At 40.5% G+C, this 144179-nt stretch overlaps 3 protein-coding genes across 3 annotated transcripts; 1 reads left to right on the top strand and 2 right to left on the bottom strand.

Moving 5' to 3' along the window:
- Nucleotides 1–29598: 29598 nt before the first annotated feature.
- On the bottom strand, nucleotides 29599–31791 carry LOC139291620 (catechol O-methyltransferase-like). The gene is made up of 3 exons (XM_070913717.1): nucleotides 31536–31791; nucleotides 30166–30362; nucleotides 29599–30065 (listed from the first exon to the last, which is right to left on the bottom strand). Exons 1-3 carry the CDS (start codon nucleotides 31789–31791, stop codon nucleotides 29727–29729), a joined length of 792 nt encoding a protein of 263 aa, XP_070769818.1. The 3' UTR covers nucleotides 29599–29726.
- Nucleotides 31792–35311: 3520 nt separating this feature from the next.
- LOC139291045 (LIM and calponin homology domains-containing protein 1-like) lies at nucleotides 35312–116138 on the top strand. Its single transcript, XM_070912943.1, has 29 exons — nucleotides 35312–35433; nucleotides 66883–66953; nucleotides 69435–69504; nucleotides 75990–76096; nucleotides 81563–81593; nucleotides 84706–84816; nucleotides 86486–86684; nucleotides 93149–93407; nucleotides 95051–95329; nucleotides 97455–97844; nucleotides 99079–99114; nucleotides 101356–101482; nucleotides 101819–101976; nucleotides 102450–102933; nucleotides 104438–104752; nucleotides 105434–105539; nucleotides 105706–105803; nucleotides 105905–106010; nucleotides 106668–106742; nucleotides 107570–107598; nucleotides 108497–108610; nucleotides 110898–110990; nucleotides 111224–111388; nucleotides 111561–111655; nucleotides 112161–112322; nucleotides 113064–113159; nucleotides 113935–114043; nucleotides 114556–114658; nucleotides 115640–116138. Exons 1-29 carry the CDS (start codon nucleotides 35332–35334, stop codon nucleotides 115663–115665), a joined length of 4116 nt encoding a protein of 1371 aa, XP_070769044.1. The 5' UTR covers nucleotides 35312–35331; the 3' UTR covers nucleotides 115666–116138.
- Nucleotides 116139–120232: 4094 nt separating this feature from the next.
- phox2bb (paired like homeobox 2Bb) lies at nucleotides 120233–122165 on the bottom strand. The gene is made up of 3 exons (XM_070913594.1): nucleotides 121925–122165; nucleotides 121092–121279; nucleotides 120233–120661 (listed from the first exon to the last, which is right to left on the bottom strand). Exons 1-3 carry the CDS (start codon nucleotides 122163–122165, stop codon nucleotides 120233–120235), a joined length of 858 nt encoding a protein of 285 aa, XP_070769695.1.
- Nucleotides 122166–144179: the final 22014 nt, after the last annotated feature.

Here is a 144179-nt window from a genome sequence, read left to right as displayed (position 1 = left end):
AAGCAACCTTGACCTATTTGGACCACAGTAATCTCGGACTCTTTTGTGCCGCTTTTGATGACACTTTACCTACAGCCCCCTCTTTTTCTGAACTGAAACACAAGACAGAGGGGTTAGCCGCTTCATGGCTCCTGCATTTGCTGGTCTGCTGGATTTCAAAAGGAAGAGCTATCTTTGCACTCCAGAAGCGTAATGTCCCCAGGTCAGGGCTCTATATCATGTCCAGATATGAAAAGGCTGTCAGTGGGGCAGGGGCCCATGAAATAAACACCTCTTGACCACTGGCACTCTTTGAATCCATCATGATTCTGCAACGTTCATGCTTCCTCTGCCGTAAGAGAAAACACATACGGTATTAATTAATGGAATTACAAGATGCCATGAGCTGGACTCACATCCTCCTGATACTACAGCTAATCTTCAAAGTGCTGGGCTAAGCTTGTTTTCTGCTTATGCAGGTGGTGAAATGATGCCACTTATAGACTACAGTATCATTCATCATGTTTTGGACACTGGTGTTCAGAAAGGGGGATTTTCCCTACTGGGAGAAAGCAGAGATTGTATTGGCGGTTCATGGTGTGCATTCACATAACACCGAAAGCCACCACAGCCCAGTGAACTAGAAACTATATTACCACTCCCACTGCATGCTCACTTTTCCATTTGTTTCCTGATGTACTGCGGGTGTGGATCAAGCTGCATACTATGACTATGTTAATCCTCTGCATTACATCATCTTGTTTGTGTTGAGAGTAATGTGTCTGACTTGATGAAGTGAATCCAATCTTTTGTGCTTGTGCAGAATAAAAAGCGGCAGCGATGGATTTTATAAATCCAATTAGTAGTTTCTGCCTGGCTCTCACTGCTGATTGTAAGAGCTCGCTATTGTGTATTAATAGCACAAAGTAATTAGCGAAGTGAAGACCGTCCATTACAATCATCATTGTTATCATCCAATCAGGGATATAACTTATAGAGGTAAAAAGGCTAACTGTTCCTCAAGGACATGTATGGATCCTTAATACTAACAGGGGAGGATCAGGTTGTCCTGACCTTAATGGTACTTTCACTAAGACCCAGTGTTATTATTAAATCAAAGTCAAACTGAAATGTGAATTCTCATCACTTCTTTGTAAAGAAACAGAAACTATAACAATACGGTAGCTATTGTGCATATATTCAAATTATTTAAAAGGCGATAAAACCATTTTTGGACATATTTGTGGAAACTGTCTGAACCGACATTTCTCTTTGTGGCTGTTTACTGACATTTGAGAACCGGTGTTGCTACAAGACACGCTGTCAACTCAAGTGCTGCACTACAGACATGGTGGGCATGTCATACTGTATAACCTACGAACACTGATACAAGGTCACATATGTCTGGTTATCAACCCTCTAGCAATGTCAGTTGTCTGTCCCTTTATAACAGCACTTGGGAGGACCCTTCGTGCTGTTATGTTTGTATTCTATTCAGAAAGTGGAAACTAGCAAGCTAGACTGACATCGTCTCAGAATGTGAAAGCTAGTTAACGTTAGCACTGATTGCCACTAGACATTACTTGTAGTTCAAGTTATTTCATCGGCAGCTCCTGCACACTCAGTGTTATGTTTGTCCTGCATTATAGAAAGGAAGGGGTCTAACTAGCATTAGCTGTCTGTCTGTCTTGGGTCAGAATTTCCTGTGACCTCAACATGCATGGAGTAACGTAGCGGGGGCTCAAATCAGAGAGGGTAGCTGAAAAGTGCATTTCCAAATTGTGCTTGTTTAGGCCACGGCACTCATGTGATGTGAGGCATTTGCGAGTACCTCTTCAGCAAGATCTAGTAATAGCGTCAAATTACCAAACACATAAGCAGGAGAAACAGCTTGCCCACACACTCATTCCTCCCTTAGTTTGTTTACAGTGTTTTTTGCCCCACTCCATCCCATCACAGTGAAATCCCACTGCTCGTCTCATTGATTTAGGGTTATTACTTTAGTGGCAACTGGGCTGCAGAGTAGAAGAGGTCTGGGATTAACAAGACCAGTGATAAGAGAGCAACAGAAACCTGCATCTCTGTATTCAATAGCTCCTGCGATGGGGTGTTAGAGCTTGTGGGGCCCTTGGGATTTCATTACACAAAGACAAATGGATGATCCACAGCTGAATTTGGGGAATGGGGAGGGCAGGTTGGGGATGGGGGGTGGCAGGCAATTAGCCTACTCAGTGGTAGCCTGTCTCGAGTGGCGTGTAAGCATGCAATGAGGCTACCTAGTGAGAGGCGGTGCACAACAAAGAAAAGGGCACATTTGTCCTCTTCTGGAAACTGCAAACAGTGACAAAGGATCAGAGCAGGAAAAGAACATTTTTCATCCTTGGCCACAATAGACTGTGAGGGTCAAAATGCCACAACGACTCTCTCTTTTTCTTTCCCAGCCACAGGTGATTTTTAGCATGGGGACAGACAAAAGTTCTCCAGATGAGAGCGGGCCTCCTACCAGAGGCTGGTAAAGTAGAACATTTTACGAGTCACAGCCAAATTTACCAGCATGAGGCTGGTGGTAATTTCCCATCCTTCTTTCACTCAAAGGCTCTTCACCTGAAAGTTAGGATCAGAAGAGATGCCACACTATCCGTGTGCTCATGAGGAGATTTCAGAAATATGGTACAGTCTTACAGTCCAAGGCATTAAAAGGAAAACAATTCAAACAGCATGGGATTACTAATCAGAGCGGTACGGAGGAAATGTAAACTCTGTGGCAGGCAGTGCAAAGATTTTTTAGACAGTCATAATGCAGTATCATAAAAATAGAAGTGTTTTATTTTGTATCATAACTATTACATGCAGCCAGTTGTAAGCCATGACCAAACACCAAAGCTAGGAATGCAAAGTATGCTTCTGTGTCTGCAGAATTACCATTTATGAGCACTAAAGAAAAGAAATAAGAGGCAGAAAGTCCTGGTGTGAAGGCTTTGGAGGGGAAAAAAAATGTAAAAATTCACAGTCCATGACTTGTTGGGCTCTCACCCATTGCTGGGCCAAATTACATATCACCCTCATGTATGAGAAAACACTGCCAGGCTGTGTTCTGTGAGCAAATTAAATGCATATGAAACTGCTCAGGATCCAATGACTGACTTCAAATCTCTCCTTCTCTCCTTTTATATGCACCATTCAGCATGTGTTGCTCTCAGCTGTTGACTCTCTGCAGGATTACAATGTTGATTTTCCAATTTTTTCCCCCCTCATGTTCTTTGATAACACTAAAGACCAAGCTGATATTGTGCTTTATGGAGAAGAAAAGAAAGTCTGTCTGTTGTGAAGGAGCCATGGCTGAAAACACATCTCACTGTGGTATATTTGAGCTCAGCCTTTGAAGTCATAAGTCTGCTAATGCTTCCTGTTGGACCGGAGCTTCAAGAGCTTGTTTTAATTGCTCCCAGAGAAAGAGGTGAATGGTTAAGGAGCAACAGATTCTTTGTAAAGGGGATTACAGTAATCTGAATACAAAATATTGGCAGCTGTAATCTGTTAGGGACTGTACGAGATTCTTTCTTCTCATCATCCTTTATGTCTTGTCCCATGTGCTGTTTTTAAGTCTACATCCTTAGGGAATTTTGTGAAAAGTAATCAGATTATGTTTCAGAGTTTGTTTTCAGCATCATGATAGTTTAACACCCCTAATTTTACCCACATGAAAGAATATATATAACCAGACTGAATTACCAGACCAGCTGAAAAACCTCTAAACTGGATAACAAGCAACACATACAGATGATAACAACCATCAAAGAACCATTAAACCCTTTTCCCCAATTTTCAACTAGCCAGAAATTTATCCACACAGTTCTGTCTGTGAATGAATGTAAACAAAAAAAGCTCATATATATTCAGTAAAACCATCTCTGGAATCAATAAAAGTAAAAAGAAAAATCACAGTGCTTTTGTTCTGCAGGTTCAGAATGATGTGTATCTTATTCGTCAATGTGCATTTCATCTACTCTTTGTGTACTTATCGAACATTCAAAACAAATCCATATTACAATCAAAGCATCAGCAGTGGTAAAATATTCCACCATTAAAAGCTTTTATGGAAATACACAGACTGGCAAGCATAAAATCAATAAGTACACACATGCAGTCACCATGGGGAGTCATTAGGAACATCTGAACCAAATTCCCTCACATACATCAAGCGTGCTGAAACACAATAGACTTTAAATCCTGTTTTTGAATGGCTGACTTGACATGCGGCAGCTTATTGCCATTGTGTTGACACAAACTTACTTCAACAATAGGGATGAGGGGAGATCAAATGTAGTCCTCGACTAATCATTCGTTATCCTGCTAGCTTAATGACCTGTGTAACGTGACATTACGACCATGAAGAGTGACGACGAGGAGTACTCTTAATCTCATTTTTCAGTCGGACACAGGCATGGACACCAAGGTAGGTCGCAGCTGCTGTTTGTCCTTCCAGCAGAATAAAGATGATACTGCCTGCCATTTTACAGCCTCAGCTGTGTTTTTAATTAAGATAAAGGAGATGATGTTTCACAGAGAGGGAAGTATACACTACGGAAAAGGGGAAAAAAGTCAAATTTGAATTAATTCGAACTCCAACTTTGAATCTTTGATATCCTTTCACTCCTAAATTAGACTAGCAACTGATTGTAGCCTGAAGGAATTCATTACATGTTAATGTTAATAATTTTATTATTGTCCTATTCAGAGCCATATGGTTGCAATAAATGATCTCACTTATATAGCGCTTTTCAACCTTCACGGTTCCCAAAGCGCTTTTCTAAATCTCATTCACCCATTCACTCACACATTCACACACCAATGGCGACCGAGCTGCCATGCAAGGTGCTGGTCTCCATCAGGAGCAACTTAGGGTTCAGTGTCTTGCTCAAGGACACTTCGACACGACGGTGGGAGCGGAGGATTGAACCCCCAACCTGCTCTATCTCCCGTGCACTAGTGCTAACCACTGCGTCACCATGCCATACCTCCCTAAACCTCTACATTTTTAAATCCATAAAATAGGTGCACACAAAAAGCCAAAAGCTGGGTGAATATGTTACAGTAGAGAATAAAAATGTAGTTATGAAAAACTTTGAATGTCCTCAGCACTTCATGAAAAGCCGACAAGGAACTGCTCGAGAGATCACGACTGGACAGTTGCATCTTGTTAGTGCCGTTCCAAACATGTGAAGCTCCCTATCGTGCCAGATGTTAATTGGATAATCAATCTCTCCTAAATCGTAGTGGTCTAAGGCCTTGGTGGAGTGCTTTATCAGTGTCACTATGTCAGCAGCTCCCCTGTCCTCATTTCCTCCCTTCAGTAAGCTGCAAAGTTCAGGGAGTTACAGTGGAGGATTTATCCGTGTGAATCTCTCAGGCTTGCAAAAAGGAAAAAAAAAGAAAGAAAGTAAAGGCTCAGAGACGGACAGATACAAATGGGCGGCAGCAGCTTTCCGGGTGATTTATATATCTTAACAGGAAAGTTCGCTGGGGGAATACACCCCATCTGATATCTGCTACCTTTGACCCTCAGCCAAGCTTTTACAAGTTATCTTGTCAGGAACCCTGGGAGACTTAAATCCCGCCCTCTGCAGCCTATACTCTAATGGCAGATGTTTATGGAAGGGGCTGGCCTCCCTCCACTTAGCTGGCCTGATGGAATTCAGGTGGCAGGAGCTAACAACATATGGAAAGCCCATTAGAGACTGCATTAGAAACGACCTTTTCAGCCCTGTGTCTGTGCCATATTTCATCATTTTGGACATTACCTGCACACAGGCTTTAGACTCGGTTTGGGTCTGAATGGATTAGGACGTCTATTGATGTCTGCATTTGGGGAAAACTCAGACGAGTGGCCTGTCGAGTGCTGAAAAGCAAAACAGAAACACACGGGAATTGATTGTATCATAAAAGTGTTTTAAAGTCATTAGTATTACTCCTGAGGATACATGCAGCAGAGTTAGGGGTGAAGGAAGTGTTTGTGTCTATGTACAGACAGCAGTTTGCAGATAGACGTGTGGGCTTTAAGTTTTTGGAAGATTCAGTATGTTCTCCCTTTCTAGGAATAGATGGAGAGATTTTTGGAAGGTGTTGATTTAAATTCACCCAAAAAGTCCCCTTTACTTTCCCCGTACTTACTTTTATACCACTTTTCCTAAAATAAATAAAGTGAAATTGTGTTTTTCTGTAGCACATGTGATTGAATTATTAGATTTCTGAATAACTAAGAATACGTGTTTCTATAAACCAGCAGTCTTCTTTAACCACAAATCAGATTACGGGTGCATGTGCTTTCATTTTTGGATTTATACAGAGACTCATTTGCATCTGCAGGCCCAACATAAATGTCAAACTGCACTCTCTGGCTCATTAATAATAAAATGGAACATCTACATCCCAAAGCTTGTGTGGCATTTTTGGCAATTAACGGACTGACTGTTGTAATTTCAAATGCTGCCCTTAGGGGTCCAATATGCATATGATAAATATTTAAATGTAACTGCAGTCAACAATCTGCCTGGGAGAGGCAGGTTTAGGCAGCAGCTATTTAGCCAGTGTCAGTCACTGTGAATCTTTAACCATGAACCTGCCTACCCTGTAGCGAAGCAAGATCCATAAATGTGTAGATGTACTCTCTTCAGCATATTCTGCTGCAATGGAATACATGCAGGATTACTGAGATGTAAATTAATTACAGCCTTGGTTTCATTTGAAACTGTGAAAGCACTTTACACTTACTCTTATTCAATCTTTATTTATGTATTTTATAGGGTAACATGCTCTGTTTAAGAGCCCCTTGAGCAAAGCATGTTATTGATTATAGCATGTTTGTTGTAATGCTTAGCATGGTGAACACCTCGCTCTTTTACATGATTATTTGCTTATCAAGCATGTTGCTTGTTGTAAAGAATCCCACAGTTGTAAATTCTGCTTTACAACCTTGACATTGAATTTGTTTATATAATTCATTATTGTTTATTCAGTTTGTGTTTATAGTATAATTGTCTATTACCTGATTAACTGCTGTAACCGCTATTTGCTGTGCCGACCAGTAAACTTTCATTCTGTGTTGTTATTTGTGCTCTATGAATGAAATGAAACTGTTGAAATTCAAATTAAATTCAGAGCCTGGAAATCCTGACATGTCATCGGTGAAGCATGCTCATGTTTACCAAATGCTACACCAAAGAACACAGAAATGAGAAGAAAGACAATAGTTGTAACACTAAAGAATATAGCTTGCTCTGCAAACAATTTGTATTTTGGTATTTGACATACACAAAACCAAACTTTAGTTTGCTGCGAACACACAGTGAATATAAAGCACCTTATTTTGATGGGGTATGGTGCTCTTGTCTATTGCAGCCCCCTCTTTCATATTTAGAAAGTTGAGGGTTTCTTGGATGTAAATCTTGCCTTGTGCAACTTTAAATAAACAACAGAGTTACTTTCCCCCAACAAGTATCATCAAAGTGCTCAAGCAGCCATGTGTATGCATGTGTGTGTTTATCCCTCCATCCCAGCGGAGCTATTTCTTCAGGCAGCTGCTGCTGCAAATAACACTGCAGAGCTCAACCTGCCTGGTTAAAAAAACAGCTAGAATTTAAACACACTGCTTATATCTTTTGTCTGGCACTCAACACATAGTGATAGCAACATAATATCCATCATCTAAAATAAGTGTCACCTCCAACACTGCCTTTGGGTAACACTTTCTTTCACAGTACTCCCCCATTTAAAACTTCTAAGCACTATAAAAATGCTTTGTGGCGCACTAAAAGCTTGTTGTAAACATATATGTGGACATGTTTTAAGTGTTTATTCATGCATCTGGAAACAACCATAACTGCTCCCGAAGCAGAGTTATAACTGGTGCATTAACAGTTAATGACGCCATAATTAATTTTTAAAACAATTAAAAAGGTTGCATCTGCATAAACAGTTATGAATACTTCATATCACACTAAATTAGTTGCAAGGTGTCTTTTGATTTGTTATTCACAAATGTTCTATGTATCAAAGCAAAGGACATTTTTCCATCTCCTGCAGCTATGAATTGCTTTTCCAGTGTGCTGTTGGACAATCGATTTGTATACAACAATGTCAGCATTTACTACATTTATTATTAACACACATAAATTATTCAAATTCTTACTGACAGTAGTGTATTAAAATAAATTGCAGCATTTATTGCCTGATGTTGTTTCAAATGTTATATAAATATATATATAATAACACAAAACTTATCTCAAACACGTCACTCAGTGGAAGTGTTCATGTTCTCTCTTCATAAGTTTTAGGTAAAATAGAGGCTTGACCTTAAAGCTGGTTTAGCAAACAACTTTTCTTTTCTTTCAAGGATAACGGCTACTGTGAGGCAAACACAGCACCTTATATTTTTATTCTTAAACGTTGTTATTCTTAGTGAAGAGACGTTACTACTGAGAGGAATGTTGAGCAGTGGTGAAAGGAAGATAGAAGAAGCAGGGCTAATTGTAAAGAAGTTAAAGAAATAGTTCTACTTTTTGGGGGAAATATGTTTATTGGCTTTTTCACAGAGCTAGATGAGAAGGTCGATACCACTCTCATGTTTGTGCGTTAAATGATGTATGAAGCTAGCCGTCTATTATCTTAGATTAAATACAGGAAGCAAGAGGGAAACAGCTAGCCTGGTTTTCTCCATTGCTCACTAATTAATAATAAAAAACTGAGATACAACTTAGTATTATTAGTGACCTTTAGAGGTGCTGACATGTATTTTTGAACTTTTGAATGAGCCAAGCTAGCTGTTTTTTCCCTGCTTCCAGTCAAAGCTAATTTACTCCCGACTCTAGCTTCGACATTTATGCACAGACATCATTAGTGGTGTAGGAGTGGGTGATATGGATGAAATCCTCCATCATCGTACATGTCTTTACGATATTATATATTGCGATATATATTGTGATTTAGTAGATTTTTTGGCAAATCAAACGTGAAACTTGCTGGTTAAAATAACAAAATGGGAATTTATATTTTCATCTAATCCAGTAAAGTACATACCTGACAAATTGTTGCCCACAATGATTTACAACATTTCCCACAATACACCCAGAAATAAAAGGGATAGTTACCACCGTAGACAAATATATATTGTCTCATGGCATATATTGTTGTATCACACACCTTGACTACTATAGCAGCATGAACAAGCTAACTACCGTCTGGTTTAAACAATCAAGTTAACCACCAGCTGAAACCACAAATATGAAGCACAGATCACATCAGCAGTAAATCTCAATGGATTAAACCATCTGTCCCCCTATTTTCACTCCCTGCTTGTTCTGCTTGCTGCTTATTTAATTCCGATAAATGAAAATAAACAAGACCAGAAAGCGGATTTCACCACAGTGCAACAGTATTTCCCAAATGTGACACCATCTGTTTGGCTAGCTCCCTGTAAATGATCAGTTCACCTGACTGTCAACAAACTGAGTAGATATCTTGTTTCCTCTGCTGAGATACAGCGAGGGGTGAGTGCAGCTTGTTATCTGTGGCAGGACAACTTCAATCTATTCGAACACTGTCCTGCGTGTCCCTGTGCTGCTGCCTGTTGAAAAATACATGATGATATTGCTTAGGAAAGACGCAGGCTCGTCCTCCGCGGGGTTGCCGGTGTCTAGATATTATCCGCGTTTCCTTCGCTGTCAATGCAGCTCTCATTGTTTACCAAGAGAGCGTAACACAAAGCACAGTATGAGGCAGTGTACCCGTTCAAAAGATGGGCGAGGAAGTCAGTACCAACTGTGCAATGAATGCCATTATCTATAGTCTGCATATTGAGAGGCACCAAGGGCATCAACAAGAGCGTGTTGTGTGTTTTGCCATGCTGTGAGCTGCCTTTCAATGCATTTCCAAGGGCACCGTTGGAAATGCGCTATAGGGGCACAGAGATAGAAAACAATATTCTCAATAGGCCATCAGCTCATGTTCTTTTCTCAGTGGCGAGAGAGAGAGAGAGTGAAACTGCCGTGACCTTTAAAATTCACAGAGGAGAGGTGCTCCCCTCGGGGCTCTCAGGAGCGCTACAGCCTAAGGGCAATATCATGCAATTCCAGTGTAGTTTAACCATGCCAAGGGAGGCCTTGAGTGTGTAATTTCTGGTATTACTCTGACTGAACTTGAACAAAGAGGTGTTTTCTGTCACAAACAGATACACTGACCAGGTTTTTTGCTCTGCAGTCTTCCAGCCACAGTAGTCTCGCAGAAGATAAAAATAGCAATGTTAAAGCTGCACCAGGTAAGATTTCAGTGTGTATGTTTACATCCACATAACAAGGGACCTGTTGTCACGCAAATGGCCGTCCTCGTTCAGAGGGAAAGGCAAATGTAGTGCAGTGTTGTTGTGCCTTTACAAAACCTCGTGGGGTGCACAAAGGGAGTTCACATCCCACAACAACCTTCCCAACCTCCACCATGACAGTGATCTTTTCTTAACCTTAACCAAGTAGTTTTGACCAAACTTGACCAAACCATAATCACACAGGAGGCAGATCCGAAAAATTCATTTTGGAAATTGCCGTTGTCAAACATAACATTAACATATATGTGCAGGTGTACAGCTATGCAGTGAGCTAGACACGCTTCATATAAAGGTGGAAGACATTAGTTGGCCTTTGAAGTATTTACTGGAAGCAATTGTGAAACTGGAAAAAAACAGTATTACACAACAAATGGATTAGAAAAAGATAACAAGCAGTTCGACCAAAGAGGTTGTTTAATTATACTACAGTAACAAGGGAACTGGATTCACAAACGTGTAGACTAGCCGTCAAAGTATCATCAGTGAAAGATCAATATTAAGTCCCATTAGAAAGTACAACACAGTATTGAATCTCTTAAAACATACGCACAAATCCATATGTGTAAATTTAAAAGTAAGTAACAACAAATGTTGTATTAGCAACAAAGCTAGTGTAACGGCTAGTTTTTTTTTTAGCAGTCAGCACAGCGGAGAAAAACTGAATGTACAAATGACAAATCAACAATACCTACAGATAATGTTCCAACAAGGACACCTGGGGAGCAGGTTTGTTTGGTCACAAATCTGACAAAATGGTGGCTGTAACAACGAAACAGTGACGGCCGCGGTTGCCACGGCAACATAATGTTCAGCTGAAACCAACAGCTACACAAAGACTCAAGGTTCAATTTAAAAATGTTGACGAGAACCTCATTTATTTTATGCTCGAACATCATCAGTCTTGTAAATGTTGGGTGGTGTGTTATTGTAGAGGCAACAGTTTTCACCTTGTCTTTTTATCTTTCTTGTAGAGAGTGGCTCAGTGTCAAGGCGCTCAATGAAATACTCCATCTGAGAGGTTGAGCTCACTTTCCACTCTGGGAGAAACATCCATTTCAGTGTTTATACGCACATTTAAAATGATGTGGCATTTGACTGACAAAGTGATGGATAGCATTGCGCAGAAATACCAGCGGTTTTTTGTAGGTTTGTGCCAATCAATTTAAGTTGTGACTCTGCAATGTTGTTTCCTCCCTTCAGAGGAGGCTGTTAGCTGCCGTTCATTCTTATTGCAACATGAAAAACAACTTCCACACAGCGAGATGATTCATCACAGGAAACATTAAACTGTAATTTGGTTTGGTCAACGTTTCTGTTTTGTTGTTATTTGATTATGACTGAGTTGAGTGTTTTCACATGAGTGCTGCATTAAGGTATTGTTCAGTTGCTGTCAATCATCAAACACACGCACAGTAAGACACTGAATTTTTCTTCAGGAAATAACCCCTCAAAGACATGCTGTGGCCTTATAAATCTAACAAAACTAACATTCAGTACGATGACCATTTAAAACACAGTGAGCATACAAGACGGCATGTGTGTTTGGAGTTTGTTGTATTTGATACTCTTTCTGTCTCTGAAAATGTATCACCATTGTAATCCATGTAACTGATATGATTTCAGGCTGACCACATTTGCTGTACCGTATGATGGCTGAAACTATCAACAGCCCACATTTCAAGCCAACAGGGGCAGAGCGTTTGACACAAAGGATGATGAATCCCATTGGTTGCTTATGAGATGTAGACATATAGGTATTCTGATGATATATTGTGTGTATTGTTGACAAAAATACGGTATGTATTGTAAAAATGTTGAAAAGAAAAGAGGGGCAGCGTTACTTAAAAAGAAAAAAGAAGAATATGGGCCCATAGATGCAGACAATAAGCTGTCTCTTTGCATTTATATTGCAGCACAGCCTCAGTCAAGAGTTAGCAAATACTACTGCAGTATTATTAAAACAAGCTCACTAAGGTTTATACTGGATCTTTTGACAGCGGCCATGTGGAAAATCAGATCACAGGACAGTTCAAACTGAAGACAGCCAACCAGAATTTTTGACATGCCATTCGATCGTCCGACAGCCAGATTGTTGATCAATCTGGCAATTTATAGACGTCACGACTCTCCTAAAACTGAATTTCAAACAGCTGATCTGGAGGAAATATGGTCCGATTGTAAACTTTACCAGGGGCCACCAAATTTGGGATAAAAAGTGTCTTTAATCCGCACAGCGTCTACCTAGCTCTACGTTAATGACACTGTAGAATGTATGAAGAGATTTCCTTTTTCCTGAAATCATAGCAGTTTAAAAATGTAGGCAAATATTTTTATGGTCATTCAGTATGCCATCTGTAGTGTGACTGTACGCTCACACAGAGATTTATATTATTCATGTCTTCTTTCCTTGTCAGCGGCGCACAGCGAGGTCGCCCTGCCTCGTCCTCTACCAAGATATGGATATTTGAAAGTAATTACAAGCAGCAGATCTAGGATAGACCTCGCCGTGAAGACAAAAAGGGTGAACTGTGATGGTCAACATTCAGAGCATTAACGCTGCCCCCACATCTCATCATTATCTCAGCGCAATCTAAAGCTCAATAAAATGCAAATCAAAATCACTGCTGTTCCCTCTTCGGGAGATTTATACATTAAAGTGCAGCAATAAAAGGAATCCACTGAGGTTTAAGGTCATGTTGAAAGAGTGTAGAGTAATGGAATATAGAATGAGCAAGATTGCTGATTAAATTAGCTCTGTAGTGTGCACTATACTGTTTGGTATCAGGTGTTTTAATCAGCTTAGAGGCTGTGTGTGACTGGTGATTTACACACTTCATATATATGATGAAGTGCGGTGCCGGGCTCATATTTTCTCATTAGGGAAGGAATTTCTTTGGGCCTTCTCACATGTTTCTATAAAACAGACAACGAGGGAAGCACTGGCAGCATTTAGGAGGCAATCATTTTCCAGAAAGCTCATTTAACAAACATAAAAAAAAGGGGAAATTATTTTTTTTAAATCGCTAATCTGGTGAGCCAACTTTTTTAAAATGCATCTTTGATCCACTTCAGTGTTGAAACTGTACAGACATTAGCATACCTCCCACCCCAACAGACCCCACACACACACACACACACACACACACCTCTCCCCCCATCCTGGCCTTTGAGGAGCCATGCTTTCTTACTTTCACATTTAATCCAATTCATTATTGTGGGCCCCCCTCGGTACACTCAGCTGTCAGGGGAGACAAAAGCCCTGCCAAATATGGATGCGTTTTTGTTCCCTTGGATTTGTGCTGCCCTCCCCTGGGGATACTGCCCCCCTCCTCACCCCAACCCCACCCCCCCCACACACACATATACTCACACCCTCCACCTCACCCACGTACAAGAGGGGTGAAAAAATACCTGGGGCTGTTCATTGTGTCACCTCTTCCATGGGTGGAAATGGCATTCAGAAAGGATGGAACTGAACGCAGTCACAGCGGAGGGCATATTCTTTTGAGGGTCATGCTAATTGAATGTAAAAAAGTCGCTGAACTCAAAGGAAAGTAGAGATCTAAAGGAAGATATTAACTATTGATTGATGAATATGAGATGCAAGGGAGCGTGGAGGGGCTCGATTATGATGGGGGAATGTTTTTAATTTTTCAAATTTAATTCACAAATGTTTGAATGCCCTGCCAATTCTTTGTCTACGGGTGTATGCAGAGACACAATACAAAACCTCCGTGCACACATACAGTGTTTACTTATTGTCTCATTATGCAGTATTATTAAAACCTCTATTCAAAACAACCTTTGGCAGTTTTGCACATTGATGGTTCCAAATGGAAAACGCTGTCTCCAATAAAATACATTTAGACACTAACATTTTCCTTTGCCGAATATATTTTGGAGGAAATGTAATTGATGCACGGATTAAGTTTATTGAAAACATTTTAGATTTTTGATTCCTGCTTAACACGTGTTGTTAGGTTTAGGCTAGGCAAGCTGTGGTAAGTCTTAAAAAGAGCGCTAACCTTAAGTGCTTTCAGTTGCCCAAACAAAACCATCAAAACATAGCCATGCTTAACTACCAGGAGTGGACATTGTAGGTGGAAAACATGAAATTCACATTGAATGTTCTGCAGATACATTCAATATAAATGTTTCCTCATTATGTAGATAAAAAATGTAACCCAGACAGCCTTAAGTTTCATTTAAAAAAATGTATTTTCAAATGCCAATTAGTATTATATGAGAGACAGTGTTAAAATGGGAGTAAGATGGCACTATCTGAAAAGGTGAAACATCTAGAAATGATGCACTATGATGTAAGTAAGCTACTAGTTTTTGAAAGCTTATTAGGACATGAGTGGGATGAGAGAGGTAACAAAGGCTGGTGTCCAGGGCTGTGTTTGAAATCACTCCCTATTTACTCTACAGTGCACTATATTTGCTGTCTGCCATTTTTGTTTCAGCTAAGCGTGAAATGTATGGACGACATAGTGCCCATAAAAAACACAATAGAATGAAGCAAAAGTAATGTCCATGGTGTGTACTCTACCGTCAACAATCCCACAATGCAATGCTTTGCATTTTAGAGACGCAACAAATACAGTTGAGAGACTCTACACCTGTCAGTGATAATGCAAAATTATGTTTCAGTGTCTGACATCTAAATATCCTGCTCATTATAGAGAAAACTACAGTGTTTATTATATAGGAAGTATTGAATGAGTCAGTGATTTTGGACGCTTTTTCTGATAAAGTGCTCAATTACAGCTGTTCAGGAGACAGTTTGTGTTTAACTCTTAAGTTTGGAAAAAGAGGCCATGTCTGACTCCACATTTTCATTTTGGTATACAGGGAGGATTTTTGCTTTCTCAATGATTGGTCTCACCTAGTGCAGCTTTGTGCATGTAGGCAAATGACAAACAAATACCTTTTTACGAAACATTTAACACACAGGTATAATCTGCAACCCCTTCTGGTTTTCTTAATGAAACCTCTTCTTAAAGCAAACATATCCAAAGAGACTCTTCAACAGAACTCTGTCAGTCACCGCGCCTCAGTTTTTGAGAGTTAGCTCTCTGTGGTTGCATTGCTACCAATTACCCAGCATGAGTGATTGGTGGTGGCGTGGAGGGCTTGGGCACACACCAGGGTCACTGATGCTAGGTCTCAATTAACCACACAGCTACACATGGGATCTGCCATGGCCCTTATCTCATATTTATAGAATAACACAGAGACAAACAGAGCACTGTCAAGAGGCAAGACCCACAAGGTCAGTTGTTTTTACTGCTGGATACGTGCAGCTGCTGCACAGGGACGTGAAGGAAAAAGAAAGCTTGACAGAAAAGTTCAGTTGGACAATATAAGGAAGCTATACAGCTGGGGTTCAGCGTCTTTGCTTGTTAGGCTTCTCAATTTGGGGGAGCAACCACACCTACAATTGGTTGTCACTGGTCAAAGATATCCGTGTTAAAAAAGTTAACTTTGTTTTAATTTGTGTTTCCGCTGCCCAATTACAAATGACCGAAGGCTCGGAAGCAACACAATCTCAATCTTTTTGTCATCTATCTCCTCCCTTATGTCTTTAAGGAGTAGTTTCTCCGTAGAATATGATGTTGGAGCCAGGACACATTTAGCTTAGCTTAGCATAAAGAGTGGGAGCAGGGGGAAACAGCCTGGCTCTGTCCGAAGCTAACAAAATCTGGCTGGTCCAGCACATATCTAAAGCTTACTAATTAACATGGTGGTTTTCATGGATCTGTACGAAAACTTCCTGGAAACTCAGGTAGTTGCTGGGAATTTTCTCGTCTAACTCTCGGCAAGAAAACAAGTAAACATATTTCCCAAAATGTTGAACTATTCCTTTGACGGTTGGCTGTAGTTGTGTGTTTTGTGCTGCCAGTTTGAGGACATCCCATTCAGATTAGTCATCACATACATCTGCACTTTGTCACCAATTTAATTGATGAAAAAAACTCTTAATTCACCTAAATTCAGTCGGTTGCATTCAAGCAATCTGTATGATATTCACAAACATGTTTGTACACTGTCTACATGGCTGTTCTATCCCAATTAAGAATAATTTTCTCTTTCTTTGTTCTTCCTTTTAACATAATACTTAAACTGTATTAAAATATTTCATACATCCATTATTTATGCCTGCTTATCCTTTACAGGGTCGTACAAGTACATCCTGGACAGGTTGCCAGTCTATCACAGGGCTTGTATTTCAATATTAAATTCCTTAAATCACTTTTATATTCATGCAATGTTGCTCATCTACATTGTGGTGAAGCTCACACAAGATAAAGTGCACAGTGATACTGTACCACACAGCGACATCCCATCTTATCTTAGTAAACAACAGATGTTGAGTTCAATATTAAAAGAAATATGGCAATTTCTCCTCTGAATAATCTCCCTCCTGCACATGAGCTTCAACATAATGAGCTTCAGCAGATTAAAAATTGTAATCCATGTGCTAATGGCCATGGCATTTTTGTCTTGCTTCATTATGGAGATTTAATGCAGACAGAGGGGCTTTCAAATCACTTTTTATGACAAGTGAAACGCAATCAAAGCTTGCATTAAGAGGTTCGTTAGGTGACTCTTAAGGCTTTGTGGGATCCAATTTGCATCTTGAATCTAAGAACTAACAGAGCAAAACACACAGCATGCATGCAGATTGGTCTAATTATAGTAGATTCTGTCTTCCCGAATGTCCACAGATTATAATGGTGTCTGCACTTGACAAGAATAGCTCCATAACATATGATAATGTGTAGCAATGCGAATAATATGAAAAACAAGGTTGAGCCCCGTATCCTACTTGTGACGGCAGGATGCAGTGTGATTCCAAATGCTTTGTGAATACTAAACGAGCTGCTATACAATGAGCATTTGATTGGATTCATATAGCTGCCCTCTAACACACTAGCTATAAAAGGACTGTGCATATCGTTTAGTTGAAAGCTTACAAGCCAGTGCAGAAAAACATTGCAGTTCCAATGACAACTTGTTGTGTTAAAAGGTCAGTTATTTTTACACGTTGCAGAAACTGAGAAACAAAGCAACTGTAACCTGGTTTATGTCGGGATGCACTGTAGCTGCACTGGGCAGAGTTTTTATGTCAAAATGCAAATGTTTCACCAGCTTCAATGACAAAGAGGGGCTGCAACAGAGAAAAACTTTGCTCAAATCAAATTGTGTTTTCACCTTTATTCCTCCAGGAGAGCTAAACACTAACTGAGACAGCTGGAATTTTGGTTTTCTAGCTTCATTATCATCATTACCCAAGAATGTACCATGTTCAGATTACGGAAATCAGCAATAACTAATTTTTCTGGGCCACTTGGGGTTAGCAGAAAAAAGCTGTGAACACAACACTAGCATTATTATCGCTATTTAAGGTAATATGGCAAATGCAAACAGTTGCAAAAATGAAAACAATCAGCTGAAACACACTATAAAGCCCCTTGAAGTTGACAGGAACTGCAGAGTCGAGTGATAATTATCTGTGGCTTCATTATTCGAGTCACGTGATCATTTAATGTTGATTATAGCCACGTTTTAAAGTGGCTATAATCAAATTAAAGTACAATATTTCTGGGTGTAGATGTTCATCACATATTCTTCCCTCTTGTTGTCCACATTCACAGTCCACATTTGCCCCTGCAGCTTTGTTGATAATGATGGGGTTCTCAGAGTTACCAGTTAGAATTAGAAAACAAGAGCTCCTGTGGACTCAGGGCTACCTAAGTACCTCAAAGATCAGAGGAAAGTAAGCTTCACAGCTTCACGGAGCCTGAACTCGCACATCTTAAAATTATAAGTCACAATTTACACCATTCAGACATAGAAGCCTAAAGTGCTCCGTGCTATTACACAATCAAAAGCTTTTGTTCAGATTTTGGCAATGGCTTTCAGAGTTTATTCTGAAACCTTGAGTGTGTATGAATGCTAAGAGTGCTACGTCCTGAAAAGTGCTTTATGAGTAAATGTAAGAGTATTACTACTGAATTTAAAGTTCCACCAGTTAATTTGTATGTACCAAGACTTTATTTATTGTAGACTAATGAATAACCTTGAGTGCCATGTCTAATTCACAATAAGTTAGTTAACCACCATAGGTTTCATTATTTGGTCAACAAAAAGAAGTGGTACTTACATGCAGCCTAGTTTGACAACTACTAATAACACCACAAAATGGTTTTCAGAGTTTAAGTGCTTTGATTCACTAAAACATTTATTTTTATTTCCACATCTACTTGATTAAAGGGGAACCTGAGATACTGCAGCATGGTGACCTTCTACCTACCAGCAGCACAGAGGAGAGAGAAAATATTCAGTTTTAAACTGGCCTTGACGGGTCTGACTTTTTAAAAGGAAGAAAAAGCACTTGCCTGATGAAATGCTGCAAGAGAGAAAAGAACAAAGCATGTGGTGCTTTCTTTTATTCAAATCTGTGTTTTACAAAAACAGAAAACTCAGCAAGAGAAAAAAAAGGACAGGATTTTTTAGAAAGGACCACATAGAAAGAAGAAAGCGGGTGTGAACATGTCAGCAACTCCCACATTCCCCTCATCCTGACAAGATGCAGCCCACAAAATATGATGCTCACCATTTACAGTTGAACATTTTCCCCAAGTCGGATAAGTGCTATCGTGGATGCTATACCTTTGAAGTATAATAGACCCACGCATAGCTTAAATTGCGTGAAATGTGCCACAGTGCAGTTACACCCCCGGTGATATACAGACCTGTCAAGAAAATCACCCAAATCAGGTCAGTTTTGCACTCAAGGCAAATGGACAACTCTGGCCCAGACAGATTTAATCAGTGTCTGATTTACAACCTCAAACCACTTAATGCCCCTGTGCCACGTTCACATCATATACTCATTTGTTTTCCGATCAAAGAACTACGATAAATCCGTGGAAAAAAGGGAACATTGTGGATTTAAAGGTTTTTCTTCTCTGCTCTCAGCTCACTTACAGGGCATAAATGCCATGAAAAAGGGGACAGAGAGATGGCAAAAAGAAATCTAATATTATTGTGCAACTAGATTATGGTGTTATGGCATATGCACCTGGATTTTGACAACCAGCAGTTACTCGTGCTTGGAAAGCCTAAAATAACAAAATGATGCAACAGCAGCCAATTTAGCAGGGCAATAAATTAGAAAACCTTTCCCCAATAAATATTGAATTTTGTTTTCAGGCTCTACTTATTGTTTTTGGACAGTGTGATATACAGATATACAATTGCATGAACACTCATTTTCAAGTACAAATCAGATTACAGAAAATGTGTGAAAGGCCAGAAGGTGCAATTGAAAGCTCTAGAATAGATATGAAATGGACCGTGTGGTGAGGCTGTTTTCTCAGCTGCTGTTTTTAAGGTCAAGAATGCTTTGAAGCTCAGCTAAGAAGTACTTAATGCGAGAAGAAAAATGAAAAATTAAACCTGATATGATTAAAAGCTTCTAGATGGACCTTTTGGTGAGATTGTTTATGCAACAAAACATTTACTTCATGATGTCCACTTGAAGGAATGCATTTTGGGAATCTGTTTATTCACTTTCTTGCTGAGATTGTTGATTTAATGTTTTGTACAGCTCAAACAGATGAGATATAACGTGTTAACAAGTGAGCTTTAGAGGGGCAGGCGGATTTTATTACCTTTGGAAGGAGCCGGGCGAATTGTTTTTCTTGGCTTCTTGTCTTTATGTCAAGCTAAACTAACCAGGCAGCTTGCTGTAGCCTAGCTTATATTGAATGAAAATCTATGACACTGGTATCAATCTCCGAATCAAACTCTTGTATGAAAGCAAATAAGTGTATTGTCCAAAGTTTTGATTTCCTGCAACCACAAAATAATTGTTCTGTGGTCACTAGTGTTAGAGGGAAGCAATATAAAAGACCAAACACAATCTTATTCAATTAATGCTTAAATTTATTAAAATAGAGAACAAAAGGTAAAGGGGAGTGATGGTGAGACACTTGAGTAACATCCTGATATTTTGCCCCTGGCTCATGATCACTGTCTGATCGTGTGCTAAGGCATTTCTTTTGGTCTGGGTTACAGTCGGATGAGGTACAGTACTGTCGATCATGTTATGTGTGTCAAGTTGCTAGTAAACCTCACCAGAGGAGTCCTGTAGCCCCTTTGCACACCTCCCTGCTATTGAAGAGCCATTTGAGAGGATACTGATTGATTGTGTAGGTCCTCTTGCTCTAGTATCTATTGACTATTATGTGTGCAGCCAACCATTTTCCTTTGAGCATAATCACTGCCCCAGCTATAACTGAGGCTAACATTAAGTTCTTCTCCAAGAGATGTTCAATCTGACCGAGGGTCTAACTTTATGTCCCTTCTTTTCTGACAAGTACTTCAGCAGTTGTGTATCCAGCATTGTCCTTTGAGCGCTTACCATCCTGAGTCTCAAGGTGCACTGGAAAGGTTCCACCAGACCCTTAAGTCTTAAGTTAAAGGCTCACTGGATGGAGTTTCAGAAAGACTGTGATGATGGCATCCATCTGCTCCTGTTTGTTGCTGGAGAGGTAACTCAGGAGTGTCTCAGATTTAGCGCAGCTGAGCTTGTGTTTGGCTACACGGTAAGAGGGCCCGTGAAGTTGCTGAATGAAAAGTGGTTGACCGACCAAACCCCTTCTAATTTTCTTTACTATGTGTGTAACTTTTGGTTTTAGGGACATAAGGACTTAACACTGGAATGCATTGACAATATGTTCAGTTGACAATGCGTATACTTAAAATATTTTGTGACCACAACAAAACAGTGTTTAAACCCTACACTGAAAACCCAAAATGATGACACAAACTGTTTTTCTTTTCTTCCCAGACGTTTTATTTTTTATTTGATGATCTTGAAAAATCTTACATGTTATATGAAGATGAAGATGAGATAACTAAATAAAACATCTTTACAAGTGTCATATTCATAACTTTCTATAATAATTAACAAATGTCATTCTCATACTCACAGACGGATTCAGATTCAGCCAACATAAGCACACACACACACACCTGGATTCACATCAGCAAACAAAGAAAACAGCTACCAAATGGACCTTTTGGTAAGACTGTTTTTGCAATAAAATTAACTTTATGATGTCCACTTGAAGGAATACTTTGACATTTTGGAAATACGGTTATTTGCTTTTCTGCTGAGAGTTTGATGAGACGGTTGATACCACTCTCATGTCTGTAGAGAAAATATAAAGTTAAAGCCAACAGCCAGTTAGCTCAGCTTTGTGCCAGCAGCTCCATTGTTTGAGATTTGATCAGCTGTGCTGCTGCTGTGACCCAAACCCATTCTGTGTCCTAATGAAAAGTCCATTTGGACAACAAGCAATGTAGCCTCCCCTTCTCATGTGGGCTTATAAAACGAGGGTCTACACGGGGGGATAGAGAAACACTTGTCCTCCATTCTCAAATAAGGTGAAATAGACCACGGCAATGCATCAGATTAGACATTCACAGCGGCCATTAGTGGAATCTCAAAAGAAATCACACAATATACCACAGCACATAGGATGGGCTGTAAAAATAAAAGCAGGAGCTCTGGAAGTGAATTTATGCTATTATGGATTCTGAGAGATGGCCTCAATTCAAGTGTGTTGGTCAAAAATGAAAGAACAATACAATTTAAATTTCATATATTACTGTGGCACTTCCAGCTATTGAAAAAAATAAAAAATAAATAAAATAAAAAAACAGTAATGGATCACATGATGCGAATTCTGCTTCAAGGCTTAATATATCTGTGGCTACTTCAGTAGTAATAGACTCATGGGAAATAAACTCAGCGGCTCCATAACCGTTTCTGCTCCACCCATGGCAGTTTGTTGGAATTACTCTCCATTTTGAAATAAGGTCATTATGGCCTGCTCTTTTTAAGAGGGCAAGATGGAGCATTTGTGGTGCTTGTGTGGGTACCGTCTTTGCCCGTTAAATAAGGCAAATATTACATCAGATTCTTTGAGGGAAATTTGCCACATTCAGAGGAATTAATATTCTTTCTATTTGGTAATTTCCATGGTTTGTTTGTTTTTAAACTGGGAACAGACTTTAAGGTTATTGAACACACAACACTACAAACACTGATTCAAAATGACTATTTTCACCAACATACAGGTTTTTATCCACACTAGCAGCATGGCTCTAGGGATAGCAATGTCAGTCTGTCCGTCGACCAACCACTTTGGTCCAGACTGAAATGCACCATCAGCAGGTCAAATTTGTCTTACTTTGGTTTATGATTACATACCAGTTTATGCCTGTACAGAGGTCTCAAAACAAATGTAATGATTACATGTAATACTTTTGATTTCACTGATCACCTGTTTTCCTTTGGGTAACATTTTCATTGTTGGGTACAATATATTTCACTGTGTTGACTAGAATGAGGGATATAGGTGACGGAGAATATGCACCGTACGTTTTAGTCAAATAATCCTCTGCTCACCTGAGAGAAAATTTTAGTGGCTATTCGTTTCCCTGGTAACTTGTAGATCAATGAATTCACATTTCTCCAATCTACCTTTTTGTGTACATTTTGTGCTGAAATCGATGCACCCTTAGTGAGCTTTGAAAGGTTGATGATGCAGAAACACAATTGATCCATTAATAAAACAGTTGAGTCTAATCCATAGTGAACAAGAGAATGAACATTTGACTACATGCATTCACACACACACACACACACACACACACACACACAGTATAGGCACACAATCTATTTTTCAAATCTGGTGGGCCAAGCAAATGCTTTAATAATACATAAAAGGTCAATGATAATAAGTTGTCCTGTCAACATACATTTATTGAAGTAATTGCACTTGTTCTCTTCCCAAACATTATTCCCCCTCCACCTCCCTCATTGACCCTCTCTCTCTGCCCTGTGTCTCTGTCTTTCTCGTCCTGTGTGGACCTAGTCACACCAGAAAGTGGCAGGAAAATTCAAACAACAATTTGAGAAGGCATCACAACATGAAACCAAAAGCAGAAATTTCCTTTAGTGCAGCAAAAGTATAAAAGGACTCTACTAAAAACGATCATTGTCAGTGATGGACAAACCTTGTGCCCTTTTCACATCTGTAATCTGCTCCACTGTTTTCCTCTGTGGGTCCCAAGTAATTATTTACTGCTGTAGAAACAAAACACATTTTTAAAAATACATATTTAACTCATAGCTTGTCTACTAGTCTGTCCCTGTTTTGGCTATCGGTTAGCAAGTAGCTAGTGTTAGCCTTTAGCTTGCGTTTAGGATATATATGTTTGAACTGCGTTAGCTTGCATCAAGCTAACCTTTTTAAGAACATGCTATCTCAGCTAACGTTGGCTAAACATGGACTAGCTGCTCAATATTTTGCTCATATTTATAAAGGTTGACGCTTAGATTATCTAGAGGGGATTGTTTTTGCCTTGATAATTGACAGACAGGAAAAGTGGGGGAGATGGGGGGGGGGGGGTATGCAACAAAGGTCCAAGAGCATTGTGGTACATTATGCAATTATGCCGCATGATTATGTAATTTTCTAGGTAATTAGCTAGGTGTTAAGTAAGCTAACATTTAAGATGATAGCTAGCAAACTATCAAGCAGTCAAGCTTGATAGCTACTATCAAGCTTGCTCTGTACTTTGCTAGCTTGCCGCTATATAGTTTGTTGATACTAACAGCTAATCATTAACTTTTCCCAATCCTTGGTACTGTAAACTCTTAAGCATTGCAAAATGTGTTTTGGAAGAAGAGGTATGAAATAAAACAATAGCATCTCGCTCTCAGTTTCTGAAATAAAACAAAATCACAATAATGACAATAATACAAAATCCGTATAAGTCAATAATTGTAAATACATTTGCATTTATTCACACAAATAAGCTCTAAAGCACAAGGTATATATTTGTATTTCTAATGAAATCATATTGTCATATCACAATGAAAGTGTCTGAGGACAGTCGTAAAGCCTGTCCAATTTTCCCTCAGCATCACTTAGGTGCTCTTATTGTCTTGTTAAGTATGAGACATGGACAGCATGTCTTGCTTCTTCCCGAAAATAAAAATCTCCAGCGTAGGAGGTCTCTTCAACCTGGAGCAGAGAAAGTACATTCGGAGAGGCTTCAGCCCTCTTAAGATGCCGCACGGTGGGAGGTCTATTTTCTCTCAATCTTCTCTCTCTCCACAGGGAGGGTGTGTGTGTGTGTGTGTGTGAGTAGGTTGAAGTCTGGGTCAGAGGCGGGTGGTAGAGTCACTTCACGTTGTCAGATCCCTCCACAGATAGAAAGAGAGAACTTGAGCGTTTTCATTTTTCAATAGCTGACACTCATCAAAACAGACCTCCTGAATTTGATCATGGCTTAATTGGACGTTGTTTTAACAAGTGTGTTTTTAAGTGAATGTGAAATAAATAAATTCTCTGACAGGATGTATCTCACATCAGTACTGTTTGTTAACCGTCATTATGCTATTATTTAATAAATGTAATCTTTAATTAAGCATGCTAGTTCTGCAATGAATCTCTTGCCAGTAGCATATAAGCACACTTGAGACTATGTAAACATTTAACCATTAATAATTTGAAACTGAGAAAAAGTGTGAATGAGTGGAGGTGGTGGGGACATTAAATAGCAATTAAATAGCATGATATATCTTATATCAAGTGAAATGATAAATATAGTCTCATTTAAAAAGTCACAGATGCCCCCTATTAATAGAAAGATAGATATATTTATACATGAATATATAGACACATATAGTAGTGCACATATATGTACATACAGGAAGGAAAACTTTAACAAACCCCAAGCCAATTTAACCATTATAACACAACTATATAAACAACTGTAATATTTCAAAGTAGCCTCCGGAAAAGATGACATGTTGGAGAAACAAGATTTTCGAGTGACAGCAGTCAAACGATACAGCATCATTACACACAACCCACAGGTGTCACAGGCTATCACAGTGTACCAAATATAGAAGTCCCTTGGTCTCTGGAGAGGCCATCAAGAGTCTCCTTTCTCCTTTTGCTCTGCCCACTCCAGTTGATGAACCAGGCGCAGGGGGGAATGCTTTGTTCCTTCACTGTCTGAGAAGGAACATGATGTGAATTTAAAATGATCTTTTGCTGTAAACAAGTGTTCGCTATCAGACCTGCTGATGTAAAAAGAAAATAATTTACACAAACACCAGATTTTGAGAGCAGATTGTTGTGGTGCAGGTGTGATCCAATTCAGTTGTGAAATATTTAGGTTGATGAGATTTGTCTCCAAAGTGAGTTAAATGTGAAGGAAGCTGTCCTGTCTTTAACCCTGTCTCCTCCAAAAGCCTGCGCATTGTCGACTGAGGAATTACCCTCAGTTAAGACTAACATGTCGTTACAGGGGAGCTCCTCATAGATCGCCTTTGCTTTAAAACGTGTCATGTTCATTTCACACTTCACATTAGTTATCCCAGTGAATTTAGGATTTCTGGGTTTTTCGTAATGGAAGTGACTTTATGAATTGTATCCCTATAGACTGTCCTCTCCAAATGACAGCACAAGTTGGTCAATGTTTACAATTACCTGACAAGGACCTCTAGTGGCCGTGTGCATTATGACTCTTATCTGTCAGGTGCAAACATGGACAATGAGATGTTTCTATGATACAGGAAACTGCTATTCACATTTCATTTCCCAGTAAACAGTAAACATTTATTTTGACTGTGATTGTGTCCTAACCTTAAAGCAGCTGTAGTCAATATTTTTATATGAACAATGGATCACGTGACTTATTGTATGTGAAATTGTGTCGCTCATACTGACAAACCCACAGAGAATTATCACCTGACTCTGCTGTCACGCTCAGTTTTATGGAAAAGCTTTAACAAAAGCTAGCGACTAGCTGGAGCGCTTAACAGCCAAAGAGCCAGATTTTTCCCTCAGGAGTTGGTGGGGACCAAAACAGAGCTAAGAGGAGAGTAAATATTGGATTTACATGGACAGAAACAGGACTTCAGATAAATGATAATGTTGTTAATAGGTTGCCTATAATAATATAGAAATGTTGTGATTACTAAGCAGTTTCACAAAATATGTATCTTTTCAACCCAAAACAGGGTTTTTCTTAACCTTGCTCCCTAACCATAACCAAGTCATATTTGTGTCTAAACCTAACCAAATCGTAACCAAACCGAGGGCAGATCTGAAAACAGTCATATGAATAGTTTTTGCAACATTTTGGAAGGAAATGACAAACAATATCATCCTGCCGATGGGGCATTGAATCAGGAAAATGCTTATTTATTTTGTGGACTGTAATTAAAAAAAACGTATTATGTCATTCAGTTTGGTTTCCTCTGTAATCAAACCAGGAGGGTGTGTTAGTTCAGCAGTAAAAATGTAAATTATATGTCATGCGTTCATCTCACAGTGCTGTATTCTGCATGAAATCATAATAAGTTGATGTACAAGGGATAGAATATCACACTTAATCTGAAATTATTAAAATCAACTACTGTGACCAAAATCCAGCAACACTGCCCGTACTGCCAAACCCCTGCTTTAAGTGTGTAATAGAATCATAGATGAAATAGCAGCCAACACATACAGAAGACGAGCGTAACATTCTTTGCATATCTTTGACACTCACGACCACTGAGGAGGTTTCTGTCTCAGTTGTGAATCTATCCTGGTGAATAGCCGTCCATAAGTTCACAGCGGTGCGATGTGGGGTGTTTTGAAGGCTGGGCCTTTGTGCAGAGAGCCCGAGGGCAGTGGAGCGTGGCTCTTTTAGAGTTTGATTTATAATTGAAAGCTGTGTTTACATCAGCTCTCCAGCCTCCGTAGCACAGAGAGCAGTTCATAGCCTGATGAAGGAGGAACACGGAAATTGAACCCATTAAAATAGGATTTTTTTGGGGGGGCGGGAACTCGGAGGAAGGGGCGAAGGTTGGGGTGGTCATGGAGCATGGTGTTTGCATTTGCTTGTACATCATTGTGTAGACTAGTGGTGCTCTGAAAGGGGGGCAAGGAAATGTTAAATCACATCTGACAGCTGAGAAATTGACCACGTCTTGGCTCCAACACTTGTGTTGCGGGAGACTATCTGGGCCGAGATGGTGGTGGAAGCTAATGAGCAATCATTACAGTTGGTCTACTTTGTGTAATTACATATCACACACTGGCCATTTGGGGACATGCTGTGTACAGCTAAAATGAGTGTAATGCTGCCAGTGTGTCTCTAAAATGCCTGCTAGTATCAAAAAGTCATTATCTCTTACATTAGAGTCCGTGGAAGACAAATACAGCCAAATATGTAAACATCAGCATGAAAAAGAGCACAACATTTGGACTGAGTGTAAATCCTGAAACCACTGAATCTGATTCGGAGTACAATGAGGAAAGTTGAGTCAAATTACTGTCATTTGCTGTCATTGAATAGGAATATCAGGTCATAATTCAGAAACGGGTATACATTTGCTGGTTCAGAAACTTGCAGTAAATATTTACAAAGACAACAAACTCAGAATCCAAAGACTTGAATCTTTGTTGTCATCAAGACGCGAGTTCTTTCATTGCAAAAGACAAATTGCAAACTCCTTTTAATGGAATGAAAAAAAAATCCTCAGAGATGATTACACCCACCCTGAATGTTGCTATTTTCTAAATGAAACGCTCCAGATTGCTAATTAGTGATAATAATATTCAGTACTTTGACTTTCATGCAGGCAATCACTTCCTCCGTGTGGGCGTCACCTTTTCTTCCAAATGGTACACATCTTAATTTGGAATTAAAGAAGTTATATTTTGATGCTGATTATGAGTCTAACTTTGTAAACTAATCAGTCGGTTGTTTATGCGTCTGCAGCTCTCAATAACAGAGGCTGTATTACCAGTTGGGGAGCAGACCAATATGCCTGTAGTCTACTTTCCCATGTTATTTTCTATGTTCAGCAATCGCTACTTCCCCTGCAGTGCAAATAACGATCCATTTATGAGATTATAAAGTATTCATGCAGCTCGTCAAATTTCGCCAGCTCCATTACCTGGATTGCTCTGTGGAGACATTCACAGTGAACAGTTAAACTGGATGGATTTACAAAGTTCTCAGTCCTGACCATGTATTACCTAACCTCCATGTCTAATTTATAGTAGCTGACAGTTTGCACCACTTCCCCCCCCCGACTCTCTTTTTCTATCTGTCTCTCTTTAACTGCAATAAGCTCCCTAAGATTGTATAATTTTAAGTTTTTACAACATTCATCTCGCTGTTGTGTAACAGTTGTGACCTCAGGTCTAGACTCACCCCTAGGCTCCTGGAAATATGGCATTTAATTAAATCATGTTTTTGCACTGATATTATTTATTTAAATTCTGCAGTAAATTGTCTCTAAACCATGTAATAGCTTTGTAGCTACTTTGAAAGCCTCAGCATTGCCATTAGTGGCAAACTGGGAAAACTCCATCTGAGTTCTACCCACAAGACAACACTGATTCTCCTCATTTACGATGCAGTGTTTGATGGGACACTGAATCTTAGACATTATGGCCAGTTAGGGCAATCATGCTGATGTGTTACATGTAAAAAGGGGGGGGGGGGGCTGTTTCCCCAGTAAAGCTTTATTTGTAATTGTAAACATTGACGTGAATAAATCAGGAAACATAAGGTGACAGTATTTACATCACAAGTTCAAAGGTCCACTTCCCTGTTTGCAGCAAAAGAAAAAGATGTTTACAAGTATTTACTGAACCGTCCTGAGGTGCAGCAATAACACGTAAATTGTCTTGTCAAACCCAGTTCAACGCCCGAGTTTCTCTCCTTTTAAAAAGCAGAGAGCGCCATCAAGTGGTTCCCCTGTGCTCTACATGTAGTCATGTTTTTCTTTGTTTCTTTTGTTGTGAGCAGAGGGGATTGTGCGAGCAGCTTTGTGGTTTTGTCAATATGACAAAGGTGAGTAGTATTTTGTATCTCATCTACCTGTGTGTTATTGTAATCATTGTTTTTCATTGTTTTTGTTTGTCATCATGAGGACATATATAATAAGGCTGCAGAGACTTAAAATATTAAAATATGTGGAATATCACTTTCCTTATCTGTCATAAACTATTTCCAGCAAAACTATAAATTATTGAGTCATTTATAGCATGTACACTGTTTTACATACCAATATTGTTTCATTACTAATAATAATAACTTTGAATCAAACATTGTGGAAGAAAAAGACAAAAACAAATTGACAAACTGTAGAAAATAATTTATTCAGCACGTTTTTTATCCTGCAATTCTTTAACCCACAAGTAATACTAGAGATGATGAAGTATTTAATACTGTTGATATCGTCCACACAAAATGAGAGCACACATCTTTAGATTCTTCTATCTGCTCTCGTGCTTTCCTTTTGGTAGAAGATCTCCGTTATGAACTGAAGCTCTGACTTGATGCAGTAGCAGTCGGGCCTCGCTCTGATGTGGTCCAGGATTTCTCTGAGATCTTCAGCTCTTTGGTTCCTGTAGATCAGAAGGACAGAGCAGCCAGAGGGGCTGAGGAGCTCCTCTCTCTCCAGAGCCAGCAGGTCTGGAAGGTACTGCTGGGGGTCATGGTCCATCAGCACCAGATTGAGCCCCTCACTGATCCCTTGATCAGGCTCAAGAAAAGCATGTAATGTCGGGATGGCCTCAGCTGAACTAGATGTCAACACCTGGAACTGTAAAGAATCAGAAGAGCACAGGGAAAGAGGTTAGAGTCCCCACTTTGTCTTTTATTTGAATGTAGTAAAGTAAAAAGTGATTCTTCCCTGGGCGAACCTGGGAATGTTTGAAGCCGGCTACAAGTATGATTTCCTCCCCCAGCTCGGCTGCGAGAGGGTCCAGCTCCACCGTGATCAGTCTGCCAGTAGGGGGCAGCAGACGCAGCAGTCGGACAGAACTGTAGCCACAGTGAGTCCCCAGCTCCAACACCAGGGAGGGACGGACACGCCTGACCACTTCATCCAGTGCTTCACCTTGGAGAGATGACAGGATGACAGCGGTGGTGCTGGTTTCAACATCGACTTTGACCAGAAGAGTAAAGTCTTCATTTTCAATCACAAGCTGATGCTGTTGTGCCTTGAATGTGCCTTAACTCGATGATGACCACTGATTTTCTTATATTTGAAACGTACAGCACGGTTTAAAAATGCCTATTGAAAATTGATTATGTGAAACAGTCGAATGAAAAATTGAATTCCCAGTGTTACAGTTCATTTCAAGAGTTACACAGACTGTCAGCAGTTTTAAAGTAATGATCTGTGAGATTTTCATTTTACTATAGCAAAAACACTAATATCACAGAGTAGAAATACTGTTACATACAATAAGTTACAAGTCGTTTAAGGGCTTTCAAGTGCATTCAAAATTCAAAAAAAAAAGCACAAAAGTATTGGCATGAAAATATATGTAAAGTACAAAAAGTAAAAGTACTCATTATGCACAATGACCAATTTCAGAATACTATATTACTGAATTATAATTATTGATGCACTAATATGTACTTACTTTAATTTTATTTTAATGCATTAAAGACTTATTTTTTTCTGAATGTGCAAAGTAACTAAAGGTATCAAATAAATGTAGTGGAGTAAAAAGTACAATATTTCCCTCGGAATTGCAGTGGAGTAGAAGTATAAAGTAACATAAAATGGAAGAAATCAAGTAAAGTACAAGAACCTCAGAATTGTACTTAAGTACAGTACTTGAGTAAATGTACTTAGTTACTCTCCACCACACCAGCTCATACCCTCAGTCTCAGCTGTGCCACGTCCCTGCACCAGAGATGGACACTCCAGTTGCAGATTCATACTTGAGTCACATTCAAGGCGCTTCTAACTTATCTTGCAACTGTTTTTTATTGACTCCAGATTTGACTGGGAGTCTTAATAATGACTTACAAACAATGAGATCGGTATTGGAACTGCAGACATTTCTGTGACGCAAAGTTTTGATTTATTTCAACTTTCCAAAATGCTCCAGTGTGTCACAGAGTGCACCTGCCCACCACATGCGTGTAACATTGAATTAAAACACAATAAACTGTGCTGGTCTCAGAAGCTTCAACAGGATCTCTAAGCTTTAGCCTTTGGACATAGGGACTTCAGATGACCTGTAATGTGGTAAATAAAGTGATAACGCATACTGACCAATCTGTGGGCTGATGCAGAGGGAGGGGTGTGTGTCAGCGTAAAGGTCAAAGGTCTCCAGGACGCTGTCAACTTTGCCATGGGTGCATTTGGAGAACACAAAGGCGTGGGTGCTCCTCACACACACTCTCCCTCGCACCAGCCTCAGGGTCCAGGCCAGAGCTCGGTGGCACAACGCCGCAACTTTGACACGATAACGTCTGGAAATCATGATGACGGCAGGAAGCAGCGGGACAGAAACGACCATGAGCCACATTTCAAAAGCTGTGAAGAAGCAAAAATATGTAACTACAATCAGGAAAATGTACTTGAAATGTTAAAAGTAAACAGGCAACCAGTAACAAATGAGGGGAAAACACTGGCCTCTGGCTCCCCCTACAGACACAATACAGCACTTCTGTTGTTAAAAAATGTTTCTAAATCATTACTTACTTTTAAATGTAGGAATGTCAAACTATGAGTCTGCTACAATAAGTGCTTTCACTGAATTAATCTGCTGTTAAGCTGGAACAAAAACCAGCAGACTCTCAACCAAAATCAAAATAGCAGAACGATAGACCCTCTCTGCCCTTACTTATTTATATATTTTTTGATCTTCCTATTATTAATCTCATCCATCTTTATTAGAGGAACTGTCTTTGATTTATTGGTTACTGCATCTCGGAATAAATAAAAAATGAACTTTATTACAATGTTTCTAACAATATTACATCTGTACATGTAAATCGTACAGAAGAATGTGGATTCAGGATATTCTAGTAGCGTATTAAAACATTTTTACCAAAGAAAATGAACATTTTAATCAAGTGCATTAAGTTACAGAATAACATATTAACAGGAGAGATGTAATACTTGCCAAACTGCCCTGTTGCCCGTCCAGGTTACCAGTGCCTCCTGTCAAACACAGATGACACTGTCAAGAAGGTGAGCAGCACAAGGAAAACAGCCGGCCTGCTGAAAAACAAACCATGGTTTTCTCTTCGACACAGATATTGTGAGACAATGTTGTCGTGAAAGAAAATCCACACTAAACTGTTTTTGGTATCCAGGAAATAGAAACCAGAGGAACAGAAGAGAGGAGTGGTAAGTGAATACACACACACACACACACACACACACACACAGTATGCCTGACTGGGAAGCTCCTCCCTCCACTTTTCTGTACTGCTGCATTATTCCACAAGAGGTCAGCAAAGATGTAAGAATAGCATCAAGCCTGTGGACACAACATTGGGTGTCTGCAGGTCCTGGAAAAGTCCTGCCTGGTATCATCTTACCTTGGGGGCTCCTAAGATATAGCATATAGTCATAAACTAGTAGCTTTTAAAGTTGTTTTGTATAGTGCTTAAAAAAGTTGAATTTACGTGTGTGTGTCCTTTCATTTGGAGAAATCTACCTGATTGTGCTGACTTATCATGTCTGTTTTTTTATTATTTCATTGAAGAAAGTGGGAATGTATTTCACTTTAAATACAGTTAGAAATAATGTCTTTAAAAAGACTGAAGAGGGGCAAAACACAGCAATACATCTGGCTTGGTTGTGCACTCCAGTGAACACAGCTGACTGTGTTCACAGGTAGGAAGCTGGTGAGATATCAAATTTAAGATGCAGAATACAAATTACAAAATAATTTCCTGGGTTGAAGTGCAAACTTGCTCATGTTTTTTTTGCAGCTTTCTGTCTATTGAGCATTTGTCTGTGTTGAAGCATTAGCATTTCCAAAGCAAAAACTATTATAATACCCCAAAATCACCTTAACAAGGACCCTGACAATGAGAATTAAGATATGACTGACTGAGGAAACTGACGTTGAATTTACCATTAAGGGATTTTCCAATTCAGCATGAACTAAATAAATGTGGCACAATAGAAAGACAAAGCTTCAAAATGTTTTCCCACCTTAGCCTCTATAGCTTTTTTATATCAACCATTTCATTATTAATCTTTTTTTATAGGCTTGGTGGAGGGAAACCCAGGTGAACTTAGTTTACCCAAGTTTTTACTTGCAAAATTGAGTTCAATATATTTTTTGGACTAACAAATCACAGAAGCCATATTTTTGACCAGAATCACTGATATGACACGAAGTGATATGTGAATACATTAATTAACAAAGATAAAGACACAATGATCAATGACTGGAGGTCAGAGTTGACCCTTTGTTTTGAGTGTCTTTGCTCTAAATGAGTGAACTCTCTGCTCTCTCAGTTGCCCCATATAGTGAAAGTGGGTGTCGGATCCCTAGTGTGTTGCTGTCCTCATTGGCTGGTAGTGGAGCGGCGCTGCTCTGTGTATTTTTGGCCGTTCAAGCGAATCATACTGCGGCGTGCAAGTCCTGTCAGTCCAGCTGCATCAAGTTAGCCAGGAACAGCAAGATTACTACCGGAAACTGTTTTACAGCCAAAATAAAAGCCCTAAACAAATGGCTGGAGGAGAGGAGGCCTATTCATGCAGTTTAAACAAAAATATTAAGCTGGACATTAACAAAGATTTTTTTGAGGTTTCTCACCGTTTTATTCAGCCTAACAAACCTTCAGACATGAGCCAGAAGTGGTAACGTTATGTGATCTTGATCTTGTAGAACCACCTCTGAAATTAAAATGTTACTATCAGGAATTAAAGGTTTTACTATCATGTTCACATATCTTCATCAGTCTTCATTAGATTATTTTCTAGTGTGTACTATTTCCTAATAATGAATTCATATTTTCCTTAATCATACGCAACGAGCAAATAAACATTCAATTTCCGGTTACCTGTCTTCTTGGTTTGTACCGCCAAAAGATGCATTTTTACTTCCGGGTGCAATTGATATTAAGTTTGAGAAACAGAGTTACAACTTGAAAAACAAAAAAACCCTTTTCAATTGTGCAGCCATTGGAATAACTTTCATTTCATTTGGGTAAAGGAGTCTTTGAGGGATCTGGAAATGGTAGGTTGAGTGTTTTGAAACGACCTACAGGGTTTTACATCGACACTAAGTTATATGACGCTAATGTAGTTAACGTTAATCACGAGCTAATGTAACGTTAGCTTAAAAGTCTTGGATGTAAAAAATGATGATTAGCTACAGGAAAGGCACAAAGTGGGGCTGTTCACCTTTGTATGGTATGTTGGATAGGAAAGGTATGTTAGCTAACGTATTAGCCTGCGGGTGAATTGCTAACGTTAACTTACCTTCTCTTGTCTGTCCTGGCGTTTTCCAGTTTTCACCACCTTCCAGTTTAACTTTAAAATTGGCACTCTTTAAGTTTTCAAGATGTAACTTAACTAATCATTCTCAAATGTCCATGTTCTTGTAACATTAAGCTGGAACATTATGTCAAGCTAATCAAGACACTAACGTTAACGTTAGCTAGCTAGCGGCCAGTTTTCAGTAAGATGGCTTAAGCTAAGTTAGCTATTATTAAGCTTGTTAATTATTAAGAAAATGCTGAAAGGATCCAAATTACGAGGCATTTATTGTAATACTGTGTGAAATTTAAATAACCCCAGTTATACAGTACATGCATCAACTAAAACTTTTATTTTGAGCCGTCAAACCGGAAGCCCTGTAAGTAACTGGCTGACTTGACGGTGGATGTCTCCACAGACTCCAATAGGAGCGATACCGGAGAGCAGGAACTGGTTCGTTCGCCTGGCCGGTGCTGCTGCTGCTGCAACACCTACAACCGACGGAGGAGAACGGGCTGACCGACACGGTTCACGACTAATTTTGGTGGAATAACGCGGCGCTGAGCTGCCTTACATATTTTTTTACAGGCTTTAATAGTTGGAGAGCAGAGCCTCTTCGCCAATGGCAAGTCCGGTTGCAGACATAGGACCGTCTCATCAGCATCACCCTGTGACCGAGTCGGCCGCAGACTGCGCGTTTCAGGAGGCGCAGAAATGGATAGAGGTGAGTACAAACACGAGAGTCCACATACTGTATTAACTCCTCAGCACTTTGCTTCCCTTTGGCGCAGGTGTTTTGTTGTCGTTGTGTGGCCTTAGTTACTGGTTTGCAGCCTGTATCTGCAGCGCCTTTCCCAGTTTGATTTTATTGCTTCGTCACCTGTTGAAGCGTTACTCAAACTGCAATAACAGACTCCGATGCTGGCTAAAGATCCCGCTTATGTTCCTGTGAAGTTCCCGCGCCGGGTTACAGTGTGACTGTTGCTTAGTAATGCATTTATCGCGAACATGTTGAATTTATTGGTATTTTAATCTCCTGCAATATAACATTCCTATCATAACTTACCTCAGATAAATCAATACTGAGCTAAAACTACTGTTACCCTCGACATAGAAAGTTACATTTTTAATCTCTAATGATATAACGTAACTCCAAAAATATCCCAAATAGTATGTTGCACCTATTTGTACTAGACCCTCCTAAATGTTGCAGTGGGCTTTCAGTTGTTTTTGGTGAGGGCCATTGTACAGTAGCTGCGGCTGCTGTGGGGCCTGGTGCGCGTTTGGCTGAAAACAATGAATGCATCATGTGGAATGGATTTTTGCCTCATTGCGAGCCTGGTGAACAATAATCACACAAACGAGGTTTTGTTCTGGGAGAATTTCAATCACGACACTTGCCTGCCCCCGTTGCATTTGACTCTGTCATCCTGCAGTGAGCTGTCCTCTTGACAGCCTTCAAAACACTGACTGGCTGATTATCTGTTGCCTGTTGGTTTAATGTAGTCACAACTTTGCTGGTTTACATAAAGGCTTAAAGATCTGATTCAAAGCCCACTGTGGCACGATGTGTTTCATAAAGTGAACGTTCAAAGTAGCAGGGGTGTGGGTAAGGATTATGGGGCCTCTGCACAGGAGAGGACTGCGGCCCCCCATACTCACCCCTCATTAACATTTAACTAATCAGGTGCCCACTGAATATATGGCCTTTGGGTGCCACCCTTATATCTTTGATTAGCCGTCATCACACTTTCATCAGTTATCACCTGTTTGAAAAAACAAAGATGGACAGTAGAGCTGAAATGATCAGTCCACAGAAATAATTATGATACTCAATTAATCATTTAAGTAATTTTTTCAACAAAAATGTAAAAATGAACGAACACTGTGTACTATTAGTTTTTGAACTGTTGGGGTCTGGGAATGTGAATGATTTGTAACCCATACTGACATATTTTCTGAGAAGCATCAACATATTCAAATATTACCTTTTATCAACATCTGACATCAACTTTAAAACCGCAGCATTGTATTGGTCTAGTATTATTGTTGTCTAACAGGTTTATCCTGTGTAGTACTTGCACTTGACACTAAGACTTAATAATGCCAGTGTCAATATTGGTCAGCATGAATAGGGGAAATATTAGATAGTGGTATTGGCTGAGCTATATTGCTGCATCCCTGCATATTTATTTAATCTTTATTATCATCAGCTGGCAGACTATATTTGTATGGGTCAGACTGTTCCACAACATTAAAATGATATATCTGATGCACCAGTCAGATTTCTCATTGCTGCAACTTGACTGACTGCCTCAGAAGACAATGATGTAGTTTCTATGCACTTTTCTTATAGTTTGAGACTAGTATTTGTTGGATGTTTACAACTCTGGATATCTTACTAACTGATATGTATTCACGTATAGTTATTACCATACTGTGTTTAAACGTATCCAAGTATATTACATCTCAAAGTAGTATTGAACATGACAGATCCTCTTTAAGGGTGTCAGGCGTCACTACAGGCCTATTTAGCAGCACCAAACTCCTTGGAGGCTTCTATCAAATCTTTAAAAAGCCACTACTGACCTAGAATCTTGAGGCAGATCAGGGCTGAGAGCTGAAAAGGCAGGAGTGAACTGATACCACTCCCGTGTTGTTGTTCCTATCACTCTTCCCCCACGGGGACTGATTTCATTACCCATAAACACCAGATGATGGTCCTTCAGTCACCTCAGGGAACCAGAGACAGGTCACTGGTTCCTGAATGAATAGAACAACACAAAGCCTCCCAATGGCCCATGTTTAACTGCTTATATTCAACTGCTGTGTCATATATGATCTCTGGACTTGAGGCTAGAGATTATAACAATGAGTTCCCTGTTTGCCATTTATTGTCAGTGGCTAATCAAAACGTGCAAAGAAACTCCAGCCAGCATCCTCACAGTGGAGTCAGTTGTAAACTGTCATGGTCTTTGCCTGGCTTTTTTTGGTTTGTACTCTTAGCTGTTCATAATAATTGGAACTGTTTTATATTTCATCAAAGACCCATATGGGCAATATTAAATTCTTGATTTTTAAAAGGCACCTTACCTTCCGAAGGTGTGCCATTTCAAACAATGGGCATCCATGTTAACAATCAGGTAACACAGACACATCTTGCAGAGGCACGTTTTATCACATCCTCGTGCTATTTTAGGGCCTGTTCACACCAAGTGTGTTTGGGGTGATTTTTATTTTTTCTTAATAACATACAGCAGTTACTCTTTAATTTTGTTTTGTTTTGGAAGGTGAGAATAATTTGAGCTCTACTGTGCACTAGCTAACCACACAGAGACCCTTGAAACCAGATTTATGCTTCTCTGTCAACAGGTTCTGGTGGTCATGCCATCATTGCATCCGGAGTAGAAGCTGAATTATAGTTCATAAGATTTTACCCTGTAGATTGCTGTAGCACCACCATGGCAGTAAATGGACATATCCTTATTATCATACATTTATTATATACCTAAAGTAATACTTCGCACATGTTTTGACATAGTAGTAACAATGGGAGGGTTTGCACTGTAAAAACACTTTGCTAGCTAGATCATGAATGCATTTTTTCTAGCAACTGAAACTGAGACTATTGCCATGAAATCACAACATAGTAATTATGTTTATGTCCTTTTATTCACAATATGGATTGCACTGAAATGGCTTTGCTAGATTCATTTAGTATTGCTGAAAGGGAGAAGATAACTCTCTACCAGTATTGGAAATATGTAGATTGGGAGAGATAATGTTGTTCTTACAAAGCAAGTTAACCTTATTGTCCACTTTGAATTACAAAATAATCCTCTCAAAGGTGTCACCATGGGAACTGAGCTTAGACAAATGGCAACCAATGACCATGTCAGTAAAACCCAACACCTTGATGAAGCATTCACACCTGCTCTCATTATCTCCTTGCTCGCCGCTTCCTCTCACCATCTCGTCAGCAACGTTGTCACTAATGACGGTGTTTAGACTCCTCTGAACTTCTGAAGAGACTGAGTGGCCCTTTGATGAGGTTGGAAACCTTCAGTTGGTTAGGTTGATTGATTTATATCATAGAGCCACAGGGTGTTTGTATGAACGGAAACCCAATGAAATTAACTGACTTGTTCTTTCCCCCTAGAACACTCTTAATGGTTGGATGAATTGGCTTTCTCCTGACTGGTGGTTGAGGACTGTTTTGCTGTTGGCAAATTCATATCAAAGCACAACTGTGAGAGAATAACTCATTGTTTACTTTCATCACTTGCCTTGTTATGATGAAAGACATTTCTGGGGGGAAAACATTCAACTGATAAATACTATGTATGCATTGGAACAAATGGAAAAAGTTTAAATTATATAACCAAAAACCTGCAAAGCAAACCCAGTTTGGCACATTGAGTGTAATAAGACATCTTGTCAGTTTTAAACAAAGCCAAGTTTGAGAGATTAACTCACTGAAGTATTTTATGTTGGTTGGTGGTTTTCCTTTAATCCTACTCAGTAAAAGCAGACAGTGTAAAATAATGAATTAAGTCTTTATAGACTGGCAGTTAAGCCGTGTTGCCAGACAGGCTGTCTTGTACAGCTTAGAATACGGTACATGATTTAAAACCTGCTTAAAACGGAGACTTTGGCATGACAGCTGAGTCTGTGCAAAAGGGCAGGTCATCTTGGACTGTCTCTGCACATTAACGTTTAGTTTATTCAAATTTCTTGTCTGCAGCTGTAATCATCACAATTTAAGACTACAAATAATTATTATTTTCTTTATCGATTAATCTGCTGGTTATTTTTTTGACTTAATGGATTAATCGTTTTGGTTCATGAAATTTCAATTCATGGTGAAAAATGCTAATAACAACTTCCAGAGCCCAAAGTTGTTTTGTCTGACCAAAACCCAAAGATTTTTTGTTTACTATGATATATGAGAAACAGCAAATCCAAGCTGGAATCTTAGAACTTGTGGCATTTTCTTTTGTGCTATTTCTAACTTTCCATTTCCATGAATCGATTATCAAATTAGTTGCTGATTATTTTTCTTTTGATTGACTAATCGTTTCAGTTCTATCACAGTTATATCAAAGGTTTGCTAAATATTAACTAACAGAATCTTGACAGATCATCTAAGGTTGTTAGTAATAAAAAGTGGTCAGTGTGTTCTTCTCTGTGGTAAATGGTAAATGATCTCACTTATGAAGCGCTTTTCAACCTTCACGGTTCCCAAAGCGCTTTACAGCTGAGTCTCATTCACCCATTCACACACCAATGGCGACCGAGATGCCATGCAAGGTGCTGGTTTCCAATCGGGAGCACCTTAGGGTTCAGTGTCTTGCTCAAGGACACTTGGACATGACAGGGGGAGCCGGGGATCGACTCCCCAACCTGCTCTACCCTACCTCCCATGCGCCACTGTGCCTTTGCAAAAATTAGGTATTCAGTGTGCTTTGTCTTTTCAGTCTGTTCATGTTTCAAGTTTTGTGCAGAGAAGGGTCACAATGAGTTATTTATATCCTTTTTGCAATATCTCCATGGTCAAAAATGGCTGTTTAGTTGTCTGAAGATGGCACTCAGCCTCTTGTTAATGCTAAATATTGCTGCGTTATGTGGCAAAAATGTATAATGTGACTAACTTCTCTTGGCAAGATGTCTTTTTTTTTTTTTCCAAAGCTTGACTTAACTTGTTAAGTGTCTCCTTTCTATTTGTTTTGTATTGTCTGAGGTATCTCTGAACCCCCACCTCTTTCTATCCAAGTCATGGCATGTCGAGGAGGCTGTGAATAATACAATGTTCCATTATGACATGCCTTAAAGGGAAAGTGATATCATCTACATGCTGATTTCATTCCAGTGATATCATTGCACCTAACAGTCAAATCACCAGACTGATCTATGTTGTTAGTCTGTTCAGTGTATATTTTACTGTGACTGGAGATTTAATCCTCTCTCTACTTTCCACAGTATACACACAGTATTTTATCTTAGGATTCGAGGTTCAAGTGTTTTTGGTAAGTGTGCCGTGTTATAACAAAGTATGTATGAAGAAGTCAACACCAAAACAAATTCTACTCTAAACAGCAAAATACAGCTGCAACTGGTATCTGACCTTGTTTTGGTCTCTGTTCTTTTAAGTTGTAACTGAATCAGAAAAACATATTTTGCAAAGGCATAAATCTTATAGTAAGTCCCATGCAATGGGAGACATCCAATAGACACTAGATTACATTTCTAAACAGATTTCAATCAATCAGCATGCAAACATAAGGGAAATACTGACAATAAGGACGACCAAATCCGACTGGAATGAGGTACAATATTTCAGGTTAAAGTGCCAAATGGGACTGACTTGATGACAGCTCCTGGTGTTTGCTACGGAAACTTTGAGTTAAGGAACCAGGAAACGATGAACTAAGCCAAGCAAATGGGAGGAAAGAGGGTAATAGTTGCCAAGAACCAAGAGTTTTTAACACTGATGAGGATCCTCGCGCGTTGTAAGAACAATATGTCATCTCTCCACACTTCCATATGTCTTGTTTGGTGTAAGATGCATTAAGGTTTCTTTGCAAAACAGGTTGAATAGTGGTTGTACATTGTGTCAGCAATATACCACATAACCACATTTGGTTGTGTTCTAAACAAACCAGTCAGAGGCTGCTGTTATAGCTGAGCACCCATCATGTTTTGTCTCTTTCATTGAAATGAATGGAAGTCGGTGGAGAAAAAGGGATCATGATATATGGATGTTTATCAGTGCTGCAGTCCACACTAATGTGTTCATATAGCCTTTGCTAACATACTTTGTCTTCAAATTATTTGATGTAATCAGAGCGCCTTAAATTTGGGCAGTAGCTAGTTGACATCCTAGAAACTGTGCTAGTTGGCTCATGATGCTTGAACTCCTATATTTAAGTGGAGGCATGTTTTAAAGCGGACGCATGCTGGTTTGTAATTGGCATTCATCATAATATGAATTGCCTTTGTAGCTGCCTTTGTGATTAGATACATCATAGTTCTTTTTCGAAGTACATTTAGGTTTTTACTGCACAGACACTGTTGATGTATAGACATGGGGAAACCATCATCATCCCCTGTCTGATTTTAAAAGAGTGTGATAGCCTGGTGTTAAGTGAAATAGGCCCCTGACCAAAAGGTCACAAGGTCAATCTTACAGAAACTACTGCACATCCATCACCAGTCATTTGTCCCGCCAAAATGTCCTTGAGTGACACACGTTGCTCTGAATAAGAGGATCAGCTTCATACCTACACTATAACGTTTTTATGTTTTGAATCTGCCCTAAAGGCTATTTTCCTTGTTGGATGTCATGACAGCAGCAGGAAATGAGAAATGTAATGCAGCACACCTCTCTGTTTTTGGCCCCGGGCTGTGTTGGTAGTCTGTAGTCGCTCCTGAAATCATCCATGATGTCATTCCCAGTATGGGATCATTTTTTCCTACAGAACTGACTGATATTTCTTGTCAGTTTTCCTCAAAGTACGTGAGCTGCACTGCTATGACTACAAGATATGGAAGAATGTTATTTTAGAGGGAAGTGTCTGTCAGAGACGGGTTTAGGCTAGATTGAGGATGTCCCCTTCATCACTCACCTTAACGCTCTGATGAGCTGGAAATCCGTGGTCTACTCAGGGAAGAGTGTGAATACTTAAATTTAGCCATTTTCATCAGTCTAAGATGCTGCTAATCATGAATAAAATTGACTCAGACACTAAATATGCTTTATTAAACACAGTTGTAGTAGTTTGTCATTTATTTATGTTGCAAAGATTAAAGCATAGAAAGCGCTATTGATTGAACAAGCCACAACATAACCATCTACGTTCTGCTCAGCTGAGCTGGAGCGAAAACAAGTGCAATACCAAATTAGATGCTGTAGTTTTTACAATGTGATTGAAGCTCCTTCTTTGTCATTACATAAATCAGCACCACACAGCTTTAAATGAGACAAATGAGAAATCCCTGAAAGTAAGATGCTAATCACTAATCCTGTGGTTATGATCTTCTTAATCTCAGCAGAAGCCGTCTGTCCTCTCCCGGTGAAGCAGAGAAAAGAGCTGGCATGTTGACACTGTGGCATTAGTGAAACAACAAGAACAAGGGATTAGCTGTTTCAGAGAAGCTGATTGACGGTCTTGTCATTATACTTATGTCTTTCATTATTTTTTTCAAATTCTGCTGTAGTTATATCTTTGATATGAGGAGGCGTCTTTTGTCCTCAGTGTGTTAGATGTAGTCAGATGCTTTCATGTATGTTACTATAATTCAGCAGATTTGGACAGTTTGTAAAGAGGAAGCCATGGCATACAAACAAAATCCACGTACTAAAACAGTGATGCAGTTGTCAGCAAATGCCTGCCAGTCTGGGTCCAGATGGGTCTTTATGAACACATGCACGTTTGGGGTGAGAGGTGATCATGTGGTGGATTACCAAAGTAGATGGGAGATTAGGCCCCTCCCTCCCCACTGTGTGTGCATGTTTATTTCCATGTTTGTTCCATTTCCTGTAATTTCTGGAAACTCACTGTTCTTATATTATCCAATGATGACCAGAGTGGCATTGTTTCCCCATTTTCTGTGCCTGATCTTGAAGGCAACATAACTGATAATTAGCCATTCTGGTGCTCATGTGACCTGCCTGTAGCTGATTTGTATAATGCCCTTCATCTAAAGGAGCTTTCAGATAAAGCAGTTGATTCGTTGGCTGCTGTTCACCTCCAACAAGGGCTAAGTGGATATTTGAAGGCTGTATCTGCCAAAGTAGACACACATAAGAAATGTGCTCTTCTGAAGCAGGGAGGAAAAGAAAAGCCAAATGGCTCAACATATCTAGTAAAACCTGCAGGTACTTAATTTCACAACCAAATATATTCAAATAAAGTAGGCCGCTGGACTAGGCGAAAGCTGCTTTCAGTTAGGTTGATGACAACTTACCATAAATGGTATCGCATGGTTGGTGGGTTGCCTTTTATTTAAAAGAGACTACTGTAGGCATAAGAATCGGTTTCTTTGCTCATCATGAAAACACATAAATTGTGATCTTGGGTAAGACACGGTCAGTTTATAGTATACAAGGTCTTTTTACCTGTCTTTGTTTCATTCACATTGACTTATGGTAGACATCTTTTATGTGTCATCTTTCAATGTGTAAGACCTACTGACAATGCTGTGTGATGATGTCAAGATGTTAAGGGTGGTGCCACTTGATGAATTTGAGTTTACATAGGCGGAACAGTGCCAGAACAGTGCCATCCCAAATATTAAATAAACCGGCGACTTGTCCAGGATATAGTCTTGCCGGATGCATGCTAGGATAGCCTGTAGCCCATCTGGACTGTAAACTGGATAAGCAGTATAGAAAACAGTTGGATGAATAGAAGGATGGAATTATAAAACAGCCACCAAAGAACAAATCAGCTGCTCAGTCTGGATGTCCCTTTGACTTTCTGGCTTTGTGTGCATGTCTGTGTGTGTCTGTTAGTGCCTGATGTTGCGTGTCTGTCTGCGACAAGGTGAACATATTCATCTTGTTCAAATGTCAGGTCTGTGTGTTCATGCACTGAAATAGAAAAAGAGCTTTCAAGGAGTAGCGAGCAAGGCAGCCTGGCACTCAAACTGCAGTGCGACACAAACACACACACACACACACACACACACACACACACACACACACACACACACAAAAATAAGCATCAGAGTGAAGGAGATACCGGCTGTGTGCCAGGGCTGCACTGCCACTCTCTGCAGGCAAGCTGTTAACAATTGTTGTTACTTGTCATGCTAGCCAATGCACCTAATGCTCACTCTGAAAAGAATCATTACTGACAGATGTTGACAGCATGTTACTGTGAGGACAGGGAGGTTTGGCATTTTAAAGTAAATTTCAAGCACATAGAGAATGCCTTCATCCAAAACGACTTGCATTATAACTGTAGAATAGGCTTACAATTGCAATATGAATGTTTTTTCATGTAAATCTGCATCACTATGAGCAGCTTTCTGGCCTTTATGTCCTTTGTGTTCATAGATCTGCATTTTTGCCTGAATTTGGCCTTTGTTTGTGGGTATGTCCAACAGTTGATTGGGTCTTGGCAAGCTAGAGGTTAGACTCTCTGCACCCTGATAAAGATCTAAGAAACTTAATTCTAGTTATAGTGTAATAAGACATTCAAAGGGAAAATAAAAGCTAATGAGCCATAGAAACTTCCCCTCTGTAGGTCTCTGCACTAACCGCAGAAGCTTTAATTAAGACCTTGCCATTAATAATTTTTGTAAAAGAATAACAAAGCCACCCAAAGCAGTGGAGCCTTGTGCGACTTCCTCATGAAAGCCATAGCATGTCCGAAAAGCCCTAGAGTTGTTTCCAGTTAATAATATTCCTTTGAACTAACCACATAATGAAAGCTTCAAAAGTTTTACGTGAAGGACCTACTTTCCTTTTCATCAAGCAGCAGCCACAAACCAAAGATGACATTGAAACAGACAATGTAGAAGTGAGAGAACACCCTGTGCATCCTGTCTTTAAATTAATCCAATTAAAGCAACATTATGTAAGGATTGTTGCCCCTACAGTTTTCAGAGTGCAATTCACCCTCATAGACAGCTGTACACGTGCATTTGTTGACAAGCTGAAGGATTTGGATTTGGTGGGCTGACTTGGCATATAAAAAGAAAACTAGCAAGTCAACAACTTTGCTTAATATTACTTACTAGTCCGACGACAAGAAGGCCGAGCCCACGTCTTTCTTGCTGTGCCATAAAGCGTTATGTTACCTGACTTTAAGGTAAAATAGTTAAATAATGTTGCTTTAATCTAAAATATCCAACACTGGCTTTATGGAGCAACCATACCTGAGATGTTCATCACCACCATCCCCGCTCAATAATTGTCTGCAAAACTTCCTCCAAACAGATTTTTTTCAACCCATTCAGGTACTCAAACTGTTCAGTCACAAGCCAGTTCTCTAATCTTTGCCCATAATTACAGGCCGTACCTCCTCTGTCATGTTATCTGCCATCACTCTATTGATTGCCCTTATTTGCAAGCAATGTGGGTCACTTTGCACGCCTCTCATCAAACTCGGCTTTATTGATGATTGCTATGTGGGCTTTTGACTGAAAGGTCACAGATTCAAGTTCTTGGACCAGCTGGGAAACACTCTTCTCCAGTCCCTCCAGCAAATGTCTTTTTAGCAGTGCGCTGTCTTTATCCCACATCTCCATTACATGAGGTGTTACTCACACCCGCACTATTTGGAGCTGTTCTTGGTGGACCTATGGGGCTGTTTGATGGATAGGACAGAGACTGATGTATCTCCACCGTCCAGGGGATGTTTCTAATTGGGTCATGCAGGCTGAGCTGGTTTCCTAGTTTTCTGAGCTGGGGCACTGGGGAGCTGGACTCTTTCTGACTGCCGAGGGAGCAAGTGCAACCTGCACTGGATGGCAGGCTGACTGACAGTCTTATAGCAACAGTGTAACGCCATATTATTTCTTCCTGGCTCTTAGCTTGCTCTGATCTATTGTACATAGCTTGATGCTTTATCACATTGTGTCCTTGGATGGCCCAAGGATTTGACTTGACTCTTCCCAAATGTAACGATTGATCCGTGTTAATTTAGAGCCAAACTGCCTTCTTCATGTTGTCTTTGGATTCCCTGCCGAAGTAATAGAGACTGTTCAGCCTCAATTCAGTTCATAATTTTGAGGATACAAAGTGACAAGACTTAGATAGATAAATCTACCTCAGGTCTTGCCTTGTTTCATAGAAAAAGATGAACAAAAAGTGAAATTGTTAGCGGGTTATGAGATAAAATTACATTGAGTTTTTTTGCACTGCAGAGAATCAGATGACTCAGGTCCGCCATGAATGGAGGCTTTTAGAACTGAGTGGGATGGCTTTCATTGTCTCACACACACACACAGTCTCATACACATGATTCTGTTCCCACTCACCCCGACATTCCTGAACCCCTCAATCCCCATCCCATTCAAACGCATGTATACACACAGACGCACTCTCAGAGCTCCCCAGCTGGTCGCCCCCCAGCAAGAATGCATGCTGTCACTACACTCTGGAAAGTGACACAATCGCCCCTCAGCTGACTGGCATTTGTCTGGACAGTGCTGCATGATGCAGCATTGCTGTCACTATTGTGTTTCTCTCATATCAGAGGTGAATTTCTGTGTAGTCAATATGGCTTCTTTGCTATATAGCTACAGTCTACAGGATTTAATTCTACAATTTGTTTTTAGAAATAATGTTATACATGAGTCTTAATTAATGTACATAAATTAATCTTCAAAAATGTTGAAGATTAAAACTTTTCTACTGTAGGCCTTTCATTGGCAGGTATTGTAAAGGAGTACACAGTTTAGAGTATTTGGCTCATGGACATCAACATCTTTGTGTCACAATAGTTCTAGCAGGTCGACTTTATTTTCTATTTTAATTATTTTTTCACCACAGCTTTGAGTTTAGTTTTGCATGTGGTCATTCAAGAAGGGTATTGAAATAGAATAACTGTTGGCTTAGGACGGAAGAAGCTAATTGAGGATTGATGACATGCAAGTTCCTGAACCCCCTGAGCTGCCATTGCTGGCTCTTTAGTATTAGTATTCAGCTAAAACCATTAGCTGTTATTTGCATGAGAATAAGCGTCTGCTTTCTGTCTTTTTCTCACGTTTTTTCACAATACCTCTTCTGGTAGATTTGACAGTCACAGTGTCACAATTTTGCACCTTTTGCACAACATCAGAATGAAAACTACATCGCACTATAGATTTATATTAGTTAGCTAAGTAGCAGAGACGGAGAGAGGGGTCCTGTTAGTGAGCTAGCAACCTCTATTGACTTAGGGGAATAAATATGGCTTGAACATGTGTAACTGTCAGGACCTGAATGTAGATTCTTACTACAATATGTGTTTTGGAACACTGTATGAAAGGGACTAATTCATTGGATGAGTAAAACTTTAGGTGGTCTAGCTACCAGTTACTTGTTTTTATGATTTCCTATCATTGACCCGCATTTGTCAAAGACGTGACTATTGACCATGAAGTTTAATTGGCTGGGTAGGAACCACGTCCCCATAAATATAGTTTCAGCGGATGTTAAGTAGTAAACGTGTCTGTTGAGTTATTCTGACAGTGTCTGTTGCACCTGCACTCACTGTATGAACATGTGTAAAATCTTCCATAGCTGTTACTATGATTTACTTCATTAGAAGTTTAGAAGTGAAGCGATAACCTGTTAGTGTGTACCCACAAGGCAGCAGAGAAACCCAAACAAAATGCAAGTAGAAAAACCTCATATTTTACGACTGCAGAAATGATCGGGCTCAAGGACACACAGCAATTTGTCTTTTATAACTTTACCCACTAATGTGTTGTCTTGCAAATTTGTAATCTAAATTCAGTTCACGAGTGTTTTTTTTTTACTTTTTGAGTCACTGGTGAAGTTAAGCCACTGAGTAAAATCCATTTAATGTGAAGCTTTATGTGTCTGACAGAGATAACTAAAAAGAAATGTATTAAAATTCTTCTTTTATTACAAGTTTTCCTCAAAAATATCAGTATAATTACACAGGACCAGCATACAAACAGTTAAAATATAGCAGCCATTCTGTCAACTTTTGCATCCAGAAGTTGGTGGCTGGTTTCACGTCTGGAAACCAGTTTTAAACTAACTTCCAGTTGTCAATTATTTGTAGCTCAGTGGCGACAGCCTGGCACTGCCACTGCCAGGGTGAAAGGTTCAGATTTCCACTGGGCCCAACCATGCTGAAAATACAAGCGCTCACTGTAGTGAAGCGGATGAAAGCATCCGCTGAATGGCATATGTTTGACTTGTACAGTAGGAGTCCTGTTCTCTCCGACTGTAGCAGGTCAGCCTCTGTGTATCGACAGCAGCAGGCAGAGGTCTCCTCTGGCTCCTTCAGGCATGGACCACCGCCAGCCCTGCAAATCAGGGAGGCCATTTGTTGAATGTTGGCAACAATTTAATTGTGACAGGGCATTTAGCAGTTGTCATTGAAGTACAAACCTGATGTACACGAACGCATTTTAGATCAGTAATAAAGAGCCGACTGGCCTAATTCAGGCCTTCATATACTGTCTGATTGGTTGTTTTTGTTGTTCTAGAAATTGATGCTGATGACAATCTTTGGACTGTCTGGTCAAATTGTCCTTGATCAAAACACTAGCAGTTCACTCACTGCAAGTCTCCCAAGTTAAGAGTGTCAACCAAATAGCTTACAGTACTGGTCTCTTGAGTGCTGTTATCCCCATCAGCTTGCTGGTAGCAGGGGATAAACTCTAATCTTGACTAATCTAGCCCGCTGCACCTCCCTCTTTTGGGGGTGAGCATGACTGCTCCCCTGGGTGGCCCTAGTCCAACTTTGACATTATCAGTAAAGAGATACAGGAAGCTTATCTGCTTGTATTACCTTGGAACTGCGACCTTTACCTTTTTCTTGTTATTGGTTTCCTGTAATGTTGGCATTCTGGAAATATAAAGGAAAAATCCAAAATCTCTACTGAAAACAGCAGCTATTAGTGATAGACATACGGCTGAAGGAGAAAGGAGATAAGGCCCAAACCCTTTTTTTTTTTAATTGAAATTGCCTGTCTGTTGCTCTTACTAAGGTGTTGCTATCGCTTTTCCCATCTTCATATGTAGCCCAGAGCTGAAAGCAAGAAGTTCATGACTCCTCTTTGGGGGTTGTTGAAAGGCTTTCACTAATCTTGAGTTGGAGTGGGCAAGACAAGTTGAGGGATCACAAAAACAACACATAGAATGCTCTAGATATCACAGATTGATAGCAGTAAGTATATCCAAGTGGGATTTTTCCTTTAAACTTTATCAGATCTTGTAGGAATCGCATGTTGCTGTGATTAAGGTTACCAGCTAAATGCAATGAAAGTAGTGAACAAAATCTGATATCTGATTGATTTAATCTAACTCACAGTGCAGGGGGCTCAAACATAATACTTCCACTGATGTTACATTTCCTCTTTTTTTCACGCAAATTGACAAGATCATATCTGTAAACTTGTCTTTTTGCATTAGTAGTAGTGGGGTAGGCCAAAACACAAACTGTTAATGTGCTCAGTAATATATTAGTTATTCAAACAATTACTAAGCAACTTATGCAATGTGAGCAAAGCCTAAGCTTCAGTCAGTGAACCCTCCCAGATTTTAGGCGTAATAGCTGTTGTGAAACTATTCAGATTTTGCAAACAAACTCAAAGAAGTTCTATTCCCAAAGCTTAATTCTAACACTAATGTTAATCCTTCTGCCTAACCTAATCAGTCATCAGTCCATCTCATATTGTTTTACAGTAGTGTGTGTGTGTGTGTGCATTATGAGTAACATGAGTAAGTGCTACTATGTAAAAGAGGTGTTTGCTATTGGTTTACATTCCTACAATGGAAATCCAAGCTTGATCTAATAACTAAATTCCTCTTAAAATCTGCTTAAAGAAGTATTTAATTTTATCGCATTTGAACATTTTTAGGGTTTAGCTGACAATCACACAGTGCTGTGTTCTTTGGTCCTGCTTTAGTCACATTTATCACATGGATTATTACAGGACATAACCTTTATTCTCTGTGTAGTACTGGTGACTCCCTGGTGCAGCGGTTTTGTGTTTTGTTCTTATTGGGTTTCCGGTAAGCCAAACAAGTGATATCAGATCCAATTTGGAAAGGCTAAACAATAAATATGTGATGCAGTAACCCCGACTGTTTATCTCAGCTTCGTATGCTCAGTCAGTGCCTAATCAATACCTGGGTAATTGAATTGCATTTGATGGAGCTGGTCAGCAAATACATGGAATGGCTGTGATGTTTACTAATATTACGTCAATAACAACATTTTTACCAAACTGTCTATACCTATTTTTGGGAATTGAGAGAATTGTGATCTACACCATCTCTCCCCTACTGCAATTTCTAAAGAATTCAGACAGTGAAGTTATTTTGTTGGCTTTGGAAGATACTGTTTCGGTGCTGGGATTCTTTCTTAAAATCCCTGAGCCCCTGGGGAGTTGCACAATGGCAGGATTTCTGTGCATTTGGGGTAAGGAAAGCCTGGCTCAGTGCTTCCTTTTCCTAATGGGAGCTCAGTGCTAACTTGGACTGACAGACGCCCATGTTCCCAGGGGTGACAGAGGGGCTTAATCTTGGGAAACTGTCGGGAAACAGGGATTCCATTACCTTCCACTTACTCATTTAAGTCCATAAAATGGGATAGAGGGGCTACAGCTACATCCAAACTTTAAAGTCCTCAAAGCTTTGTCAAAAATGGCCACTTATCCCTGTAGTGTCTTCCAGTGACGCCATCAATCCAAGAGATTACACTTGCAGTTACACACCTTTTATTTGGCTAACTTGTCGTTGTGCATTATGGGATTAGTTCAGTATTTCAAATACAGTACATGCATGTAAGGATTCAGTTTACACATTTGGACTTGGTACACCTGCACAACTGAAATGAAAGTGTCATAAATCCTCTAATGTCAGTTAAGTCAATAATAAATAATACGTTTGAGTTTTTTGAATATGATGTTAAAATATTGTAAATGTCAACTTTTGTAAAAAATCAAATTAATATGAACTGGAAGTAGCCTTTTGTCTTTGGATGGTTTTATTTTCTATTTATCTTACATATTTCTGAACATTAGACCATCGCTACCTTCCCAGTGCATTTGTATTTTGGGAATCCCTGTAGGGTGTTAGGTTAAAGGTGTTATGGAAACCAAGTTGTAATGGAATCAGTGTTGAGTTGCTTCTCAAGCTTTCAACATGATTACACCACTGTCTCGTGTCTCAAAGTCCAACATTTGTGAGAGCAGAAGCCATTGTAAACACCCTGATTAACCCCCATTGTGCTCCGGTGTTGACACAGTATGTCACTGAAGCTCCTGATTAGAGCTTTGTAATGAGAAGAGGGGAGAACATGTCTGAATGTGTACACAACCAAGAACACAATCTTATTAAGTTGAAAGTTTAGAAGGGTTTTGATTTGTTTTGGCTGGTATACAGGCCTCTCTCTCTTTTAAAATGACAGCATGAAGATGAATCTAGTTCTTATCCTTCTTGTATTTACTAAGACCCAAGGTCTGTTGCCTGGATACTGTACTGATTATAGTGCACTTCACATGCACACTGTGCCAAATCTTATATTGCTCAGTCTCCAAGAAAATAACACTTGTCTTACACTTCACTAATTTCAATGAATAAATCAATAAGTGAGAACTTTCATCTTGATGCTTAAGCCCCGTTTCCATGGGATTAATATTAGCTGGGGACATCCAGTGATACAGAATAATTGCAGCAACTGTCTGTGATGCTAATCTGGTACCTGCCATAATTGGGTGAAGAGCATGGTCATGATAATACTCATGCAGTGTGATACAATTAGATTGGTAACTGACTGGGGCTCCTTACATGCTTTCTAATAACTTATTTGAGAGTCTCTGAGATTTACAGCGTTGTGAACATAGACAAAATTATCAGAATTAATTGAATGCCTTAGTTTTGGACAATTTTGTGCAGAGGTGTTCATGATACTTGAGATCATGAAATCTTCTCTGCCGGAAAAAGCCAACAACAGTCCTTCCCCTCGTGCATGATGATTTTTTTTATTCAGAGTGTGCACGGAGAGGAGGGGCTGTTCAGACTGGTCCCGCTCAATTTGTTTGTGTGAGAGAGAGCGACAGCAGGGAAAGGAGGGGCTGAGCGAATCAATGCGCTTCGTGCAGCTCTACAATGAAATAAGATTTTACCCATTTTAGATGGTAAAAAAATTGAAAATCAATATGTGGCTGTCAATGTTGATATTGTGGCGGGCCCCACAAATAAATCAATGTATGGGAAGCACTGTCATGATACTAATCCCAAATCAAACTGGCAGTAACACAAGTTGTAAAGTTGACCGTCATGTGATTTCTGTACTCGGTAATAAAGCAGGAAGGCAAATGGGAATCAGATGAGGAATGAGTCATTCAGTTGCTTTCATAGTTTATGACGTGTGGTTATTCACTAATTAAATGAGGTACCCTCATCTTACTAGCCCCATGCAAGTTGGACTTGTGACTACTCTCTTTAGCACTAGTATACCCACTGTGTCAACAACCTATGCCACACCAACACATTTCATATTTTGCTGAATAATACAAAAGGAAATCTTCAATGTCAAATATTCTTTGTAGATGTTTTTGAGGTAAAGTTTAAATCTGCCCCCTTCCTCAATAAAAGCACGCTTTTAAAACCTGGTGGCTCTAACACTGGCGTCAAGATGTCCATCCCAGCAGGTCAAGGCCAGGGCATCTGCCTGTCTGTCTGACTGTGGCTCCCAGTGTAGCCACTGGCTGCATGTTGCCCTCAGCCTCATGGAGACTGTAGCAGGCAGGATATTGGAGACTAGTGGAGGCCCCTGGAAAAGCCCCGCTGCTTAGGAAGCTTAGCTCAGAGAGCTAGTGTTGACACCAAGGCTCTTTGTTTCTGATCTTGCAGAGCTGTGGGGGGTTGTCACTAAAATGGTAGGTATGGAATGTATGGTGAGGTAAGATATTGCTGTGCTCTGCATGGGTTGGTTATTATGTAAAATCGGAAACCACCAGAGTTCGGATGTTTTACGTCTGTGTAGACATACCCAGAGGCCTTAGCTGTATGGGCTGTCTTGTAACTGAAGGTCACATCTTTGATCCATGCAAATGACAGTAGTTCTCCATCATGAGCCACTTGTCCTTCTGTGTTTGATCAACTGAACCCCAACTTGTTCACTTCCCGAATTTCTAACCTGCCCGTCACATTTCATATTTCATGGAAGAGAAAAATATGTTTCCTCTTTTTTCTTTTTAAGCTTTCTGCAGTGGTCTTTCGTGAACTCATTGACACTTTCACTTCCTGTATCTAATTTCACTGAAATGAAAATGCGTGTGAAGTGATCTAGGTTAGTAGAATGGGGATTTGTAACTGCACACCCAGGGTAATGGCTAAATTGAAGAGGGGGCATTTGTGCCACTGAGGGGAGTTCAGGGTACCCTGGAGTGTGTACTGAGTAGAGGGGTTTGAAGGTTCATTCCCCCTCACACACATGACCTGAAGCCAGTGTGGGGCAACACAATGAAAGCCCTGTGTGTCCCTGTCCCGCCCAAATGGTCTCCCTGGTCAACTAAAGGGACATTGTTGGTGATATTAGACAGTTTTCCTTCCACCCCACTTTTTTCTCTGCAGCTTTTTTACCTGGTGGCAGATTAGTTCTGCTGAGAGAGAGAAGAGGGTTATCAATTCAGATGTACAGTATACAAAATAGTCATACCACCACCATTGTCAGGCTTCTAATGCAGGTAAACAACAAGTAAATTACTAATAAAGTTATTAATGTGGGCCGATACAGTGATGGTTGTAAACACAGCAGTAAAATAGGTTACATTTTCAATTGTGATCATTTGAAAAACATACTAATTTAAGAATATATCTGAAATTATATCTGAAAAGATTAGGTCTTTAAGACAAAAAGGTAATACTTCTCACACTGCGTTCTTTTGCTGGGGACCCCTGTGTTGGCACCCCCTCTGCCCCGCCGGACTGCCTCCATTCAAATGAATGAGGGCGCTGCGTTTCTTTAGGCAGGGATACTGTCAGTCAGAAAGTGGCCTTAGTGACACATTTCAAACCGTGCATATTGCATTTGGCAAAGAAAAGTCTTTCCAAGACTCATTTAAGATTGGTGCTGATCTGGAATGAAATGTTCACAATGTAGCTCTAAGCTTTGTCTTAAAAATGTATGTCCTCACTTATCTGTAAGGTGCTTTGTAGAAAGGCAACTGCTGAATCACATGTACTATTCATAAGTAATTACTCCGTTGTGTCAGCATTGGCTATAATATGATTACTTTTATAGATTTCAAAACTTAACTGCCATGGCGCCTGTAAATTTCATGGTCATTGTATCCACACGCTCATCTTTGGATCCATTATTGTATTGGCTTATGAATGAAATTAATTGACTGCTACTGTTTCAACCCCACTCCTCTTCATACACACACTCAGATGCAGATTTATGAAATCGTAAAAGACTTGGCAGGCAAGTCACAGCTGTCAGCATCACCTTGCAGCTAAAACAGGACGAGGTAATCAACTTCAACCTGCCTCTCACCCCACACCTTATTTCACATGTGACCTTAGTCAGAGTTTCCTTCATCCTTTTCAGCACAGGTCCCCTTCCCTCTCCTTTATCCCTGACAACTGCCAAGCCATCCTTAGGCCAAATACTCCTTCCTTTCGCCTCATCTGGGCTCAAGCCTGAAAGAGAATGGGGGAGAAAAATGCGGGAGGGAATGGGGTGGAAGAGACTAGTGCCAATGGGGGCCAGGAGTGGGGTTAATCCACAACCCAAACATTGTTCCATCATCTAATCAGGGTGGAAATGGGATGGACTGGCTGGAATACTAACATTTAGCTTAGGGTTAGGCCATTTTAGTTGCAGGAAATTTGGTTTGTTTAATCAGAGGGGCTTATCAAGAGTCGAGGGGAACGGGAGGCATAAAGAAGGGAACCGGGCGTCGGAATTCAGACTGTTAAAGCTCTTAGGAAAACAAGTTTGTAAGCAAGCAGTCTACTCCGCCTGGATGCCAGGTTTATGGTTTGAATGCAAAGAGCACTGTATGTTACATGGTCATAGTCTAAGGCTGGTTAGCAAAGTTAGAAACTACATTTCATTTTTTAAGTTTTAGAGGGTTAAAACATTTCTGCTACTTTGGTGCTCCCGGCAACCCACCCGTTCTTATTCAGAACTGAATGTACAATAGCACTGGGCAAGTCTGGCATGTGAATGGCTCCAGTGTGGGAGTGTGTGGCACACTTGCTAAGCTGTTTTAGCCTCATTGAGTAATAATCACTGCCACAATGTGATAGACTCAATGGTAAAGAAAACGTCTTATGCTGTGGGTTAAGTTTGAATTTGTTGGAATAATTTCAGCAACATCTTATGAATATAAACTATTTTGGTTTGTAGTCCTGTTATTTTAAAGAAATAACATGTTTTAAGACAGGGCAAGACATTTCTAAAAATAGTTCTTCAGAGCATATAAATCATGAACCACCTCTGTAGTATAATGGACTTATTGACAATAGAAGAAACCTGTCTGTTAACACAAAGGCTGGTCCAGAGGAGCCCAGAGGATGAACTCAATCAGAGCCGCTAATCACTGCAGAAGGGTGGCAGTGTTTTCCTTAGAAGAGATTCATGTTTCCAGGATGTGACAACTGCCAGAAGCATAAAACGCATGTTAATAAAACGTTATTTAGTCAACAAAGATATCAGGTTTATACCTACCATAAGATTTGTGGTGTGTTATGATGTTCTCTTTACCATGTCAACATCACAGTGTATTGATCACTTCCCTGTTGTCTGGGAGCTATTCAGGGATCAGTCACTGCTCTCCTGGTGTCGGAAATCTCTCAGCTCAAATGTCTTCTCCATGAGCGTTGCAAACAGCAACACTAGTAAAAAATCTTCAGTCTGTACTTTACTTCCTGGCTTTACTCAAAAAACAATTGTTCCCATTGTCCACAGTGTTACATAATACATGTTCATATATCTATGGAGCTGTCATTTTTCCACCTGGAGAGATATGTCCTTGAAATCTTAGCTGTTGCCTTAGCGTAATACTGTAATACTGTATCTGTATTTTCTTTAAAGTGAGGATGTTCAACAGGAGTGTATGCAGACAAAAACATTCAGCTTGACATGAAACGGCAGTGCTTCATTCTGGAGACATTTGAAAGTTGACCTTTTGTTTAGTTTCGAGCTTCTTCAAACGATGAGTTTATGTGAACGTTGGCGTAAGGCCATTCAACTTTTCATCTTTCATGTGAAAGGAAGCGAAGAACAAGAGCTGCTTCCGTAGCCAAACCTAGAAATCTAACAAGGGTCAAAGGCTGTTCTGAAGTCCATTGAGAACCACTGATACATAACAAAGAACAACAGTTTTGTCCTCGTTGGAGTCCCAAAGGAACTTTGGTACTTAAAATGAATTTTGCATACGTATTTTATATATTGCATTACATAATTTATGGGTATTGATATTAAATAATTCTCAAAATCAAATTGTTCAGAAGAACAGCAGCTTTGCTTGTTTAGCTCTGGTACCTTAATGAAATGTAGATGTGTGTAGAGGATGCCAATATTTTTAATACCAGTCTTAATTTTCCTTTTAAGAGGGTAGTCACCTGTTAAAATGTTACTCACTGTACCTTTTTAAGAATGTAGTTTGCTTTCCATTGACTGACAGTGGACAAAGATTTTTCTTCTGACAGCACTGCTTGCATGGTTCCCAATTGACATCATGTGTTAAACTGTCCTTGGCATCCACTAACACTGTATTTAAAGTTTGATTGATGCTGGAAAGGGTAGGAATGCACCTGTATGAGGACATTTTAAAGGTGATTCACAACATACTTGGATGACATGTTTCACTAGCAAATTAGCAGTAGCTTGTTCGCTAGGGTACACTCTCTTACTGAGAATACAAAGAGGCAAGCAGAGTTGTAATTTGACCTTTGACCTTGTGTCTCATTGAAGCATATATTATATATATATATTATATATATGTAAGCAATATTGACGTTGAAGGGAGAAGCAAAAGCTTAGCCAAGTCTGGAAAACTTTTCGCACTCTTTTCTTTGGGTATTACGGTCGCAGAGTGTTTAGCTGAATATGACAGCTTCTGCATGTGTGGGTAACTGTTGACTGAAAAGAAAAATCTGCTTATACTGTTAGCTGGGAAAGAGGGGTCTTAATTTGAGGTTGAAAATGTTCTTTACAACATGGGTACATGTCAGAGAGAGCCATAGTGTAGAGCGGATACAATCACTGTTTTATATTCTGATTGTTTCAGTAATGTTAGCTTGAAACTAAATCCTCAAGTCAATTGACTTGGTTACGTTTAGGTTATAAACACTTAGATTACACTTAGAAGATTATTAATTGCAATTCTGACAAGAACAACACCGTTTTCCATTGATGACTTGCAAATGTCCAGAGGGTTTATTAAATAATGTAAACAGCACAAGACTTTAACATTGAGGTAACGTAATCGCAGCTGAAAACCCCTCTGCAAAGTGGTGTCATATTTTGCTGCATGATGAGCTGCATCTGTCGCCTTTTTAAATGGGGTTTTGCAACTAGCACTTTGATATGTGGGTTTCAAAGCAACATTTGACAGAACAGCTCAAAGGGATCACATCATCTGTGTCCAGATGCAGGTGTACTGGTGGCTATCACTGCAGAATAATGAATTGTGCCATGGGGAAAGGCTTTGAAAATCATGACAACACATCAAATATTAATTACATTTTCCAAAGTGGAACTATAGACCCACCTTAGTACTCGTGTTTGCAGTGTTTGTTTGAGTTTTTTATAGAATATTTTGTGTACAGTTGTTATTCTGTCTATCCTGTCTAGCCTATATTAACTTTCTATTTTTATATTTGCTCTCTGTGCTCAAATAGTGACATGTTTTTCAACCATTAAATAAAGGTTTGAGTTAGAGAATTCATCCACATAACGGACCAAACTTCCAGGTGGTCTCCAGATTCACAGTGTGAACACAAACAGATGGACAGTTATTCAGAGCTCTTGACAGACAGTGGGCCAGTCTCCAGAGACGAAGGTGTGACATTGAAAACAGCTCCTCCACAGGGAGATGTGTTCCTGCAGGCGGGTGTAGCTGACAGATCAGTAGTCCCTGGGGTGCTGTTATTTTCCTGTTTCTAATTTAGCATGTGAATAAACATGATTTTTAATTATTTCAAATGTTTGTGACTTTGCTGGTGAGTCTGCTTTGCTTATTGCGGTTGTATTTAAATGTTCACTTTGTCCACTTCTTCTGTTCTACATATTATATAATATGAATGTAATAGTGAAAAGGGAAAGGTCTAAACTTTGGGGTGCCTGTGGCATTTAAAATTTAGGCCGTTTACTGATGAAGTCTCTTATAGTGAAACTGTCCTGTAACTGGTTTAATCCCAGCACCTGTCTATCAGTCTGTCACCTACTTGGTGTCATATTGACGTGCCCTTTGGTAAAAAAAAAAACATAACTACCTGCCTTTTCTATAATGATTGAATACAGTATAAGCTGCTCCCAGTGAGTGTCAGCTGACAGCTACAGTCTAACATGTAAATATAGTGTAGCTTCTGATCAGATGAAACCAGTGCGTCTTGCTGAGTAGGAGCAATACATGAGTAATCAGGGGTTGTGTAAGGTTTCCCACGCCAGATGACTCTCACAGGATTCACCATGTGCCTGGGAACATTTGTGCTTTTCTGACTAAAATGAGAAAACAGTAGAAAGTGTGTGTGTGTTTTAAATACATGAAAAACGGTGAGTTTGATAAGGAGCTGAGCTGTTGCCCTGTTCACATTTCTCAAAAGGTGTCATAACATAGACCTCAGTATATTGTAAGCTGCCATAAAACTTGTTTACAGTATAAACCCAGTAGTGTTGACTTTAAATGTTGTTTCTACAAACAATGTAATGTTTCATAATCCCACACACTCCCATTTAACTGATCTGGCTCGGAGTGATTTTTCTCCACTCTGGAACAGCACACTTATTTATGTCTTCCTCTCCGCTTTATTGTGCTCTCCGTGGCTACAAATCAACATAATTCATTGCTGCTGCCCACGGCGAGTGGTTGGCACATGTGAATGGTAAACTTGTGGTAATCCAGTACAAAGGTCTTGCATAACATTCTGTCCCAACGCATAATTTTTCACATGTTGTCTTTCGGTCAGAAATGTACGTGATGATTTTGTATCTGAAAGCTTTTTAAATGAATGTTTGGTCCTTATTTCTGACAGACTGACACTTGTAATGTAAACATCTTGAAAGACCACATGTATGAAACATACTCATCTATCACAACAGATTGAGCCTAAATAGTCTGCTGTCGTCAAATCAGAAGCCGTGGTCCGTTTCTGAGATTGGACTGTTGTGGTCCAGTGCTGATTTCGCTGTATAATACCATGCCAATTATGCTCTATTAACTGTCATTACATGTGATGATCCCTGTTTCATAATACTCTCTTGTTCATTGTCTCTGGCCTGTGCAGAGACTTCGTCGCAGTTTCGGCTTGACTGAATTGATTTAAAACCTCTGCTGCTTCCTCAGAGCTGTCTGTCTCCACTCCCGCCAAAAAGAAAAACTGGGATGTTTACAGTCAGACTCTTGTAAACACATGCTGACATCAAATGTCTGAGCTGATGTGTTTGTTGGCGCGTGGGTGACTGAGTGAATGCTTTTCATGTGTGTGGCCCAATGAGGGTCCATGTCCATGAATCTTTGGTGATATTTCCTTAACAGACACAAACGCAGTCAGAGTTCATTTGTATTTGGCTCTAGACTGTGTCAATGTTCTTGTCTCCTCTCCCCTCCCTTACTACAGTAAATACTTGTCTGTATCTGCTGGCAGAGCAGTCTGACATGGTGAACGGTTGGATCTGCAACTGATTGTGGTGATCTGCCATGTGGGCTTTAGAAGCATGATCCAACATTAGCCCAAATCTTATAAAACCTCTGCCAATTCAGGGAAACCTCATGATGCACGCTAAAATTAGGCAACAAGGAAAAAGATATACAAGCTATTCTGTTTTCCAGGCCCACATTGGCCCCAGATGCCTTAAGCACCTCTGAAAGGGAGAGTTTGGAACAGCTTTTTTCTCACTTTTTTACAGTATAAATTGTGGCACATCCCTAATGATATGTGTTGTATTTAATCATATTTTATAGTACATCTATAATCTTTCTTGTCGCTCAATTGTGTTGCTCAAGACCACTTTAGCGAGATTGAAAATAACATATATATATATATATATATATATATATATATATATATATATATATATATATATATATATATATATATATATTTACAATGTAAAAAGTTGTGAAAAAATGGTCATCACAGAGCACAAGGCGGCTCCTTCAAATGCATTGTTTGGCACAACCAACAGTACAAAGCCCAAAGATTAATTAACTGAATTTTCAGAGACATAAATTAGACAAAATCCTCACATTTGAGAAGCTGGAACCAGAAACTGTTTGGAATTTTTGCTTAAAAAACAACTTCAACAATTAATCAGTCAAAGCATTGCCAGTTAACTTTCTGTGGATTGACTAATTTATTAACCAACTAATCATTCAACTCTAATTTTATGTGGCTTGACTTGACTGAAAGGACCATGGTGTCCCTGTTCCTCATGCCAACTGTTGCCTCAATACTAAATCTTCTGTTTTATGGAGAAAACAATTAAATATAAGAATCAGACTAGTTTAAATACTATGTCAGATCATCATCTCCCATGTCCCACCCCCCTGAGTCCACCCACAACATCCCAAAACACTGAGCACAGAGCACACAGGCCATAGTCACAACAGGGGATCCCTGCAGTGGTGGCAGTGGTGGCAGCTTGTGAAAAGGTCCAAATGATTGACTGCAGGCAGATACCACTCCTGACCTTTGGCTGAACTTGTTGAAGCTCCATGAGTTGAGGGGACCCCCAGCCAGAGGGCCCCCTTATATGAAGAGTCAGATGTTACCAATTTCAATACTGTTTGTGTTTTTTCATCAAATCCTATTTTTCCTGAAGCCTAAAGGCAAGATTTTTTATCTTTTTTTCTGACAATAAAAAAAACTTGGCGGTTGACTCAGTGTGTCTGTGCCAGAGCAGTGTTTTTGCTTTTTCATGAAACAGACGATTTAGGTTCTGCAATACTGAACAAATCGAGTGGTTTTATTGTTTAGTGTCTTGCTTGAAGAAGACACTAGACTACACAAATCATGCGTCAGCAGTATTGTTTGTTTCTATTCCCCCTGCTCAGGTCATAAAGTTGGTATTAGTTAATGGCCAGGTTGCACGCTGTTGTTTTTGTACTGTTAACCAGAAGCATTTACAGATTAAGCGTTCTCTCCAAATTGAATTAACAAGATTATTGGCTGAAGGCCAGAAGACGTGTTTTCAACTTGGACACATAGTGTTGTGATTCAGTCAAGATTATGCAACACACTTAAGACAACATCCTGTAAAGTAGAATTCTTTTGACTACAAAGCAGGCGTGTGACTATAAAGCAGGCATGAGGCTTCGGGAGCACATGTCTCTGTTTACGTTCACCAGCCCTTGAGCTAACAGCTGTCAACTCTTTAACAGGCTGATCACACTTCGCCTCAGGGCCTTGAAGTAAGTAGTGTTTTACTTCCCCAAGTCACGGAAACCAGCCTGTCTCAAACCTTAAATTATTGGTCGTTAATTTGGGACAGGTAGCCGTCCAGGGCCTCTGAGATTACTGCCGTGCTGCATTAGATCTGTTTTCATTGGATGGCCCTCAGGGTGGAGGGATTGCAGTAAGCTAGTTCAGACAGGGATATGCACTGCTACACAGTTGTGGACGTGATCGCTGTTTGACAGAAAACTCTTGATTTGGCTGTTGTGTTGACTAAATATGCACAGTACCAATTTTTCATCTGTATCCTGTTCTAAAAATTGTATTTTTCTTGGTGATATTATTTCAGTAAATTGTCTTTGGTTTGTGGTCCCCTCCTGACATGATTTGACTGTAGAGGAGTCTCCTCTCATCACACTGATGTTTCAACTCTCACAACATGAAAGCGATGTCTCTGGGAGTTTTCATGCTATAACTTTATTTCTATTCTATAATTCATCAAAGCAAAAAATAGTCACACACTGCTGCTCCCTCAGGGATTTGGCAAACGCGAAGTTCATTCATGCATTTCTAAACCAACAGAGACTTCCTTTCTCTGTGGATACCAAAGTGATAGTGATGGCCGCTTTGGATGTGAACCCATGAGCATGACTTCGGTCTGGACATGAAGGGTTTTCCAAGGGGAAGGAAGTGAAAAGGAGGAGAAAAAGCCAACCGGCATCGTTTGATTGTTTGTGAAACAATGCAGGCAACATTCCACCGAAAACAACAGAGGCGACACATTCCTCTTTTTAATTGAATTCCCTCGTATGACCCTGTGGTGGTTTGAAAACACTATTCAGTCCCAGAAGTTTCCAGCATTTTTAGGATGCATCTTTCCTATTGATGTGTTTGTTTGACTTTCCACTGAAAGTAAATGGTCTATAATTTTTTTTTAGCTACAGCATATATATGTGTTCTGTAAATCACTTGGAGACATTACTTCGATACAGCCAATTAAATCTTGCATGAAGAAGTAATGTCAGTTTTCTATCATAGCTTGGCTTTCCTGCTAAAGTGTCCTTGTTACAAACATGAACACACGTCTCGTCCTGCGCCTCGGCTTGTTGCACGAGCGACCAAACAAACATTCACGGGAACAAAGCAAACATTCACAGCTAACATCAGTTTGCACGCTAGATGGCTAATTAGATAGCATGTAAACGTACCTGCAAATGTCACTTCAGTCTCGTATATTCTGCAGTTGCAACACTATGACTAGTAATATTTTTTATAATCAGATGATCTGCTTTATGCGGTAGCTAAAGCATAGGCTATAGGGAGGGAAGGCAAGTGGTAGTAGTAAGTATAAAAGACACCTTTTTATAGGAGTAGCCCATAAGACGCCCCCCTTATCTTTCTTATCCTAATGTTCTATCTGATTATTTGGTTTTGTGACCAGAAAATAGTAATACATTAGTCTGGGTGGTCTTCTGTGGGTATTTTATTACTTCCTTCATTAGATCTGATGCTGATGGTGTTTTCTGATTCACTGTTTAATGGCACGTCAAATTACATTTATGTTTTTCTGTCCACCGTACCGTTAACCTACGATAAACAACACTCCCTTGCCACTTCAACTTTTATAGCAATGTTACTGTAGATGAAGCTTCCTGCTGTAACTCAGTAGGTGTTTTATTAGTCAGGAAGTTAATGCTCTCTACCAAGATACAAAGCCCACCAGCCAATCAGCCGCCTGATCATAAGGTAATAGTGAGTGCTGGAGAGTCTGGTCAAATTTTATTACAGTCTAGTTCGGCCAGGTATGGCATGTGTGTTACCCTTACACGCAACATTTGTTCATAGAAAACGTAGTTACTACTCTAACTAAGTGTTCCCTCTGGTCAGTCAGAATTTCATGTGCACTTCAGCTCAGGATGACACTTATGGGAGTAACAGATGTACATGAATCACTGTCCTTAGCAGCTCTGCAGTCACTGCCAAACTGAGCAGAACAAAATGAGAAAAACAGAATCCCTGCCATTTTCTACAGTTCAGACCCTGTCAGAAGAGAAATATGTAATTGATGTTAATGTGCGTGAACCCCAAAGGACAGAATATTAATTGACCTAACCTTTTTAAGACACTGGTTTCCATCTGGAGGTTTGGGCCCACCAGAGGCCCATGAAATTATTTTTGGGATTTATTGCGTATCAAATACATACACAGATTTTAATAAGTTTTGTCTTTTCTGTCCTTTATGACATTATGAATATGAGCAGTTTCTGTGTTTGCAGTTGAAACCTTGTACAATACTACATGTAGGGGAATTATGACCCTATCTACATGAGTACATTTTCCAGAGTTTTCACTTTAATAATAGTAATCGCAAGTGTCATTTCTGTCTGTCCTTTCCTGTTTTCCTGCACTTGCTAACCTCAAACAGTAGACAAATCTTTGTAAAGGTGGTGACACTGTAATCTCTCCATGTGAAGGTGGGTTGACACTATAATCTCCCGTGCTCTCATACTCATTGACAAGGTTAGTGAAGAGCTGACCTAGTTATAAGAGAGACTGTAACTCAAAGCACACAGGTTCAACCCCTGTAACAACCAGCACGTTTCCCTTTGTAAGGTAGAAACCAAAACCTGACCATATTTACTGTATGGTAAGGGACAGACGCTACATGTCAAAGCAGTAAAAGGTGATTCATCTTTAGCAAGCAGAGTACAAATATTCATGTGACACATTTATTGAGGAGCTCCTAAATCAAGGTCATCTACTCGGCTGCAGATTTTTTAAGCTGCAGATATAAAAGTATCTAGGTCACTGAATCTTAACTGTGATCAGACTATGAAATGTTACCATCTTATGAACAAAACCAGGGATGCTATTCTCTAATGCTCTAAACCTGGGGTTTCTATACGTTTAAAGTGAACACCTGGGGATGTTATTCCCTCGTGTACAAGACTACAGAATGTTATTGTGTAATGTTAGATCTTGAAATGTCATTTTTGTGTGTAGAACACTTTGTTTCACAAACTTTTTTTGGTGGCAGATCTGGAAAGAAGTTTTTCTGGCTAAGTAACTTGAAGCCCAGTGGAAAGGGCACAAGGTAAGAGAGGCGGAACATAATTACCACGTATCCTTCTGCTCTCTCTGTTAACATTAGGCAACATTATGTTGTCTGTTTTAACTACACCAGCTCTACTAGCCTTTAGATGTTAAAATAACAGTTTATAACAGACATTTTGGGAAATACACTACTTTTCTTTGTTGCCTAAAGTTCGATGAGAAGATTGATGCTACATCTGTACGGTATATATATGAAGCTTAACGTAGCTCATGAAGACTGTAAAACCACAAATTGTTGTTATTACAATTGTTTTTTTATATGGATTAAACAACCTGGTTTTATCATGTTAATTGGTGAGCTTTAGAGGTGCTGTTAGGCAGAATTTGTTACCCTCATTGTAGTTGGGTACCCTGCTGACCTTCAGAGGTCATGTATGCAGGAATAAATGGGGTAAAAAGAATAACTCAATGGTTTACTCTGCCCAATAATGTTTACTTCAACAAATAATACTATGTCCTCCTCCAGAGCAGGTCCACAAACTGTAAACATAGAAAGTGGCTTTTGTGGATCATGTGTTTGTACAGTGAGGCAGACATTTAGGCCTCCCTCATCACTTTTATGCTGTCAACACCAGGCACACAATGCCCTGTTCAAGTGCAGCCGCAGTAGGGAATAGTGGCAGTGAATAGCTAAATGTCAGCATACAGGGAATAGCTGTGCTACTTTCTTTTCTCTGTTTGTCTATCTTTATCTGCCCGTCTGTCTAACTCCAGAGCACCAAACATGATGCCTCACTGCGACCCCCAGCAGCAGAAATGAGGCCTACTGTCGGCCTACTGTCGGCCTACTCGCTGACATACAGCAGTCCATTTCTTTTGTAACACGTCCAGGCTCCCCGACGAGCCAAGAAGCTGACAGAAACACTCAGCTGGGCCAGACACTCTACATCCACTCTCTACACTTTTTTTCCACAGCTGTGCAAATAAATGTAAAAGAAAGTCTCAGGAAATCTAATCTTGTAATTGTTTTGGCTTCCAAACCAGCAGTCCAAAGGGCTCCCCCTTTTTGTTATGGCCAAATCCCTGCCAGTGTTTGTGAGAATAAATTGATTTTAAGTAGGTCTGGTCCTAAATGTCCTGCAACAGCAGATATTCTGGAGTGGGAGGCAATTATTTCACTGTTGGTGTTAATGTTTGCACTTGATGTTTGTGTGTGTTCATGTGGAACAAATGTATTTATGAGATGCCCTGTTCACTCGCATAAATAAAGGTGAAGGTTGAACTCCCGAAGTAGAAAACAAACAATTTGGATTCAACTGAACCTTACACATGTACATGTTTGCTGCTCCAGGGTTTTGTGCACTTAAATTACTTTCAACAAATAAGAAGTATTTTTATGTGTTGCACTATTTGAGCATGCATGCTCGATGATGCACTGTAGTCATGCAAATACATGCAAACAGGCAGCTTCTCCTCCTCAGAGGGTCTGAGCAACTATTACCCAATAAATCCCCTGTCACAACATATTAGCCTGCCAGAGCCATTTGGTCGGGATGATTGCGGCTTATGTCAAGCTTGTTAGTGTTTAGCACTGTTAACCAGAGAGGGACTTGATATACGGCCGGCAGCTCTTTGTGCACCTCTCCATACCATTCCCAGGATTTACTGTGAAGGAAAGACGTGAAAGGAGTGTTGATAAAGGTTGTTGGGCTTGTTTCTTTGTTTCCAAGTGGAGTTTGTATGTCTAAGCTTCAGATTCAGAGGCTGACTTGATTATTTGATGTTGTGTTTTTCTCTGAAGCCATCGTGTTATATTTTGCTAACTCACTCCTTTTGTTCTCTTTGTAGGCTGTGACAGGGAGATGCTTTGGTGACAAGGATTTCAGAGCAGGTTTGGAGAATGGGATACTGCTATGCGAGTAAGTTCTGACTAAATTTTCTTTTTTATCTGACAGTCTTTAATAATTAAATTATCCACTAGCTGTCTGTTAGGCTTTTATCTTTGTTGCTCTTCTCTTCCTGAAGAAAACTGTGCTTTCTTACTGTTGCCTAAGTGACTGAAATATTTGACTCTGTTTTTATTTTATATGAGGCACTGAGATGATATTGTGTTTCATAGTGTTTTAAAATGGGTGCAACAGTAAAGAAAGCTCCAGTCCCTAGAGTAGGAGTACAAGGGACAGAATCATAATGTTCACAAAAAGGTCAAGGGAGCGCTCACAAATTTTCTTTTATTACATTTACAGATACGGTCCATTTGAACACACTGCATCTGTTTGTTTCAGAATTATAGCTTCCTGACAGTTTATTAGAAAAAAAACCCAAACACCATTATGTCAGTCTAGAATAACCACATGTCCCTCAGAATTAATAGGAAGAACATTAGCAGTCAGACAGATTTGTTACAACACTGGTCCAGTGATCACAGAGACTGCCGTCCTGTTAAATTGTCCTCCAGTGTGACACTTGAACATTGGCTCATAATGAGTCGAGGTGCTAAAATGAGACTGAAAACACACACAGACACTTGCACTTTCCCTTGCTTTCACATTCCTTTCTGCCAAGTTCAGTTACACAAGCCCAATGTTTACACCATCTTTATTGTGAATACAGACATCACTTCCAATTTAACAGTCTCCCCACTGGTTTTGGAATTTCTGGAATATCAGGAAACATCTAGAGGTACAGGCCCTGAAGGTCAGGGCATATTGTGGCTTTACGAATATGTGATTCACACCATTAGGAAACATTATTAACACACTTTATCTCAGGGAGATGAATTTATGTAGATATGAAGAGACATCACTTAGCTGATGATCTCATCCAGACTGACAGATTCACAGTAAGCAAATGGCAACAGATGACTCAGGGACATTTAAACCGTATATTTAAAGAGTTCGCTGACACATTTGTCCAAGAATCACAAGTTTGATCATTAGAACTGCCAGTCTACAAACATTAAGGTTACTCAAGTGATTTCACCATCAACGTTACATCCCCTTTTCCTCACACTACGTAAGCATTTACTCAAGTAACTGGTATCCAAGCAGCAGAGGAGAGAGCAGGTCGGACTTCCTGTTTACAACTTGTTTTGAATCTCACTAATTCCACAAGCGAACCTCCAACCTCTTCCTTTTTTTTCCTGATAAACGAGGCGTCAGGAAATGTGTTTGTCCCTGTACACACTCATGAGATGATGTATTTATGTTGTTTGTACTGTGTTTGTTTTGATTGTGTCTGTGTTTTAAAGTTCAGGAAAGCACTCTCACTCTTTAGTCTGTCCCACTTCCTCTTAATGATGTAAGTTTGAACTTTGAGATTTTTCAGTGGACACAAATGGGCCACATATTCCTGCACATAACTGGCGAAAATCAGGTCTTTATGTTTGAATTATTTCCATCACAGGCTCAACAATAATGTAGGGAGAAATCCATCTTAGAGGAGATGATGAAATGGTTTTGGCGGGGGGGGGGGGGTTGCAGACTGCAACATTATTCTCATTCCAGGCAGGTTTTTAAGAGTGGAAGTATTGTCTTCACTGTGTCCATTGCTCACTCTCCCCTCCTACACATATTGCATGCAGCACTGAGAACACCCTTCTCTTGGGGTTGTTGGAAGTTATTCTGGGAAACATACAGTACAGAAGGAAATCTCTAACTGAAGTTGAAGTAGATGAGGCCGGCTGAGGGAAAGGGTTCAAGGTAAATTACAGCATTTCATCCCAAAATACCTGCTGGAATGCCATCAACATCACAGGACCGCTGATATCCCATACTGTAAGAGTATCCAAGGGTGGGTTTTTCCTTTTACGGGGCAGAATCATTACAGTGCTTCCTCTGATGAAAACGCACACAAAAGATGAAACTGGAGACAAACAGAAAGGGAGGGGCGAGACCTCTGAAACTGCTCGTTCATGACTGACAAGCTGCCTGATGTTGCAGGAATATACTGTAACTTGTTTTCCTGTGTGTGTGTGTGTGTGTGTGTGTGTGTGTGTGTGTGTGTGTGTGTGTGTGTGTGTGTGTGTGTGTGTGTGTGTTGAGCGATGACAGCAGGAGGACATACCTCTTCACGTGTGTAGGTCACTGTGATATGAACTTTACTGGAACTAGTTAACAGCTCCCGGGAGGTGGAAGGAGAAGCACTGATTCTCAACTCTGATTTAGGATCTGTCTTGCCATAAAACTTCCAGGCGCCACTGTGGGACCTTCAAAAATGTGTCTTTCTTGCTTTTCCACTCTGCTTGAGCTGGGATTGAATTTACTTTGTGTTGCATCATATGAAATATTCATCTCTACTTGTCATGAAGACACGTTTTAAAGGCATGACTCTGCATTTTGTTTTGGTTTTGTTTTTAATTCAGCTTGTGATGTCCTCTTCCCTGTGTGTCTTTATGTTAGGTTGCTGAGCTCTATTAAACCTGGCCTGGTGAAGAAAATTAACAGACTTCCAACACCCATAGCTGGCCTGGTGAGTCCTCTACCCTCACTCATCCTTTATACCTTCACACACATTTCCACCAAAACTTAAGACAATATTTTTTCCCACACTATCTTTTGCTTTTCCTCACTTGTCACATTGCTTTATGTCTGCGTCTCTTCCTCCCCTTTCTTTTTTTCCAGTGTCTGTCTCCCTCTCCAGGGATGCTTTAGACAGTTTTATTCAGTGCTGTTTAATGTTAAAAACCTGTTGTAACCTCTTGTCATTTCCCCTTGAATAAAGTTCAGAACTTTATACATGACATGGCATAATGCTATCATAGGGATAGTACTGTATGGCAGCCACATGCCTTGTGACTTTGAAACCTGTGCAGCCTTCCAAAGCAGAAAGTTGACGTAAAGATTAGCAGCATGGTCATACGCTATGTGCCTCATATGAAGTACATCGTCATATAACTTTGGCATTGCTGGTGTATTTATGTTTTTGGTGTGTGACATTTGCTAGATTTTTTCATTTCAATTTATTATTAGTATCCAAAAATGAGTGCCAAGAATGTGAGAAAGAATTTGTAAGTTTCAAGTTGCAGGTAATTTATTTCTTTTTTGTTGGTGTGACGTAGGAAGCAGATTCTGGATACTATTGCTAAACTACAATATCACCTAAGGCAACAACTGCAGACAAACACTGATATTAATCATGTGACATGTAGATGTAGTGGCTTTGACAGACTTTACATTATACACTTCCAGGCATGTTATCAGGGTTTGATTACAGATAGCTGCAGCTGGAAGATCTGAGTTTCAGTCCTCACAGCCAAGGTGTCTGACACTGAGACCTTCATGGCTCACTTACTGTACAGTAAGACAGTTTAGTTTCTTACAGTTTTTCTGTTAGAAGCTCTTGATCACAACAACATCATGAAATATCTGCAGGAGTTTTATTCACTTAAACCATCAAGTATTTTTTCATCTGAGCAGGAAGAAATTTCTTCCAGATCCCAAAACCTGAACTGAATAATGTGCATTGTTGTCAGTGGTTTTATTTCAAGACTCCTGCTTTGAATGAGAGTCTGTGAATTTCAGTAGACCTGAGCACTGTACAGTGCAATACACTGAAGGCCTTTCATGACATCTTAAGACCTTGATCTGGATGAAGTGACCTTTCAGGACCAGGACCGACATGTAAACAGAGGCACACTGAAAGTTGATCGCATTGGAGCTCACACGAAATGTACTCCCATTTCTCTTTCCTTCCTAACTTGCTCTCTTTTGCATTCCTGCTGTCTTAAAGACTGTCCATGTAAAAAATACTTGGTTAATCTGTTGATGTGAACAGATCAGTGTCAGATCACAGTACTGAAATAAAAAATCAAGACCCGGTAATTACAGACAGAGGTTATAGCGTGATGATGGTATACAAGAGGGGTTCAGGTGATTAGGACAGAAGTTCTAGTACTTTGGGGAAGTGTAAGGGGAGCTGGCTATTATTTGGATCAAAGCATGACAGATCAGACCAGGAAGTCTGAGTTGGGCTGAAATGGCTTTTCTTATCTCATGGCGTCACTAATGGCTGCCAATGAGCCTTCTCTGGCTTTTTACAAGGGGCAGATAATTACGCAGCCACATTCTTTACAGGCCTTTTTTTCCACCATACAATCACTGCTAGAATAACAATTTATTATCCTGTTAGAGCTTTTAAACCCAACAGCGTCTGTGCTCTTGGTAATGTTTTAACTATGTGTCGGTGCATTAATATTCAGTTTCTGTTGCACCTTTGCTCTTGGTTTTGTTTGGTGTTTGCGGTCTTTTCTTCCTTTCTTCATGTAGTTGTATTACCCTGCTTTCTTCATTATAGTCTGTCATTTTTCTCTATTTGTGGCCTAACGGACTTCAACAGCTTCATCTGCACTGGTTGACAGCCACGTCTTTTTAGTGTTTCAAAGGCTTTTTAACAGTTGTCATAGCCTAGCAACAATATATTGTGAAAACTATTGACCTTCACAAGTTGTTTAATGGAGTGTTTAGTTAAGTTGTCAATCAAAACAGCGAAAATCAAATGAGAAAATTGGGTTTGCATTAGCAGCTTCACTTCAAAATTTCACTCGATGATATCAACTGCAGGCGGACACAATAACAATTGTATGTCATAAAATGCAATATATTGCACAAACCCAAAAACAAATAGCACCGTGTGTGAATGAGCATTGATTCAACTTTGTAGTCATTTTGAATCGATGCTCAATCAGTACCATATTTTGCGTTGTTTGTTGTTGTGGATGATATTTAAAAGATTGTGTGATTGTTAAACTGTTTGTTAGTTTGTGTCACAACTTTGAATGGTATCTCAAACAACAGTGATTGATGCTTGTAACGATGACATTATTAAAAACAACTCCCCTCATTGAGCAATGCAGTTAAGGGACGAAAAACATTACATGACCATTACTAGCAGGCCTTAAGGGGAACATGAATCATCCACTGAAGACAACATGTTTACATCAGTGGTTTGAGGACAACATATAACAGGTAAAAGAAACATTCCACCTGCTGGTTTTATTGCAGTCTAACAATTCGACCGTTTCATAAGTCTGTCTCTTGGCTTTCTGCGGCTTTGCAGGGATTTTTCTTGGCTGTGATTAAAGAGGTGAGAAACGCATAAACAAGGGGTCTGCTGTTATCTGGCCTATCGTAATAAAACACAGGCCGCTCCCCCTTCCTCTTCCTGTTTGGGGACTAATGGGAAAATGAGTCTCTGAGGAGGTTTGGCTGTTTTGTAATTAGAGCAGCTACCTCAGTGCTGTGGCAGCTCGGCCTGTATGGCTCAGTGTTCGCCTGAACAGGTTGGTTGTTTCGTGCTCTGTTCCCAGCCGTCTCTGAGCCGACTGGTATGCTCCTGTTTTACGGTGTGTAAACAGACACGCAGTGGAGATCGCCCTGCGAGTTGAATGGTAGTAATTCACATGTTTAAAAACGTGTTCCAGACATCATGTTTAGAGCAAACAGGCATTTGTGTTTCTTTTTAGTGACGCACATGTAAAAACAGCTCTTGAGACTGTTCAATTTTCATATTCATTTGAGGGACTGTATGCCTTGTTTGTAACTTGAGATAATTCAACTACCCTTGGTGCAGTGAGAGCTTTTCGAAGTTTATAACATAAACTACAAATGTCATGTCAGTCATGCTTCATTCTTGGTACCAGAAATGCATGTTAGTTAGTGGATCATTTGAGGCGCAGTGCAGCAGGGTTGAGCTCTCACCTTCACCTTGTTCTGGTCATTTATCCTTCGCAGGGAGAAAGAGAATCGGGAACATATCTTACTGACATCCAAGAAGCTTGTTTCCTCATCCTGGGCAGCTTTCCTCTGGATTCTGTCAAGGACCAAAATCAGGGCGTGAGCACTGAGCCTCTTCCCTGAGAAACCTCGGTGGTCTAATCGTGGTGGTACAATACTGATTACAGTGAGGGTTGTGTTCAAAGGAACCTGAGCTTCTTTCTCACACACGCTCATACACATGTCAATACACACACACACACACACACACACACACACACACACACACACACACACACAAACAATACTAATCATAATCATGTGCACAGCAAGTAATATTGGAACTTGGAATATGTGGCTCTCAGACAGTTGGGGTTTACCTTCTGCTAATTTATATTTATAAACATTTGTCTACTGCTGATTCCAAATAATCCTTCATTTTTAACTCTTTAGATTTGGTTGTAAATGCCGTTTAGATGGCCCTTGATGATTGTTCTTCTTTGCTGCTTTTGTTGTATGTGTTACTTAATTGACCAATGTTGGTATTTTCATCCCGTGGCATAAGTTTTGCCCAAATTTATTATGACTTCATTTTTCTTTTGGAGCAGAGTGGACAGGGGCTTTGTGTGGAGTCACCATCCTACCTCCCAATCCCTCTGCAAACACATTCAGCTGTCAGTCATTTCTTTGCGGTAGACGCCCAGTTTCCTGTGGCAGTGACCTGCAAATCACCACAAAGTTATTCTCACTTCTTAAGGCACACACACATACACATGCGCGCGCACACACACACACACACACACACACACACACGCACACACACGCACACGCTCACGCACACGCTCCAAACTCCCACTGAATTATCCTGTTTGCCATTACGCAAGTTGCTACTAAATGAACCTGTTTAATCGTCTGTTGGCTTGTTGTTTATTTCAATGTTTGTGATTCCACACTGTGTGATGGAGAAATGGAGAAAAATGTCCTTCTCTGAATGTAGCCCTTGTTTGAAAGTGCTTTAATGTTTAAGAATGTAATTATTACTTATTGAGTCAGTCATATTTCTTGCTTTGCTATTTATAACCAACCAGAACATTCATACAATTTGAGACATTAATGGATTAAACACTCAAAAGGGGAAGGTTAACTGAGCACACGCATCAAAAGCTGAGAACTGTCCAAGGCTTCTGCTGTCTTCCCCAGTTCACCAGCAACTCCAGTTTAAGCAAGCATAGATTAAGTATGCTTGTTCATGGACACAGTTATTGAGCAAATATAATGTTCCAGCTCTTTAGGATTTAAACACACTGGGTTTCCTGTCAGAAAAGTTTGTGTCCAAGTGTTTGCACGAGTGAGTGCACAAGAAAATATTCTCTGTTGATGTACTTTCTGTATTTCTAACAAATAAAAGATCCTCCCAGTTGTTAAACTTTAATACAGAATCATATCCAGTGGGGATATTTGGGTTGTATTTGGATCTGTTTACTTGGATTCTCAGCACAAAAAGTTTGGTCCCTGTTACAGGCCGCCCCCACCCTAAGGGAGTCCCCTTATTGTTTCAAGTGATAACTAATTTCTAATATCTGGAAATTGTTATTCAATAGAGCCAACACAGATCTTTAATAGAGCCAACACAGATCTTAATTAGATGCAACTTGACTGAAAGAACTTTATTTTGAAGTCAAATATGTGTGTGAGTGTGTGAGAGAGAGAGAAAGAGAGAGAGAGACCCAGTTAATCTGACTGCAGGTGTGTCCTCCCTGGAGTAAAACTGTCAAAAGAAGGGATTGCTGTGTCTTCACTCAAAGAGATGGTTGTGTGTGTGTGTGTGTGTGTGTGCGTGTGTGCTTGTGCGTGTGTGCGTGTGTTACTGGTTTTGTGAGTGTATGGGCGGGTGGGGTTGCCTCACCAGGAGTGCAGAGATGGCGATGTCCCAAAAACACAGGAAACTGCAGGGTGGGTTTGGAGGGGGTGTTTTGCTACAAATGGGAAAGGATCGTGAGAACAAGTGTTTCCAAGTGTGTGTGTGTTTATGTGTTTGTAGCCATGCATGTGATCTTACACCAGCTAGTGTGTACATATAAATAAGTCTTAATTTTGTGCGTCTGAGTGCTTGAAATTATGTATATTTAAAACTGCATTTTATCTAAATGTGTGCATATTGTATGTGAATATAAGCGCATTGTGTTTGTGTTTTGGTGTGTGAGAGAGATATAGAGAGAGAGAGAGTGCTTGGGACAATCAGGGTGGAGAGGAAATGGTGACACCCAGAGAGTGAGAGAGAGAGAGAGAGAGAGGGAGGGAAGGGCTTTGGCTGTGGCCCTCTGAAGGATAGAGAGACATAGAAACAAAGAGAGAACCTGGGAACAGGAGAGGAGAGCTCGGCTCAGGTTGCGTCCAACAAAGAGTTTGTCTGAGAGAAGAGAGAGGGAGGAAGACTGAGAAGATGGGGAGAGAGTAAAAGGTAGAGAAGAAGAGAAGGAAGGAATGATCGAGGAAAAGCAGGTGAAGGAGGAGAGATAAGAAGGAAGCAGGAGACACTTGAAGGAAGAGTGAAAGTTGGGGTAATCTGAGAGAGGAGAGGCGTGCGAAAGCCGGCCACTAAACCTGATGGTGTCACATTTCTGTCGAGCAGGTATCCTTGTTTTTGTGCGTGTGTGTGTGTGTGTGTTTGCGTTTGCATGTTTGCATGCAGGCAAAAGAGAAAAATTCATCCTCTTTAAATCAGTTAATACTTCTACATCTCTGGCCAACATGTGTTTGCTTGTGTGTTTGCCAGACCGAGAGACCTTGAAAGAGTTGTTCAGAGGTGTGTGTGTGTGTGTGTGTGTGTGTGTGTCAAAGAGTGTATGCGTGTTCTTGTACTTCTATCTTTGTGAGGACCCATTTTAATTTTACACCTGAAGAATGTGCACATTTTTGGACTATTTGTTTGTCCATAGGTTTATGTTGAGGATAGGGTTAAGAGAGGTGGAGAGGTCATTCTTCAGCTCACATGTGTGTGCCTATGTTTGAAGTAACAGTGTGTACCATGCTTAATGAGCCAGACTTCACTCTTATTTGCTGTAGTATAGTAGTGCATTGCTCTGCAATAAATGTAGGATTTAAAGTGAATCAAATAGTGTGTGTGTGTCGTGGTTGTGTTTGAGTTAAGACCTTGTGCAGTTGGAGTTGGAGGACCTGACCTCGCTTTGCCTTCTGCCAGCATCGTATTTATCCTGATGAAACTGTGTGTGTTCTGTGCAGGACAACCTCAGTGTGTTTCTGCGCGGCTGTGAGGAGTTGGGACTGAAAGGCTCACAGCTGTTTGACCCTGGAGACCTGCAGGACACGTCGACTCGTCCCACCGCCAAGTAAGGCTCAAAGCTTCAGTGTTACCTTACAGCTCAATGTGTGTGTGTGTGTGTGTGTGTGTGTGTGTGTGTGTGCCTATGTGTATTTCTTTCAATTTGGCTTGTAAGCACAAAAGCCACCATTTGAAGAAATCTTTGATAGGAGAGTCACTGTTCTTTTTTAAAGGGTCTATATGTGGCGTGGTAACTAAATGATTGAAAGCCAGCCTTTAAAGGTGATTACATTTGACGTTATATTTGTGAGTGACCATGTACAATATTACACAGATGGAGTTTTCCCAGTTGTCAATTGTTGGTGATCAAATTCCCATTTTTCTGAGCTCTTTAAGGAGTTGAAAGTTGAGGCTCAAAGTTCAGTCTTGACCTTGGAAACAGCTGCTGATAAAACAATCTCACCTCGAGGTCCATTTAGGAGCTGCTCTGGAGCTTTTGTGCATATTTAAGGCATTTTGATAATGAAGGAAGGCTTGTATTTTATTAAGTGGATGATGATGAACAGTTCAAGTGTGTGTTAATAGATTGCTTGTCTGTACCACTGGTTGTGTGCTTCTTTGAGTGTCACTCTCTGTCAGTCACCCTGTCTGTCATTCTCTGCATCAGACAATCGCCCAGTTCACTGCCAACATAAATAACTGACTGCGGGCCAATGGAAGTTTGTAGAGCCCGTGTCAGTGAAGCAACAATAGCATATCTGTGAGACACAACTGGTCTCTGTCCAAATACAACACAAGGGTTTATATCACTCACTGAACCATGACTCTACTTTGTTGCTTGGTAACAAAGCCAAGTGCATGCAGTTTTTTTTATATATATACTGTGTGTGCGTATGTGTGGGTTACATGTGCTGTCCTCATGCTGGCTGTGTGTCAACATGGTTTCATTCACAGAAGGGTTTAGAAAGGTGCTGCTGGAGACGAGGGGAGAGAGAGGGGACAGTGCTAATCTTAGCTGGTCTCAGGAGGAGCTGCTTGACTGGTTCTGTCAAGACGAGGGATTCTTTGAAAGCATTGACGTGTGTGTGTATATGCATGGGTGTTTTTGTACACTTATGCTCAGAAACAAAAGCCATTTTAACGTGTGCAGGTTTGCAAGAGTAAACATCATTCTTTTGCTGTTTTCTTTAGCTCAAGTTTAGTCCATTTATTCCTGTAATTTCCTCATTTACTTTTTTCAAACATAACTTGACATTAACTGGTTAATTAACACACAGGAGACACTGTAAATAAGACATGGACTTGGATGAAGTTTGAAGTGAATTATTTTTTTTCCTGGAGGTGACAGCCTTTAGCCTCAACACACATATTGTTACTCTAGTTTGTGTCAAACAATCATGTTCAAACTTATTTTAACTGATGTGTAATTTGTTAAAATAATTTTGAATGCAACCCACATAGCCTATCCTAAAATACGCTGTCTGCAGTCACACAGAATTTCACTCCCCATTCTTTTCTATGAGGATCGGGGCAAGACTGGTTGCAAATTGACTTTGCCTTGTTCGCTTTGCTCAGTCAGATTGACATGTGAGATCCTGAGGCTCTCCAATGTCCAGTCAGATTGAGAGCAGGGGCAGGATTGACCTCTCATTCAAGAAATAAGGATTGTTTTTATCTTTGTTTATTTAACTGCATGGCAAGATAATACAAGCAGCGGAGGAGGAGGGATGCTGCTTGGCTACAGTGAGTGCAAGGACCTTGGTTCAGGATAATGACAATATCAAAGTGTTTGATAAAAAGCTGTGCAATTGGTAACTTGTAGCTCCTGCAGTTATGCCTTTTTCCTGTCCCTCTTGCTTTTTGCTTCAACACCAGACAGTATTTTGTTAATTTGCGGTGCCTCCGCTGCATCATCTGAGAGATGAGCTACGTTACAAGACTGTCGCCTTTTGGGAACGACCCCTACTTGAGTACAAGGCACAGCCTGTTGTTCTTACCAACAGAATTTTGAATTTGAACAGATGCTTACAGGTGGTAAAATGTCAATGTTTTTCCCAAGGTCAAACAGTAGTTCAAATAACCAAGTCAAAGCTTCATCTTGGCTGTAATGGATCGTCTTTTTCTGTGGAAGGCGATTTTCACATGAATATGCTCACTCTAGAGATATCGTCAGGAACTTATGAGCAATCTCTACAGTTGCAAACTGAAAAGGAAACATCGGTGTCATTGTTTAAGTGGTCCTCTGATTTTTCCAGTTGTTATGTAATCCTCCGTCGTACAGGAGGCTATTGTCCTGCAGCTTGTACAGCAGGAAGCAGTTTCGGTGCTTCTCCCCCATGAATCCTCTGGACAGGTGTTTACTCATTTAGGAAACAGCTTTGGACAGGGAGGCGTAAAGACAGGCAGGTTCTGATACACTATGAGCTCAGGCCTGAAATACCTCCTGTTCCTCTGCATGTTGATGGAAACAGATCGATTTCCAAGATAAGTGACAGTTTGCCAGGCAGAGTCAATGAGAGGAGAGAGAAGCTGCACATCCATTCAGCTGTCTAGCATAATTTACGGAAAGTTTTGAAATGCTGCCAAAAAATAAAACACAAATTAAATGTGTTTCCCTCGGTTGGGTAGAAATAAATATGATAAAAATAGTCCACAAGAAAACACACTGCATTTTTGTAATTGATAAAACATTGCTCAATGTGACATTTCCCCTCAGCTTTTCTAATCTTAAAAGCATTAAATTGTAGGTAGAATACAATAAACAATTGGGAGAGAAATATAAGTCGTTAGTTCATCATTCAATTTTTCGTAAGTGCTAACAAAGAATGCAGTTATTGCAGACTTTTCCAAAGTGACATAATTTCCTTTAATATATGTCATTACTATTATTGGAGTTATATATATATTCTAAGGAGTAAATGCAAGAAGAATAAGGATAAAACCCACAATTGTTTATATTATATTATCTCCAATATGAATATGGTTACAACATGGTCATTTTGAAATTGTCAAAGATCTTTGACATTTGTGTTTGTTTATTCCTGATACTGTTTGAATACAATCATGGATACTCTGATGGAGACAAAGAGACGGACAGAAAGGAATAAAAGGTAGAATATGCCCGTAAATATGATCTCATACCTGGTGGAATCTGTCTCTGTGTTTATTTAGTCAGCTGACAGAAAGAGAGGATGATGAGGAAGAAAGGGGGGGGGTTTACAAATGATTCCCTCCAGCTACTTTCACCTTGCTCTTCATCTCCTCTTTCACTCTGCTCTTTCTCGGCTCACTGCTGTCATGGAAAACTCCCACAACTGCAATTTGGGTGTCACTTGTGTGTTGAGTGAGTTGGGCTTTGGGACCCTCAGGCTTCGGAAACTAGCTATAAACACATAATGTATACCATGAATTCAGAATTCAATATGTTCTCTATTCTATGAATGAGATCTTTTTCATTTTGCAGATGTTGTGGCTTTTGTTTGACAACAATTGGACAACAGTTATTATTCTATCATGCAACTCATTGATTAAAGAAACCTTAATGTCTTATAGTTTCTAAGTTCTGTTTTCCATATTGGCCAATACATTTCCCATACAAGGTGATGCAGTACATCATCCTTATAAGCTGTTTTGCATCCATACAAGATCTGTTATCCAACATTTGTTGTGTCTTTACTTGGATCCCTGGTAGATATAGCTACAGTGCAGTGTGTATATATAGTAAGGACCTGTTAAGCTGGAATTCTCCGAAGATGGACGTAAACGTCTCTACGAACCTGCAACAACAATACGTCACCCGGACATATGCCTCAAACAAGCTGATTGGTTGATTCAGCTCTTCATACAAGTATAAAAGAAACAGCCACATGAACATCTCCAAGTGAAACACCTATGCACGCTCACCTACTTGCAGCACAGGGAAGCACCAGCTTTATTCTTATTCATTTTCACCAAATATAGCCCTGTTATCCATTTCAGATGATGCTTTTCACAGTAAGACATTTTCATACCCATACAATGCAACCTGTTGTCAGTTTTCTACCTGTTTTTTTAAAAGGTTATTTATTTTCCATAAATGGGAACCTGTATTTCATGTAAAGCAATCCTTTGCCCATACATGGCAATGTGTTTTCCATAGATAATTGGTTTTCTATATAAGGTGGTCTATTATCCATGTGAACTGACCTATCATATCCATTAAAAAAGATTTGTTATTATTGCTGATCTAGATAACGTGTTATGATTCATAATGAGGGAAATCTATTCAAAGCATCATGTTTTCCTGCTGATCAATCCTGCAAAACGCTGCAGCCAGCCGCCTCACAACTAGCACCAAAAATAGAAACCACATCTCTCCCATGCTGGCTTCTCTCCATATGTATCAATTTTGAGAATTATTTGATCTCCTATAAGGCTGGCTTTGGGCTAGCACTTGGTTGTATTGCAGAGCATTTAACCCAATGAGCCTGAATACAGATTTAGAGCTTTTTTGGTCGCCATCCAGGCTGAAGCCTGAGGATGACCAGGCGTCTCCATTAGAGTAGTTTGATTCTAGCAGAAAGACTTTGGCAGGTCTGTCTTGCCTTCAACTCTGTTCTTTTGTTTGGGGGAATTTTGGTTAGCCTAATTATTAGCATGAGTTGCTTTGTGTATAATTGTTTTCCATAGTTAAGGAGTGACATATCACTTTATTTTGTGTGTTTGTCTGTTGTGATTTTTGACCTGTCCTCAGGCTGAACAGGTCTTTTGTGGTCAACAGTTCAGGAAAAGAGAAATGAAGGATTTTGAGTTAAGACTAACAGAGGAGTCCAGGTCTTGTACATTGTCGTACCTCTTTATGTGTGTGTCTGTATTTTAGTCCGTTTCCTTGGTGCTGCTCTGTCTTCCTCTCTAGCTTAGAAGTATGTATTTCCACAACACAAGTGTGTATTGGGGTCAGTTTTACAACTGGTTCATTCCACTTCACATTTATAGCTTCAAGTGGTGATCCGCAAGATCCACATCTTTTCATTTTGGCAACATCTGTGGCGCTGCGTGGCCACTGCTGTGGTGTTTCTGCAGTGCACCTCCCAGAGATCACTTGGCAGTCAAACCATCTGGCCACCATTGTGACATCTGTCTCTTCGGACTTCTGACTTTCTGTTGGAAAAAAAAAAAGTCTTTGTGAATGATGACTGCTGGTGCAAAATGGCAGATCTAGAAAAGCGCCCTTGCTCTTTGGTCCAGTGGAACTAACACAAATATTCCATGACGTAGTTTATTTTTTAAATAGCTGAAGTCAAACTGCAGCCATAGAACATAACTGCTGGAAATAACAAATAGATCACCAAACAACAAACTGGATCCAGTGATGTGTAGAGTCTGTTAGTTCTCCTTGCGTGGGCTACAGCCACTGCAGATTCCTCTATATTTTGTGGGTGATGTGGGAGTTGGTTGGTTTAAAAGGTGTCTGCTGTTATTTTTATGTAAGATATTTCATTAAATAATACCAAAAGTCAATGCCTCACTCTCTCTTTCTTTCTCATTCTCTCAGGGGAAGTGACTGCAGCAGAAAGCTGAAGAATGTAAGTGATACTTCTGGATTACAGTGGGATCATTTGTTTGTGTGCTAAATGTATGTTTGGATGGAAACTGTTATTATGGTCCAGTGTTTCTGTTTGTGCTGTGTTTGTCACTCTCTTTTCTTTCTTATCATGTCCAGCTGGACCAGTTCTGTTCCCTCTACAGTCCTCTCTATGTACTGTATTATTCTACTCTTTACTATTTGTAGTCTGACTTTACAGTTTGAAGCTATTGTAGCTTTACCTTATCTGGCTGTTCTACTTTTATCTATCCTATGTGATCTTCTCTACCAAATCTTTCGATTCTAAGTACTCTACCTGCTTTCGTCTCTATTATTTCTTATTCCATTCTTTACTTATTCCAGCTCTTCTTGCATTGTCAGTTACGCATAGACTCCACCTACAGTACTGTTTGTAGGACCCCATTCTTTTTCTCTTTTATTTCTTTAATTTCTAATCGTGACCGTAAATACCCTTTTCTGTTATCTTTCTCTGCATATTCTATCTAGTTTAGTTCTTCCTATTCGGCCTATTTTATTATGTGTGTTTGTTGTTGTGCCTCCCTTCTAATTATTCATTTTCACAGGCCCAGTGTTGTTCAAATATACCCCAGCACCCTCTTCTCCTTTTCTAATAATGCTGCTTTAAGAAGTGGAACATGTATTGCTAGCCCTGCCCACTCTGCAGTCAAAGCGCTCTCTCTCTCACACACTCTCTCTCTCTCTCACACTCTGTGATGCTGCTCTGCACTGTACAAGTTAATGTGTCGAGCTGCAGAGCCGGCCTGGGCTGCTAGCTCATTTAGCTGACTACATTCAGGGACTGTCAGCCACATTAGCCAGCATTTTCAGCAATAGCAAACGGCCCACAAAGTCCCAGCAGCCGGGACCTGCTACCATGATATGCTACTACTACTATGGATCTTCCCTGCAGACTCAGGCTGAGGACTAGGATTTGATAGCAGCTGTCTCTGCAGCACATCACATATTGAGAGGTGAAGGAACTGCACCGAGAAGAATTTGCTGATTTGGTGATGAAGGTGTTGTTTAGCAAACAGATTGGATGTTGACGTAAAAAGAGGATGGATGGAATATTGCAGCGGTCATGAGATGGGCTGATTGTGCATGTGTGTATTGTGATGACTAGTATAGGCAATCTGTTTCTATATGTACCACTACTGCTCTCTTGGGTTTATTGTGTATGCATCACGTAAGTGTGTGTGTGTGCACATGAAACAAAGAGATGATTGTCGTTCTCAGATGGAACCTCTTTGACAGGTCTTTCTGCATCTGCCAGATCAGACTGCTGCTGAAACTGAAAAGGCAAAGCAAGTGTGACGCTGTGCATAACTTCACTGTCTGGCCCGTCTTTTATGTTTTTGTCTGTCAAGACTCCACTGACATGTTTTCTTTGAACTACTGTGGCTCAGTGCTTGTGTCCAACTTTCGGTGTTTGTTGTTTGTTTTAGGTTTAGTGTTGCATGTCTAAATCATGCAGGCGCAGTTGTGGCATGTTTTCCCATTGCGTTTGTGCTGTTGGGATCAATATGGATGCATTTTAAAGCATACTGGTAAGCAACTGAAACACATTTGGTGCTGACCCACTTCCAATTGGAGCTGGCACGGATGTTATCGTTGTACTGGTGACACAGAAGCGATACACACTGCTCCGGGTGCTAAAGCGTGCAGATAATGAAGCATAACCACAGCAGGTGCAGTATTGCTTTAGCACAGTACTTAGTATGTTCTGTCCGGTGGCAAGATGAAACATCATGTGAAGGTAATTTACCTGAAGACAAATGCCAAGACTGCACATCTATCACCAGTAGTTGTGATCTACATTTGAAAAGAGTTCTGGTTTGATCCCCGGTGATCTTGTGTCCACTCTTTTGACATTTCCTTGAGCAAAACATTAAACTTCATGCTGTATAGTTGCAGCTTAGTAATGCTCTAGTTTGGGCTAAAAGATGAATTTCCCTTCAGGAATCAGCACAGTATCACATGGAAAAGACAGAAGTGCTTCTTCTGATCAGCACGCCAAGAAGTTCCTTTGCTCTTCTTCCAAGTGTGTTTGAACGGCAGAGGGTGTTTACACTGACAGTATGACTGAAATAAACACATTAAGCCATGCTGAGCTTTCTTATCAAAGCAGTCCCTGTAGAGTGCCGGTTGACATGGACACAGTAAATATAGCCAGGAACACTTAGCCAACAGTGCTAAAGGTGCAGCTCTGTGTGATCTCCCTGTGGCTACACCCAATCTGTACATTCTGCATTTTAGGCATTTAGCTGACTCCAAAGGGAGTTACACTGAATGCAGTAAGCTTCTGTTCCTCAGTCACATTCAGCATTACTTCAGGACATTAGGTTACAAGCAAGAGTCAGAAGTATGGCCTCCTTCTGCTACCTATTTTACAGTGTCACTGTGTTGGAAGGAGAGGAGATTGACCTGGTAATTTATGCACTCACGGCAAAGCTAGTTAACAGGCAAATATAAATCATAGTGACCCCTGAAGGGATGCTGTGTTTTAGCAGGCGAAGTGCCTGTGGTCTGAACAATGGCTCAGTCTTGTCATGTTTGTGCAGGACGCGTTAGCTAACATGTAACTTCTTTGGAAGACGCTGGATTATAATGGCCACAAAGCCAGCTTGTGTTGCTTTGTAGGGAGTTCAGTGAAAGGAACAGAGTGGGGAATGGTTTGCTTCGTGCACTTAGACCTTCCTGCAATACAACCATGAGCTGACAAAATATTGTTTTTAGCTATTTTACCTATGTAGAAGACTAGTGAAAGGTTTCATATGTTGGCCTGAACTGCTACATGTTCATCCTGTACATGGCACAATTTTCCTCTGGAAAACATTAAATAACAATACCCTAATGTTATGCAGTTGTAGTCATGTTATGGCAATGATTGGTTTGGAACAGCCACCTCAGTCTTCAATCAAATTGACTCAATGTACCTTGAATGACATGTTTTGTCTTGACAGTCTAATGGACAGTATGTCTGCATCCAAGGTATCATTAGAGTAATTTTCCATCCTTTGCTTTGAAGCTTTCTTTACAAAGTATCATCTGATTTCATCATGATGTCCGACTGTATTTTTTCTTTCCTTCAGGTTCTAGTCACCATCTACTGGTTGGGTCGTGCTGCCAACGGCTGTACCTCCTACAACGGGCCCACGCTGGACCTGAAAGAGTTTGAGGGCCTGCTGTCACAGATGCGAAAGGTTTGCTAAGTCATGTTTAGTAAGTTAGTGCTAAAAATACCATGAAAATCCTAATCTAAAGTACCGGGACAATACAGTAAGTAGTTGCTGTTGCAGTTGTATTTCAAATCTCCTAGCAACCACAGCTGGTGGAGTACAGTATAAGGGGTAAATAGAGGTTGTACTTTTCCTGTAAACATAAAATCACAGATTTGATTGATTAACCAAATGTTCTGTCAAGATGACTTTGAGCAAAACAAATTAGTGTTACAATTAGTTTTGAGATTCACTGAATGAGTGTGTTTATTAAACGCACGCAGACTTCTCAGAAATCATCTCAGGCAGCATATAACACCCCCCACCCGACGTCCAAGGATGACCTCTATTAAATTGGGCTCTTGTGTCAATCACCTTGACCTGTTTCCACTTCTTTACTGACTCAAAGGGATAGAGAAAAGTTAGCATTAGTAAGCCCCCAAGACACACACACTCTCTATGATAACCACTCATAACCATGATGTCACCCCCATGCTATTTATTCCACAATGTGACGTCCCTTTTCTGTTCAGTAAAACTGAGAAATCACCGCCAACTCAGAATAACTCTTCCAGATGTTCACACGTTGCTGCTGACCAAAACAAAGCCACGTTTCTATGAAACAAAAAAAGAGATTAATAATAAACTCAAGGAAAGCACGTCAGGTTTAAAATTAAATTGGCACATCCCAGCTCATTTCTAATGGTCATGAAATGCAAGAAGCAGGTAAATGTGTGGCCCAGTTGCAGTTTAATCTGCTCACTTATTGTAAGTAGGGTCAGTTCAACCAAATTAGGAAAAAATATACCACCTCACTTGCCACTGGTCGTATCTAGTCATAGTTTTGGTTTTATCTGCTCAGGTTTTCAGATATCCCTCTCAAACCTAGTCAGATTAAGCCAAAACTGAACAAGCCCTTTAAGCACTAAATGCGATGTGTAGGTTGTTATGTTTAGGCAACAACAACAATTGGGTTAAAGTTGAGATAAAATTCTTGCAGTGGTAAAACAAAACGTTTACCTGAGATTGAACCTTGATCATCAAATTTGACGCACCTTTACTGTACAATGTCTTTGCTTTACCAAAGAAAGATGAATTTATGTTAGAAAAGCAATACGTGAGACAGAAGTTCTGTGGCAATACAGCCTAGTTGAAAACACAATACAGAGTTTGTCAAAGGATTTGGAGTTGCATAACGGTCCAGGGGTCAGGAACAGGAAGTCTTTTGGTAGACAGGAAAGGCCTTTCCCCACCTTCCATTAGCTGCAAAGACATGTTTCAACTGTAGACAGACAAAGGGAGGGGTCACTGGGGTGAAGAGAGAGTGACAGAGAGGGATTTGAGCAGAAGAAAAGGTGAGAAAATGCAATGAGCATAAACCCAAGAAGGCTGGAGAGAGTTGATCTACCACTACAGTGAGATGTTTGGAGGGGGTGGGACATAAACAGATTCTTCAGGTTATTTTCACCTAGTTATTGTTTGACGATGTGAAAATTAAATTCTCTTTAGTTGTCGGATGAATTTAAGGACACGCAACACAAGTTTACTCAATGTACTTTACAAGAACTGTTGTGTATCTTTCCTTATGTATTCAAGCATTTTATGCTAATTTGTGCATTTAATACAACGTGGTTATGTGTTTATAAATTTTCAGGAGGCGGAGGAGGCAGAGAGCCCTAAACGCAGCATCCGGGACAGTGGCTACATCGACTGCTGGGACTCTGAGCGCAGCGACTCTCTCTCCCCGCCGCGCCACGGCCGCGAGGACTCGTTCGACAGTCTGGACTCCTTCGGCTCACGCTCACGACAGACCCCGTCACCGGACGTCCTGGTCGCCCGCGGCAGCAGCGATGGTAGGAAATAGTCTTTATACACTCTTCATATTCACATAGAACACTACCGATACTAGTTTGAATTGATTGTGAAAGTGTGATCTTGTGATTACAATGACCATCCTTTTAAATTAAAGGTTGCAGGTTAAATCTGTTCAATAGCCATTGTGCCATTTTAGCCACAGCCATATGTCTTGTGGAAGGGAAGTAATTCAGTACCGGCTGTTTTGTTTGGGTCAATTGTGGTGTACAGATATGGTATATAGATAAATGAGGTGCATTGTCCTTCTAGTGCTACTGTAGTAAAGCCTGTTGTTCTCCTCCCTGTGTTTTCGCAGGACAACGCCCAGTGCTAGTCAAAGGCTATTTGAAAGAATAAAGTGAATGATCTCAGTGCGATGCCTGTTTTGAAGTCAAGCTATAGCTATTGTTTCACTTTAGCTACCCCTATATGTCTTGTGAAAGGGAAGAAATTCAGTACTCAAATTCAGCACATAGACACAGTGTACATATACTGTAAATTAAGTAGTTTGTGCCACTGTGTTGTTCTGCAATGCCTGTTTATGTTCCAAACTGTTCTGCATTTATTGTCTGTAAAAAGAAATTGTTGTCTGCAGTTCACCTTTTAAATTTTAAAATATTAGAAATTCATTGTGTTATAAATCCAGGAAAAAGGCTACACACCACAAGCCGAAGTTCCTTTCTGAAAAGCTGCTCGTGTACATCCTTTGTGTGTCTCTATCATTTCTTGGATCACTCATATCTGAATCTGCAATGTCAAAAAAACATGCGCAGGCCTTCTTACAATAACAAATGCAGTCACATCTGTTTTTGTTTCAAACACATAACTGTTGTGTAATGTTAACACAGGCTCCACCAACATGACTTCAAATGACAGTCACGTCAGGTGAGGTTAGATTAATTGGTCCTCATGGAAACTGGAAAAATTGATTTAGTTGATCAAATAAAAGTGACGAGAAGGCTCCAATGCAGTCATTTGCTGTTTACACATCAGATTCCTCTCAACCCCTCGAGAGGAATAAAATCTGGAGACTTCTGTAGTTTGAACACTGAGATGCGTAACTTCTGCCTGGCCAGTGGTAGAGATAAATGTTTAAAATTTTGATATAAATCTTTTAATTCAACTGACAAAAAAAGCCAATGTGTTTTCTAAAAGAAAAAGGAATTCAGTAAAAAACAATATGAAAATACATCAATTCTCAGATTCTTCATTTACCTTGAAAAATGGCATGTTGCAGCAATTCTGTTTTTCTTTTGCAGTAATTTTATCTTCTATTTCATCTGTGTGGGTTTATCTATTTGTGCACAGTATGTATGTGAAAGGGTGCCTCAGCCATCGTGCTTGTCCAACTTTGCCGTCCCGTAGTGTTTGTGACACCTTTCAGTGAGGATTTCCAGCTCTGCCACTGACATCCGCACAAAAGTGGCCTGTGCTGAGTGTTTGAGTCCGTCGCCCTGGGCTACAGTTGTTTGATAACTCTCTTTAAGTGTGGAATGAGATGATTGATGGCACTAGAGAGAGAGGAAGAGATGAAACATCCTTATATAGTGAGACAAAGAAGAGAAAGAGGTGTGGTTGTATGAATGAAGACTTTTCGTGGTTTTTGATCTGACAAATTTTCAGTGTGTTTTTATGTGGTTGTACCTCCTTTAGGATTCAGTTAATCAATATACTCTACTAGTGTTAACACACATGCAAAGCTACACTAATGGATAGTACAGTGAGTACTGTTACAGAAAAGACACAACATAAAGATATGTGCATGTACGTAATCTTTATATTGCTTTGTTTATTCGTCTATAATACGTTTTTGTTTAGATAACATATATTGGCATGTGTAATTTAATGCATCCAACATGGTAGCATAACAATTCTATATAATGTTAACTTTCTCAAGACAAACAAACTGTGAACAGCTGTGAACTGTGTTTTATACTTCATGCTGAAGTGTAAAATGCAGTCAAAAATAGAGTTTGGCAGCATGGAAGTACTTTATAACGCCAAACCGACCATATGCTGTCATTGAAAACTGTTGATTGCTACACTTTATTTGAATTTGACCCTTTTAAATTTTAATGACAGCCTATAAAAAGTTACAGAAGTCGTCATGAAACTTAATGTACGTTTCATCTCTGAACTGCATGTGGGAAACACAGTGAGACCAAGCATCCTGTCTGACTGTGTTTTTGTTTTGAGGGAAGTGCAAAGGAAACTACCGTCTCCAAAGCCTAAGCTGCTGTCACCAACAGTCAAACTAATTAAAAACCTCTCTGAATGTTGATGTTAAATAAAGGGGGGAAAAAAATCCACCCTCCATACCTTTTTGTTAAAAACAAAGTAATGAACCTTGTAATTTGAATTTGCAGAGTCATAGTTTTTGATAGCAGAAAGGTGATTAGCTCTACATCACAACTCAAGATTTTTATGTCCAAAATGACCCATTGAACAGTTTGAATGACACACAATCATACAAGGAGGAGTCCATCTCAGCAGTGAGAGACAGTTTTCTTCTCAATAGCCTTAATAGACCAGAATGAAAAGCTGCCACAATATATTATTTTAAACCCTTTAGCTTTTACTATACAAGCATAATCACAATCAACCTGTCCACCAACACGTGAAACCCACAGCTGATTAGTCACATCATCAAGCTGCTCGTATTCCCATACGCCCACCTCTGATCCAAAGTAACATGCTCTGACATTTTGGGAAAATCTAATCAAATTGCTAACTGAGTAAAAACAAGTTAGAGACATGCAGGAGTAGAGCTACATAAAAAAAAAACTGAATAACAGCACATTTTCACAAAGCGACTCCTGGAGTGAACATCACAGATTGACAACCTAATCTGAATGTCCTTTAAGAAGCAAGATCTACATATTTGGTCCAACAGTTTGTAGAAATTTGCATGTCTGATAATATTTGTAAGTGCTTGCTAGTATTGAGGGTATCACACTATCAGTGTTCAGATCAGACCCAGGAGGCACAAACCAGAGAAGTGAGAACAAGATAACAATGCAGTTATCACCCAATCACAGGGAGCGTTGAGAACACCCAGAACAAGAGCATCCATTTATCAGCATACACACAAACTCGACTCGGCCAGGTTTTCCCTGCCGTGACCTTTTTAGACAAAGCCCTTTCACTATTCAGCTCTGTAAACTGACTTCACCCTGACAGTAATTAGGGGACAGAGAGAAGAATTTAATTCAATCTCTGAATGAGATTCAATATTGGCAATGCTCTTTTGTTTGGGCCATGTTTTGTAGATGGATCCAGTGTTGATAAATGTGACACTTTGTGCTTCTGGTGCTCCTCTAGTAAAGCCTGGACTCCTCTCTTTTTATTTTTGCAGGACAACACCCATTTTTAGTCAAAGGCTGTTTGAAAGAATAAACTGAGTGATGTCATTGAGATGTTTTGTTTTTTGTTTTGTTTTTTTTATAAGAAACTGCCCTGAAGACCAGTATACAGTAGTTAAATAAAATACCAGCTCTCCAGTCTATAAAATGTTTTTATACTCCTGCTCTCACAACACATGCCTTCATGCCCAGCTCCAGAAAGCTGCTCATTTCTGACATGATTTAGGACACCTATCTCTTCTGGGACTCTCATCCGGTGTCAATATGAATTGAAAGCGAGGTTGAAAATGCACACGCACAGAATAATAATGAACATGTTTAAGTTGTGTTCCTTGAAGTTTAAACTGAATTGAATACGTCGTCTTGGGCTTTCTTTCAGTGGCATTGCCTCGTTGTCCTCTGTGCTACTACGGCCTCAGCCAAGCTGTTGACTCGATAACATGCCAACAACGATAAAGTTATAAATAACTAAAACTCAAAGATAATTAAGATAACAGCCAACTACAACCAGAAAATGCAGTGCAATGATGCCTACTTACTTTTACACTTGATTTTTTCACGAGCTACTTGCTTCAAATGCTGGAGGTAAGAGGTCAGCACTATTAAGTTTTATAAGGTTAAAATATATATATGATATTCTTGAAAGTTTGGGAATGGGAGAATCTGCTGAAATGGACTTGACGAGATCAGCTAGACAGTTTCTTTTGCACTCTGTTTGTCTTGTCGAGGTTGTGCTCATGTTGTTTCTTTACCCTCACAAACAATCTTTAGCTTAGCAGAGACACCAGCTTGTACAGAGCACGTTAAACGGACAACAGCCAAAAGCTCCATTTTAGCTGTTTGAGAATTTACGTTAATCCGCTTCAGCTGTTTTAGTGATGGTCAATGCTAGCCAAAAGTGAGAAACATACTTCCTATATGTTTTCAACTTTACTAATAATAAGAATAAGGAGAGATAAAGGTTTCGATAAGAGATTTGTTTGCAAATCCTGGTATCTGAGAACCAGATCCTGGATGGAACCAGCAAACAGAACTTTACCCTACTGTTGACTCAGTCTGGACAATTTTCCATGTGATCAAGATCAATATCAAAAATGTGACTCCTTGCAGAGGTTTGCTGTTCAGTCTGCCTAGAAAGATCATGTGCCATATAATGGCGAAAAGCATGAACACTATCCCAGAAAGTGCCATCATTTATGTCAATGCTATTAGAAATGCTGAGGGTATCACTCTTCATTTGTAATTTCTGTTCCTGCTTTTCAGTCAGTGTAACACATATTGGACTGGGCTCTGTGGCTTTAACATTTCCTTTAGTATTACTGCATGCTGATGATTATTGATGTAAATAAGGTCTGGTACACTATGGCAATGACCCATGATAAACGTTCCCTCAAGCTTCAGTGTTACCATATGTGTAGAGAGAGCAGATCGCCTATAAAGACATATGTTGTTCCTTAAGGATGGATAGACTTGGATGGTAGAGTCAGTCATGTTTCCAATTGATATTGGTTAAGAGTCATAATTGAACCATTTATTGTTGGAAGTACAGATACCTCAAGGCCTCTTTTGGACCTTGATCTGTCAATCTTTTAGACCACATAAAAATGAAGAAATCTATAGATAGAAAGGGAGGTTTTCACAAGTTCAAAATGTGACGTTTGTTTCCACTGAGAGCTGTGGCTGTATCCACATGTATCTGTTCAGAACTAAGGGGAAGATTTTACAGTTCAGATCTGGTTGAAATTGTGGGTTTATACTTGGAAAATATATACATTGAGTCATAAATTCATAGGTCATAGACTGAGTCTGCATGCATCTAAAGGGAGGGGAATTCCAGTGGCACATATGCTGAACATCTTGGAGAGGAATTTTGAGAGACCTTGGGTAAAGCAAGGCTGCAGGTATCTATTACCTGCTATTTCTGAGGGTTGAATTCGGGTTAGCGTTAGCAAAAACAGCTGAATGAATGGCAATGACTGGTATTGTAAACATGTGATGTCCTCAATTAGCTTTATCCTCGTTTCTCTCTTCTGTGTGTACTCTTGAGGATGAACATCTTGCAGAGGAATTTAAGATGCCTAATAGGGAAAGTCCTTGAGCGATGCACTTCTGCAAAGCCAGGTGTTGCCACTGACATTAAAGAGCTAACAATGTGTTTAAAATATGATACAGACAGACACAGTGGCTTCTTAAGTGAATTCTTCCGAACTGTAGGCTAGAATTCAGTCAGCAGGAGCTCCACAATACAAATTTAGTGATGATTTATGTTGCTTGCTTTGTTTCATAAAACAGCCCATCAACCTGCTTGGGGTTGATTTATGTTCAGCCACTGGAATGCACTGCATGTAATAACACTGTAACAGCACTTTAATGTACTGTAGGCCTATCTGATGCAGCGGCTTGGAGAGGAATTCTGTAGATTTTAAGTGAGATTTTTAGTAATAGATTAGAAATATGGGATATCTGCAATGAACTTGAATCAACTGTTTCTCTGCTCAACTTGTTTTTTGTTCCTCTCTCTCTCTTTCCCTCCAATTCTCTCTCTGTGTCTCTCTGACAATGACTTAGCAAGCTGTGTGCCTCCTTCTCTCTGGGATGCTTAAAGGGGAATCATTTTTAAAACATTATCATTCAGACGGTTAATGGAACATATCAGAGACACTGTTGTGTAATCACAGTATAGTTTAACAACAATCAAGTGGGAAAATTAATGGAGTAAAGAATTGCAGTAAAAGTAATTTGCAATAAATCTGTGTTTCGTTTGAGTGAGAATTTGAATCTCTTATTAATCTGAACATTGTTTATAACACAAGAACACAATGGCACATCTTATGGAGTTGTTTTTTTCCTGTCATCATAACATTAAACTAATGGAAATCAGTGTTCAAGCACGAGCAGGCAGCATTTTTAAGTAATTTCACGTATATTGACTCAGCGATTAAAGCATGCTTGTAATTGATATGAGTTTATCCTCCACCTTCACTACGTCTCTAAATAATGAAAAGAAGCTGTACGCTATATCCTGAATAATATGATCTCTGTGATAAAAGGTCCATGACACCGTTAATAAACTCCTTCATTCACCCGCCTCCTCTCAACAGGCCGCGGCAGTGACTCAGAGTCCGACGGTCCCCCCCACAGGAAGATGCCCGACGTCCGTAAGGACGACATGTCGGCACGGCGGACGTCCGTCAGTGAGCCACGAACCGCCATGCCCTTCAACCAGTACCTGCCCAACAAGAGCAACCAGAGTGGATATTTGCCTCCGCCACTCCGCAAGAAGAAGAATGATAAAGAGGAGGGAGCACGCAAGAGTTGGAGTACTGCCACTTCTCCTATAGGGGGAGACAGACCATTCAGGTGAGTCTGACTGTTACAGTAATTAGAAGAGAAGAAACACTATCACATAGAAGAAATGCTAGCATGTCATTTATTTTAGATAGTTTATATATTTAAATGCTATTGAAAATTGGATTTCTACAACAAGCAGATTTTATCTGTTTTTAAAAAAGTATACACAGTATTTTTATTAACCACTTCACTGATCTAATGAAATGGTGTCTTGTGTAACTGAGCTCAATACTATGATTTCATGACATTGAATGTCTGTGAATGGTTAGAAAATTTAAGATGTAACTTTTAACCATTTTACACAATAACATATTTCTGGAATGAGAACATTTTGCATACCAGTTTTGAATATTCAAGGTTCATTGTTTTTAATTAGTTGTGCAGAGCAACTGCAAATATTACATTAAATAGTCTACCTTTCATTAAGTTGTCCACCTTTGAAATTAAAGTTTGTTTTTTGGTAGAGAATGTCTGCTTATTGCTGAAAATGCAGTTTGACCAGAGGGAATCTGGCAATACCATGATGACCTAGTCTCCTTCTTGCATGTTTTATGAGTTTAATTTAGCCTCAGAAACTGTAGACACAACGGAATTAGATATGGGTGGAAGAAGACCATGAAATAATTTTTTAAAATGTGTGACATTGCAGAATTGATCAAACTGACCAGATTGACAGAATGACTCTAAATGTTGGAAAACAAATCATATGTTGTTTATTATTCACTGTTTCTAATACCCACCAACATCCTTTGGGGGTTAATTTTGCAAGAGACGGTGTCACTCGTGTCAAATTGCAGATGTCTGCAATCAAATGTTTCAGCTGTTGATTATTTTTCTATGTCCAGTATTGGAGTGGCTGATGGAGGCCAGATGTGCGTTTTCATTGGCTCTGACTCTGACGAAAGCAAAAGTGTGAAATATGCAGCATCGACAAAAATGAGGCAGATTAAAGCCTGAAGGTCTTATTGGCATTTACTGGTTTGGCATGTCACCACATGATAGCACTGGAATCACAAATGTTATTCTGTTATTTCATCATCAGTGGCTCTGAAGTTTCAGATTTCTGCTGGCTGAGTGGATCCATAATGTGCTTTGATCAGTTGGTGTGTGTGCGTGTGTGGGTGTAGGGGAGTGTCAGTATTTGACTGAAGTTCGTTTTTGAAGGCTAATGTTTTGAGGTCATTTTTTAGCTGTAATCAGAACAGCAGCAGGAAATCGAAGACATTTAATTAAAAGCCAAATAATCTAATTTGTCTTCAGTGTTTTTACATTTCCGACAAGGGTTGCAAGTGGATGCATGTACAGTAGGAAAGTGTGTATTGTGTATGTGTGTTGTGCCTGTCTGGATCACCCAGTGTGTGTTGCTAATCTGTCTTTCATTCCCCCCTGTTGTGAACTTCATACATCAAAACGCATATATTAATTGATTTTGCATCATTGTTTTTTCTTTATCTCCTTCCTTTGCATCTGTCATGGTGTTTTCCCTCTCGCCTCCTTCTGCCTCCTGTGTGTGAACCTATTTTTCCCCTCATCACATTCACGTGTCCCACGTCTTGTGACCATCGTGTTGTCGTGATCCTCGTGTCGTTGTTGCAAATCTTGCTCCACTGTGATTACGTCTTCCTTTCCTGTGTGAATGGGTGACTTAATAGTCCAAATGAGGTCCCTAGTTTAGACGCCCCTCCTGGAGAATCCCCCAGCCCGTCCCCCAGTCCGTCCCCCACCCCGCCCCTCGAAATCCAGATACAGATTCAGAAGGAGAGTCAGGCTAATGAGGACGAGGAGGAAGGGGAGCAGGCTGCCTCCACACCTTGCATTGAGATCCATGCAGCGGGCGTGAGGAGGAGCAGTGAGCCTCTGCCCTGTAGCCTCCCCCAGCCCCATGCAGAGCCCCCCATGGAGACTCACCCGATGGTCACCTCTGAGCAAAGGTCTTCACCTCGATTTATACTTTTCTCAATACCCCAAATCAGCAGCCCAATTTCCAGTTTTATATATATGGTTCTGATTCATGGTTCCTCTAAATCAACCAAATCTAAATGATAATAGATTCTTGTAGAATTTGAAATTATTTGTTTATATTTTTCTAATGATAAATTGTTCATATTGTTATTGTTTTCTACATGTCCTTAAATGGAAACTCAACTGATTTTACACATCGAAGTCTGTTTACACGTGTTGTGGAGTACTAACTATGTATGAATTGCAGGCGGTCAAGTTGCATTGTGGATAATGTAGGAGCCAGGTTTTGATATGATGGAATAAAGTCCAATGCTGAATCTGTAGAGAATTATTTTACTGTTGGCCATGAATTGAGTCAGCAGGTAGCTTCTTATTGCAGCTGAACTTGTGCTTTGTTAAAGGGTCAGTTTGCCCCAAATCAGAACTCACTTACCTCTTGGGGCATCTAGCCATGCAGTTAATTTTCAGACCCTGCCTGCACCACCATACAGTGCAGGTGAGTGGAATTTTATTTGTGCCACTCAAAACACTGAAAGATTACATTGAAAATCTCAGCAGCAGCACAGCTGTCCAAAAACAATGTCCCAGTTATACAGCGAGGTACCTCGCTGTGAAGCGCTTTCATCAGGGCTGTTTCTCTGGTACGAGGATGTTTCCATCCAGCCTTTTTCCTCTTTGGCACTGCCATTACCAGATCATCGTTTCCAATGCCGTTCTTATCCAGAGCAACAAATCAGTGAGTCAGCAAGAGCTTCAGTGCTCAATGAAACTTAGTCACATGTAGAACACACTGTTGGTATACAGAGTCTTTGTCCAGCAGGCCAGCCAGGGGTCACACATTTTACACTTGGTGTCAGGTAACAAGGTGAGGACTATGAGCTGTCAAGACACAATGTTGTTGAAAGAATCCACTGTGATGCGCGATCACAAAGTTGCTCTTTTGAAAAATATCAGTTTAGGTCTCTTTTATTCTTCACAATCCAGCTCAATCCGGTGTCATTTCCTGGTCCAGCAGACTTTTCATTCACAGTCCTGTTGGAGAGTTATCAGAGTCACACCCCCAGTTTCCAGCTTTTTCTGGCACAGATGTTATGGCATTGATTGGATTGTCAGCGTTTCTAGGGAGTGAAAAGGATCCTCAGTAGAAATTTGACTTGTGTATAGCTATGTTCCAAGGAAAAGGGGATTTCTAGGATGTTTGTAATAGTCTTTGATATGGGCTTCTTTCGCTGGTAACAGCTTGCAGTCTTCCAGAGGAGAACTGAGGCTGGAATGTGTGCGTTTTAGTGTTGCCAGGAGTTCATGCTTTTAAAAACAGTTGTATAACATCAACATATCGCGTTTGATGTTGCCTTTCAAAGTTGTGTTGACACATCTTTCTTAAGATCACTCTGTTGCTGATATGGTTCTTTCTATCAGTTTGTTTGGATAGAGAGCAGAGCTGACATCCAGCCATATGGTAGCTTGTGTTTAGCTGTTTACTGTGTTTCTTAGCTTGTACAGTAATGGCAAAATGAAATGTAACATTTGGAAGGCTGAGTATTATTCATTAGTTCAACCAGGGATTCAGCTGGGGGACAAAAACATACACAATGACGTAATTGATAAAAATCTAAATCTAGAAATAAAACAAGCATGGGCCAAGAAAATACAATTGCAAACCCATACATACAGCTGTTGTGCCCACACACAAACACACTCGCAGGGAACATGAACATGTGACCCACCCTCAGGATGTGAGGAAATGAGGCTTTCTTCCTTCCCTGACCCTGAGCAGGCTGTGACTGATGCTGGCCTTTTCACAGCCTTTCCCTCCCTGCCATGCACTCTGGGAATTTACAGTCCAGTAATAAGCCTCCCAGAAAGTAGCTGTTCATCACAGGATGACAAACAGAGCGTTCAGTCAATTTTGCTTTGACTCCAATTTGTTTTCACATCCAGTCTGCTCTGAAGGGATTTGTGACCATGCTATGCTATTTTCTTAGATTTATGTCCCCGAAAACCTCCATTTAGGTTCCTCCAGAGGAATGCTGTCTGATGACATAGGATGATAACCAGGCAGCTGTACGTTTTAGTTTGCTTTGCTTTCTGCAGTACTCCAGCTCGCTCGTGCTCAGAGGAACTCTTCCACCATTCGACAACTCTAGCAGCAAACGATACGGCAACCCCCTCGGTTGCAACAAGCCCCGTCATCACATCAGGGAAACATCCACCTGTGACCGAGCTGGAGGAGGCGGCCGTGAGGAAGGGAGTCGCTGGTGCCCCGTTAGTTGCAGCTGCAGAACGTGATGAGAAGCGGGCCCGCGAAACGTCTACCAAACACGTCACCACCCAGAGTCCCTCCCACTTCCTTCCTGTGCCAGCTGCCATGGCAACCGCCACAACAGCAACAACCGATACAGGCCGACGGAAGGGAAGGGCACGGAGTGAAAGCGAGGACCCACAAGGAGGGACATCTTGGTTGGACAGCAATCTTCCATCAACGTGAGCCCCATCCAGAAACTACACTACATTTTATGAATTCCCACCGCGTTGAACTAGAACTACATAATTCAACTATAGAATCAAAGGATCTACTATTCCAATGATCCCTTACTCAATCTCAGCATGTGACCTCGACCTCAGACCGCAATGCTTCTATTTGGATGACTTAACCACCTAAAGATTGCATGACCTTTTATTACATGAATGCAAATTGATATTGTTTTCTAAAAAGCAGTTGTTGTTCACAGAATGCATGGAAACTCTGAAAAACATGTATTTTTTTTTCTCATTTCCTTGCTTTTTTCAATTGTCAAGAAATGTGAAGAAGAAAGAAGCGTTTGAGAATGTGGTCTTTGATTAACAATGCATGACTTTAGTTGGCAACCTTTGATCTCTACAGGAGACCCAAATAGGGGATAATCACAATGGACAATGGAATCGAATTTGATCCAATTTGAATCAAAATTACTTGTATCACAGACTGACATCTTCAAAAAACATAAAAAAAAAATTTTACATTTTACTACAACATGCCATATGGCAAATAGCCATCTAAGGAAACAAATCTATCTGGTCTTGATTTAGTGAAGCTTCTCTTAATTTAGTCTCCTTGTTCTCTTGTGGCAAAAGACCACAGGCCACACTTTCTCTCACACCCCTCCAACATCACAGAGGCAGCTCCATTAAAAAAAAAAAAAAAGGCTGTGTGAAGACCTTTTGTGGTCAAGGCCAAACCTACAAGTGGTGGTCACAGACAGAAAGAAAGCCACATCCTTGATGTTGCTCTTGGGCTGTCTAATAAAAGATGCATGTGCTTTTTTTTTTTTTTAATATTTAAGTGCCAGCTGCATTCGGAGATCATTGCCATATGCATCTATTGTATGCTCGCAATATTTTGGTTTGCAGTGATGCAGTAAACTTGTCTTCTGTTCTGTTCTGGCTGTGTTGTGGATTAGACTGCCCCCTTGTGCTTCGTTTGAGGATCATCATTAAACCCACTGACAAATACATCTGTGCGTAGACACAATGCCAAACATTATTAATCAACCATAGCTGTTACATATTCTGTATTTAATCTGTCGTAACTAACTCATTGTCTGCTGTGATCACAACACAGTAATACTCCATCACTGTGTTTTAATATTCACATGAGTGAATGACGTGTTTCTCTGTTGAGTGTACTTGTAATCATTTGTGATTGTGGTTCTCTCTCCATGCTCTCTGCCTTCTGTCGATTCAGCCACACACATAGTGTGTCAGATGACCCACAGTAAGTTGTCCTTTTACCACTCAGAGGCTCAGCTGCTTTGGCTCAACACTGCTCTGCACTACAAAACAATAAGTCACTTAATCATTCATTGAGTTTTAGAATTGGATTTTTCTTTGTGCAAGTGGGAAAATCTGCAAACGGTTGAAGTAATTCAAAGAACTTTCTTGAAACTGTTGACAACAATTTCATGTTCTCACAATATCGTTTCATTGCAAATATTTTGTGCCAGTTTTTAATGTCTTTATGTTTGAACATCTTGTAATGGTCAAACAATTGCGAGAATGTAGTGTTTTCCTCAGACATGTACTGCCTGGATACAAAATCCTTTAAAATGGTCCCTCAAACCCCTCGTGATACTGTAATTCTCTACTGAATGTCATTAATTAGTGCTTTAATTTATCCTGGCAGCTCCTGCAAGAATTCTCTGGCAAAATTTTGAGTTGTTGGAGATAAATTCATTTATAAAATCACACTGAAGAGTGAAATGAAACAACCAAAATGTTCTTTGTAAAAACTATAATTTATGCAGATTTCTATTTTCATGAATGTCGTCTAAGTGGGAGTAAGTTCAGTCAATCAGGGCTGATGTGTCACTGCATTTGTTCCAAGTTTATCTTATGTGATTTAGGACAACTCTTTTCTTTGTATGGAAAACAAAAATATCTCCCAATTAAGCAGATTTTTCCTACTTGTATCACTTAAATTAAAATAAGTTGTCATGGTGGACATTTTTGACATTATGCTTTAACAGTGTCAAATAATGTCCCCAGCCCTTACACTTGATTTGAAATATCCTGAAAATATGTTTTCAATAAATCAAGTGGACATGCTTTTCTTTTGCTTTTTTTGCTTCTTTTTTTTTGCCTTTTTGGCCGGCGACAATCCATCTCTCTCAGATTTATTCAAACTGCCTGCAGTAGTGGCTGTGGAGAGGATTTACTAAACTGTGCTCCTCTGACATCACCTCAGTGCTTCTGCCAGCTGCATGTTTCATGTAACAACCATTTTAGCCATGCTCCCAACATCCCAACCCTTTACTTTCCAAAACAAAAAATAAAAAACCATCATGGGAATCTCCTTTGCTGCTAAAAGCTCATTTAAAGTGCAGCTTTTCATGAAGCAGGACAGAGGATTCATAACCAGGAGATGATTCAAATGCACTTTAGATTACACCTGTACTTTCACCCGTCCCACTGGCCAAAACCTTTGAAATAAAATAACATGTCAGTCATCTCTTGGGTTGAAAACACTCTCCTGCCACATGTTTCTTCAGTCAGTCAAGTGATCAGTGGGCTCCATAAAATATTTGACCATAAGTAAGAGTCATTGCCACTCTTTTTGTCACTTCAAACCAAGCTATACCTTTTTATGTTGGTAATGCATCACTTTTCTGAGTCTTAAAACTATTACACTGATGACTTTATTTTTACCCATTGTAAATCCCTGATGAACAACCAAAACAGCTGCATGCTCCTAACAATAAGGCTGCACTTTACTGTCTTGTCTGTAATCTAAAAATGCTATAAAGGCCAGTGTAAACTCTCTGTAACAAGTCTTCAATTGTTTGAAGACCGTACAGGTTGTTGCATCTCATACACTCACATCAGAATGTTACTAAAAGCTTTACAACCTCATGTACCTGCACCTGAAGCTGTTTTCAAAGGTTTCATTAAATGGCATCTTAACATCCTTAACGCAATGCATTTCCTGTTAAAACAAATGTTTGAATGTGACATGAAGCAATATGGGATAAAAAAAAATTACTGTGAGGGAGAAATGCTCATTCATTTGGTTGGAGGGGCAGATGTTCTTAAAAGACATGTTATTTTGGTGTCTGTACTGAACCACTGGTAGCAGGTTATCTTATGATGGATTGGTACAAGATAATTTGTGTGGATGTGTTTGCTTTGACACAACTGTATAAACAGATTTTGGGTGAAGGGTGAATTTTCAGTACTTTTTTTGACATAAGCATGTGTTTTTAGCCACTGCTGAGTCTTGGAAAAGGTAAGGATCACAGTGTTTTTACTGTGTTCCACATGTGAAAAGACTCCAACATACAAACATACTGTACTCTCAATACAATGCACTGAGGGAAATGTATTCAATCACGAGCAGCATTATAAAAAATAATGTAAAACACAAAACCATGTCCTATTCTGGAAATTACATGTCAACATGTTTTTCATTATCCATATTCTCTGTGTGTCTCTCCCTCCCTCCCTCCCTCCCTCCTCCCAGGAGTGTTAGCATGATCGACATGCGAGGTGAGGAGGAGGCCATCTTGCAGCCCCACAGTCAGGTGCGTCATGAACTGATGCACAACCAGTATAACCAGATGAAGGAAGAGGACGATCACTGGCAGGACGTGAGTGTCTCAAATTTGTCTCACTTTATGTGATTGTTTATATATTTTTAGCTGGATTGACATTACTTTTTGACTCCCAGTAGAAATTTGACTCATCTGCACAGTTTGTATTTTATTGTCTCCATTGTGTCAGGAGTTTATCAGTTATATGCAGTGATTTTTAGTGCCTGCAGGTCGAACCACAAACTCCAGTAATTCTCTGCTGTGCCCCAGTTAAACAATTTAAATCAGTTTTCTAGGGCTTCAGCTGTGCTTCAGGTCCCACAACGCTGCTGAGCCAAGCCCTCTTGCCTTGTTTCACTTGGAACTGAAACACTTTTGATCTTTGTGTGTCAGGACCTAGCCCGATGGAAAAATCGGAGGAGGAGTATTTCCCAGGACCTAATCAAGAAGGAAGAGGAGAGGAAGACGATGGAGCGGTTTATGTCAGGAGACCACTGTATCTCCGAGAGGAGGAGAAGCATCAAGACTTACAGAGAGATAGTGGAGGACAAGTAGGTGACATACACACAAACACAATGTTTCAATTGTATTAAGCTAAAAAACCAAAGCTGTATGTACAAAACAATACTGGTATAATGGAAAACTACTTTCTCTGAGAAGAGAGTTTAATGTTCATTCTAATTCCTGTTAGTGGGCACAAAGGTGACAGCAACTCTACCTGGAGTTTTAAGTTTAAGTAGCTCTCCCACAGAGAAGATTTGAAAGAGGAAGAGCAGGCCTGCTCGATTGATAGTGAAGTTGTAGAAATAGATGTCTTGGTATGATGGGTAAGACTATAGTTTTCTTTTTTGATCAAAGCTAGTTCAAATATGTTGGAAATCCCTATATGTCCTTTTCTACAGTTAAAAAGGATACTGTAGATTAAGTGGTTGATTTTGATGACAAGTTAACATGTATAATGTAAATCAAATTGTGTCATATCAGTTGCTTCGTATTTTACACAGCTGTTTTCCCTCCTCAACAGGGAGCGTCGTGAGGAGGAGCTGCGGGACGCGTACAGGAAAGCCAGAAGTCCAGACGAGGCATCATTGATCCTCCAGCGTTACGCCCAGCGTTTCTCCATCAGTGAAACAGTCCTGGAACGCCTACAGCTGCCAAAGCTCCTGGACCGCAGCATATCTGCTGATCCCGCCTTCCCCTGCTCACCCTTCCCTCTCTCCCTCTCCCTGTCCACCTCCCCCACGACCCCAGACCCCTTTGACATGGACCCCAACGGGCCCATGAGGTATCTGCGCCAGCAGTCAGCCCCGGCTCCAAAGTTCACGTCTACACTGGAGGCGCGAATCGAGGAGTTTCCCAAAGACTTCTCACACCAGCGGCCTCAGATTCGCTCTCGCTCGTCTGAGCCGCCGTCCAACCGAGGTCTGTCATCCAAACCGGTGCCTTTGCTGATGCCCAAGCCTTACTTCCAGTCTCGACCCACAGCGGCTGAACCATGGCCCAGCAAGGTGAGACTGACTCTGAGGCACCTGTCATTATCTCAACAGATCGCCTCCCTTCTGCTGTACATATGCTTTACAGCATCCTCCAAAGGCCATGTGGGTCGTTGCCATTTCAAACATCTGGTTGCCACAGTAAAATCTCCGCACTCCACAGTGTTAACTCTATTTAAGTTATCTTCATACATACATGAAATGATTGAGATTTGGTTAGTGTAACCACAACAGTTCTTCAGAGGGCATGGTTGATGTCTTGACCACTTTACATGTAGGTTCTTCCCAGTGTTGGCTGCCCTTCTCACAGGCTGGTGGGTAAATTCCCCTCCAGCTCTCTTGGCAGTTACATCAGAATGCCACAGAACCACCATGGTGATGAGCCGGCCGGCTTCTAGGAAAACACAAGACTTCCCCTCCCAGAAGAAGCATGTAATGTTTCAATTTAGCTCAAAGTACTCTCAACAGGATCCATTTCCTTTTCTTCTGGAGAAATTGCCAAATGGGAATATTCAAAATGAGATCTTATGTTTTGGTGTGGTGGGGAGGGAGGGGCAGGTTATTACCAGACCTAATGGAGCAGAGCGCTTTTCTGGAATGTCTTGTCAGGAGTCTGAGCGGAGCCCGGCCTTGAATGGAGCCCTCTGTTCCCTATTGACTTAAGAAGTTGACAAGTAGGGCCCTCTCAATGTGAAGTGGGCTCCCAGTGGACAAAGAGGGCCCACACAGGCTGCTCGGAGAGGGATGAGAAGGTGGAGGCGTGGGGGGGGCACACTGAGAGACTGCATTCACCCAACTCCACCACTGTGTCTTAAGTTACCGCTCACTAGGAGCTCCTCACACATACATTAGTGCCTCTTTGTCATAGAGGCCAGCATGGTGTTGTGAGCTCGATGAATAGCTAATGGGCAGGGCATTGGGTTTGTGGACACAGGGTTTATTTTATTTTTTGGTTTGTCATCGGTTCACTTAGTTTACTATTGAAAATATTTTGAGCTAGAACAGCCTGATTGTTGCTGAACTTTAGGCAATGTTTCCTTTAGATGTTTCATACCTATAAACTGATTTTTCATCCACCTAAGTCATATATTTCAAGCTAGAGCTGGAAAAAACAGATTTTAACAAACTATAGACATTACGAATCTAATACAGATGCAAATTGAGTCATATGTACTCAATTTTGAATAGATAGATAATCCAGTATCCCTTGGAATTAAACAGAATAGCAACAATATCCATTTAAAGAGAAGTTTAATCCACCATTCAGCCTCGCCATCAAGTCCAAATCTTTAACTGGTCGTATTGTAATTAATCAGGACAAACATTTGAGATGTGAGATGATACAAGATAGGACTGGTGTATTAACAGTAAAGCCTAGATAACATTTATCCTGATATAGATTTTTGGGCAAATCATCTAACTGTCGGGCTTTGGTTACCTTTAATGCTTTTAAAGCATCTCCTTGAACTGTACAGTGGATAGATAAAGCTAATTTTAAACCTGTTCTCTTCCGATTTAGGCGGATGGTTTGCTCCGAGTCAACGGCGACATAGCTAGTGTCGGCGTTCCCACCACGCCTGATAGTCAAGGAAGGGAATCTCCTCTTCCAATCTTTCAAGCGTCCCCTTCCAAAACCAGCAACAGCACTGGAGATGCTCCCTTGTCAGCAGCCTCACCAACACACAGTCCACACGCCTCAACCGGAGGAGGAAGTCCAGTGTCAACAAAGACCAAGGAGGCACAAGGTGGCACAGAACCGACTTCTGAGGACGTCCAAAAAGAGAAAATCGTTGAGCATTCGACACCACCCAGTCGACCCATCTCGCTCCCATCGGTCAGGATCGGTCACATTTTATAGTTGATTACAATAAAACCTGAAAATAAAACATTGAGTTCGATCAAATTAGAAACATGTGATTAGTGTGCTAAAATTAGTCTTCGTTGCTCTCCTGTCAGCAATCATTTTCACATGACATTCATCCCTACACCGCTACTAAGGTCATGCTTATAGTTAGTTTACTTACAGAATATATCCTGGTTGAGTCCATTCAGAACATATTTAATTTGTAGCTCTCAGTGAAAAACCAAAGGGTGATTGGTTGGATCCAGTGTAGATTTAGTTGCACAAATGTTATGATATTTTGCTGTTAAATATCTCTGGAAATTGGATCAGTTTTCTGGGTGCTTTAAGTCTCTCAACACTGTTGCAGAGGGCTCTGAATTACTTCATTTCACATGTGTATTTACATATTTTGTTATGTACCAACTAGTTGAAACACTTGAAATTAGAAGAAGACGATGCCTGTGTGACTTGTTTACTTACTGTATATTCAACACTAGTTTTGTAATCTGCTCTTTAGATGTATTTTGCCGCCTTGCAAGGCTTTTGGCAAGTTTATTTAATTATTGGAATCAAGATTTTTTTTATTCATACATAGACCTCATACACAGGCCTCTTGATCTCAGGCTTGTTTAGTTCACTATTCAACTTGGAAACCATCTGTGACTCTTATAGGAGCTGCAGAGGCCAGAAGAAAGCTTTGGGAGGACTGGAAGCCAGTCAGCCGCTGCTCTGAAGGAGGAGAAGTCAAATGCTGCAGCTCAACAAACACCACCTGCAGGTTCGAACAGCATGCTGCTATGCTGACCCCTTGTGGTTGCTTATAGACTTGTATCATTGCAGGTCATGGACTATTGTAATTTAACCCCAAAAAAACATGAAGAAGAAAAATTGTGAAAGGAAAGTGTCGTGACAGTTGTGATAAAATTGCATTTATGTGTTTTCAGAAGCCAAACCAGAAAAAACTGAACCATCAGGTCAAAATATCCCCAAACTTATCCAGTCAGAGGTCAGCACACAGCAAAGTCAGCCGGTATCTTTACAGGTGAGGCTGCTAACCAAATTAATATGAATGTTTGTTACCAAACATATCCAAAAAAACGATCACCCAGCCATCCAACGGATAATCATTGAATCTCTCTGCAGGCGTGTGTTACCAGTTCCCAGGAGACGTCACAGGAACAAGAGACTGTACCAAGCTCAGCTGAACCAGAATCATTTGGATATCACCCATCAAAGGAACAGACAGCAGGTTAGTGAACTCGTCACTTCCAAACACCAGCAGCTTCTTCTTCCATACATCTCCTTGTTTTCTGAGTTTGATTAGCATTTCCTCCTTGCTGGCTTTCTTCCCTTTTGTCCTTCAGCCTGTCACGCTTTCTGTTTTATTGTAGAGCAAGATGTTTGAAGAGTTAAAGGGTGTCTTCAGTAATGTATGACTATTATCAACCTATTTTGGTAACCTGCACAAACTCCTGCTTCGCCTTTCTTTTCTGCTCTCAAGTCCCCCTTTTCGCTTTTCACAATGTAGACGAGCACACAAGATAATTAGACCTGAGGTTCCAACAAAAATATATATAAAGAGATAAACTATTACCTTTCCAGATAGTGTAGTAAAAGCACTGCTTTGTTGTTGTCTCCTTTTCTTCTCTATTCTGACTTTTGATCCGTCAAGTTGGAATTGTCTTGAAATTCTAGTGGGGAATAAAACAAGTTGAGTTTTTAGATACAATTCATTTAGCCTTCAGTATCACAGCAGCAGAACTATAAAAGCCTTCCCTAATTCTCTCGATGTCCATACCGACTCCTGGTTTTGACATCTGTCTATCCCTTATCGCTCCTCTCCCTCCCTCCCTTCCTTCCCTCATTCCCTCCTTTCCTTCCACCCACATTTTTTTTTTGGCTATAGAGTTTGCAAACAGTGTCAGGTCTCCGCTGGCAACCAGCCACCCTAAGTTACGCTGGGACTTCTTCGCTCCGCCAGGTAAACCCCTTCATTCATCGGTGGAGCTCATGTTTCCGCCCCTGGGTGCTGAATGTACAGGGTTGCCCTGCCGTATCTTTGAGGGTTAGACAACAGCCCTTCTGTCCCATCTCTTGTTTTTCACCCATTTCCAGAGTTTTGTGGATGATCACTGATGTGCTCTCTCTCTGTTTTAAATGTGTTATGAAGTTCCTCATCTGTACTACAACTATGTACAATGGAACAAATGCAGAGTTGCTCCAGGCCTAACTCATCTGTGATTGTCATTGTTAAAGAGTGTTTTGATTCATGTTAGTATCATCATGTTGATTAGGATGCACAGTCAGAAGGTTCTTTTCAAAACAGCCTATGAAGTAGGTCCCCTATGACACTTTATGAAAATGACCATGGGTGACCGGCTTAACTTCATAAATTATCAGTTTTATGTTTGCCTCAGAGTGCTTTACATTGCTAGCTTTTCCACCAAAAGCTACAACATTAGGTCTCCCTCAACATCTGGATCATTCCCACAGAGTGATTTTGAAAAGATTTCAATTTATAGCAGAATATATCAAAACAGAATAAAAGCTGAAGGGCAAGAACTACTTATTGGTTAATTTCAGATGTAGTATGTTGCTCTTGGTGGACTGGTTTTCTGTCATTGGTGTCTTTCTTTGTTTTCTGTCATCAGCATCTTTGCTCTCCAGGTTGTCAAACCAACACTTGGGGTGTTTCATTTTCCTAAATATTTGCCCCATCAAAAGACATTTAGTTTGATCACCTGTATCCATAATGCTTGTTTAAATTGCACTTTCACTCATTTTCCTTTTCTCACGCTTCCTCTACAGAAGAGACGGAGAAAGATTGCCGTGGAAACGTGAGTAAAAAGCATCACCTGGCTGAATAATATTTTGTGGTCAGACTCTGAAAAACCCTTTTACTGCTTCTCATCTGGCTTAATATCTCCGGGGTTACAGTAGTTCAATGCTGCATGTGCACAGAGATAGAACAGAAGTCAAATGCTGAAAACTTGATTCAATTTAGGAAAAAAGGAAAACAAATTTCAGTCTGCAGGTAAGATTAAGGAAAAATCCACAGGTACCTTTTTATACAATGTATTTCATCAAAATAGAAACACAACCTAAACCAAGAAAAGTATGAAAAAGACTGCCTGCATCTCAGCCTTTCATTAGCTGTGTTCAATCCTGCACGGCATACATTTAGAAACATCCAGTGTTTTAAATATAAAGTGGTTTGTTAGCAGAATTTCGTCATCACTAGTTTTTAGTGCAGTTTTGTGAACTCACCGTGTCATACTGCAAGGCTCTACTACACATCATAGGACACGGAGCTGTTCATGTAGCGTGCCAGATGAGGATGCTGTAGAAAAAAACGGCCGAGACTGCTTTTGTTTTCCTTTGAGCTCATCTGTCTCTCTCTCTGTCTTCTCTCTCCTTAGTAGGAGTCCTTTGGCTAGCATTGGAGTAGTGCTGTCGTGGTAGATCAACTATTTCTGTCTCCTCCCTTCCCTTCTTCTTTTCCTGTGGTGGATGTGTGTGTACATTGGTGTTGATCTGTGTGTGTATGTGTGTGTTGGGGCCATATCAATCTTTTGGTCTGTCATTGGCTTCATGGTTGGATGAGAGTGTGTGTTTGTGTGTGAATGGTGGTCGGTTTGTGGGTGCATGAATATTTGTGTGCCACGTATGTGTGTGTGTTTGTGCATGTTGGTGTGTGTGTGTGTGTGTTTGTGTGTGTGTGTTGGGGTCTATCAGGTGTCAGTCCCGGTGTTGCCCCAGGCCAGGCGGGGTGACCGCTGGTCTTGGGACCCGGATGAGGAGCGAAAGCGTCAGGAAAGGTGGCAGCAAGAGCAGGAGCGCATGCTGCAGGTACACAGTATACCTCAAAGGGTAAAGCATGGCGCATGAGTCTGCAAGGTTGGGGGATCAGGTCCTTATGGAGCTTAGTGGGTAGAGCAAGGCGCCAGCACTGTGAGGATCCGGTTCAGAACTGACTTTCAGCTATAAATATTTATTATGTTTTAGTACAAAAAAAGTCCTAGGGAAAGAAATGATTGGTTGAGGTAAAAAGATTGTTTAAATTAACATTTGAAGCTGGTTAATTTGAAGGCCTCACACTCTTGCTACAAACCTTTTTTTATTGTTGTCTGACCTACAAGTTCAGCTATGAAGTATTTCACCTGTAGCTTTATTAGCCCTCAATAAATGTAGGTATAACATGATAATTTGTGATTTATCACCTTTCATGAGCCTTTGACAACATAGCAGTGTCAAGCTCATCAAAGGTATATGTTTTGACACCTGAAAATAAGTGATGTCCCTTTGTTTAAGATGGAGGTTTTCAAATTTTAGGTAGCAAATGCAGTAGTGGATAATCATATAGCTTAAATGATACATAGGAAAATACATAGAACAGAGGCTCTCTGTTAAAGATTATAATAATAATAATAATATTACAACTCCAGTCTCTTAATTGTCCTTAAATTTACAATGCATCTCAATGGGCACAGCAAGTCGCTAGCACAGCCCATATTGAATTAGCGAAAAGACGCTTTAGATTAAAGCAAGTTGCATGCATTGTATGGGATGAGTTGTTAACAAATAAGATGCAGATTAGTCAATGCAGAAGCCAGGCATTATATCCCAGTAAGTATTGATTGGGTGAAAAACATGTCTAGACTTCTGGCTTAAAACTGGGCTGAGTTTGCTTTTATACCGAGGTTACATTATAACTGTCTTGTGTTAAGCAGGTCCTAACTAGATGTTGACGTATAGTCAATTAGATTCTTGGAATAAGGAAAAAAAGGATTTATGTAACCTAAATGTCTGATTTAGCCCAGTTTTAACCCAGATGTTTAGCCCTGACTTGGTATACTTTACTGTTTACCAAACCCTGAAGGTGAAGTCAAACCATGTGGTAGCACAGAAAGCTGCTGTGTCGGTCTGTGCTCAGCTCAGAATCAGATGGATTAACCACATTTCATTGCTCCTTGCAAAGCTTGCCTCCATGTTTGTTTTATATTGAGCATATCCTCCCCTAAAGACACACCCCAACTACTCCTATGCACACTTTGACCACTAGAGGGCGATTTTGTGCAGTGGAAGAACCGCTACTTTGGTTTTATCCGCTCACTGTCTCCATCTCATGCACACACACAGACAAGGACTTTGTCCAAGGTTGCTGCTGTTGCTGCTGCCCAAATCACCCTCTCTCTCCTCAGCTAATCAGAGGTGCATCTCAGGTCCACATGTTTTTAAACATTTAAAGGATTCATTGGGGTCCATGATATACTATACTCATCTACAGAGTACATCTTGATAAATAAATCTTAAACAACAGTGATGAGAACAGATTTTTCTGCTTCCTGGTTGTCGCAGGACTGTTTGAGATGAGATGCGCTGAAATGGATGAATGTCTGGTGCATCAATGTGCTTGTTACCTCCCTGGTTGATTCTGTGTTGTCTCTGCGCCTCGATCTTGGCCTGTCATCTGTCTTGCTTAAATTGCTTTCTCTCTAAATCTTGGATCTTTAAGTTTGGCCTTCTCACAGGGTTCCTACGCAGGTCTCAAAGTGAAAAACTAGTCTTCTAAGCTTTATGCTTGTCTACAATAATGTTAAGTGTCAGTTCGATGTCATCTTTTTTGTGGTCTTGTTGCCCAGTTACTATTATAGTACCGTACATCAAGGAAAAAATGAATTTAAGGCAGCTTTTGAAATGAAATTTGTGTAGGAACCCTGTGCTCCACAGGCTCTGCATGCTCTACGTTTGCCTTTTGTCCGCAGTGCCTGCTTCAGGTCTCTTTTGTTTGCTTTTTATCCCTAACACGCATATATCAGATCTGAGCAAGTGTTTAGCCATACCAGAGGGATATCTTTGCATTCATTTATGTCTCTAAGTCAAGGCTTATATTAAGTACATAATATACATGTAATAAGTACACACTGAGGGCATCCCACATGGAAATCATAGTCCACCAGTTATTACAGCAGGATTGATTCAGACTGAAGCCTTTTGAAAAGCCTCCGTTTTGATACCGGACATGTCTGCGCATCATCTCTGTTTTCCTTCCAAAATATCCACCTGCAGACAGTTTAGTCTTCGTCTTCGTTGAGGCTCTGTGCTGTATGTCATGTGTCTGTTGCCATGGTGACAGGAGAAGTACCAGCGCGAGCAGGAGAAGCTGAAGGAGGAGTGGGAGAAAGCGCAGCGGGAGGTGGCAGAGGAGGAGAAGAAGTACCACGAGGAGGTGTTTATGCTTGAGGGCACATGTTGCACCCATGATGTGTTGTTTTTGGTGTCTTTTGACCTTGTGTTTGGTATAACTTACACTCAGAATATCTGAAATCAGATTCATTTTGGAATTAAATGTATAATGTGTGTATGAATTGTGTATTTTTAAATCTAAAAGGAAAGTATATTTGTTGACTGATAATCTTAACCCATCATAGTACTTAAGCGTTGACTCTCCCATCACAACAGGAGCGTAGGATACTGGAGGAAACTGTGACGCCTCTGACTCCCCGCTCCTCGGCCCTGCCCTCCCCCAGTCGAGGGGAGCTCTCTTCCACCTCGGAGCCCCGCGACGCCATCGTCCGTTCGCTGGCTGACTGGGAACGCAAGCAGGAACTGCTGGAGAGGCAGTCGGTGAATGGCTGATTGATTGATTATAGATAGTTTGTTAGATACATGCATTCATTTTGTATAAATTTAGGAAGGGACTCTGGGTGACAAATGGTTAGAATTATTTGAGCGGGCACAGTGTTTTTCTGATTGGTTGTTCTGCTAACTGTTCCCTGTTTGTGATTAGACGGTGCAGAGGGGGAGCACAGAGAGTGTGGAGTGGAAACGGAGGGAAAACGACAGGACCAGTGACATCAGCACCGCTGACGACAGCATGAAAACAGGCAGAAGGTTTGTGAACTAGTTTAAAGTGGTAAATGTTGCATTGTGACGTTTTAGATGACATTTTGAGCAACACAGGCTTAAAATGAGGCCTTAGTGTGACAAGGTTATTACCCGTCATGTGAGAAGCAGGTGGGCTCAGTGTGTAGAGGATGGAAACTTCAGGGATTTGAAGGAACTGCCAGAGAAGTATTAAACCAGTTCCCCCTAACAGCTTAGAAAACGCTGTTGTCTTGTTTTAGATTAATGGTCATCTGCAGATACACAATAAAAAAAAATTTTGCATCAGTTTTCATGTGATAAGTGACACTTTACAAATTATTGTATAGCTTTCATTGCAACTTTTATCTTGGGCCTGTTTTCTAGTCATCATGCCATCAAGGAAAAATACTTTTGATCATAGTGGAATCATTCAAGTTACAGTAGTATGAAAAGTGAATATACATAATGTGACGTGCGTTGGTTATGATAGAAAACAGAATTGGTCTCGACGTGGCTTCTTCCTCATCCTCAGCTCGGTGAGTCAGAGCAGCAGTCAGGCAGAGACGCTCGGTCACAGTTTGCAGAACGGCCAAAAACTTCCCCCGATGACGGCCAAAACCTCGAGTCCAGTGAAGAAACGAGAAGAGCCCACAGCGTCCAGCAACAAGCCCAGCCGGCCTTCAGGAGACAGGAGGTGTGTGGATGTGTGTGAGAGAAGCCTTCAGTCCAGGTTCTGCCACAATCCCTGGATTTCGTAGTCTGAGAAAGAAATCCAGAGTTCAGTCCCTTTTCATATTTTACATCCTTTCGTCTCTTATGTAGTATGAGTTAAGAGCACACTGGTGCAATCATACAGAAGACGGTGTCCTTCAATGACAGCCAAGCACAGATTACAGCACCAGTGTGTACTTGTTATCACAACAGAGACAAAGAACAGGTCACAATATGATTAAATAAGCATTGTTTTATTTCCTCATGTTACTTGTTTTGTTGAATAAAATCCCTCTACGTGTCAAGGCACCATAACACTGCTTTAAATCCAAATAGATTGCAGCCACATTTCATCCCAGCTGTAAATACATATTTTAAAAGACCAGAATAGTGACCAGCAGGGTTTTTGGCAAGAGTGGGTTTTTTTAGTAACACCTTCAGTTAACTTGTTGACCAGCAGGTGGCATCTTGTAGCTGTATTTGCACCCTACAGTCTCCACATAAGGAAACAATAGTCTGACAGGAAGAGTGTTTTACACATTCATTAGAATCATATACTGTAGCAACACAATGCACTTCATTTTAAAGAAAAAAGTAAGCCCAAACATTTCTGAGTAGATTTCGGTTGTTCAGCTTGTTCTGGCTCGGATTGGTTCTCTGGCAGCCAATAGAGTCGCTGTAGCTGTGAGCCATCATCATGTTGCATGTTGCTGTCCATTTCCAGGAGTGGTCCCATTGATAATAACGTGGGCCGCAGCTCATCAAAACCCCCCGCAGCATGTCCACCGCCTCCAGACACACTGCCTCCAGCACCCAACAGGTACTGCATCACAAACAGCCCACATGGAGCGAGCGAGGGGGGAGGGGGGGGGGCAGTTAATTTCTGCACTGTCATTTTCTGCTTTGCTGCCCGCATTTCTCCACCCATCTCATAACATGTCCCACTGCAGCCAGGACTCTTGAATGTGGTGGGAATTTCAATGCAACACATGGAAACAGAGGAGATTTTGTTTCATCTATTTCTTTATTTTACCGTGAAACGTACATCTGTAAACATTACTGCAGATGTGTCAGAGTCCGGGTCATTAAAATACAATTATATAATCACCAATGTTTGAAAAATAGCACACACAAGACATGTAGCAGATCAGTGATGACGTCAGCTGTGCAGAGAACAACACACAGGACCTTGATCAATAAAAATACAAACAATAACTGTAAAGACCAACAAGCTAACAGACAAAATAGCAGAGAGCAGCAGAAGTTAATAAATGTAATACGTCTTTTGTGTTCACTGTAGTCCACTGCAAGGATAGTGGAAATGCAGAGGACGATGTCTGACCTTTAGATCAGGATCAGTCTTTGTTTACTGTGTAGAGTCATTTTGGATGGGATTCAGTTTTTCAGTATCAACAGCGTCTCTTCCTGTCTTTCTCACATTTCCAACAATAAACTGACAAATGAACAGCTTATAACTAACTCTGTGTTTCTCTTTCATATTCAGAAAAGTAATCAGTACTTTACATAACTTACAGTCCCTTCTAGTATCACAGGTTTCCCGTCTCTCTGTCTTTCTATCTTCCTCTCTCCTTTAGGTCTGTCAGTGGGAAGAAGCTGTGCTCCAGCTGTGGGCAGCCGTTAGGGAAGGGGGCGGCCATGATCATAGAGACGCTCAGTCTCTACTTCCACATTCAATGCTTTAAGGTTGGTGACATAAAGAAAAAAGCACTTCCTCTCAAGATTTAGTATCGTTTTTTGTTTTCTTTTGTTCTTTATTCATTTAATTATCTATTAGAAGTATGAATGCTACTCTACCTTTGCAGCGGTGTTGTTGTGAAAATACGAGTAAAGCGGAAGGCAGGCAATAATCTGTATTTTTATACTGTAATATCAACAAAGACAGAAACCAACAATGAACTGATCCTACTAACAAGTATAGTCTGTGGATTCAAAGCCTGGTGCAGCTTATTAATAATAAAAAATATTAAGATGATATCAATGAGCCACACTGTTGTACTGTTCTTGTTCTGCACTGCTGTAATGTTCCTTCATTACCATGAATATGGCCACTATTTTGGGTCAGTCCCACATACACCATCCTGCTGCCGGAAATACTCCTTAGTCCTGTTCGAATAAAGTTTGTGCCCATGTACAAGAAAGATAACTAATTAATGGACAATTCATATTGATAACTATTTCTCTCTCTCTCTCTTCAGTGTGGGGTGTGTAAGGGACAGTTAGGAGACACGACCACGGGGACGGACGTCCGGATCAGAAACGGCCTCCTCAACTGCCACCAGTGCTACATCCGCTCACGCTGTAAGTCCCTCCACCCCTCCCTCCCATGTCTTCCTTCTGTCGCTCTCTTTCCTGTCTCACCCTCTTCCTCTGTGTCTTCTGTCTCTATAACAATGTTTCCATCCATCCATCCGAAACACAAATGAATAATGACTGTGGTCAGGTCCTGTCAGCTGGTTCCAAGCCACCGTCAACCACCGTCATGAATATCAAAAAACACGACCACCAGAAATAGATAAATAACTTTCCTGTTACATAATGCTCATAAAGAGAGAGTTTAATCATTCTCTAAAATTATAAAAAGGGTAAGGTGTTGCTCCTTATTGTTTGCTGATGTTGGCCATATATCATAATTTAACTGGTGGATAAATGCAGGTTTTAATAAGGTGATGGTGTCGTAGCACCAGCAGTAAATACGGTGCTCATAAAGAAAAACAGACAGAGCTTTGTTTGATTTATTGTTTTTCCAAAGTAAACTTGACACTCTTTTATGATAAAACTTTAAGGTGTATTTCAAAGGTTTCATTCTTTATTGCAGCCCCGCTGTGTGGCTGATAAGACCAGTGCATTTTAATATAAAAGTCCTACCTGGTGCAGCTTTAATAAAGAAGTGTCACACACGGTGAGGCTGAATGGAGGGATGAATCTAAAGTTGCATCAGGAGGAAGAGAAACTGGTGATGTAGCAGCTGGGAGAGGATGACTGTAACTTTCCGTCCCTTTCACCTTGCCTGCTCAAGAGCAAAAGTTCATGCTTTCTAAAAGATGCAACTCATATATTTACATAACCTCTCAGCAGCTGTTATCATATAGGGATCAGAAAACCTCAAAATCAAATCAGAGCCTCAATCAAAAGACTTGTAAGTCATTATCCCGAAATAAGAGGTTTTATTTCATTAGATCTGCTTGTGCTTGTGCTTGACCTTTAAAATCCCCTTTTAACAAAAACAATTGTGGTTTATAAAAATTGTGGGTTTCCTTCTCTTTTTTTTCTCCTTTCAAGCGGCCGGACAGCCAACCACATTGTGACGCTCGACAGAAAAGCACAAGGTTCATGGAAGAAACCCCCGTCCCTGTTTTAACCCGATTATCTGCAAATCATGTATTTCACAGCGTGTCGGGATCTTTGCATCCTCTGCGGTTCAATAACCAGTGAAGATTCATCATGGGGGCCAAACGGGGATCTGGGGAACAGTCAAATGTTTAAACAAAAAAACAAAAAAACATATATTCTTCGTGTTTATGTCATCTGATGCGTGGGTGAAATCTGGATTTGATTGGTCCACGTACCACCACAGACTCTATTTCATCATGCAGCGAGAAAGAGAGCGAGAAAGAGAGAGAGAGACTGTTCTGGGGTGGCGGCCATGTTGGAAAAAAAACAAAAAACAGACAATAACAGATGCTTCAGACGCAGGTAGGCTTTGTTCACATACTGTCAGAGTGAACACACAAAGAGAAAATGTGGTGTTCAAGTCTCGGTTAAGTAGAATCAGATTCTATTTTCCTGGTTGAAAAAAAAACAAATATTTACCATTTAAATATAATGGAAATGCAGTATATCACATAGTTACTGAGTCTGTTTTTTTTTTATCATCTAAGAAAGATTCTCTTAATTTGGAGTGATAGAAATTAAAGTATATGTGGTCAGGCAGCTCAGATTGGATTTTTTTATTTCTCCTAACAGACTGGATCTGAAAAATATGAATACTTTTATGCCCCTTTGACAAAGTACTAGATTTAAAACAAAAAGAAATATAGAAACTTCATTTAGAAAGTGCAATAAAGGTCACTATAAACCACAGACACTATATATACAGTTTTTTGATCCTTTGGCCCTCACAGTGACGAACTACGTCTCTTCTTCTGTGCTCCTGAATAAATTTAGCTTCTAATATAAACACAAATTATGGATGTAGTTTCATCATTAGGGCAATAACTCGACTTGTGAGCTGTTTCTGTGCTCTTTTTTTGGGGGGTCGTAGCAGGTTGCTCCTCGGCCAGCCTGTCCGCTTGGAAAGTCAGGACTTCAATGTGCCTTAGGAAAGCAAGGTGATGCAGGAAAAGAAACACCAGCTGTATGGTGTTTTATTTCTCTCTTCTTTTTTTAGGGCTATAGGGAGGGATTTGGCCAAATTTGAACCCTTAAACTGCAGACAGTCAGGCTGCAGCCCTCCCTTACATCACGCTTTACTTCAGTTGAAGTACATAAACAACACCCTTAATTTCATACCCCCCCAAATTCCTCAGTGATTTGCAGTGATAAAAACCAGAGGAACACATTTGTTGTCTATTTGAAAAAATACACAGTATAGTAAATATGCTGCAGGGGAAACCATTGATTTTAATTTTGAATGTTGTTTTATTCTAGAGCGATATAGACTTCTGTATGCTATTAATTGAGGTAATTTTGATAATTGCTCAGTGGTAGGATTCATTTATAAAATTATAAAACACTAATAAAAAGACAAAAATCACCTGTACATGTTACAGCTCGAGGTAATATGGACACACATACCAGCAGCAGTTGCACCTGTGCAATATTTGGTTGGATGAAAACTAAAGATCTGTGCCGCCAGCTGGACATTTTAAGTCACTTGCTGCTGCTTCTTCTTTCTTTTTTTTTTCTCGAACTTGTATGGGAAAAGCTCGGTTATGTATTGTGGATGTACAAATGCACGTTTAAGCCTAAAACCAAATGATTTGCTGTATGAAAGCAAACTAGCAGCCTCCTCCTCCTCCTCCTCTTCCTCCTCCTGAACTGCGTCCTATAGCCAAGCTTCTCCTCCGGGTTCATCTCTCTGATCTACAGTATTTTTAAGCTTCTGTTCCGATTGTGTATTTCATTTTTTATCCTCATTTAGTTAAAGAATAAATCTCGGCTGAGTCTCTTATAGCGGGATCTTTGAGACGGAGCTCTATATTCAGACGGTCTTCTTAACAGGATAGTTTGGGGAATGAAACCTTTACGTCTGTTCTGTATTTATTGTAATATTCACCTGAACACTATCCGAAATATAGATTCATTTGGTGTTTAAATGCAATGGCATTTATAGCATACTGTATGTTTATAAATAAAACGTTATAAATTAAAACTGGGCTTTTGTCTGTTTTGTTTTTTCTTCGCAGTAATCCCCAAAACAGATGATGCTAAAAGCTAAAAGATTCAAACTAACGGAAGAAAAGTGGTAAATGAATACTTTACAAATTTGATTCTACGGGTGAAATCGCATCAGTGGCTTCAGCAAGAAGCAAATGTGCAAAAGAGGAAACCTGTGTTGTCTGTCACCATCGAAAAATGGTGTATACTGCAGCGCTGCCCACCTGGTTTATTTATTTAGTTATTTAACAACTCTCATTGAGGGAGACCTGGCAGAATAAAAACAGATAAAAAGATACCAAAAACAGACATAATTAAGATTAAAGTCTATAAACTCTGTGTTAGAGTTTAATGCAGTCTTAAATTCTGCCAGTGACGTGAGATTCCTTGTGAGCGCTTATTTAAGGTAAAAGTCAGATTATGGTTAGTCTTCGTAGAAACTACTGGTTGGGGTTCAGTTTAGTGTTGGGTTCAGGTTAAGGCATCTGAATCTGATTGATCTGATTAGGAAATTCAGCTGTTACCATGTTCCCAAAAGGATGAATCCATAATATTTCCGCCGGGTCACAAAACTTCTGGTAACTGTTAATCCAAAACTGTGACCCCATAAATCTTCAGACTGGGTCATAAAACGTGAAAACTGTTTCCTAAAAGTGTGACACCAGAGATCCAGATTTTAATGGCTGTGACAGTCAACCTGTCAGTCTGTTGATCCTCCAGCGTCACACAATCTGATGGGTTACAGATTTTGGTGAAACACCTGCTTGAAAATGTCCACCTAAGAGAGTCAATCAGCCAATTTAGAATATAGAATACCTTATAGGTGTGATAGTGACATTTGTGTCAAATCTGGATCGAATGGTTCAAATCTTTCCTCCGCTAAAGTGACATTTTCTTGGCCTTCTTTGTGTTCATCTAAAGGCGAATATTTTCACCTTATTTTAGGGGAAATAAATCTTGAAGACTCACTGACTTGTGAAGCCGTGCGGTGCTGTCCGTGGTGCTGAAGTCTCAGACCTTCTCAAACGACCACAATCGAAAAACTTTGCATTTATGAGCGAGCAATCACCAAGAAGCCTGTTTTAGGATTATATAATTAAAGAACATGTAAACTTGTATATCATAATATCTGTTCTGTGTTTCCTTATTCGTCCAAAGAAAACATGACAAAGCAACTTGGACTATTATTTTTTTTTTTTTTTTATCATCAACAACCATTTCAATGGTACACCTGGAAAACTATGTGCACATGTAGAAATATTTCCTTCTTAAATATAAGCATTCATTACCTACATATAAATAACTTTCAGATCCTGGACAAAACAAGTTACATAATGCTCACAAAATGGAAATGAAATCATTGTAAAATCAGACAAAGAGACAACATGCAAATTATATAGAAATAAATACAATGTTTGCATCCATTCCCTTTTTTTTATACCCAAAATAAATTCTTCCGAGGGAATTTTGTAAAACATCAAAAAGACTTGTATGATCGATCTACGAGGGAGTATGGCCTATGGTTCAACTATAGGAGACAAGAATACGTATTAACACTGTACAATTTGAGCCACAAAAACACTGCCGTAGAAAGACACACAAAACATACAGATTTCCTGTCAGAGGTGAACATTGCAGTAGTTTGTGCCTTATTTTTTTTCTTCTCGAGGAAATAATTGTGTTTATATCGATAATTTAAAGAAACTAAACTCTCAGCAGCCCCGGAAACAAAAAAACACAGCTGTTCAGAGGCAGCTCGTGTCTACGGAGAACAGAGAAGCGAAATGCGTCCGCGCCTCGTTGTGGATTTGTGTGTGTGTGTGTGTGAGAGAGAGAGAGAGAGAGAGAGAGCATCCTCAGTCATGGATATTAAACGTCTCTCTACCAAACAAAGCAGCTGTTGAACTCTGACATGTAATGTGACTTAACGAGGCTCCTTTCGCTCACTGATGGCACGACGCGTTTCCAGTGCGCGGACGTCTGTGTTTGCTCATGAATTTTGCCCCCCCCCCCTCCCCCCAAAAAATGTTCATCTTAACAAGTCACTTGGTCCGTTGTTCAGTCTTAAATGTGTCGTTTTTGTTTCTTAAAGCAAGAGGAACATTTTGTTTTGGGGTTTTTTCTTGCATGTTTTACGCATGGAAAGTGTCATTTTGTTGTTGTTGTTATTAGTACAGCAATATGCCTCTTTTTTTAGGATGTCAGACTTTAGACATGACTGGAAACGTTTCACCCAACTTGCACTTGTAAAAAATAAACGTTGTTATTATAAGACAATGTAACTTGTCAAGATGGATATTTTTACAGCAAAAGTGTCCACTGACCACAAAAAACGGCGCAAGGCATAAAAATAAAAGAACATAGTTGTCATCTTCTTTTTAACTGCTTTTTATTGTCCTTAAGTCTGTCTCGGGGGATTGCTTTTCAGTCTCCGGAGGATGAGGAAAGTATCTCTGTCCCTCTGTGGTCCCCCCACCCCCCCGCTGTGGAGCTTCATTAGAACATGCTGGTCTTTACTAATGTAGCTTTGGCTCCGTTCTGTCTTTGCAAAGACGACAGTACGCTGGCGAACGGCCCGCCCAATGAGTCCGGGATAGAGGTGATGGTCCCCGGGGCGGTGGCCCAGCCTTGGCTCGCTGCTGTCACCCCCATGCCGGCGGACACGGATGTCTTCACTTGGTCCACCTGTCCGTTCCCGGTGGTGTTGATCTGGCCTCCGGTGGGGCTCGGTCCTCCGCAGTTGGAGGTGGGCACGGGGTTCGGGCCCGGTCCTCCTGTGCTGTCAGGGTCGGTAGATTTGGTCTCTTTGCTGTCTTCATCTCTGGAGTCGGACTTCTTTCCAGAACTGTTCTTGGCAGCCGCTGCAGCAGCTGCCGCTGCCCGCTCCTGCTTGCGGAACTTGGCGCGCCGATTTTGGAACCACACCTGGAAAATGGGTGCAAGTACAAACGTTAAAGCACCATGAACGTTTGGTTCATCTGCTCATCTAAAACTATTCATTATTATTCGCTCTCAATTTCCAATGAGATGTCATGACCACAAAGGCTCTTGAGCACAGTTGAGGTTGCTTATAAATGCGTTTTGAGGTTTAAATATCTAAAAGTGTCCCTAAAGACAAACACATCTCTTTATTTCAAGAGTGTGTGTAAGATGGTGCCCGCAGCTGGAGGCCAGTAGTTCATCATGCCAAAGCAGTAAAGCTTTTATTTCTCTCAAATCTGTTTTAAAATGAGTGATTAGACGCAACGTGTTCAGATGTTTCTTATTGCATCGTAAATCCACACGTGCGTAATTGTGTGTAATCGTGCGTAATGGGAGCAGGTTGGCGTCTGCTGCAGAGCCGGTGGCTGTGTACCTGCACTCTGGCTTCAGTCAGATCGATTTTGAGTGCCAGCTCCTCTCTGGTGTAGATGTCCGGGTAGTGCGTTTCCGCAAAAACCCGCTCCAGCTCCTTCAGCTGGGCGCTGGTGAACGTGGTCCGGATGCGCCTCTGCTTTCTCTTCTCGTTCAGTCCGCCGTGATCCGTGAAGAGTTTGTAGGGAACTGTAAACGGAATAAAATGTCACCGTCAAGACGTGCAGTGGTCTTATCTGTGCGGCGGAAGATATGAGTGTGTGTAATTGTGATGTTGTCAAATGGAAGTAAATTCAATTTCGGTATTTTGTACAAAATCGGGTTAAGGATGCTGAGCTAAAGCGTTCAATTGTATTATGCCTTTGATTACCTGTGAATTGCTTCTGAATTGATAACGCTGCTGACCTGTGATGCGGTTAATTGTAATGTTAAACTAATTGTTGCTCCTCAGATTGAGGCTCAAGTTTGAAAACTTGTCATAATGTTCCCATCCGCCCCGCTTGTTGCTACTGTAACTCCAATTCGGTGTCAATAATGAGCTTTAGTCTTTGGTTATCTAATTATTTTCGAAGCTTTATGTCTCATCGCAAAGTAAATAAATTATGCCTATCATTTTGGCAGCTTAAGATAATTCTGTTGGCGGTTTTGGGTGTGACTGGGATAGTATAACCCCGTAACCGAATTACCGCTTGCCTGCAATCGCTTCTAACGTGATAAATTCTTTCATTTGTGTAAGCAAATTTCGTTTGGTAAATACTAAACACATTTCCATTTTCAAATGCAATCAAGACGTCCTATAATACGCCGGGTTGAGGCTCCGGAGCCGCTGCTTACCTGCGGCGTACGGGCTGCTCTGGTGGTCCCGCAGGGTCCCCAGGCTGCAGGACCCCGGCGTGAGGGACGGACAGCCGGAGGTGGCCCCGAAAGTGGTCCTGATGGGATTGTACTGAAACCCACTGGCTTGACTGCACGAACTGAAGTCCGCATAGGCCGATGCCAAGCTCGACGTGTCCATCCCGGCCATACATGACTCGTAGGCAGAGGAATTTAGGTAAGAATACTCCATTTTATACATTTGAGAAGGCTCGGTGGCGTTAGAAAGCTGCACTTCCCGGGAAAAAAATATCAAACAAAAACTACCCCCAAAAAAATTGGGTTGGAAAGTAAAAAAATAATAAAAAACCAAAATGAGGAGGACGCGCGGTCTGAGTTTGGGGGGAAAGAGGACTTGTTTGGTTTGAACTGGTTGGAAAGAGGCTGGACGGTGGGTAGATGTTCACTGCTCAGCGCCTGCTCCAAAACTGGCCTCCTTTATAGGAACCTAGCCCTGTTTTATGAAAAGCCCCCTAAGAGCCGCCTAGCCTGAGGTCTCTAGAGCATATAGTCCTCATAATAAACTTGGCTCTTTCCGCTTGGACAATAGCAAAGCGTTTGGTCTTATTGCTAGCGCTTTTTTACATGACAATAACTCATCAGTCTATTGGGCTGGCACTGGGGGCCCGGGCTGTCCAACCTCCCTATCATTGATCCCCTGCATCTCTAATTAGAATTTAATACCACGCCATTACGCACCCCTCCACCACCACCACCGCTGCCCCCCCCCCCCCTCCTCCACCCCTCTACCCATCCACCCCACTCCTCTCCAACCACCATCTTGCCCTTTAATTCAATCACACCACTTGGAAATAATGAAAGTTGGGTGACGATTCTCCCTGATCCAATTTTCTCCAAGCTTTTAAGCCTTTTAAGCGACCGTATACCTTGGGCAGGATTTCACATAGTATTCCCCCTCTGCCTCTTCTCTCTGCCCGTCTGCTCCGACTGTTTTCTCTCTGCTCTCCTGCTCTGAAGCAGCAAAACATGAACACTTTTCTATCAGGTATAGCGACCAGCTTTGTGGTTTAAGCGTGGCGACATGTTGAGGTTTAAAATCTCCCTTTTCGGGCAAATAAAAACCATCACCTGTTTCAAGTGCAACCGGTTTTAATCGTGTTTCTGCACCACGCATGGCCGCTTCTTTCTGCTTTGTTTCAGGACACTGATTGCAAGAAAACTGACTGATTCTCACCTTTTCTCTTCAGAGAAATAATACTGACTGCGGCTCCACTCAGTATGAAAGGTTCAGGTGAAAACTGTTTGCACACCAATCACATCCATAACAACAGAACTACTGCTTTGATTTCTATGTTTTATTTCACACTGCACGTGTTATGACGTGTGTTTAAATAAGGTCTTTGCCTTTTCTGGTTCATGACTGCGTGGCAGCACAGATTGAAGTAAATAAATGAGAGATAGAAATTGTCTGTATGGATTAAAAGCCCAACATATTGCATTTTACGCACAGTAATAAACGAATTTCCAGTTTCGTTTAATAATGCCCTTTTTGCCAAATAAACACGTTTTTCCACTTCTGTCCCTGCACTGCTGCGGTGTAATCTCTGCTAAACTTGCGGGTGTGTTTTTATGATTCAAATAAGTTTGTAATTGTCTTTATTACTTTCATTATTCCGTTTATTTGGCAAATAACATCTTTCTAATGAAAGTAACGAACTGGCGAGGCAGTCATCGGACCTCTTAGGCTCACAATATTGGCTGAGTGGTTAATTTGGTTTGTGTAATAAGGTGAACCGTTTTCTATGGCGCTCACACACTCGGTGTGTTCATTGGACCGAGTTCAAGTCCTCGTTTGAAGCTTTTTTTCTCCAAATTATCGAAACACAAAAAGGCGCGACAGGAATTCTGGTGCATCAATTAAATTTAGCAGATGAGTGTTTGATGTTTGAGTTTGTTCGTGTTTCAGTGATTGATCTGTACTGTGAAATATCACTATAATATCTCTATAATATCTCTATAATACTCCTATACTAATCCTATAGGGACCGAGTGTGTCTCTGAGTTTATATCGGTGTTTTCTGTATTCTCATTTTGGACCCTGGATATTATAAACACAAGCTATTAAATGTTATTATAGGATTATTATAGATCTTTGCTTTGCCTTTTTTTTCTCCAATTGATTTGATTTGATTCTTCACGATATTGATCTTATTTTTCATCTCAATTAGGGAAGGCTGGAGAAATATGAAACAAACCTTTTATTTGCCGAAATCGGGACAACAGAGATTGAAGAAAAATAAAGAGGTCTTCTGAACCACATACAGGTCAGCGGTCAGGTCACTGCTGTAAAATTACATTTTAAAATCCGTTTTCTTTTTCGAAAAGGTCATGTCAGTGTAAATCATCTCAGTTTAAGATTTTCAAACATTCAGATACGCACGTCAGTAGCTCCAGACTGTGAGGATATTCGATGTTGGCGCCAAATTTACATTAAAAAAGCTGCAGTTTGGTGAAATATTAATGCGTAAAAAAGGGACATTTTCAGATTGAATATGGCACCAAACGCTGTTATAAATTAAACATTTCGTCCGTGCAGCTCCCATATTATCTGTTCAAATAAAGAAGACCCGCTCGCATTCGCCATCAATTATTTTTCTCCACAATTGCTGACGTGTTGCAGTGTGTTTCTCCTTTTCTTCCGTGTGTACATTGTCTTTTAGTTAATTCTTTCTTGACACAACCCGGTGCCTATTATGTAAATGTTTTCTTTTTTTATTTTCCCCTTTTCTACACACGAGCTGGGACCCAAAAGTTGTACCAAATGGTTAATTTGATTATTGAAACCAAAGAGCCAAATGGTTCACCGTCCTCCCTCCACGCGTCTGGCAGCGAGAAAAGAAACCATCTCTGGGAATTAATCTAATAACGCTCAAAGAAACGAGAAGTCTTTTCTGATATTTCGCCGAGGCAAATACAATTATAGCTTTTAGCCATCGGTTTCTTTCACTGAGGCCGCTCTTTATTCCTGCGGTCTATAGTCCCTCCACCAGAGTCCACCAGCTATTGAAACGCCTCCTCTTTTATAGTTTCAACATCTTTTAATTCTTTCAGCTGGTCCGGGTGGACGAGAAGCTGCAGTTTGATATTTTGATGTGAGAATAAATCGGAAAGGCGGGACTCTGAGTTAATTTAATGGGGGGTTTTTTGTTTTTGTTTTTTGCAAGATGTAAAATGTGCAGACAGTTTATGTCCTGCACGCGGGGGGCTGGGGTGGGGGGGGGGCTGGGGGCTGCAGGTTGCCGTCTCCAAACAACAGCCGTGCAAACAGTGATTTACAGTAACATAATGATCCTTTAATTCAAGTAAAGCGGTAGTTAATTTGTAATTATGTGGCAAATAAAGGGCTTCAACCATATGCCTTCACTTAAATAAATCAGGAAAATGCGATGTGTGTGAGACCCTAAATTCCCCTGGCAAGTGCCGGACAATAGCCGGGATATGGGAGGAACTCCTCTCCATTTAGTGCGCACTATCGTTGCTCAGCAATATAGGAATGCGGGTCGACAGGAGGGACAAAAAGAGGAACAAAATGTCATTGTCTCTGGATGGATTGGATGGATCCACTCCCCCGAAAGAAGGCAAAGAAACAGAGGAGGATAAAGAGAGAGGGAGAGCGCGATGGGAGGGTCCCGCTGTCACATTTCACCTACAATGTCTCACTCCTCCGCCCGAGGAAATCCTACGCTTATCAAAACGGTTATTAATAAGGCCGCGTGTTGCAGGGGAGGGGCTCGAGAGCAGATAAAAAAAATCATTTTGGGGATGCTCTCGTGGCAATTTAGTCTGATGTCTCAATTTGACAGCATGGATAAAGGCGAGGGTCGCGCTTTCACCTGCAGAATGCGTGAAAACATGTGAGATATCAGAGGGTGAAAGTGACTTTACTACGATTATAATTCAATTATTTTCCAAAACAATTAGAATATTCTGCAATAAATCATAATCCGTTTTTATATTTAGTTGTTTCTCTAAGCTCCCTTGATTTTAAGATGTGAAACGTAAGAAAACATATTCACACAAGAGAGGGGAGAAAAAACATCAGACATGAGTGAAAGGTGTTCCAGGCCGGTGCGTAAAAGCGCATCGCGTTTCCAAGCGCACAGATGGAAAGTGACATCTGGAGAAGAGGCTAAATTCAATTAGAAGCTGGTGTCTTCTCTCACAGTGTCTGCGGGGAAAAAACGTGCAACACAAAAGACTTCGGTGTGTCAGCCTGCTGCGTGCAGCCTCATGTCGTTGTTGTTGTTATTAGACGTTTTGTTCTGACGTATTTTCACCTGATGCGTCTTTATTCTATTTTTGGCGCAAATGTGACGTTGTGCGCCTTGGTGATGGTGATAGGCAGGGATGCAGAGGGGGACTAACCTACCTGATCTCATTTTATCCAGAAATAGACATTATGCTTCTTTATAGCCTTTTAAATAAATTCTAAAATAACAATATGTGGGGTCAAACATCTCACCGATATGAAACAAACCTTATAAACCTTATCCATCTCTTATTTGGCCTGTATGGAAACCGAATGATTAACTCGCAGATTCTACACGAGGAAAAAGGGAAACATTTTATTCTCGTGTACTTCAGACTCTTCAGTGTGTGATATCTGCCTCCGATCTCCCATTAACTCGTCTCGTTGTTTTCCAGATGCTGCAGCCAGCTCCTGCAGAGCACGGCTCGTCTCTCCTGGCCTCTCCGGCCCCTCTGAGCCTTTATCTGCTGCTTCCCAAGTGACCAAGAGACCAGCCAGTGGATTAACATAAAAATCTTATTCCGGGGGATAAGATTAGGAAACATATTACCCTCAAACGCGGCCTTGGCACGGGCGAGAGCCAGGCAAGGAATCAATTACTAAATTACTCCAACCTCTAAGTCGACATTAACGCAGAGAAATGCCATCGACCGGCTCTGAAATAAGATTTCGCAAAGATGTGATCATTAAATCTCTTGCCAGTGTTCAAGAATTTGATTCATAAAATCGTCTGAAATGAGATGGAATTAAATTCTTATCGGAGCTCTTGTCATCGTTTCATCCCGCGCTGTTTAACGTTGGTCAATGGCCTTCATGAGATTTTCCCTGTAAATAAACTTAGTAATTGAATCCGCCTCTCCGCGACACGTTGTTTGGTTATTATTCATTTATTGCAGCCATGCAGGCGGACGGATGGAGCGTGCGGGCCCGGGTCTGTCCGGGATGCTCTCTGTTTTAATGTGCTTTAATCCGCAGACACCAAACCAACGTTGTGATTTTAGACGCAGTTGAGCTGCAACATGCTTTGAGGAGGGGGGGGGGGGGTCACTATCTGAAACATCATCTGTCAATTTTTTTCTTTTCTGGCCTCCTGCATTTCACCCCCAGTGAGGTCAAGGCATATTTTATTTAGCATAGTCTACTGGCATTGCCCCCCCTCACCACCCCCACATTAGCAATTGACAATTATTAGCCTCAGCCTCATAAATCAGCTGCGTGACCCGTTATTATTGTTGAATTGAATAGCTGTTGGGGAAGTGAGGGTCAGTGTCATTAACTTGCCCCCCCCCCTCTCCACACCCACCCCTCCTCTACCCCACACCACCCTCGGGCCCCCTGAAGGCATTTGGCCCTCTATACAAGGACCTGCTGGCTAATAATGCCGTGCGGTCGGCCTAAAAGCTTAATCACACATGCATTAAGCGGCAGACAGCGGCCTTTTGTGCGCACGTAGGTTTACTGGAATTAAGCGATTAATGGTCATCTGAGCGGCAGGCGACAAGGCGGCGCATCGAGAATGATGGAGCGGTTTTTAATGTCAGAAAAAAAAAGGAGAAAGAGGGAGAGAGAGATCGGCCAGTAGGAGCGGAGGCGTCAGGGTGAAAGGAAGGGAGGAGGGAGGACGGAGGAGTGGGCAGCAATTACAGTAGGCCGTGTCTCCCAATCCATCATAACACGTCAAGGTCATGGTGAATTATATTGATTATTATACAACGCATTGTAATGTTTATTACACCCCCCTGCCCCGACATTATAATATGCAAAAGATACCACATGTAAACACCTGCTATCAATTTCTAAAGCTGCTAATTTGACTCGCCTCGTGCATTCCCCCCCCCCCTCATCTCATATTCTTTTGATGTGTTTTGACTAAACACGTGGCCTCGGTTGTACATTACACTCCGCATTTGGCCTCCAGCCGCCATCTGCATAAACCATCAGGCAGCTCACGTGAATTATTATTATTTCCATATAGTCAAAAGAGTCCCGACGAGGGCCCCCCCCCCCCCCCCCCCCCCCCCCATATTCATAACACGCGCAACAGGATACTCTGCCCAATATTGTTTCAAATGGAGCCATCATTAATCAATAACTGAACACATCCTTAATTGAGAAATTGGGCTTCTGTGTTTTCATGAATAATGTGATGATGTAACAAAAACGTGGGGGGGGGGGGCGGGTACAGGTGTGTCGCCTTTGTTCCACCTGCTCTTTAAAGCTCCTGCACACTCACACAGGTGTTTACAGTCGTGTTGACCTCTTCTCAGGAGGATTTCACTTCCTGTTAGTTTGTTGAACCTGATATCAGGATTATCCCAATTTAAACCTGAGCAGAGGTCTAATCAATTATAACCGAACACACCTGTGTGGGTGCACTTCAACTACATGCACACAGCAACAACACAACTTATAAAAAGCTTAATTTGTCAATGTCGCCTTCATTTTCCCGTATTTTGCACGTTTAGGTGACAGGACCCTTTGATAAACTCCTAAATCATGAATGTAAAGATGGACTCAGGAACATGAGCAACATTTAGGATTTGACTTTGTTCGATGAAGCAGCAGTTTAGGTTGGCTGTTCTGTACTTATTCCATTTTAAAGGTGTGCTAATGTGTAAAAGTGAAATGTGTAATCTGCATGTGTGTCCAGTTTCTTTCAGATGACATGTTTTGAAACTGACTTACTTGCTTGTCAGTTTTATGAATCCTAATGTATTAATACATATAAAAAAAAGAGGATATTTGGATAGACATACTTTTTATGTTTTGCAGCTACAGCTACTTTACATTATCCGGGCACGAACGTGACTTACTTGAAAGAAGTATCTCACTCTCTTCATCTCACAGGTTACCCTTCTTGGACCGTGGACACCAATGTCTTATTGTTAAGACTGTTGACATGACCAATAGAACTAAATCCAAATATTGCTTTAATATTTAGAGCTGTTATACTATTTATTACACTATTTGTGCAGAGCATGACTTTACTCGGTGTCTTATTTTAAAAAGAAATCACATGAAAACCAGAATAAAAAAGTACTAAAATTAAAATGATGAGCTGATTTTCTGGCTCATCGCACTGTTTGTTGCTTAAGAAAAAAAAAAGTGCTCGACAACAGCCAATAATGTCAATAATCAACAGGTTTACATGAGAGCGGGTCTTGATTTCCTGTTTGTTTATCAGGAGTTCATCATGAACCACATCCATGATCTTAATATCATCATCATCATCTTCACCAACAGAAACCTCAGATTAGTAAACTGTGTATTGACCAGGAGGAAGTTAACTTTCATGTACACTTTGTCACAATTGCTCTTCCTCAGAAAAGCCATCCAAATTGATGGCAGAGGGTGATTTATGTTGCCATGACCACCGTCCAATGGCAACGCCTGTTGATCAATCAAACCTAATTTGATTGGATGGAATCCTTAAAGAACAGCCAGATGGGAGCCATCGGAGTCAGTCTGTCCACAGCAAGCTCTGATTCACTTCCTGTTCCCAGAAGGCCGCTCTCTGGGCTCTGAAGGATGGTGCTGCACCACAGAGCTGGAAGAGATAGATTCGGTATTCAGGCTGAAATCAATATGTGAGGATGGTGAGTTGGCTGGTACACAAAATGGATGTCCTGCAGTGTTTTATTAAGTCGTCAGAAAAAGAAAACCGACATGATGCTTGTTAGAGGATGTTAACATAAGTTTTAGCAGCAGTGGTGCTGGATTTCTCCAGAATAGGGATGAGGCAATGAATGTTTCTCTTATTGTCATCAAATCCCACGCAAAGACCAAAAACAACCATATATAGCTTATCCCTCTGTGCTCTAGAGCGCCATTATTGTCCAAATACTGTCAATAAACACATCAGTGAGCCATGATGTTCCTTCATTACATGAACCACTGTATTTATTTTGAGCTGATCCTGCAGACATCGTCCTGCTGCTGTATTGAACAGAGTCCCCAACAAATGCACTGTTAACTCTTGTTTGGGTGTCATTAGCTAAAAACTACAGTTCCCCGCAGTTTTATTTATTTAAAGTATGTATTTGTAGCCTGTTTTTAAAGATTTAAGTCTTCAGTAGGAACCAATGGGCTTGTGGCTGAGAGAATAAGACCAGTCGTATCCTTTTAAACATGACTTTCAGCAGCATATTTAAACACTGAAATAGCAAATGAAGCAATGGAAACATAATTATACAAGAATAAGGGCCAGGTCGTGCTAGAAAAGAATTACAGAAAGTTCAAACCCTGCTTACTTTCTCACCTCCGTACACCTGGACAATTGCTGAGTGAAGCGATTGTGAATGTCGGATTGGGTGGTTTCAGAGCCTCCCAGATTCTGACGTTGCAAAAAGTTGCAATACCGCAGTGTTAAATTACTCTGTTACAAGTAAAAGACCTGCATTCAAAATGGTCCAAAGTGGTGGACCGACCAGCTATAGCCGTCCCCTGGACCAAGTCACCAGCGTGGCTAAAAGTCTCCGGCAGCCGTCTTAGTTTTTCTGTGGCAGGTGACTGAGCTTCTGTTCTATGCCTTCTATTTCTACGCTGTGTATCGCTCATCCTCTGCCTCCCCTGTTGAAGCTTGACATGACAAATAGCTGGATCTGCACTTTTCTGCATCAAAACCAACATGCCCCTCATCATCGCTGGGTGCAAATTTGATCAGAACACACCCAGAATCCCCCAGCTGCACGATGATGAATTGGCATATTAGGAGTGATGTTTATGCATCAGGCCAGCACTCTCTGGGCAAATGACAGTAAATTGCTTCCCAGACAAATCTCTAGTCTGTGATTCCACTGACTGGGGATGGATTGAACCTTCTTCGTGGACCCCATGGGTTCCAGAAACACAAAAAGAGCAAATAATGACCTCAGGCGGCTGAGATTTGCAGATACTTTTCTGTGAAATTAGTAATTCTCTCATTTGGCAAATTCAGGTAAAGATGGAGGTAAAGCTACACTGAAAACCACCACCTTTTATCTACAAAGTATTGTGTTCAGAGGTTTTTTATGTATTTTGGTATTTGATAAAAATGAATTTGACACCAAACAAATCTAAATACACAGAAGCACAAGAATATTGATTTGTCCTTAAATGACTGTATGTTTACCTTATTTAAATGCACTTAAGTTCAAATGTAATGTCCCGTTGATGGAGTGAGCTTGTGAAGTCAGGAGCTGAACTTGGCTGTTCATATAGCTTTTATATGAATTAACGTCGGTGTAAGCTGGCCTAGCTCAGCCTGGTCCAGGTCCAGATTGAAGCCACAGAATGAAAACCAATAGCCCTGGGCTGATATAGAGTAACAGTGAGAAGACGGAGGGAACCGTAAGAAGAGCAATAAAGCTAATGTGATCAAAGAAAATGGCTTTCTGAATAGAGGTGGGATGAAAGCCTGAAATCTGGGTTTGCAGGCCCTGGCTGAGGTGACAGCATGATGAAGTTTCTATTGGATTTCCTGAGAGTAGAGGCAAAGTAGCCCTAAAGCACTACCACTCACGTGTTGGATATGAAATTGATAGGCAATATGTGTTCGTTGTAGGTGGGCCTCTATATAAATAACATCGCAGAGTCGAGAAAATGTGACATATACGCTAACTGTATCTATGAATGGTTAGCTGTAGCAAGTTGTTCTGATATAACAGAAGTACAATGCAATTAGTAGTAATTGTAGTTTAAGCAAGTTAGCAGTGGTAGCTAGTATTAGCATAAAGGGTATAAACTACCCCTGTTGTTTCTAATATGTTAAAATATGTACAGCTAGTATGTGGACATGCTACTCAGTCAAAACAACGACAAAAATGTAAATAATTCTGTGGCAAAACGGCTACAAAGCCGCCATAGATGACAGTAACATTTTATATATATATATATATATATATATATATATATATATATATGGTAGAAGCTGTAGGAGCTACACACTCTTTGTTTGTATCTGCTTTCTTTTGTTAGCAAACCATTGTTCCTGTCCTGTGAAAATCATTCATATCAAACTAAAAAGCTAAAAAGACTTCAGCTTTTTAACTAACCCAGTAGGTTAAATTGTTTATTTTAGCTTAGAGGTAGGAGAATTTTCCCAACCCATGCTAACATTTAGCTTCTTAGCATGTTAGCATGCTATGTTACCAATTACTCCAAACTACAACTGAGGCTGAAGGCATTCAGTCATTAGTTGAAGAGGTATTTTCTTATTAAAGGAATACTTTGGTATTTTGTGGAGCTGAGAAGATCAGTTCTTCTCGCGTGTCTCTTCACCATTAACATAAAAACTGGAGGCAGAGGAATCGGCTAGCCTGGCTCTCTCCAAAGTTTCAAAATCAGCCCATCAGCCTGTCTAAAGCTGACTAACATGTTGTATCTCGTTTGTTAATCCGTACACAAGCGGTAATGTAAGAACGATAATTTGTGTTTTCATGGGGAGTTACATGCTGTAACTGTTAGCTTGCGCAGACACTTCCTGGAGTCTTGTTGTCACAGTGAGGTTGCCAGGCAACCAGCAGAGACGCTGTTAGGCATATAAATAAACTGGTCGTCGAGAAATCGTTCCCTTTAAGATGACAATTTGTCATTTTTACATATATTTTAGATACACTGTGTTTTAACTGGTGAGTTTTAGAACCAGGCTTTATGCTAAGCTAAGCTAATTGCCTCCCAGCTCCAGCACAGACATGAGAGTTGTATCAATCTTCTCAGTAGCCCTTTTAATGTGATGTTTAGTGGACATTTGGAAGATCATTCTTTCAGACTTTTTTGGGGAATTTTCTATGTACATATCTTTCACTGAATACCTCTTGACTCTGGTTTGGATGCTTAACAATCAATACAATAAACTGGTAAGGCAACAGCCATCATCATTTGTTATCTACAGGGCATCTATAGTATTTATTGGGCAACACCTGGGGTGTGTTTGAGGTCCTGTTTAGCTTCTATTCAAAAGCAATCACAAAATGCTCACCAGTTTGCTACCAGCATTTGTCCGCCCTCTCCTTCCCCTGGCTGTGTTTGCAGGTTTGCATCTGAATCAGGGGGCTGGCGGGGGCCCGAGCGCTCGGCCACGTGGACCAGATTGATGTCATTGTCTCGGCACACTGACCTTTGCTGTAATACCCACGGCAGACATCACAAACTCTCACATCAATTTAGTCCAATTGGATGTGGCATGTCTTGGGTAACTCAATTTGTGGAGAAATGCACCTGTCTCTGCCTTCCCTCCCTATAGATTTACTCGAGGGGAGGGGTGAGGAGGAGGAGGAGGTATTGCAGGGAAGAGAAAGGGAGAACAAGGAGGAGGGGGGGGGGGGGGGGGGGGGGCTTTGGAGTGGAGTTGCTGCTGATCCACTACCCTCCCCCCTCCTCCTCACCCCCAAAAACACTCACCCACATGCATATAAACACCATACACCAACTTCTCCCTCTTCTCTTTCTCTCAGCTCTTTTCCCTTCGGCCATACTTTGCAGATGTAGCTCTTCTGCAGCAGCAGCACACACCCTGAACACTGTGTGTGTGTGTGTGTGTGTGTGTTTTCCAAGGTCTGGGCAGAGCGTCTGGGAGGAGCAGAAGGAGAGCCATTAGCCCGGCGGTAATCAGATTAGAGCGACGTTAAAGGGGGATGTGAATTTAAACAGCCAGCAGAGAGAAGAAGCAAAAGTTGGAGGTGTTATTAAGGTTGTTCATTACTCATATGCTCTCAGTATGTGTGTGTGTGTGTGTGTGTGTGTGTGTGTGTGTGTGTAGCATATGTTGAAGTATGGAGTGCAAGGTCACTGTCGTATGCAGCATATGTGTGCTCTGTGTGGCTGATACAGTACATGGGATTTATGTAGCTGTACAGTATGTATGCATTCATGACAGCCTGTTGGTTTAAGTGTGGCTACATGTGTTCTTGAGTGTGTGTGTGTGTGTTTGTTTTATGCAAAGCAGGCGAGCTGTCAGAGATGAATAATACGTGTTGGGATCTGAGCATTAGATAATGAGCAGCATGCTGTGAGGTGAGGCGTAAGCCCTCCATCTGCACTGATACTGTTTACTTGTAACCACACATAAACACACACGTTTGTTGCGCTATCCTTGTGAGGACCGCTGTTCGTTCTTTCACGAACACTCATCTGAAACCAAAACCCCAAGTTAAAGCTTCTCTATGGAGCGTTTTAGCCTCGTTTAGCTGAATGGTTTGGCTTTACGGCACATTTACTGTACAGTTCAGTCTCTCATCAACCTTGTTTCAAGTAGCAGCTGTTTTCAACAGAAAAGCTCTGACAAACACATTGTATGCTTCCTGCCCAGCACCACATGGTGGACATATAAAGCTAGCAGCTAGCTGGTGAACATAGTGGAGCATTTAGCAGCTAAAGAGCCAGATGTTTCTCTCAGGAGTTGGTGGAGACTAAAACAGAGGTGCTGCTGGACGTGTAAACAGACAATTACTTGCTTCAGTATCCCGAATAATTACTTCCATATTGGAAAATGTTCAGTTCACCTTATTAACCACAACCCCAATCTTTCCCTGACATTAACCAAGTATATTAGTTGCCTAATCATAACTATACCTTAACCATAGTTTGCCTTAATCACACTCCCTTCAACCATTAAGTAGTTGCCATGGGCAGATATACAGTAGCTGAAGAATTTTAGAAAGTTAGGCATTGGAAGTAAAAAGCAAACATAACTGAAGGTTATCCGGGGTTTTGCAGAATCATCCAACATCACCATTGGTTGGTTTGCTAAAACGTTACCCAGAACAGCTTCATAAGGCCGTAATGTGACGAAGCAAATGGTCTGTCAGCTTGTTGATTGTCACAGCTTTAACCCTAAACTCAAGTCCTAAACATAAGTGTCAAGTTCCACCGAAGTCTCCTTTTGTTAGGATACTTTTCATCTTTCTTTTCTTATGAGGGCACTTGGACACAGACAAACACGTATTTCATAAAGGCATTGTTCCCACCCTGCAAGAGAAGGTATTCATGTATACAATGTACATTCTAGTAAAATACTGTGTAAGACCTTTAAAGCCTCACGCGCGTGAGTGGACACGCACGGATGTTGAGATAACATTTGCAGGCCTTATGGATTTTCCCAGCAGTGGTATTGACAGGCGAGTCAATAAGCCAGCAGGGTAAAGACGAACCTAACCTTACTATTCACTTAACATTGACTCGAGTGGAATCTCCTGGACGGCACGGTGAAAAGGCCACCGCAAGTCAAAACACCAAAATGTTAGCGACGTCCATGTGGTGACTGTCACCACATGTAGCGTTTAAAAAGTGTCATCTGCTTTTTGTTTATGTCCGTTAATGTAAAATATAATTTGAGTGGGAATATTTCCAGAATGGGTGGAACCAGATAGGATTACAAAATATAATATTTTCTTTAATTTGAATGTTTTTTGGTGCCTTATTCTACATTTTGAGCTCCACACAAGAATCAAACCCCTCTAGATTTTTGATATATTCTGATCCAATAAGCAGTTTGTACTATTTAAGGAAACACAGCCAATGTTTTGTCTTGATGATGATATAACCAAGTGATAACACACAATGAGACGTCCTGATGTCCTCTGTGGAGGAAATAGAGGCTTTCACTCCATTTCGTTTATTTTAATGTCCATCATTATTCGTTTCTATGTCCAGGGTTTAGTTGTTTTTTCTTTTTCTTTTTTATGGTCATTATTATTGGTGCAAAAAGAATATGAACACTGAATAGTGACTTCACAGATACAACAATGATAGAAACAGAAATAAAACAGACAGGACAGACAAAGAAAAACGTAGAACTTAATATAAAATGTATGTACATAAAACCAAACAGGGATGGAAGTAAAGTCATAATAATTGACTGAACGAGGGAGATATTTTGAACACAGCTGCAGTGCTGCCTGTTGCCATGGTAACTTGTAGTTTAATACTGTATACCTGAAACGCAGATTTAAAATGGTGGTTCAAGAACTGTTGACCAGAGTTGTGTCTGAAGTGTTGTGTTGCACAGTTTTAAGAGACACCTTCCAGCCAATCAGAAACAAGAATCCTTTTCACTCTGGGGGGCTTTGTTGTCACCAGGTGATATATGAATACGAATCCTGAGTCGTCCTTCTCAAGAGTGTGTTTGTTATCACTGACGAGAGTTTGAAAAGTCTTCAGTGGTGACATTAGAGGGTCGCGGTGAAGGGTAGACACTCCTGCAGTCCCAGGGTGGGGCAGAAGATCGACCTTGATGCTGATTTGGCTGAAGGACAGTTACAGTGGATTCCAGTAAGGACGCATTTTCACTGCAGAATAAAGCATCAAAATGTCCGTTGAAGTTTCTCAAACCACTCTCTGAACTTCTGTCATCTGCGGTTTCCCTCCTCGAAGCTCTGAAACTCCAGCAGAAGTAGCGTAATTAGCCATATTTTGGCAATTAGACAAATGTTTTGAAACTGAGCATACAGATGGAACGATGATGTGAGTTTCAGTGGACATTTGATATCATTTCTCCAAAGTGAAAACAGATCACAATTTAAATCCACTCAAACTAAATTTAACACAAACTGCTTTTTACATCAGTGAGTCAACTACAACTTTTTACAGTCACATTTCAAGCCCACAGAGGGGTAACTGCTTAATACTTGAAAAACCTTGAAAGTCAAGGGGCATCCTGGGAAATGTAGAAATTCACCAGCTGAGAATTAGAGCCATGGAAATTACAACACTTCATTTGCTAAAATGTGACGGAGAATTACTTATGAAACACCTGAACAGGTTGCACACACACACACAGTCACATAATCTCACATACAAACATGTCTTTTTGCCTCTTCTTCGCAGCCAAAGGTCCAGTCGGTGACCTATTATAGCCAGGCTGCAGAGAGTGACCCCCACTGCCCCCTCACAACACCACCACCCGTCCCTTTGCCCTGCTCCCCACCCGAATGCTGAGGCATCACTGCTCCTGAGCACACAGTCCTGTAGCACCCCCTGACCCCGCGCTGTTCCCCATTATAGAGCAGTCAGAAAGCTTTTAGGGGCTCCGGTAACGCTGAAAGATTGATGGCGCAAAATGGGGTGGAGGAGGGGGGAAGAGCAGGTGGTTAAGAAGAGAATGTCCTGCTTAATGGGTTGCCAGGAATGTAATTCAATAATTATGAAAAGTGACTCAGGAGAGCTGGATGGATGGACGGATGGCTGGATGGCCGCTGAGGGAAGCGGAGAGGCTGCCGGCCCTCTGCACATGCCTGAGCATCCTCATCCTCCTCATCCTCCTCATCCTCCTGAGCCTCCTGGCAGGGCAGAAACAGGTGTACTGATTTCTCTTTCAATCATTCAACCTTGATTTGAAAGGAGCACAAATAGCTATGATTTAAACCCCACCTCTGTTTGACTGAAACCAAATATTTATGGGAGGAGCTCTTTTTGGCGGCCATTTATTTTTCCCACGTTTTGATGCTTAGCTACTTGGACAAGCGCCTGTTTTCGTTTTAATGTTACAAGAGAAAAGGCTTTTAGGATGAGGGCTGAGGTTATATCTCAGGTAATATCTAGGCTAACATTAGCCTAAACTGATATATTAGCATCCAGGAGCAGCTTTCACACAGTGGATGTCTTAGTCATGAACAGTACTTTTATAAACCTGCAATCCATTCATTTGTCAAAACAATGTAGTTAGCTTATGATATGCTAACTGTTGGCCTTTGAAGTAGTAACGCTCAGTTACTAATGTAGGTAAGGTAGTTAGCTGGACATGCTAACATTTGCAGCTAATATTATAGGTTGCTAAGCTATGAAAATGACAATCACTGTTCAGTTGAGGGGTCAGTTATAAAGTCCGTTATATCCTATTTTATTCAAAAAAAAACAATCATATCTAAGGAAATGACCATTTGGAAGCCTTTAAAAACCCACCAGGTGTAATTTGTCTGTGTTTATAAAACATCATCAGATTGAGGTCATGTCATGGGAATTTGAACAGTGAGAGAGAAGTCAAAATCCAAAAAACAAATGGACACATTATCTGACTTTTGTAATTAAATCTCCAAAATATAGAAAATTCAGACTATTAAACTGGTGTCACTTTCTAAAATTACTTTTTTCATCTCAGTCAGTTTGGTTTATTATTTTGAGTTTAGGCGTCTCAGGGGGAAACAGACACCCTAACAGCCAGTCAAACGGAAAAACCTTCAAACCTGAAAAGAAACCAGCAAGCAGTGCAGTTGCTTGTGTAATTGTAGATAAATGTATGTATATTTCTACTCTTATTTTCCATTTGTAAATGTCTTAGTGCCAAACACAAAATCCCTGGCTGCTCTGCTGCTTTTTTAAAATCACATTTCAGGATGGATTTCTTCAGCCGTCCATGTTTACTGTCTCAGTTTACTGATTGAATTAAATGTATTGGTTTGCCTCAAACTCTGCGTGTCATCAATATTTCACAGACCAGATGCAAAACACTGCAGACCTGCTGCATCGCTTCAAAGTCTGTGAGTATCATTTGTCTTTTTTTTGTTGTTGTTGTTGATGGTATCAGAATCATTTACACAACAAAAGAAAACTGAAGCTGTGTTATTGTTTTTGTGCCTGATGTTTTGTTCAGTAAAAGAGTGAAAACAGAGAATATCAACTGCTGCTGATTGAAATATTGTTGTTTTTTGTTCTTGTGTTTAAAAGTTGACAATCATTTCTGTAACTTTCAGACAAATAGGGTTTTTTTTTCTGTGCTCCAAAAAAAAAGAAGTCATTTTTACATTGATTTTTTTTTATTCTCTGAAACTGGTAAAATGGTGTTTTTATTTACTGCACACAGCTTCCGTTTCCACATTTCAGTATACCCAGTTTACTCTCTGGATTTAACAGGCGCACAATAAAGTATCTTCTGTGCAGGAGCAGTGTTTTACAGTTTTGATGTGATTTACAAACTGTAGCATACACATCTGACCCCAGCATGTCAATAAATCCCTTCTCCAGTCGGTGAAAGTCTTCCCATCAACTCTTCCTCATCTTTCATCTATGTCATCCTCCCTCCCTCCCTCCCTCTCTCTCTACCCGGGGTCTTCTTTTGCTCTGTGTCTTCTTACTTTTGCTCTCCAAGATGTATTGATAATTTCCAGCAAAAATACGATTTCAGTTTATTCTACAGAGCAAAAAATCTAATAGCGGAGTCCTCAATTCAATTGCGTTTTACCGGAGTGGAGAACAATAAACAGGGAGGAGGGCTCCGATCCAGACGTTCACCATGAGATTATTGTTCAAAAGAGATCTGATACGATTACAGGAAGCAATAGATGATAATTACATCAGAACATGACTTTTCCTCAGCGAACACTTATATTCATCTGGGTTATGCATCGTCCCAAAACTGAAATGTGGCAATGCATAAAATGACATGGCCTGCTAGTGCCAGAGACTGGGGGGAGGGGGGGGGGGGGCGGTGCAGTCATCACAGGGTCATGAGGCCAGAGTCCGTTTATGATGTTTGGTGGATCTTCTTTACACAAAATACTGAACTGTGGAATCACAGCCTGTGACAGAAGCTAATCTAAATGTTTCTATTAATTGTCCGTTAATAAAAATCCACAAATTTAATTTCTCAAACTTCTCAAATGTGAATATGTCTCGGCCAGACAAAGTGAGCTCCGGGATTTTTCACCATTTTCAGACATTTCAGAGACAAGACAATTTATCAATTAATTGAGAAAATAATCATCAGATTAATCAATAATGAAAATGATTGTTAATTGTAGCCGTGACACAGAACCACAATTATGTATAATTTTTCAAAAAAAAAAAAAATAACTGACCAACCTGTGTGAGTAAATGTGTCCATGACAGTAAACAAGCTCATCTGTAGATTACTGACCGTAATACAGTTTGAGGTTTTGGATACAAATGGAAAATCTGCATTTTGTGTCTCATCCAATCATATTTTAAAATATAGGCCAGTTTTTATTTTACAGCATCAGTTTTCTAATGTTAGTGTCAATGTGAGAGTTATATCATGATTCATTTGTTTTGAATATTAACAGTCACGCTGGCCTTTTCTTTACATTTGGATCATTTTAGGAGGTTCATACAATAAGTGGAGCAAACTGGCTGTACTTAGGTAAAAGTAGAAATACCACGAAGAAGCAAAGATGCATTGTCAGGAAAATAAAATTAAAGTATCAAAAGCAACACTTCACATCAGTGTGTGTTTTACTGTTATTAGTGCGTTAACATGTAAACAGCATTTTAGTGTTGAATCTTTAGACCAGCCGCTAACTGTAGTTGTTATAAATGTACTGAAGTAAAAAAGCGCCTCAAAATAGTCATTAAGGCTTTATTGTACAACAGTAGTGTGTTAGTGTAATAATCTGACATGACAACAGTTTTGTCTTTACATTACATTTATTGCAGTCACAAAATGTACAGACACATGTTGAATACAAATGATTCAGTAAGGAAGTCTTACTCTGTGCACAAAGTTAACAAGCCCACATATTGAAATTAAAGTGTCGCAGAGAAAGTTTAGCTGCATCATAGATAAAAGAAGTATCCTTTAAGAAAGTTGAATATGTCCTGAGGATCTGTCGAAGGACAAAGAATAAGAAAAACGTAGGCATTAAATACTAATAGTCCCTGTGAAGGTTTGTTGTTGAAACACAAATGACGTGAGAGGATAATTAAGTTGCCATAGATAAATACAAATTAGCTCTTTACAAAAGGAACTGAATAAAGTGTCAGCAATAAGCACTGATCCCAGGTCTGATTGGACCTGTGTGTTGGCGTGGCTCTGGCTCTGTCACTGCTGAGCCAGACCCTCCATCTCTGAACAAAACCTGTGGAGAAAAAAAAAAAAGAAAGCAAAACAAACAGAAAAACAAGTCACAGTTTGCCAGAGTCGGCTGTTTGGTGAAGAGCGAGCTGGTGAGGGCCAGGCGGTGAAAGATGGCCACTTTTACAAGGCAAGACAATGCAAAAGAAAAATAACAAAACTGGCCAACTTTGATGGCCCCTGAATATATTGGGCACTCTGCCTTGGCTTTGTGTGTGTGTGTGTGTGTGTGTGTGTGTGTGTGTGTGTGTGTGTGTGTGTGTGTGTGTGTGTGTGTGTGTGTGTGTGTGTGTGTGTGTGTGTGTGTGAGCGCCTGCAGCAGCGGGTGGGGGGCAGAAGGGTTAAGTAGGATAGAAGGCACCCATACTTCAGATTGGCAGCAAGCTGCCGCAAGGATAATCTAATCAGGGGATGCAATTCAATTAGCCAAGGGTCTCTGGGGCCACCGAGCCAGGCAGCCGGTGGCAGCGCTGCGACCGAGGGGGCTGCTGCCTCCACACCCGACACCCCGACGCTAGCCTCCGCCGGGGCCCTGGCCGCTCCGCATGAATGCAGATGAAATTTGAAATATGAAAATCTCCAATAATTTATGGAAGTTGTCAGGAACACAGAGCCAAGCTGCTGCTGTTGGCCGAGGGGAGAGAGAGGACGGAGGAGGAGGGAGGAGGAGGAGGAGGAGGAGGGAGGAGGAGGAGTGTTATTTTTCTATGGAGGGAAAATTGTCTTCCAGCTGCTGCTGCTGCTGTGTGAATATTGCCTTTATAACACATGTTACAGTGTGTTTTATCGGTGCTGTAATGAGAAAAACCTCTGTGTTATTTCCATTTTGCTGTTTGTCATGTTCACTGTACATCGTTAATACGTTTCTGGACCTTTTAAGAACCTTTAAGTTAAAATCAAAGACTACAAAGTCAAAACACACACAAGTATCATTTAGAGAGGGACAGTTTTTATATCTATCTAATCTGATGCATGAGGGTGTTCAGGGGATCTTGTGTTGTTTATTTCTGACAAGCCATCACTGTCATGTTCATCCCTTGCCCTTTTTGTAAAACAAACAAAATATTAAGTTGTTTTGTTTTAAAATATAAAATACTGGAATCAATATATACTAATATAACTGATATTTTAAAATTTTGTTTCACGTTGTACAAACTGAGGGAGACGTTATGTAATTTTCTTCATAAAACAAGGCAAATATTTAAAATCCTGTATTGGTTACATCCGTGTTGACAAGCTTGCAGTCTTCTTCCTCGCCTTCGTTGGCACACCGCTACACTTCTTTGCACCTCACTGCCTCCAGTCGTCGATCAGTGGGAACTAGCGGCAGGAATGTGTGTTGAAAACGTACATCCATTCGTAAAGACGTCGCTCCGTAGCTTCACCTGAGGTCAAAAATCCACAGGGTACCTTTAAAAAAAACCTTCTGGGTTTTATTAGACTGGCAGCTGAGTGTCGATATCTTAAAATAAAATAGAATAAAGGACAATGCTGCACCAAAAGGAGGAAAAATTATGGTTCACTCTGGAAATTGTTGAAATAAGTTAACAAATAACCCTTTGTATTGGAAACAGTTTGAAGCTCTTAATCACTTGGTAATATGGAGATTTTTTGCAGTGTTCATTATACAGTATATAACATATAGACTGATCTCAGATGATACTGCACACACCTCTATTGTGCAGATTGTGCTCCTCCTCTCCTCCATATCTGTGTCACATAGCTGTGACATGCACATCCTCAGGAAAAGAGAAGCAGCTGATGAGAGCTGGAGTAGTGGGGGGTGGGGGGTGGGGGGAGGTGGAGGGGTGAGACAGGATGAGATAGAAGATAGAGGGAGAAACCGAAGCACAGAGAGGGAGAAGCTCTTAGACAGATTATTGCTCATTAGAGGCTGCCTTGCACCATACCATTATGTCAGGAGGAATCCTTTTTCATTTGCACAAATTTGCCTGGAATTTTTCTTATTTAGCCCGGCCTCCATTATCAGAGCTGGAAATCAGATTAGCCTATGATTATTCTCTGGCTCGCTTGCCAACATTTCCCCACGCGGCCAACGCCGGTGGCTTGGATTTGTCTTGGCCTTTTGTTAACCTCTGCCCACCAACAATGCACACAATAACAACATCAGCTGCGATATGAAATAACTCAGTGCTGGATAATGTCTCAGCCTCCTCACGATTAGATTTGTTCACGCTGCACACAAACACATGTTCTCCATGTCGGCCATAAAGGCGACACCACGAAGCAGATCCCTTACGGAGGCATGAATCTTGATATAATGTACATGTTGTATGAAGAAAGTCTGACTTGATTTTTAACCATATTTATATTTGAAACGGGGAGGGTCATGGTGGTGATGCTGTACTTAAGTAGAGTTTTAAAGGGGAGTATGACTGCATATGTGATAAAAGCTGTGTAAAGCCTGTTGAGGCTTCAGAGGGAGCGGTGTGTGAAACCTGATCAAGTAGCTCCAGGCTATATTACCCGCTACTAGCCTAGCACACCCGAATCTCTGATCGAACTGTCAGTGGTCGTGCATTGTGGGTAATGTAGGCGCCAGGTTTTGAAAAGGGAGAATCATTTCCGGAATAAAAAGCATGATAATCTAGTCCGTTACTGAAAAAATACTTACAGTATAAATTATTTATACTGTGAATTGTATACTTACGTTGTCTTGTTGACGTTATCGAAAGCGTTACTCATTTATTCAACAGCTTTAGTTTAGTTACTGTTCAGTTTAAGATTTTACATAAAAGAAAACATATGATAACATAATAATAATAATAATAATAATAATAGTTAAAGATTAAACCAGTGATTTCCAGCCTTTTTGTTAATGGCTTAAATGAAATGTCTGGTTCAGTTCTGCCAAAGAGCTCTAAACTTCTCAGACGTTTTAATTTAAAATAGCTGTTCCATTCCCAAACTGGGAAAAGTTTTCCAGTATTTCACAAAGAAGCAAAGATCAGAAAATATTTGAAAAAAGATCCAAACATATTTGCAGACCTTTGTTTTTTCTTCTTTCCCTCCAGAATTCAGGTTCTTTTTGGTTCTTTTTTGCCAACTATACAATGCTTTAATTTGTGTCTTTGTTTAGCACATTTTAAACTATGCATGTATCATCTCGTTCATATAAGTCTGACCAACCTTTTGACAATTTA

This window comes from Enoplosus armatus, chromosome 10 (genome assembly GCF_043641665.1).
Source record: "Enoplosus armatus isolate fEnoArm2 chromosome 10, fEnoArm2.hap1, whole genome shotgun sequence".
NCBI classification, from domain to species: Eukaryota; Metazoa; Chordata; class Actinopteri; order Centrarchiformes; family Enoplosidae; genus Enoplosus; species Enoplosus armatus.
The sequence above is the reverse complement of the archived record's forward strand: the minus strand, read 5'-3'. Positions and strand labels throughout refer to the sequence as shown.

Bases quoted from the DNA above. Each gene is read 5' to 3' on its own strand.
- LOC139291045 (XM_070912943.1), top strand. From the start codon at position 35,332: ATGGCAAGTCCGGTTGCAGACATAGGACCGTCTCATCAGCATCACCCT. The intron at 35,434-66,882 runs GTGAGTACAAAC...TTCTCTTTGTAG, and splicing joins AGGCGCAGAAATGGATAGAG to GCTGTGACAGGGAGATGCTT. The intron at 93,408-95,050 runs GTGAGTCTGACT...GTGACTTAATAG, and splicing joins GGGGGAGACAGACCATTCAG to TCCAAATGAGGTCCCTAGTT.
- LOC139291620 (XM_070913717.1), bottom strand. From the start codon at position 31,791: ATGTGGCTCATGGTCGTTTCTGTCCCGCTGCTTCCTGCCGTCATCATG. The intron at 30,363-31,535 runs GTCAGTATGCGT...CATCTCTCCAAG, and splicing joins CTGCATCAGCCCACAGATTG to GTGAAGCACTGGATGAAGTG. The intron at 30,066-30,165 runs GTTCGCCCAGGG...GATTCTTTACAG, and splicing joins CCGGCTTCAAACATTCCCAG to TTCCAGGTGTTGACATCTAG.
- phox2bb (XM_070913594.1), bottom strand. From the start codon at position 122,165: ATGTATAAAATGGAGTATTCTTACCTAAATTCCTCTGCCTACGAGTCA. The intron at 121,280-121,924 runs GTAAGCAGCGGC...TTCCGTTTACAG, and splicing joins GAGCAGCCCGTACGCCGCAG to TTCCCTACAAACTCTTCACG. The intron at 120,662-121,091 runs GTACACAGCCAC...CCCATTTTCCAG, and splicing joins TGACTGAAGCCAGAGTGCAG to GTGTGGTTCCAAAATCGGCG.